At 36.8% G+C, this 132784-nt stretch overlaps 3 protein-coding genes across 21 annotated transcripts; 2 read left to right on the top strand and 1 right to left on the bottom strand.

Moving 5' to 3' along the window:
- Positions 1 to 6398: 6398 nt before the first annotated feature.
- POLI (DNA polymerase iota) lies at positions 6399 to 60209 on the top strand. 6 transcript variants are annotated; one of them, XM_034943742.3, is made up of 11 exons: positions 6408 to 7969; positions 9222 to 9429; positions 10038 to 10185; positions 11892 to 12056; positions 15700 to 15852; positions 18648 to 18884; positions 20808 to 20986; positions 21888 to 21979; positions 25235 to 25365; positions 29796 to 30001; positions 31613 to 32688. In XM_034943742.3, exons 4-11 carry the CDS (start codon positions 11960 to 11962, stop codon positions 32429 to 32431), a joined length of 1914 nt encoding a protein of 637 aa, XP_034799633.2. In that variant the 5' UTR covers positions 6408 to 7969; positions 9222 to 9429; positions 10038 to 10185; positions 11892 to 11959; the 3' UTR covers positions 32432 to 32688. The 6 variants fall into 6 exon arrangements, with proteins under 6 accessions (XP_024782147.2, XP_024782146.2, XP_003827278.3 ...); XM_024926379.4 differs by lacking the exons at positions 10038 to 10185; positions 29796 to 30001; positions 31613 to 32688 and adding exons at positions 59236 to 59332; positions 60009 to 60209 and having other exon boundaries at positions 6399 to 7597; positions 9304 to 9429; XM_003827230.6 differs by lacking the exon at positions 10038 to 10185 and having other exon boundaries at positions 6406 to 7597; positions 9304 to 9429.
- Positions 60210 to 63406: 3197 nt separating this feature from the next.
- STARD6 (StAR related lipid transfer domain containing 6) lies at positions 63407 to 96667 on the bottom strand. Of its 6 annotated transcripts, none has more exons than XM_034943743.3 (8): positions 96549 to 96667; positions 95138 to 95221; positions 93253 to 93352; positions 92823 to 92872; positions 76244 to 76370; positions 70866 to 70983; positions 68297 to 68390; positions 63407 to 63823 (listed from the first exon to the last, which is right to left on the bottom strand). In XM_034943743.3, the coding sequence occupies exons 3-8, from the start codon at positions 93346 to 93348 to the stop codon at positions 63640 to 63642; spliced, it is 669 nt and encodes a 222-aa protein (XP_034799634.1). In that variant the 5' UTR covers positions 93349 to 93352; positions 95138 to 95221; positions 96549 to 96667; the 3' UTR covers positions 63407 to 63639. The 6 variants fall into 6 exon arrangements, with proteins under 6 accessions (XP_034799634.1, XP_008950861.1, XP_014197853.1 ...); XM_008952613.5 differs by having other exon boundaries at positions 92823 to 92905; XM_014342367.4 differs by having other exon boundaries at positions 96325 to 96617.
- Positions 96482 to 120743, top strand: C17H18orf54 (chromosome 17 C18orf54 homolog). 9 transcript variants are annotated; one of them, XM_008952611.6, is made up of 8 exons: positions 96482 to 96835; positions 99267 to 99595; positions 100387 to 101175; positions 101515 to 101665; positions 104457 to 104559; positions 111174 to 111305; positions 112925 to 112995; positions 116888 to 120743. In XM_008952611.6, the coding sequence occupies exons 2-8, from the start codon at positions 99313 to 99315 to the stop codon at positions 116958 to 116960; spliced, it is 1602 nt and encodes a 533-aa protein (XP_008950859.2). In that variant the 5' UTR covers positions 96482 to 96835; positions 99267 to 99312; the 3' UTR covers positions 116961 to 120743. The 9 variants fall into 9 exon arrangements, with proteins under 9 accessions (XP_008950859.2, XP_054958558.1, XP_054958560.1 ...); XM_055102583.2 differs by having other exon boundaries at positions 96489 to 96835; positions 100387 to 100692; XM_055102585.2 differs by having other exon boundaries at positions 96489 to 96835; positions 100387 to 100635.
- Positions 120744 to 132784: the final 12041 nt, after the last annotated feature.

Below are 132784 nucleotides of genomic sequence, written 5' to 3' on the forward strand. Positions count from 1 at the left end.
TTTGAGAGAACATTTGGAGGTAGACCCGATAGGCCTCATGTGTCATAATGCGCTTGTAAATAAAGTCTGCAAGTTTCAGTCATTGAGAGAAAGGGAACTACTTGATATAACACAGAAAGTGCAAGCCGATTAACATAGATCAGGCACACTGTGTTAAATTTATAGACATCTAACTTTAATGTAATTTTTTAAGTACCTCATTTTTTGTTTGTTTTTGGAAAACAATGTCCCTCTGTTGCCTAGTTTGGAGTGCAGTGGCGTGATCATAGCTCACTGTAGTCTGGACTTCCTAGGCTCAAGCAATCCTCCCACCGTAGACTCCTCAGGAGCTGGGACTACAGGCACACACCATCATGCTTGGCTAATTTTTAAAGTTTTGTAGAGATGGGATTTTGTTATGTTGCCCAGGCTGGCCTTGAACTCCTGCACTCAAGCAATCCTCCTTTCTTGGCCTCCCCAAATGGTGGGATTACAGGTGTGAGCCACTGCATCCAGCCAGTACCTCATTTTTTTAATTGAAAAAGTAATCCATGATTATGATGGAGAATTTGGAAAATATAACATTATTCTAGAATTTTAGGAGATTGGATGTGTCTTAGGGAAGGGTGGGATCAAACCCATGAAGAAGGGCACAAAGGTATATGAACAAGAATGTTCACTGCAGCATTACTGGTAACAGCAAAAAATCAGAAATAAGTGTCCATGATTATGGAATTGGTGAAACAATGTAGCCATTAAAAAGAATGCAGTACATTTTTGTGCACTGAAAGGAAATGGTGTTCAAGATATACTAGGTAAAAAAGTCTAATGCAAATAGTATACATAGTGTGATCCCACTCATGTGAATTAGAATATTTTTCTTGTGTCTTCCTTATACTAAGAATATTATAAATAAAAGCCTAAATGTATCAAATTTTGTTAGCAATGGTCACCTCAAGGTGGAGTGGGGATTAGGAAGGATTTTAACTTTATGCTTTATACCTTTTGTTTTAGTAAGATTTCTTAAACAATGGATATGAAGAAAAAAAAATTTTAAGTAGACACAGAAGCAGTAATTTTAGGATCAATAAGTACTTCAATGAAGTCTTTGAAGCAACAGTAAGGAAAAGCCCTATAAATATAAGCATTACTTTTCTTTATAGAGAGTTTATATTAATCTCAAACCAGAAAAATGGAGATTATTAAGTTGAATTTGTTAGCATTTCCAAGATGAAGTTGAGACTGTCTTTATTCATGTTCTTCGAATTAACATTAAAAACAAATACATGGATAGAACGTTTTCTGTGTCATTTATTTAGGCAATGCATCTTACAGTGGTTTTCGTGGTTTGGTAAATAAATACACAAATTTATTCATGGAATATACAGAAAATTAGTGGGGCATGGTGGTGCACACCTGTAATCTCAGCTACTTGGGAGGCTGAGGCAGGAGAATTGCTTAAACCTGGGAGGTGGAGGTTGCAGTGAGCCAAGATCGTGCCACTGCACTCCAGCCTGCGTGACAGAGTGAGACTCTGTCTCGGGAAAAAAAAAAAAAAAACCCGCAACTTTCTTTTTGTCATGCTTTGTGAAAAAATGATTAAAGCATGGTTTTCTGAGCATCAAGATTATGGATTATTACAGATTATTTCCATCGTTTTCTTAAGTCCTATGTTTTGCAAACTCTCTATAATAATAATGTATTACTTTTGCAATCAGAAAAAGAGGTACTTTACAAAATGTTTCATTAAAGTTAAGTGCCTATAAACTTAAAACAGTATACCTGATCTCTACTGATCTGCTTGTACTTTCTACGTGACACCACGTAGTTTCTTTCTGTCAATGGCTGAACCTTGCAGACTTTATTTACAAACTAGGACCAAATGACTTGTATTGTGATCACATTGGTCTGCACCTCTCTCCATCCAAAATGATGAGGCTAGGTCCATTAAGCACACATCCTGGCAAACAACATTTAAAATATCATTACTGAAATGACTATGCAGGCTTTTCATCAGACTTTTACAGCACCACAAAGAAAAGTCAGAGCAAGAAGCTGACTGTTAGAAAAACTCCAGTCTCTTACACCTTCTTTTAGCCCCAATCACATGGTGTGCAGCAGATACTTTTAGGTTACACAGAGTAAACCTGAAACTGCAATCTGCAGCTATGGTGTGCAATGTGATGGTGGAAAAAAAAAAAAAAGGTTTCTTTGTGACACTTGAAATGTTCACGCAAAAGGTTTGAGACCCATGGATGAAAGGTAAGTAAATACTGCAGGACATGTACATTGTACTACAGCCAGCATAGCATAATTATACTTTGCTTTTAACCTTTTGAAGCCTGTGTTTTCTGGTTTTAGTCTCTTCGCTTTTCAAATTATTCCTGACTCATTAGCTTTTCACCCTAGGGGCAATTCATAAGCTCCATAAAAGTGTGGATATTTTTTCTTTTTCTTTTTCTTTCTTTCTTTTTTTTTTTTTTGAGACCTAGTCTCTGTTGCTCAGGCTGGAGTACAGTGGCAGGATCTCTGCTCACTGCCAACTTCCACCTCCCGGGTTCAAGTGATTCTGCTGCCTCAGCCTCCTGAGTAGCTGGTATTATGGGCCATGCCCAGCTAATTTTTGGATTTATAGTAGAGATGGGGTTTCACTGTGTTGGCAAGGCTGGTCCTGAACTCCTGACCTCAAGTGATCAGCCCACCTTGGCCTCCCAAAGTGCTGGGATTGTAGGTGTAAGCCACCACGCCAAGCCGTGGATATTTTTCTTAAATTTCTTTTCCAGCAAATGCATACCATTTGTTTTTTAGTATCAGAATGTAAATTCCCACAGTGAGAAGCAACTAAATAATACTTATTTTCATCTTTTATACCCTTTTTTCTTTTCTTTTCTTTTGTGTGTGTGTGTGTTTCTTTTTTTTTTTTGAGACAGAGTCTCACTCTGTTGCCCAGGCTGGAGTGCAGTGGTACAATCACAGCTCACTGCAGCCTCAACCTCCCAGGCTCAAGCATTCCTCCCACCTCAGCCTCCCTAGTAGCTGGGATTACAGCCATGTCCCACCAGGCCTGGTTAATTTTTTTTTTATTACTTTTTTTTAGAGACGAAGTCTCACTATGCTGGTCTGAAACTCCTGGGCTCAAGCCATTCTCCTGCCTTGGCCTCACAAAGTGTTGGGATTACAGGCATGAGCCACCAAACCTGGTCCTATCTATAATTAAAAGCACGTAACTGAAGACCAATTCTTCATTACAACTGGAGACCCTAATCTGAAGAGGCTAGTTGGGAGCAAGGTGGTGTAGACACTACTGGTATCCCAACCACGGACGAATTGACACTTTGGGATGAATAATTCTTTGTCATAAAGGTTTGTCTTTGCACTGCAGGATGTTCAGCAATATCCCTGGCCTCTACCCATTAGATGCCAGTAGCACAGAGCTCCAACACAGAGATGTGACCACCTAAAATATCTCCAGACACTGCCAAATACCCACGAGGGAACAAAATCAGCTTGCTTGAGAACGATTGCGTTAGGCCAAAGACCTCACAAAATCAAATCCTCTGTGCCTTTGCCAATTCAAATTGCTCCTTTGACTCCATGGTCAACTCTACCCACTTAGCCACCCACCAACGTAAAATACAGACACAAACACCCTCACATTCTTCATATGAAATACCTTGAACATTGTCTAGTGTTCTTCCTCTGAGCCATATGTGGCCAATTTGGCTAAGAGGAGAGAAGTAACCACTGATGCCTATTTCTTACCCTCCACTGACATGGGAGTTCATGCTTATCCTTTTAAATGTATTTAAGTTCATAATGTGCTGACTTTCTTTCTTTGTTTCTTTTTGGAGATGGAGTCTCACTCTGTTGCCCAGGCTGGAGTGCAGTGGCATAATCATACATGACTGAAGCTTCAAACTCCTGGCTTCAAGCAATCCTCCTGCCTCAGCCTCCTGAGTAGCTGGGATTACAGATGTGAGCCACCGTGTTGGCATGTCTTGACTTCTGAAGCTCTAAAATGCCTCCAGCTTCTTTATCCACTAGCCACGCTCTGTAAATCCATGCTCCTCCATAAATTTTGTTTGACCATAATATTATTTAATTAACTATGTCTATTCTGCCTTGAAATTGTTTTCTTCATTTGGCACTTAAATATACAGTTATGACCCAAGCTCAAGACAGCTATTTCCTGAAGTTACTCTAGATTAGATCCTATTAATTAAAACTGGGAGTAGGGATTTTTAGAATCAAACCCCAAAATCCTTTTTTCCTAAAACATTCCAAAACAATGAGACACGTTAGCTTATATAAATTTTATTTTCGTGCCTCTTAATACCTTTGAGGGATGTTTATTCTCCCCACTACCAGCCGTCTGGTGTTTGAAGCAGTGAGGAAAATGGTCAGAGATAATTGATTTCCTATATGGAGAAAACATTATTAATGAATTCTTCACTGTGGAAAATTCTGAAAAGTGGATCTGCCATTACTAGATTCATAGCCTTGAGCAAGCATGTTAATCTCTCCTAGGCTATTTCATCTTTGGTAAAATGAGGATGCTGACATCTACCCTCTAGGGCTATTATATTGAATGAAATGACCTGTTTCAAGCTTTTAGCCCTGTGCTTGATATACAGGCGTTTTATGAGTGTCCTTTTTAGTGCTGCTTCTCTTCTTTGTTTCCAGCACTTGCTAAATAATTTCTGGGGTCCAGGGCAAAATGAAAATATGGGGCTTCCTTGTTAATAAATTAAGAATTTCAAGACAAGAGCAGAATATGAAATCAAGTGTTGAGCCCTATGTGACTGCCTACATCACATACTCGTCAAGCCAGCCCTGCTTGCTCTCCTAGGATTTCCAAGGGTCTACTTTTCTATCCTTTCACGAAATTAAAAGCCACTCTTCAAATTAAACAACGGATAGGGAAATAAATGCAACTAACTAAAGAGGGCTTGATTACGTGCATTGTTTTTTAACACTGTCTCACTTAAGCAACATGTTGAATGTTAGTGAGCCTAGGGCTCTTCTAGAGAGACCGTTTTCATCTGCCATAGTATTTTAGTGTTTATATCATTTTCTATCTGGAAGAATGAAAAGAAAAACAAACTTTGGTTGTCTATTAGTAATCAGACCACCGAATGTTGTCCAAGAAGCACTTAGTGGACAAAGAGACACTCAATTCAAAAGCTCTCTATGTAGGCTGGGTCGCGGTGGTTCATGCCTGTAGTCCTAACACTTTGGGAGGCCAAGGCGGGCGGATCACTTGAGGTCAGGAGTTCGAAACCAGCCTGGCCAACATGGTGAAACCCTGTCTCTACTGAAAATACAAAAATTAGCTGGGTATGGTGGCACACACCTGTAATCACAGCTACTCAGGTGGCTGAGGCAGGAGAATTGTTTGAACCCAGGAGGCAGAGGTTGCAGTGAGCCCAGATCGCACCACTGCACTCCAACCTGGGAGACAGACTGAGACTCTGTCTCAAAATAAATAAATAAATAAATAAATAAAATGAAAAACCACCAAACAACTATCTAGACTTATCAAACAGCTTTCACAAAGATAGCAGCCTAGCTCTCTGAACAGGTAATTTATAACCTAGATAGCAGACTTTGAAAGAACTGGTCCAGACGTCTAAGAATTAAATATGCAAAGAGGAAGATTTTGTTTCCAAACCACTGAGACCCAGCTCTGCTTGTTATTCCCTTTTCTTTATGGATGCATCAACATATCCTTTAAAGCAGGGGTCCCTAGTCCCCAGGCCATGGACCAGAACCAGTCCCTGGCCTGTTAAGAACCATGCCGCACAGCAGGAGGTGAGTAGCGGCCTGGGAGTGCAGCTTCATCTGTATTCACAGCCACTCTCCACTACTGGCATGACTGCCTGAGCACTGCTTCTTGTCAGATCAGCAGCGGCATTAGATTCTCACAGGAGCCTGAACGCTGCTGTGAACTCGCATGCGAGGGATCTAGGTTGCATGCTTCTTATGAGAATCTAATGCCTGATGATCTATCACTATCTCCCATCACCCCAGATGGGACAGTCTAGTTGCAGGAAAACACGCTCAGGGCTCCCACTGATTCTACCTCATTATCTATTAAAATGTAATAATAATAGAAATAAAGTGCACAACAAATGTAATGCACTTGGATCATCCCAAAACCATCCCCCTCCCTTCTGTCTGTGGAAAAATTGTCTTCCATGAAACCAGCCCCTGGTGCCAAAAAGGTTGGGAATGGCTGCTTTAAAGGGTTTCTCAAGGTTCTAATATTTTATTTGATAAGAAGTAGAATCATATAAAAAACCAAACGTATGTGTTAATTTGGGTATTTATACAGATATAGTGTATATACATACATACAGGCATGGAGGAATTTCCAAATTTCCTCTATTGTAAAACATACACATACACACACCAACACACACATGCACACATGGTATCCTAATAGAAGGCAAGGAGAATAGACATTTACTGAGCACTTCCTATGTGCCACATGTTTTATATACATTAGGATATTACAGTATATGGTAGCTTTTATCCATTCATTCAATCTCAATACTTTTTTTTTTTTTTTTAACAGTAGAGCAACTGAGGCTCACAGCAGTTATGTAACCTGCCCAAAGTCACACAGCATGATGGAGGGTCTGGACTGGAGATTTTGTCTGACTGCAACACTCATGTATCAAATCCTATTCAGTTTTGATGTTAAAAATTCTGTGGCTGAATTCGTCACAGTGTCTTTAAATAAAACAACAACAAACAAAACACAGCAAACCTTAACATAGTTGCTAATCATATGAGTTTACAAGGCCACCTGTCTCTTTACTATCGGTTACACTCTTTCCCACCCCATCACATTAATCACTCAGGTCTAGGGATTTGCAAGTTTGCTAACAGCCGAATGGAACAAAGATAAAAAGCTAAAATTTGTGATGTGGGCCTCACTCCAAAGCCTTCAACAACAACAACAAAAAGGCCAGGCGCAGTGGCTCATGCCTGTGATCTCAACACTTTGGGAGGCCTAGGAGGGTGGATCACCTGAGGACAGGAGTTCGAAACCAGCCTGACCAACATGGTGAAACCTCGTCTCTACTAAATACAAAAAAATTAGCTGGGCGTGATGGCGCATGCCTGTTAATCCCAGCTGCTTGGGAGGCTGAGGCAGGAGAATCGCTTGAATCCGGGAGGCAGAGGTTGCAGTGAGCCGGTATTGCGTCACTGTTGCCCACTCCAGCCTGAGCAACAAGAGCGAAACTCCGTCTCAAAAAAAAAAAAAAAATAGCCATTTGTGCTTTCAATCTCTCCGCTTCCGGCCTCCACCCGGCGGGAAAAAACTCCCGCACGTGGGCCTCCACGATTCCCTGGCATGCATGTCACTCTGGGCAACAGGCTGGTCGGCCACGACTGCGCAGGCGAGAGGCACAGAGCGACTAGAGACTGTCGTCCCCCGGTTTCCCTGGAGACCAGGCGGAAGCGGCCGGAAGTAGCGCTGCGGTTGGCAGCGGCGGGATGGAGAAGCTGGGGGTGGAGCCGGAGGAGGAAGGCGGCGGCGACGACGAGGAAGACGCCGAGGCCTGGGCCATGGAACTGGCGGACGTGGGGGCGGCAGCCAGCTCGCAGGGTGCGCCGCAGCCAGAGGAGCCAGCGGCCTCCTTGGGTGTAAATGAGAAGGGTGGGGCAGGCGGACGCTCGGGGCGGCGGCCACTGGGGCGCGACCGTCCCCGCCCCCACTCGGCTCCTCTAAGAGAGGGCTGCCTCCCTCTGCCTTGTGTTACGCGGCGGGTATCTCTAGAGGAATGGCTTCACCCAGTAGGAGTAGGGTGGGGCGCGTCCACACTACAAATACGTGTCGAGGGTTTATCTGCACCGTCCTTTCCTCTGTGAGGGGCGAGGTGGGGCGGGAATCCCTCAGCCAGCCCGACGAAAACTGCAGAGGCTTCCGGGCCTTTTAACTTTGGAGAAGTTGAGGACCTTGTCGCTCATTTGGCAGAAGGTGGGACCCGGTTCTCAGTCCTGGCAGGAAGGGATGGCTCAGAACCTAGGCGGAGTCAGGTCCGCTGTGGTCACGTCTCCGGTGACCCACTTCCAGCTCTGGTCTTTACCTTGTACCGCCCACCTCAGGGCCTGGATGTAAAGGCACCGGTTCTCATTTCCTGCTGGTTTTGTTTCATTCATTAATTTAGAGACAAGGTCTCCCTGCAGCCTCGAACCCCTGGGCTCAAGTGATCCTCCGCCCCAGCCTCTCCCTCCCGAGTAGCTGGGACAGCAGGCACGTGCCACCACACCTGGCTGATTTTCAGATTTTTTTAGATCAGGTGTAGCTGTGTTGTCCAGGCTGGTCTCAAACTCCAGCCACAAGCGATCCTTCCACCTCAGCTTCGAAAAGTGTTGGGATTACAGTAGTTAGCCATCGTGCCTGGCCTTTTAAATTTTGGAACAACTTTAGGTTTACCTGAAAGTTGCAGAGCTAGATCCCCCTAGTGTTAACATAAACTCAGTACATTTGTCAAAACTAGGAAATTAACATTGGTATAATACTATTAATTGAACTACACGCTTTATTAATATTTTACCAGTTTTTCTGCTAACGTTCATTTTCTGTTCCAGGATCCCAACCAGAATATTGTATTGTATTTTGCCTGTCTTGTTTTTAGCCAGTGTTGAGAGAAGGAATCGCCTCTGTCATTCCCTCCCCCACAAATAATGACCTAACAACTTTTTAAAATCAAAGAACTATTCAGTCTTTCAATTTAGTGAATATTTATTGGTGGTCTGTTATGTCCTAGACACTGTTTTAGGCACTGGCGATTTAGCATTAAACCAGATAATCCTGCTGCCATGGGAGCTAAAAATAGCCCACACTTGTACCCACTGGTTGGCTTCTGCCATTTTGTATTTCAGTTTTTGTTTGTTTGTTTGTTTTAAATGTAAGGGCATGCTGCTTAGAATAATTTTCAAGTTGTGTGAAAATCAACGTCATTTCAACTTTTCTGCCCCTTCTGGTTTACACTAAGAGCTACTATAAACTTCCAGGTGATAGTATTAGCTCTTTTATCATCCATTATTTATCACATTTTTTCCCTTCAAACTTATTACTATCCTGAGAAAAACGCAGTGCACAAAGAAACAGTAATTAAGAGGACTGAAGACCCTACTCTAAGTGGAGTTTCATGTCTTTGTAATTTTTCGATGCTTTCACACAATCCAGGAGAAAACTAACGTCACTCTGCATTCTTCCTTCACAGGTACCATGTTTTAAGGAACTGTCAGTTGCTGAGAGATAATAAGCAGCCTGAATTTCTTTTTATTTCTTTGCATATTGTGCAGGAGTTCATGATCAAGTGTTGCCCATACCAAATTCTTCATCCAGAGTCATAGTACATGTGGATCTGGATTGCTTTTATGCACAAGTAGAGATGATCTCAAATCCAGAGCTAAAAGACAAACCTTTAGGTAACTGTAGATTTATAATATTTTTAATTGCATAATGATTAGATTAGCAACTCATCATGCTCATTATATACTGATTTATTAACCTTATTAAGAAAGATTTTGGAAGCAGTTCTTACAGTGCTTTATAGCTGGTCATTTTTGCTTCACTACCAAGTGTAAATTTTACAAGCCTCATTTAATAAGTGGTGAATCTGAGAATAGTGTAGTCGGCAGAACAAATGAAGAGAAAGCAGAATAAATGTGACTTTTCTGTGCGGTTAGTAGCTTAGTTTGCTGGTCAGATTTCTTTTTCTCAGTATTTGAAATTTTACAGGCTTTGTTCTCAAAAACAGCCTCTTATTACATTTTAGTGGAAGTGTTCGTCTGTCCTCCCCTTTCTGAAATTCTCTCTTAAATTGTGTAACATCTAACTAACTAGTTGGATTTTGAACATAAACCTAAGTATTATTAAGACAGCAAACTTTCCATAAAAACATAAACATCTTTTTAAATAAAAGCCAAAATAAATTTTATATTGGATATTTGTTGATATGCTAGCTTGTTTTATCATTTTTATTATTCATATTTTAAATTGAGAAAGATAAAGAGATTTTCTTTCATGCATGCAGGGAAGATTCTGCTTTTAGTGTAAGCATAAAGAACATTTTTGGTTCACTTGCTGCTACCCTCTTGTGCCCACTTTGGCTTAATAAATCCCAATCCAGCCTAGCTGATTTACTGAAGAACAAAGGGATGACTAGCTTTTGCTATGCCAAGGTGAGTCTAGGATCTTAAAACTTTTCTAAGGGTGCCAAGGCATTAGAATCAGGGGAACCTAAGTTTTTTCTCCTGAAGGCATTTCTGAGTAGTAGCACTGTGTTATAAGATGTTCTGTAGATAATGCTTAATAAAAAAACTGTAAGTACGAATGAATGATTATTGGGAAGTGAGGGATATGAATGCTCCACGTTTTGGGGGGAAAACTAAAGTAGTCTTTCATTTTGTTTTTGTTGTTGTTGAGAAGGGGTCTCACTCTGTAGCCGAAGCTGCAGTGCAGTGGTGCGATCTTGGCTCACTGCAAGCTTTGCCTCGGGCTCAGGTGATTCTCCTGCCTCAGCCTTCCAAGTAGCTGGGACTAGAGGTGTGCGCCACCACACTCGGTTAATTTTTTTGTATTTTTAGTAGAGACGGTTTCACTATGTTGCCCTGGGTGGTCTCGTACGCTTGAATTCAGGCGATCCACCTGCCTTGGCCTCCCAAAGTGCGGGGACTACAGACGTGAGCCACCGTGCCCGACCAGTAGTCTTTCATTTATACTCAACAAATATGTGACGAACTCAGGCTGGTGACATGCAGTGATGAGGCCATATAATGTAATGCTCTATTAAAGGACTCCTTTTTTTAGTTAAGAAATCTACCAATCTGATTTTTTATGTAGTTCACTGAGGAATCTCAAATTATTATTACCTTTGGTTCCATGATTATATTTTTGGGCATTACCTGATATATGAAAAACTTTATATAAAAATAATGTTGTTTATGATATCAAAATTTTAGAAGCAATGTCTAATAGAGAAGTGGACATAACCTTTTTTTTCTATATGTTTGTATTTTACATATTTTAGGTGAACATTACTCTTACAGTGGTAAGCAAGTAGTCAACTTGTATAAAAAAAGAGCAAATAATTTTTAGCAATCTTGAGTCACCAATAAACTAGAATTTTTTATGCAGTCTGTAAATAAATGATCATAATTTAATCATTTTTGATAGAACAGTTCAATAAGTAGTACATAACTCTTAGATCCCTAAAAATTGCTATAGCCCAGCACTTGTTTTATATATTTTATATACATATTATATTTTATATTGCTTTATATTAGCAAGTTACGCAGAAGTTGAGTTTTTCTAGCAGCAACCAGTATTTAGTTGTACTCAATTATTTTCATCCGTTTTTTTTTTTTTGGTAGAACATGCCCTATTATATGGCAGTATAAATTAATCTGCTTTTATATTGTCTGGAAAAAAATCCTAGAGAGATTTGATTTGTATCTTATCACTGAAGATTCCATAGAATATATTGATTTAGGTTCATTTTTAAATTTTAGAAATGTAATACACAGATTGCCTTTTGTATATGAATAATTGATCTATCGTCTAACTTGTAATTCTGTGTTATTCAGTGTTTTGTTATTTAATAATAACTTCTTCAAGGAGACAAAACAACCAGAGATTAAAAGTGGGGTATGGAAAAATAATACACTGGTATATTATAATTCATAATTAGGAGATAGCTTGAAAACCTAATGTTTCTGCATTATAGAAATTTGATATATGGAGGCTATGTTTTTTAATTGAGACAGGGCTTTTGATTCTTATCAAAACTGATTGTCTTACAATTTAGACAAATGTAATATGGAATTAATAATATCTTTAAATGTTTTCTTCAATTGTGCTTGGGTTTCTCATAAAATATTTTTTACAGGGGTTCAACAGAAATATTTGGTGGTTACCTGCAACTATGAAGCTAGGAAACTTGGAGTTAAGAAACTTATGAATGTCAGAGATGCAAAAGAAAAGTGTCCACAGTTGGTATTAGTTAATGGAGAAGACCTGACCCGCTACAGAGAAATGTCTTATAAGGTTACAGGTACAAATGATAAGCAATGTACTTTTAGCATTAATTTTTATGTAGGATGCCTGTTCATTACATGAATTTTTTAATAAATGTAAAATAACATAAGTCAAGATGCTTTTTCCTAATAACTTCTTATTTTGGGTCTTGTCAACTTTAACAATTATGTGAAAGGATAACTGTATGCTATGAATAGTATTTTTAAGAAGATGTATAGTTGGAAGTAATTTTAACTCTGTTATTATTGATGTTTATATAACAGGGAAAAATGGAAAACAAAGTTTAAAAGTGAGAAAATGGGAAACTACTGTAAAGGATGCCAGGTCTTTAAAATTTTAAGTTTAAATGAATTACAAAGAAATATGTTGTTTTCTAATGCACTAATGATAATTGAAAGAGGCTTCTGTAACATTTGATCAACATAATTAAAAACTGATTTCTAATGAAATATTAATAAAAATATTGGATACATTAATATTTTCTTAGGTTTTATATATATACTAAATATTACAATGTAGCTAAACTTTCCTATGCTAAGGTTTGGGTTTAAATCTTAGTGTTATAGTAAATTACAGGAAAAATGAAAATGAGTGTGCACTGGCACATTGCAAATATAGTAGGTTGATGTAAAAGTAATTGTGGCTTTCACAATTTTAATTGCAAAAACCGCAATTACTTAATATATAGTGTAAAAATGTATAATGATCAGCTTTGCAATTATTTGTCTTTTTTACTTTTTTTGTTTTTCTTTTATGATAGCAATTTTCAGATGACTGGATTAAATGTCTATAATATACAAAGACCTCTTAGAAATTAACAGGAAAAATAAACCTAATAACAAAGGACAAAGGATATGAATAGGGAGTTGACAAGAAGAGCCTAACCCAGTGTCTAACAATTATAGGGAAAAAATGCTCAAATTCATTAGTGGCCAAGGAAATTTGAATTAGTAAGATATTTTATATCTGTCATACTTGCCCAAAATTAAAAGCAATGTAAGAAAAAAGTATCAAGAACACTTACTGAGTTTAAAGATGAATGTTCTTCAATCCAGTGATATCATTGCTGGGAGTTTATCAAATAGAAATAAAATCATAAGGCTGGGTATTGTGGCTCATACCTGTAATCCCAGCACTTTTGGAGCTGAGGTAGGAGGATTGCTTGAGCCTAGAAGCTCGAGGCTGTAAGCCATGATTGTGTCATTGCATTGCAGCCTGTGTGCGCATGACAGAGTGAGACTCTTGTCTCTAAAAAAGAAAGGGAACCACAAGTACATAAAGACATATGTACAACAATGTTTATCGTAGCATGGTTTATGATTGTCAAAAGTATGGAAGGAAAAATGCCCATCAAGAGAAATAGCCAAATAAACTAAGACATCTGTATAATGGATATTATATAGCCATTAAAAAGAATTCATTGGTGCAATACTATTTGAATGATGGAGATAGGCTTTGTTGAGTGAATAAAAGGCAAGGTACAAAGTCATGTATCATGTTTTTCCAAATGTGTAAAATTATGGCCTAAATGCCTCCTCTCATATATATGGGAGACATCATATAGATGCCTCTCATATTCATCATATAGATGAAGAAGAGTAAATCATTGTTTTGATTTGCAGTTTTCCATGAGTAAGGTTGAGTGTTTTTTCATATATTTTTGGTCATTTATGTATTCTTTTCTGTTAACGTATTCACTTGCGCCTGTTTTTAATTTGGGTTGTTCATCTTTTTCTAAGTACTAAGTACCTAGTACTTTTTGTGTTATGTATTTTTTGAAAAAAGTTACTTTATCAATTTTTCTCACAGTATTTTTCTGAGTTGAAGTAGGAGCGTAGCCAATTAGTCCTTTACTGTATTTATCTCTGACCTGTTTATAACCTTATTATTTATTTCATATTTTGATGCTACTGCATATATACCTTTCTTCAAGGTAGTTTTTTTTCTGTAATTACAGACTCCTCTTTTGGGTCCTATATAATTATATGTTTAATAAATGTATCTTGCTTATGAAGTTGATACCAAGAAAGAGGTTAACTTCAGGAATGGAGGCTGGGCATGGTGGCTTATGCCTGTAATCCCAACACTTTGGGAGGCTGTGGTGGGGTATCATTTGAAGTCAGTCTGGGCAATATAACATAGCAAGACCCTGTCTCTACAAAAGTTAAAAAAAAAAAAAAAGTTAGCTGGTAGCATGTGCCTGTAGTCCCAGAGGCCGAGGTAGGAGGATTGCTTGGGCCCAGGAGGTCAAGGCTGTACTGAGCTGTGGTGTGCTACTCCACTCCAGCCTGGGCAACAGTGAGACCCTGTCTCATTAAAACTACAGCAACAACAAAAACCTTCAGGAACGGGATAATTAGGGATTTGTCCTGTGACCTAAAATCAGTCAGTATTTAGTGATCCACCAGCTTCGTGCATGATTCTGTATTTAACTTGCTTTTCTATTTAGTGCTTAAAGCCTTATCCTTTATTTTTCTTATGTAGTATTCTTTTGATAAACTCTTGTTTTCTACATGTTACTTTGCATATCAGGTATATACTTTTGAAAATAAATTGCCGAAATTGATGAAGCAAATGCAAAACAATCATTTTCTTTGATTAGACATATTGTCAGTCTGTCCTGAAAGGAGGTAATAGTTTTCTCTAGGTAATAGTTTTCTCAGGAGTGATTTTTGGTGTTTGCCATGTCACATTGTTACCTTTATTGGTTTCCCCTCACATTGTCAATGTTGACATCAACAAAACAAAAAAGCACTTTTGGTGTTTGTGAAAAAAACATGATCTATGTGGAATGAGATAGTCCTTTTATTTCTGAGCTTCAGATTATATGACCTTAAGAATCTATGCATTTTTGTATACTAAGAGACTTGCATTTGTTTTTTCTTATCCAGCTGGTGTCAGTAGAAAGTGATTCAGAGGGAAGTGAAAAACTTTCTCAATGATTTTAAAGTTATTAGTCTCAATGTTAATATATGAAAATTGATAGTTTTTTTGAATTTATTTTGAATTTTGGTTCAGCTTAATCTAGTAAACATTTGACTTGAGGACTAGATATTGTGCTAGACGCTGGGCATTTGAATACCTGTAAGTTGTGGTTCATCTCTGCCTCTCTGTCCTAAGGAATACGCTTGGGAATGGCTAATAAAAATACCACGTTATAGTATATTTTGAAAGTTGACTGACTTTCTGTTTTATTCAGTAATAATTAGACGTTTTTAATATTATTTTGTTTTGCCTCTTTTAAACTCTTGGAGAAAATATAGCTAAAATATACTATTACTTGTTTTTAACTTTCCTGAGCAGCCTATAGTTTATTCTTTGACACATTTCTTCAAGGTCACCAATTTACTATAAGCATTGATATTTAATGTACTACAGATATAAAAATTATAGGTGTAGAAGATTGAGCTAAATATATTGCCATGAATAACTGCCCTAGGAATGTCATTTTTAGACTTTTTCGAAAATATTGCCTTTATACAAGATGTGGTACAGAAAAAAAGTCAATTAACTGAGGGCTTTATTAAAGATATTATGGAACTATGAATGTATATAAAACCTTTAACAATAAATTTGATAAATTTTTAAGCACTAGATAGTTAAATTTATCCTAGTTATAACTTCATTTACATTTGTGCTCCAATATTATTTCAATTTAGAATTACTGGAAGAATTTAGTCCAGTTGTTGAGAGACTTGGATTTGAAGAAAATTTTGTGGATCTAACAGAAATGGTTGGGAAGAGACTACAGCAGCTGCAAAGTGATGAACTTTCTGTGGTGACTGTGTCGGGTCATGTATACAATAATCAGTGTGAGTAGGTTCTTATTCTACCTACTAACTAAAAGTACATACATTTCTTAATGTTCAGTGAGTTTGCTGTGTGATTCTGAAAGATTCATGACTTTTGTTGGAGGTATAGTTATATTTAGTCAGTAATCTGTCTAGGAGACCTAAAATTAGGTGCTGCTATTCCATAATAAGTGTTAAGATTTTGATGACATGTAGCTCAATGCTCTGTGCACTTTTCATTTGCACAGAGCATTGTTCCTGTTCATCTGCACAGAGCATTGATCTGTGCGGAGTTTTCGTCTGACACAGTGCATTGGTTCCCATTTTAGAAAGCCATACCCAGCTGGGCACAGTGGAGCACCCCTGTAGTCCCAGCTGTTTGGGAGACTGAGCTGAGAAGATTGCTTGAACCCAGGAGTTTGAGTCCAGCCTGGGCAACAGAGCAAGATCCCATCTCTTAAGGAAACAAAAAGCCATACCTCTGTAGGTCATTCTTAAGTTATAAGAGTTGGCTTCTTAATATGCTTTTTGGAATAATTTTTTATTATTCTAAAACAATCTCTAAGCAGAGTTTTCAGGTAGGCTAGATTTGCCTTTGATGTGTCTTTTACATGTTCCCTTCGATTCCCCTTTGATGTGTGTTTTACATGTTCCCTTCGATTCCCCTGAGACCCTCATGTTGCTCTCTGAATTCCCAAGTTAGCAGTTTTGGAATGTTGTCCAGGGCTATCTGCCATGTGCTAGAATCTTCTCCAAGCTCCTATTTAATCTGTTCAAATAATCTTTGTCAAAGTTAGCAAGAAAGCAGAATAGTTCGTCTCCTTCATATATTGAGATATGAATGACTGATGGTGTTTCCAGGGATATTTACATTTGAAAATAAGCTGCAGTAAGCACCAGTGAATATCTAATTAGGCTTTTGGACATCTTATGACTCTGCTGGTGACTCCCCTATCATACCACATACAAGACAAGGTACTCTGCTGTTGTGTAAGACTTGTCTGACCCTTTTGCTCTTAAGCCTCCCCATGCATTTCCTCTTATCCTCTTTTTTGAGAACTAGACATCGGTCTACAGAATAGTTCTCCACAGAAGAAAAGCAGTAGAACCACAGTTTCTAGAATACATGGAGCTTTTCGTGTATCTTTGGTACTTGTGCCCATTTGTAACTTAAAAGGGCTAACTAGCAAGAATATTTCAAATATATTTCTATATAATTTTTAAGGCAAACTTGGATTTTATTGGTTAGAGTACTTTATAGAGAGCTAGGTTTTATATCCCAAAAAGGAAATGTGGAATTATTGATTAATTCTTCCTCTTTCACACAGATTTTATTAAAAATTTTTTTAAACCTACAGAAAAGTTGACAGAATAGTACAAAAAATACTCATTATGTCGTTTCTTTTTTTTTTTTTTTTTGAGACAGAGTCTCACTCCGTCGCCCAGGCCGGAGTGCAGTGATGTGATCTCGGCTCACTGCAACCTCCACCTCCTGGGTTCAAGCAATTCTCCTGCTTCAGCCTCCCAACTAGCTGGGAATACAGGCATGTGCCACTACACCCGGCTAATTTTTTTATTTTTAGTAGAGACGGGGTTTCACCACGTTGGCCAGGATGGTCTTGAACTCCTAATCTCAGATGATCTGCTTGCCTTGGCCTCCCAAAGTGCTGGGATTACAGGCGTGAGCCACTACTCCTGGCCCATTATGTCCTTTCTTGTAGATAAACCAGCTGTTATCGTTTTGCCACATTTGCTTTCTCTTGTTCTCTCTATGGATTGCTTGGTTGGTTGATGAGCTATTTGGAAGTAAATTGCAGACATCCTGACATTTCATCTCTAAATACTTTTAGCGTTAGTCTCTTTGAGGTTAGGATGGTTTCCTGTCATTCCAACACTGTTTTATACCTAAAGCAAATTTATTTTTATATAATTTTCTTACACTTTTCATAAAAGAGCTCTAAAACTGTGTACAGGTCAGAGATTGTTTCTAGCAGCATATACTGCTAGTGCATGGTTAAGATTTAGATCTTTAAAGTATAATGTTAGCTTTCTTGTTATATAATAATACTTTTATGCCTACTTACGGGTAAATATGAGTAAAAGTTTTGCCAATGTCAGTAGGAATTTTTTTATGAGATCAGTTTTCATAATGTGTTAATTATTAAGCACTCCCAGTACACAGTCACTATCACAGGCCCTTGGAATTTGCTTATTGAATTTGTTTACAGTATTCCTATGAAGCATGAAAGAGATTAGTCAAGTGGATAACAGGGTGGCAGTGATCTCTTAGTCCATTTAGTGTTGCTTTAACACAATACCTGAGACTGGGTAATTTATAAAGAAAAAAAGATTTATTTGGTTCATGATTCTTGTGGCTGGAAAAGTCAAGGTTAGGCCTCTGGTGAGGGCCTCAGGCTGTTTCCACTAATGGTGGAAGGCAAAGGGGAGCCAGTGTGTGCAGAGATCACATGGTGAGAGAGGAAGCAAGGGCTGGGGGAGGTGCCAGGCTCTTTTAACAACCAGCTGTCTCTGGAACTAATACAGTCAGAAACTTACCCCTGAGGGAGGGCTTTAATCTATTCATGAGGGATCCACCCCTGTGATCCCAACACCTCCCGTTTGACCCCACCTCCAACACTGGGGATCAAATTACAAGATGAGGTTTGGAGGGGACAAATATCGCAACCATACCAGGTGATGGTGGTGGTGGTGGTGGTGGTTGGATATAGACTAAGCCCTCTACCTTTTAAAAATTATTTTGTGAAAAAGAAAAAGGTTTTTCTTGTGACTTTGAATGACATTTGTTGTTTTTAAAGCTATAAACCTGCTTGACGTCTTGCACATCAGACTACTTGTTGGATCTCAGATTGCAGCAGAGATGCGGGAAGCCATGTATAATCAGTTGGGGCTCACTGGCTGTGCTGGAGTGGCTTCTAATAAACTGTTGGCAAAATTAGTTTCTGGTGTCTTTAAACCGAATCAACAAACAGTCTTATTACCTGAAAGTTGTCAACATCTTATTCATAGTTTGAATCACATAAAGGAAATACCTGGTAAGACAAACACATTTGAAAAGTACATATATGTCTTATTTTATTTCTTTTAATTTAAAAAATTATAGATACAATGTAATTCTTAGGTAGAGGTGTCTGTGAGTTTGTGTGCATGTGTGTGTGTGTGTATACTTGGTTCCTGGAAAAAACTAAGAAAAACTAATGTTTTCTCAAGCAAATTTGGATTAAGAAATATGTGAAGGTACTTTTCTTATTTTATCTACTTTTGTATGGTTAGAATATGGTCATGAAAGTTATAGCCTAGAAACATATGGTCCTTTATTTCCAGTCCCTGGGTCATACTCTTATACTGTACATTGCCTCTAGAGAGGGGAGTTCGTCTTTTACTAACTCTTTTGGGATTACATATAAAATATTAAGGCTACAATGGACTTTCCAAAACATCTAGGCCAAGGTCCTCATTTTAAAGATTAGGAAACTTATTTCCATGAGGAGTTCGGTGACCTATTTAGGTCATGGGGCAAGTTTGTATCTTTGAAGATGAAATACCCAAGTTTTTATAGGCCATCAGTATGTTGAACTACATTTCTGTGGTATTGCTAGGGAATAAGATGTTATAAAAGAGTTCTGTGGAAGTGAATTTCTAATACCACTGAAACTTAGATGTCATACTTCACATTTTTAACTGATACTTGCGTGATTCAAAAATGTATTATACACTGCCTTGCCTTCCTTAGTATAGTATAACTATAATTTGAAGTTTTTTGGATGACTTTGGTACTGCATTCTGAAGAACAATGTCAGGTTGTAATAAATTGAGGACTATATACTGGTGCAAAACATTCTTACTTGGCTTTGCTTTCGAGTTCTTGTATCTTTTTTTTTTTTTTTTTAAACAGGCTTTCTCCTTTCTCACTTATTGCCAAATTGCCAACCTTCTTTTATTTCTGCTGTGAAAAATCTGTCACTCTCCTTTAATAATTCCCCCTACATAGCCATCTCCTCCAACTTACTGCTTTTACTGTGCAAGAAAACCAGATAACTGTGGAATTACTGTTGAATGAAAAGAATAAGGAGACATTAAATAGCCTGTTTTCTCTTGTGAATAAAGGATGACTGAATTTTAGTGCAAGAACTTTGTGACAGTTTTGCTAGCAAGATTTTTTGTTTGTTTGCTTTCTGGCTCATAGTATTCTGGATGGTAAATGTTAGATATGACTTATGGATAAATGTGTGGTGGTGCGTATAGGAATCAGTTAGGTTACCTAATATGTACACTTAATTTATTTTAATTGCTCTAGTGGCAGCCTTTTTGTATATTAATAATAATCATGATTTCTGAATATTTCTGGAATATTACATAACAGGTGGTAAAATTTTTATTTTAGTAAGACAGCATTTATTGGCTGTCTCTGTATTCATTTTATTTTACGGCATTTTGTGAGGACTTCAAAGAGGTGCATATAATTCAGGAGCCCTGAGTGGAAGAACAACAACCTAGTTTGCAATGGGGTTTGATCTTTGCAAAATACAGTAGTCCCCCATTATCTGCAGTTTCACTTTTCACAGTTTCTATTACCTGCAGTCAACTGTGGTCTGAAAATAATAAGATATTTTGAGAGAGAGAGGCAGAGACCACATTCACATAACTTGTATATTGTATATTGTTATAGTTCTGTTTTATTATTATTGTTAATCTCTTACTGTGCCTAATTTATAAATTAAACTTTATCATAGGTATATATGTAATGGGAAAAACAGTACTGTATATATAGGGTTTGATACTGTCCATGGTTTCAGGCAGCCACTGAAGGTCTTAGAATGTATCCCCTGTGGATAAGGGGGGACTACTGTATAAATTATAGAACTTAAAGATATGATTGATATATTTATAATATTTTAATTAGCTTTATTTTAAGGAGAAAAGCTATTTTAACATTGTATGCATTTCTTTTTATTTAGGTATTGGCTATAAAACTGCCAAATGTCTTGAAGCACTGGGTATCAATAGTGTGCGTGATCTCCAAACCTTTTCACCCAAAATTTTAGAAAAAGAATTAGGAATTTCAGTTGCTCAGCGTATCCAGAAGCTCAGTTTTGGAGAGGATAACTCCCCTGTGATACCCTCAGGACCACCTCAGGTACATGATGATACTTATTTTAATTAAGTACTGGTTATCACATTATTTGAGATAAAGATTTCTAGTTTTAGTACCATGTTCTTACTATTCTAGTTTGCTTAGTATGTGATCCCTTTCCTATTAGAAGGCTGATTTATTATTAATAGATTGGATTAATAAGTATTCTTAAATGGAATCTTAAGCATTGATATTTTGATATCTTAAGTTACTACTATGATTGAAGACAGTGCAACTTAATTTTAATAGCCTATAATGCATATATGAGGCAAAATATTTTAATCGGTTAAAAATCTTGTTTTCAGAGTAGTCCAGTGATTTAGCAAATGGGAAAGGTATAATCACCCAGTTAACATTGACTGATTTTTTTGCTATGGGACAAGCACTTTACTGAGTGCTTTAAATACGTTAGTCCATTTAATCTTCACAACGAAGCATCAAGGTAGGTAGGACTGTTGTTTGTCCATTCCTTCTTACCTCTCTTCTTTCCTTCCTTCCATTCGCTCTCTCTCAAGATGAGGATACCGTACTTTAGAAAGGTTAAATAACTTGTCCAAGGATAAACTTAGATTCAAGTCCTAGGTGATTAAGAACTCTTGCCATAATCATACAATAAAGCTTGGAGTTGGTACTAGAGCTTTAGAGTTTTCATAACTTTGAATTATTTTATATTAACTGTTTTATATTAACTGTTAATACAGTAATATTTTATATTAACTTTCTAGTGAGTACAATAGCTTGCAGATAAAAAACAGTTAATATAAAAGTGAACTAAATGGCTCAAACTAAGGACAAGAGGTACGTTAGTGAAGAATGTATTGAATATTTATTTGACTCTACACTGATAATAATTAGATATAGTTATTTGAGTTTGTGCTAATCCTTATTTATGCTTCTTTGATAGTCCTTTAGTGAAGAAGATTCATTTAAAAAATGTTCATCTGAAGTTGAAGCTAAAAATAAGATTGAAGAACTACTTGCTAGTCTTCTAAACAGGTGATTTTCAATCCATTTTGCCAAGTCATCCTATGTATTCATTCTATATACGGTATGTGGAAAGAATATTTGATGTTCCATCTTGGAACTGACAGATTATCTGGAGACTAAACAATGTAAAAATAATTTATCATGGGATTTCTCTGCTTTATAAACTATTGTAAAGATGGTAATAGGGGGTCTTACCTAAATTGAATTCATTGGTCTTAATTCTGTTAACACTGTGGTTATACTATGGATCTAAAGCTGCAGATAGTTACCTAAAGGGGTTTTATGGATATTTCTAACATTTCTAGACTTATTCTGGTCTTCAGGTGAGAAGAAGAAGTTTTAATTTTTCCCTGTGGCAATTGCAAAGCCTTTGCCCTCAACCTAATAGTTGCATTTCATTAAGTTAGTACCATGCTAAATACAAATACATGCGAAATACAAAACCTGTGAAATTAACCATTTATCTGTGCCTCTGCTAATAGTTACTTGCATTTCATTAAGAAGAAAAAAATGCAAAGAGGAATAATACTGTCATAATTCTAAAACTCCTGATACAGGAACAACTATATAAATTTGTGATTGTTGAGGATAGGAAATTATTAAAGTAACAGTGATGGAAGAAGCAGAAGAACCCTTGTATCTCTTTTGCCTCAGACTGTAAAATAAAATGGAGTTGAAGGAAAGAATGGCTAGCTGGCGCTATGTGTGAGTAGGGTGAGTGACTGCAGGTGTGTGTAGGGTTTCTGATCTGTATGTAAAGAGTATCAACTGGGGTTATAAATATATGAGTAGTACAAGATAAACTGAAAAGGAAATTTAATTTTGTGGTGCTCCTTGTCATTATACATGTATTTCTCAATATTCCATATTCCACAGATGAGTATTATCTGTTTTCGTCCCATTTCTTTGTTTCTCCTCTTCTTGTTAGAAATTTCTCAAATTGTGGTTTCAGGGCTCTAACAGTTTAGAGTAGGTGTGCTTCTCTAATGATTCTAGGAGGACTAACTGTATTTAGAGAAAATGGTTTTTGGTTGGTTCTAAGTCTGAGAAAACTGAAGAAGTGAAATTTCCTCCAACTTTGCTGTCGTGTGCAATGTGGCACTCAAATGTCTTGAGCAGAGCCATGCAGCTCATTGTTGGCTGCATGCAGCTGGGGCTGGCTGTATGACTGGGCTCCAGTGATATGACTCAGGCTGGGCCTGCGAGTATGCTAGTGAAACTGGGTCATTTGCTTCAGCTAAATAGAAGACTACTCTGAAATGCCTAACCTTTGGAGACAGTTCTTCACATAGAAAAACCACAAGAAGTATAAGTTTTACAGGTTCTCTTATTTGAAGAGTCAACCCAGAAGTGAGACCAGGTGCTCTAAACCTGTGAAATACAAAACCTGTGAAATTAACCATTTATCTGTATCTCTGCTTGCTGGCTCCTTTTCTCCCACACCACGGGCCCTTATTTCAGTGACTGAATTATAACACCATCTAAGTGACTTGCAAAAAAAAAATTACAGGAGTGTGTGTGTGTGTGTGTGTGTATATTTGTGTATAATTTTGTTTTCTCTAGAGTATGTTATGATTAATACTATAGGTATGTAAGAAATGTAAAACCATATTATTTTTAATCCATCCTCTAGGCACTAGTTTAAGATTGCTTATGATACAGCCTTTTTCTAATGTGTCTTAATTAGCATATCATACTCTGAATTGCATAATTAATATAACACGTTTAACTGGAAGATATTTAAACTAGTAACCATTTGAGGTATTTTATCCTAGTTAAGCAGCCATCGAGAAGTTTTGTCACAAAGCAATAAGAGATAGAAAAAAATTATTTACTACAGAACTATTTAATTTTTTATGTTTTTACGATAGGGTCTTGCTCTGTCACCCAGGCTGGATGGCAGTAGTGCAGTTAGGGCTCACTGTAGCCTCAGCCTCCTGGGCTCAAGCAATCCTCCCACCTCAACCGCCAGAATAGCTGGGAATGCACCTGCCATCAAGCCTAGCTAATTTTTAAATTTTTGTAGATGAGGTCTCGCTATGTTGCCCAGGCTGGTCTTGAACTCCTGGGCTCAAGTGATCCTCCCACCTCAACTTCCCAAAGTGTTGGGATTACAGGTACGAGGCACCGTGCCTGGCCCAGAACTATTTTTTTCAGATCAGAATCTTCAAGTTGAGTGTGTTTAACAATGTGCAATACTTGCATTTTATGTTTGAGATTTGGTTTTATATGCATTGCCATGTGTATAAAAAGGGAAATGTTATCCTTTAATGACATTTTTTCCAGTACTTCTTAAGTGAATTTGTCATATCATTAAAACCTTTGTTTCAACACCAAAACCAAGACATCTGCATGAAACTCTTCTTAAAAATGCATGTACTCATATTGTATATTAATTATATACTAAATATAGTATATGATCTTTTAAGATATTGCCCTAATAAGCTATCATATAATGGTAATAGTGATTACTCTTTAACAAAAGTAATGTCATTTTGTAAAAAAAAAATCTTTTTTTTGGTAATCTCGTTTTGTAAGGAAAAAGTTTGAAAAAAGTTCTTTTGTTATTTTTCACTTATTTGCTTTTGTCAGTGAATGATTCAGTTTCTTAAATTTCCTGCTGATTTTAATTTGTTGCCTTTTGGTTAGGTGTGGTGGCTTACGTCTGTAATCCCAGCATTTTGGGAGGCTGAGGTGGGGGGATCACCTGAGGTCAGGAGTTCGAGACCAGCCTGGCCAACATGGCAAAACCACCTCTCTACTAAAAATGCAAAAATTAGCCAGGTGTGGTCACACATTCCTGTAGTCCCAGCTACTCAGGAGGCTGAGGCACGAGAACTGCTTGAACCTGGGAGGTGAAGGTTGCAGTGAGCTGAGATTGTGCCACCACATTCCAGCCTGGGCAACAGAGCGAGACTTCATCTCAAAAAAAAAAAAAAATTGGTTGCTTTTAGTTTTGTTTTGGTTTTGTATTATAAAACAGCTTGTTATGATTGTATCTTATATCTCTTCTATTTCTGACAGCACTCAATTCTGAGTGAGGCCTGAGAGCTTGACATCTAAACATTCAGAGTTTTAGTGCATAGACTTTGTGATGATTATTTGGATACTCAGGGACCTTTACTGCTTACTATTTTGTTATCTGCTATATGTATAATTGTTATATTTAACAAAATCTGGCACCTTTAGATAAATGAGATCTTACATAATTTAAAAAGGTAATACTTTTCTAATTCCTTATTTCCACTTTCTCTTTATTTTTAGAGTATGCCAAGATGGAAGGAAGCCTCATACAGTGAGATTAATAATCCGTCGGTATTCCTCTGAGAAGCACTATGGTCGTGAGAGTCGTCAGTGCCCTATTCCTTCACATGTAATTCAGAAGTTAGGGACAGGTATGGACTAGTTTTCCAGCAGTTTCATTAGCAGGTTGAACTCTTAAATAAGCCAACTTTGAACGAGAAATATGCTCCAAAAATGGAGGGTCTTCACAGGGAATTAGCAAGCAATTAAATGCTTTTATTCTATCAGGAATTTTCACTGGAAAACTTTGTTGTTTGTTTATTTAATTAATTAATTTATTTATTTTTTGAGACAGGGTCTTGCTCTGCACCAAGGCTGAAGTGCAGTGGTGCTGTGATAGCTCACTGCAGCCTTTGTCTCCCAGGCTCAAACAATTCTTCTGCCCCAGCCTCCTGAGTAGCTGGGACAGTAGGTGCATGCCACCAGACCTGGCTAACTTTTTTGATATTTAGGATAGACAGGGTCTCAAACTCCTGAGCTCAAGCAATCCTTCTGCCTCAGCCTCCGAAAGTGCTGGGATTATGGGCATGAGCTACTGCACCTGGCCTTGTTTTTAAATAGATAATTAAGTAAAGAGTCATCTAAGAATGTTTTCCAAGTTCAAAGAGAACAAAACTGTGATAACTATATAGCATGAGATAACTTATTTATGGGCATTTAGATTGTTTCCATTTTGAAGAACATTTAAATGCAAGTCATTGGATGGGCATATGCATATGTTTTCATTTATCTTGGGTAGATTTCAAAGAGTGGAATTGCTGGATCATGTGGTAACATGAACTGTTTAAGAAGCTGCCAACTTTTTTCCAAAGTTTGTGTATTAATTTACATTTTTATCAACAATATTTGAAGGTTCTAGTTTTTCATATTTTTGCCAATATTTGTATTATCAGTCTCTTTGATTATAGTTGTTCTAGCGGTATATAGTAGTGTGGTTTTTCTTTTATGGATAGTGTTTTTGGTGTTATATGTAAAAATTCTTTGCCTAACTCAAAGGTCACAGATATTTTTTTCTGTTTTCTGTTAGAAGTTTTATAGTTTTTAAGCTTTATGTTTAGGTCCATTTTGAGTTAATTTTTTATGTGTGGTATACGGTAAGGGTCTTCATTCTTTGCTTTGCATGTGGGTATCCAGTTGTTCCTGCATCATTTTTTGAAGACTATTCTTCACCCACTGAATTACCATGGCATCTTTGTCAAAAATTAATTGACCATAAATATAAGAGTTTATTTCCTGACTTTCTTGTTTCATTGGTCTATATGTTTATCTTAACACTGATTCCACCCTGTGGTGGTCTCTGCTGCTCTGTTTATTTTTCTGCAGTCTTTTTTTTCCCGTTTTTTCTTACAAAGTGGATAATTTGTATTGAGCTGCCTGTAAGTTCTCTGATTCATCTGTCATCTCATAACTGCTGTTGCCCCTGTAGTGATTTGTTGGTTTTGGTTACTGTACTTTTTAACTCTAGAATTTCTGTTTGTGTTTTGTTTGTATGTTTGGTTTTGTTTCTTTATCAAGATTCTCCTTTTTTTGTAGTCATTATATTTTACTTTAATTCTTTAAACATGGTTGTTTTTAATTCTTTGGACATATCTATAATAATGAATTTGAAGTCTTTGCTAAGTCCACCTCAAAGTCAATTTATGTTAACTGCTTTTCCCCCCAAATATGTTTCACACTTTCCTGTTTCTTTGCATGTTTTGAACTATTTTATTGAAAACTGAACCTCATAGATAATGTATTGTAGCAACTCTGGATTTAAAATTTTTTCTTGTAGGGTTTTTTCTTTTTTCTTTCCTGTACTTTTTTTTAGGTAACTTGTCTGAACGTAATCTGCAGAATTTACCTCCCCTGTGCTGTGTAGCCACAGATTTCTCTGCTCAGTGTTTTTTGTTTTTTTTTTTCCATTCAAATTTTTATTTTAATACTGGCTTCTGGGAAGTTGCCCATGTCTGTATAGTTTCATGGTTAGCCAGTGATCGGCAAAGGTTTTGCTCAAACACTAGAGTCTGGAAGCCGTCTACCTCTGCCCGTGGATAAGTGTATGGGTTGGAGAGGGCTTAAAAAATTTAGGCCATTTTCCCATACTGCCCAAAGTAATTTATAGGTTCAATGCCATCCCCATCAAGCTACCAATAACTTTCTTCACAGAATTGGAAAAAATACTTTAAATTGCATATGGAACCAAAAATGAGCCCATATAGCCAAGACAATCCTAAATAAAAAGAACAAAGCTGGAGGCATCATGCTACCTGACTTCAAACTATACTACAAGGCTACAGTAACCAAAACAGCATGGTACTGGTACCAAAACAGATATATAGACCAATGGAACAGAACAGAGCCCTCAGAAATAACACCACACATCTACAACCATCTGATCTTTGACAGACCTGACAGAAACAAGCAATGGGGAAAGGATTCCCTATATAATAAATGGTGCTAGGAAAACTGGCTAGCCATATGTAGAAAGTTGAAACTGGATCCCTTCCTTATATCTTATACAAAAGTTAACTCAAGATGGATTAAAGACTTAAATGTTAGACCTGAAATCATAAAAACCCTAGAAGAAAACCTAGGCAATAGCATTTAGTACATAAGCATGGTCAAAGACCTCATGACTAAAACACCAAAAGCAATGGCAACAAAAGCCAAAATTGACAGATGGGACCTAATTAAACTAAAGAGCTTCTGCACAGTAAAAGAAACTATCAGCAGAGTGAACAGGCAACCTACAGAATGGGAGAAAATTTTTGCAATCTACCCATCTGACAAAGGGCTAATATCCAGAATCTACAAAGAAGTTAAACAAATTTACAAGAAAAAAGCAAACAACCCCATCAAAAAGTGGGCAAAGGATATGAACAGACACTTTTCAAAAGAAGACATTTATGCTGCCAACAGACATATGAAAAAATGCTCATCATCGCTGGTCATTAGAGAAATACAAATCAAAACCACAATGAGATACCAGCTCATGCCAGTTAGAATGGCGATCATTAAAAAGTCAGGAAACAACAGATGCTGGAGAGGATGTGGAGAAATAGGAACACTTTTACACTGTTGGTGGGAGTGTAAATTAGTTCAACCATTGTGGATGACAGTGTGGTGATTCCTCAAGGATCTAGAACTAGAAATACCATTTGACCCAGTGATCCCATTACTGGGTATATACCCAAAGGATTATAAATCATGCTACTATAAAGACACATGCACGCATATGTTTATTGTGGCACTATTCACAATAGCAAAGACTTGGAACCAACCCAAATGTCCATCAGTAATAGACTGGATAAAGAAAATGTGTCACATATACATCATGGAATACTATGCAGCCATAAAAAAGGATGAGTTCATGTCCTTTGCAAGGACATGGATGAAGCTGGAAACCATCATTCTCAGCAAACTATCACAAGGATAGAAAACCAAACACCACATGTTCTCACTCATAAGTGGGAGTTGAACAATGAGGACACATGGACACAGGGAGGAGAACATCACACACCGGGGCCTATCTGGATGGAGGGCTGAGGGAGGGATAGCATTAGGAGAAATACCTAATGTAAATGAAGAGTTGATAGGTGTAGCAAACTAACACGGTACATGTATACCTATGTAACAAATCTGCACATTGTGCACGTGAACCCCAGAACTTAAAGTATATAAGAAAAAAAATTAGGCCATTTTCAAGTTTTTCTTGAATTTTAATTTCTGCTAGGCCCTCTTTATCTCCCCATGATGTGCATGTAGCCCTTTCAGTAAGGAGTGTATGGAGAGCTTGGGCCCTCTGTGGCCTTCCGTTTATTTGCATGTAGCCTCCTAGTCAACTAGGGTTGTAAGGGGAGCCTATGTAGTCCCTCTTTGGTTCTCTCATTTCCAAATCTCCTGGTGACATTTCTGGCTGGTCCACTGATCTGTCCTTCACCCGAACCACGACTGAAGTTTCAGACTAGCAGAGCTGTGGGATCTTCCCATTCGTTTCCTATCAAATTTGCTCATTTTACTGGCAACACTGCTGAGTGTGGGCTTTTGCCTGCTGCCTCAAATCAGGTCTGTCCCCTCTGGAAGTGAAACTGCTGGCTTTTGCAGCCTTCACCCTGTACCAACTGAGCTATGTAAAGGGACATTCGAACAGTCCCAGACAATGAAGCTGCTATCTCCTACTTTCTTAGCTAACATATAGCAGCTGTTCATAAATCAGTACTTCTCACTTTGTTTGCCTTTGGTTCATTTCCAGATTTCCACCAAAATGATTGTTTTTGACAATGTTGTTCAGTTTTATAGTAGCTTTTTGAGAGAGGATTTTCTGACCATATCAGTGTAGTATAACCAGAAATCCCATATTTCAAATCTTTTGAAAATTTTTAACCATTTAGTATTAATGTTGAAATGTCTTAATTTGGTATATAATGTCAAGATGCCCAGTGATACTTATTTAGGATTTTAATTTCTTAATCTCAGCAATATAAAATATATTATGCTCTTAATATTAATTATAATGTTTATTCTTAAACATTTTATTTAGGAAATTATGATGTGATGACCCCAATGGTTGATATACTTATGAAACTTTTTCGAAATATGGTGAATGTGAAGATGCCATTTCACCTTACCCTTCTAAGTGTGTGCTTCTGCAACCTTAAAGCACTAAATACTGCTAAGAAAGGGCTTATTGATTATTATTTAACGCCATCATTATCAACAACTTCACGCTCTGGCAAGCACAGTTTTGTAAGTACACTCTTTTTTGTTGAGTTTTCTAAGTATACTCTTAGGGATTTGTGTGGTTACATTTCAAATCTAAGTGCTTGTCTTTTTGATATAGTTTAGAGATTCTTTTGGGTGATATTGTTTAGGTGATTAACTTGTTTATAATACCTATCTTATGGTTTCTGGCCTTAAATATGCTGTGATCTAAGAAGAAAACATAAGCATCACTGGATAAAAGAGAGAACCATTATGGAGGTTCTCTATTTTGGAATTGTTAGCACATTTTATAGTATATAAAAATATGATGGATTAGCTCATAAGCATTAAAATATTTTCAGATATTAGAAATCACATCTTTTTGTCTTTTAGCTGACACATGAGCTACTAGTACCTTTCCCATGATTCTTTTGTTAAAGTATTTACATTTTCTTCATTTTGAAATAGTATTGAATTTTGATAGCAATATTGATAGATTTGACTACTGATTTTATAGTTGTAAAGTTAACAGTGTGGCAATAGAAAGGCAGAGGCCAGTCACATTTTCAGACGACTAAAACAAAACCCTTTTATTAATAGACAAACCACTATTTAGTAAATGTGGGTTGCCTTAAAAATAATTATTTTTTACGAAATTGTTCATGCCTATAATTAACTCAATTTAAAATACTTTTTTGTTTGTTTAGTCAGTATAATTTTAGTAACCTTTTCAGTTTCATTTAAGTTTAAAGTGAGAACAGGATAGTGTATGGAAATAGTGAATTAATGCTCTCTTCAAATTACTTTTTTCTGTGACCCTTCTTATTCCATTTATTAAATTTAAAAAAGTGTTTTTTTACATTTTAATTAATCTGTGAAATTGGAATTAAAAGTGCTCATTTATAGTGGCATTAGAAAAGTAAATATAAGTGAAAGTACCTTGTATGTATTTGTCACACAGTAGGTAGTCAATAAATACAAGGGCCTGAATCTTTTCTACTACTTTTACTTCTTTGGAGTTCATATTGTATTGATGTTTACGGAGTTATATTTGACTATGTTTATATTTTTATAGTGCTTGAAACTAAAGGAGACATTTAAATGAAAAACTATATAGAAAAATTATGCAAGTTAGAGTTGAAAGTGTCTTTTAATTTTTATTTTATATAAGTATAAACTAGTACTATATCTTGATGATGTTGGGTTTTGTTATAGGCTTTTTTTTTTCTTTTTGTTAAAAGTTACCCTTTAGAATAGTAATTTTTGGAAAACTAGCCCTTGATGCTATATGTGTATGTTTTTTTGAAAAATACCCTTAGGTGAACTTGCTTTTCTAGGCCGCCATTCTTTTATTTATAGAATTGAAAGTTTGGTTGCATGATTGTTACAATCTTCCCAGGTCTCCAAATGCATATTTACCTCTGTCTCAGTGCTATCTAGGAAGGAAACCTCTTTCTGGAATAGTGGGTAGAGATTCACAAAATAGTGTGACTAATTGTGGTAGTAGATCTCTAGTTGTTTGGAACTGGCCACAAAGAGTTGTATTTGTTGAGTAGGTTAGAAACATGTCAGATAATAGCTACAGGCACACAGCAGCAGCAGCGATATTTAAAAGATATCAGATATCTAAATTAGTCTGTTATTCTTGTGTTCTAGAAAATGAAAGACAGTCATATGGAAGATTTTCCCAAAGACAAAGAAACAAACCGGGATTTCCTACCAAGTGGAAGAATTGAAAGTACAAGAACTAGGGAGTCTCCACTAGATACCACAAATTTTTCTAAAGAAAAAGACATTAATGAATTCCCACTTTGTTCACTTCCTGAAGGTGTTGACCAAGAAGTCTTCAAGCAGCTTCCAGTAGATATTCAAGAAGAAATCCTTTCTGGAAAATCTAGGGAAAAATTTCAAGGAAAAGGAAGTGTGAGTTGTCCATTACATGCCTCTAGAGGAGTATTATCTTTCTTTTCTAAAAAACAAATGCAAGATATTCCCATAAATCCTAGAGATCATTTATCCAGTAGCAAACAGGTATCCTCTGTATCTCCTTGTGAACCGGGAACATCAGGCTTTAATAGCAGTAGTTCTTCTTACATGTCTAGCCAAAAGGATTATTCATATTATTTAGATAATAGATTAAAAGATGAACGAATGAGTCAAGGACCTAAAGAACCTCAAGGATTCCACTTTACAAATTCAAACCCTGCTGTGTCTGCTTTTCATTCATTTCCAAACTTGCAGAGTGAGCAACTTTTCTCCAAAAACCACACTACAGATAGCCATAAGCAAACAGTAGCAACAGACTCTCATGAAGGACTTACAGAAAATAGAGAGCCAGATTCTGTTGATGAGAAAATTACTTTCCCTTCTGACATTGATCCTCAAGTTTTTTATGAACTACCAGAAGCAGTACAAAAGGAACTACTGGCAGAGTGGAAGAGAACAGGATCAGATTTCCACTTTGGACATAAATAAGCATATTCAGCAAAAAGGTCTGAAAAGCAAGGGAATACCATTATTTTCGGATTAGCGGTTTATTAAGCTCTTCTATATTAAACACTAATAGATGTTCAATAATGGAGTAAACTGTTCCAGATAAAGCAAGAATAGTTGTAAGAAGTAAATTCTGGCACAAAGCGTAAAAATATAACAGAAGAAATAATGTAAAATACTATCTTTTATGTCTAAAGCCATTTTATATTACTTTTCAATAAAAAGAATATCATGATCAACATAGAATTTTTTTCATGAATTGGTGGGGAGATGTATATGTTTATATATAAAAAATAGCCAAATCATTGCAATGATATGGTAAAGGACACATTTTTTTTTTTTCCTGTGAAATGTGGAATATCTCAAATTCAGCCTCTTAGGCTGAATAGCAAATCCTACTGCCAACTAACCTATAAAAAATATAGATAGTTTTGACTAAAGTACTACATTACATTTAGTATGTTGACTTTTAAAATACCAAAGCAATTTATATTCAATTAATGCTTCTTCATACACCAAGAATCTACCACAATACACAGCACACAAAGGCCGTTCAATAAACATTGAATGAATGAATGGTTTGGCTAGGGCCAGGGTGGGGAGTTAAAGTGAGAGGAGGATATATGTTGTAGAGAACAGTGGTAGAAGGAACTCTCCGTGCAAGTAAATTAAGGGAAAGATGGACACCAGAAATGCAAGGTGATGGGCCTATAAGCATACTGGATAATGGAAGAAGTCCATTTCTTTCTAGCTAGTTTGAAGGGCCTAAAAGCACTGAGATGTTTTTGTATCTTCCCTACATTTGGAGATGATATTAGGTTGTCATAACAACCACAAATATAGACCATTACTAAATTGGTGGATGTCCTCTTTCTCCCATTGTTATTGCCTTCCTCTTTTGCCTGCTAAACTAAAAATTGGATATAAGATTGAGAATGTATTATATAATTTGCAAGACATAGAGGATGTTTATAGAATATACTAAAGTATCCCTCAGCACCAGTATGGGAGTATCCTGGTCTCAAGTTTATAATTTTTGCACATATAATCTAAAGAAGAGACTTTAAAAATACAGTACACAAATATGAACCAAAGAGTAGCTTAAAAATACTTTCTTCTAGGTCTGAAATTTTCTTCTCTTTCTTTTTTTTTTTTTGGAGACAGAGTCTCACTGTGTCGCCCAGGGTGGAGTACAGTGGCGCAATCCCAGCTCACTGCAACCTCCGCCTCCCAGGTTCAAGCAATTCTCCTGCCTCAGCCTCCTGAGTAGCTGGGATTACACGCATGCCCTACCACACCCAGCAAATTTTTGTATTATTAGTAGAGACGACATTTCACCATATTGGCCAGGCTGGTCTCGAACTCCTGGTCTCAGGTGATCCTCCACCTTGGCCTCCCAAAGTGCTGGGATTACAGGTGTGAGCCATTGCTCCTGGCCCCAGGTCTGAAATTTTAACTTAGTTTTGGATTCCTTGGAATTTGAAAATATGCTAACATGAAGGATTGTAAATAGGTAGTTTGAGGTTATCAGGAACAGTAACTTGGAGCAGGAACATCAGAAATTGTTCACCATGCAAATATTTAGTACTCTGAATCAAGGAACATAGTATTTTTTTACATGAGTATTCCAGTAAGGTAATTAAACTTATGAAAAGGGTATATAACTTTTTGTAAATAATTCATTAAAACATTTTATAATCCTTGTAATGATTTCAGGACCTTGGACAGCTAGAAGGGGCTTAAGAAAAAATGGCTAAGAAAACAAAGTAAATGGTTTTGGCCAGCTTAAAAAGAGAAAGCAAAACAGTTAAAAATACATTTCATAGATTGAGAATGTACGGGCTATGTCACAGTTATGCTACTTATTTTGTGGTTTTAAGTTAGTCTCAACATCTTTGGGCCTCAGAATCAACTTTTTTATGGGATCTTTTTTCTCTGTTTTTAAGATTATCTCTTTTTTCTTTGGTGTTTTGCAGGTTTACTGTATTATTTGGAAGTGCGAATTTATTTTTATTCTTAGTATATACTGGCTTCTTCCTGTATCTTTTAATTCATGTTCTGTAAAATTCTCAACCACTAGCTCTTCAAATATTTCTTCTCTATTCTAGGACTGTATACAAATGATAGACTTTCTTACTGTATCCTTCATGTCTCTTAATTTCTCATATTTTTCATCCTCTTGTTTCTCTTTACTGCATTTTGGGTAATTTCATCAGCTCTATCTTTCTGTTTACTAGTTCATTTTTCAGTAGCATCTCACCTGCTATTTAAAACAATGATGGTTTTAATTTCAATAAATATGTTTTTCATTTGATTCTTTTTAACTTCCTGTTTACTCATTACAGTCCCTTGTAAGTCTATTTCTAATTTTTAAGAGTCAAATATATGATATTTTTGATAATTTCAATATTTTAAGTCTTTATAAGTCTACATTTAAGGTTATTATTGCATATCATTGTGACTTATTTCCTTGAGTATGTGTTAATCTGCGAGAAGACAGAGGGCCTAAATTGTGTATGTTTTCCTTCAGTATGATTTGAGTTCGTTGCTTCTCTGGGTGAGGTGGTACAAACTCCTTGGCATACTCTATTCACCTTTGTGGATCCTGATTGAATGCCTTGTCTTAAGTTTAAGCTCCCTGACCCTTACTACTAGCCTAAGGTTTTGTCTCTGCAGGTCAATTCCAAACTAACAGGCAGATGCTGTTAGCTATCTGCCTCCAGGGATAAACCCCATCTTTCAAGCTTGCTTCTTGCTTGATGCTTTCTGCTGCTTTCTTGCCTTTGTTTCAGCTCGAGTTTTTTTTTTTTTTTTTTTTTCCTGTTTCTGTCTTGAATGTAGAGGGTATTTTTATTTTTATTTTTATTTTTTCTGTTTCTCTCTTGAGAGTGTATAGTGTAGAGGGGGTTTCTGTCTTGAGTGTAGGCCTGGAGATTTCCCTTATATGGTACAAACCAGCAATGAATTAAGAGGTCTCTTTTCTCCAAGATCTAGTGTTTTGTACTAGGAGAACTCTAAAAAGTATCTACTCCACTGTAGTGCCAAAGTACAAATTTATTTGGATTTATTTTTTGCCATCTTATTTTTAAATATATTTCTTTTTCTATGTTGTGCTTCTTTCCCACCTTTATCTCTCCTCCTATCTTTGGGGATCAGTTGGGTTTTCTATTTAAACGTATATTTTCCCTTTACTGATTTGGAATGTGAATGTTACAAGTCCTTTTGATTATCCTTAAACATCTAAAAATGCTACCCTCTTTCCAAACAACACAAAGGTATTGAAATAACATTAATTCTAATTAAATTCCACAAGTTCTTTATTAAATCTCCAAATTGGATATTATTAGTATTTTATATAGTCAATGTTTATCTTTTTTGATGGGACATGGTGGGGGCTTACCTTTTTTCTTGTGTGTCAGATGTTCCTTCTAGGTATAATTCTTTATACCTTCTGAAATTATGTCCTTAGAGCTGTAGATTTAGAACTGACATCTCTTGAGCTGTTCTAAGATAATATCTTTTACTTTGGAGATACGCAGTTTTTATTATATGTCTAGCTATAGATTTATCATGGATTTAGGTTCATTATGAATCTGCAGATTTGTGTCTTCCATCAAATCTGGATTGTTTTCAATATTAAAAAAACTTCTATTTTAAAATCTGTATATAGAAAGGTACATAAACATAAATCAACATGTTAATGAGTAATTGTAACAAGTATGTAACTGTCCAAGTCAAGAAATAAAACATATCAAGTAATCAAGAAGTCCAGAGTTTTCTTTGGGGTTTCATTACGTAGGCATGATTTATTAAAACCTTTACTGTGTGATTGAACTTAATCTCCAGTTTCCCTCCTCTGTCTGGACATCAGGTTGGCTCAAAGTCTCAACACCCTAATCATGGTTGTTTTTTTGACGTGAGCTACCTCCATCCTAAATCATCTTGTTAGCATTAGCTGTCTAGGGCCCACTGTGGGTCACATCATTAGCATACACTGTCAGGGCTTACCATGAATAATGAAGGCACTTCTGTTGTTTAGGAAATTCCATGGGTTTTAGGAGCTTGGTGTCCAGGAACCCTGAACGAAGACCAGACCAATTATACTACAGAATCTTTTTTTTTTTTTTTGAGATGGGGTCTCGCTCTGTCGCCCAGGTTGGAGTGCAAAGGTGTGATCTTGACTCACTGCATTCCTGGGTTCAAGTGATTCTCCTGCCTCAGCCTCGAGTAGCTGGGATTACAGGCACCTACCACCACGCCCAGCTAATTTTTGTATTTTTAGTAGAGATGGCATTTCACCATGTTGGTCAGGCTGATCTTGAACTCCTGACCTCGTGATCTGCCCGCCTCAGCCTCCCAAAGTGCTGAGATACAGGTGTGAGTCACCACCCCCGGCCCTACTACAGAATCTTTTAAAATAAGTTTTGAGATGTATTATGGCCCCAAAAGTGATCTACTTTAGTAAATATAGATATGACTTGACTGACAATGTGGTTATGCTCAGATAAGCCCATTGTAAATTGAAAATATCATGAGTGAAATACATTTAATACATCTATGAAACATCATAGCTTAGCCAGGCCTACCTCAGACATGCTCAGAGCAACTCACATTGGCCTACAGTTGGGCAAAGTCGTGTAACACAAAGCCTGTTGACAGAGCCTGGGTCAGGAGTGGTGGCTCATGCTTGTAATCCTAGTACTTTGGGAGGCCAAGGCTGGTGGATTGCCTAAGCTCAGGAGTTCGAGACCAACCTGGGCAACATGGTGAAACCCTGTCTCTACCAAAATACAAAAAGTTGACTGGGCGTGGTGGTGCACGCCTGTAGTCCCACCTACTCGGGAGGCTGAGACAGGAGACTCGCTTGAACCTGGGAGGTGGAGGTTGCAGTGAACCAAGATCCCACCATTGCACTCCGGCCTGAGTGACAGAGCAAGACTCCATCTCAAACAAAACAAAACAAAACAAAAAAGCCTGTTTTATAATAAAATGTTGAATATCTCTTGTAAGTATCATACTGCATATCAGTCACCGAATGGAATTAACAGCAGATACTACTGGAGAAAAAATTAGTGCACTAGAAGTCAGAGCAATAAATTATTCAGAAGGAAACAGAAAAAAAATAATAAACACAGCATCTGTGAGCTATGAGACAACTTCAGGCAGGCTAATACATGTCTTATTCAAGTCCCCAAAGAAGAGAAGAGAGTGGGAGATGTAAAAAATATATGAAGAAACAATGGATAAATTTTTCCAAATTTGAGGATAACTATAAACCCACAGGTCCAAAGAGCTTGGCAAATCCCAGGTACAATAAACGTGAAGAAAACTATACCAAGGAGTATCCTAATCAGAGCTCTTAAAACCAGTGATAAACACCATCCCTTCAAAAAGACATACTATTGCAGAAAAACAAGCAAAGCCAACAATTTTGAAAATATTGGAAGCTGGAAGACAGTGGTCTGACATCCTCAAATGAAGTGGGGGAAAAGTCTGTTAACTTACAATTCCAAACCCAGTAGAAATATCTTAAAAAAAAAGTAAAATAAGAACATAAGGCATACATATGAAAGAACTCATGCCCAGTAGACCTACATTACCCATAAAATTAGAGGAAGTCCAACAGGCAGGAAGAGCACACCAGATGGAAATACAGATCTACACACAGAAATGAGGAGCACCAGAAATGTGAGTATATTTAAAAGCCTTTTTTGTTTCTTATTTCTAAGTGTCTTTTTAAAAGTTGGCTATATAAAACAAAAATAAAAATTATTAAAAATATATTGTAGGATTACAATATATGTGGGAGTAAAATGTAACAGTACAAAGGCCAGGAGGGGAAGCATATAATTTTAAGTATAGAAATGATAGTATATTATTGTAAGGCCCTTAAACTAAACATGAAGTGGTGGGTTACAGCTTGAAGACAGACTGTGTTAAGTTAGAGATGTATAATATAAACCCTAAAATAACCACTGAAATAGCAAAATAAGTTTTAATTAATAAGCCAGTAAAGAAGATAAGAAATAGAATAACTTTAATAAAAAGCCACAAAATTCAATCCCCAAAAAAAGCTTAAAAGGAGAGAAAAGAGGAATAGGACACATGGGGAAAATAGAAAACAAATAGTAGGTTGGTACATTTAAGCCATATCAAAATCATGTTAAATATAAATGATCTAAAAACCTCAATTAAAGGGCAGAGATTATCAGATTGCATGAAAAAGTAGGACCCAACTGTCTGCTGTGTATATAAAATGTTTTAAAAAATAAAGACAAATATGTTAAAAGTAAAAATTGGATAAAAGACACGAGTCTAACATTTATCAAAAGAAAGATGTAATAGCTTTCAACAGGAAAACTGCTTGTTAGAGCAAAGGAATTTAATCAGAAAATCATTTCAAAATGATAAACGGGTCAATTCATCAGGAGAATGCAATAGTCCTAAATGTTAATGCATCCTCAAAATACATAAAGCAAAAGCTGATAAAACTGCAAGGGGGAAAAATATCCACAATTGTAGTTAAGAGATTTGAGGCTGGGTGCGGTGGCTCACACCTGTAATCCCAACACTTTGGGAGGCCAGGGTGGGCAGATCACAAGGTCAGGAGTTCGAGACCAGCCTGGCCAACATACTGAAACCCCGTCTCTACTAAAAATACCAAAAAGTAGCTGGGCGTGGTGGCGGGCACCTGTAATCTTAGCTACTCGGGAGGCTGACGCAGGAGAATCACTTGAACCCGGGAGATGGAGGTTGCAGTGAGCTGAGATTGTGCCATTGCACTCCAGCCCAGGCAACAGTGTGAAACTCCCATCACACACACACACACACACACACAAAGATTTGAATACTTTTTTCTCAATAATTGCTAAAATGAACATACAAAAAAAAAATCAGTAAGGATACAGAAGACCTGAACAATTGACATTTATACAAAAGTCCACACAACAGCAAAACATTTTGTTAAAGTGCACACAGAATACAGATGTTCCCTGACTTACAATAGTTCAACTTAAAAATTTTCAACTTCATAATGGTGCAAAAACAATGTACATTCAGGAGAAACCATACATTGGATTTTACATTGTGATGCTCCTTCTGCTTCTTTCAGGTGCTTTCTTTCTCAGAGTTCATATGCATATAATAATCAATACTCAACTGAGGACTTAAGGGGTATTTTCTGCAGATTTCTGCAGCTATCTGAATTCTGAACTCTAGCTGTTCGTGCCTCCAGACTCCCAGGTCCTTAATTCACAGAGACTGCTGGGCTCTCTCTGGCTTCTCTCCTCCAGGGCTGCACCCTGGAAACTTCAGGCAGTAAGCTAAGGCAATTGTAGGGCTCACGTCATTTGCTGACTTTTCATTTCTGCTATTTTGTTTTTATTTTACTTTTTAAAAAAGTTCTTCCTTATTCTCTAAATGTTTATTTCCATAGCATCCTGTTCTTGTTCATTTTTTCTCAGATACAGTATCTTCTCATCTCTAAAGATGTGGTAAAACTTCCAAAGATTTCCTTATACTGTATAGTCTCTCTTGAAGTTGCTTTTATTTGTTTAAGAATGTGGGACTAAAAATATGACTGGAAGCTCTGATAGCTTGGGTAGGACTTGTCAACTTTGAGTTACATACAGGATGATCTGGCTAGGCCATTGTTGGGGGAACTCCTGATGTCCGTATCATTAGATCTTTCCTTTGGGGCTGGTTATGTTTATCAAATATGATGATTAAAATATCTTACTTAGATTATGAATGTCTGTCTGGCTGGCTGGCTGTGTTATAGGAACAATGTGGGGAAAGGGACTAGAAATCTCAGCATTCAATATGTGTACTCATTTAATCTTCCTGTTCTTAGTATACTTCCTAGATTCTCAACTAAACCAAACATTCTCTAGTTCAGAGACCATTTGTTTTACTGTCCTCTAGAGGAGAGTAAAAAAAGAGTTTTACTCTTTTACAATTCTCTAGAAAAAAAACTCCAACCTTTTGTTGGATTTGAGGAGATAATTTCTCAATGTTTTTAGTCTTTAATTTTTGTTGGTACATAGTAGGTATGTATATTTATAGGGGTACATGAGATACTTTGATACAGGCATGCAATGCATAATAATCACATCATGGTAAGTGGGGTATCCATCCCCTCAAGCATTTATCTTTTGTGTTTACAAACAGTCAACTTATAATCTTTTAGTCGTTTAAAAATATACAATTAAATTATTATTAACTATAATCACCCTGTTGTGCTATCAAATACTAGGTCTTATTCATTCTCTCTAATTATTTTTTGTACCCATTAACTATCCCCACTTCTCCCAACCCACCTCCACTACCTCTCCCAGCCTCTGGTAACCATCCTTCTACTCTATCTTCACAAGTTCAATTGTTTTAATTTTTAGCTCCCACAAATAAGTGAGAACATGGAAAGTTTGTCTTTCTGTGCCTGGCTAATTTCACTTAACATAACAACCTCCAGTTCCATCCATGTTGTTGCAAATGTTTCTCAATTAGTTTTCACCCACTTCTCCTTACCAAGTCCCATTAGCATCACATCATTGATGTGGAATTAACCCTGTGGGTTATCAGCTTGTGGATGTCCAGTATTTGTGAAAGCAAAAGTAATGATGTATTGCTATTTGAATTACAGCTGTGATATATAGTCTTGCATTTAATGGTTCCAATGTAGACTTAAAGGTAGAAGCTCTCATGATAGGACACCGACATAGTATACTTGGAGTCATCCCCAAGAGCCTAGAATCTGCCCCTCCCACTTTTCCAACAATGCCCTAAGTACCTAATTAGCTGTAATAAATTCACCCCTTTCTGCCTAAACTACCTAGATTGTTCTGCATTATTCCTAGAATGACAGAATGATAGAAAACTCTATTCTTTTAAAAATCTGCTTGCACTTTTTCTTACACTGTCTGTGTTAAAACTGTCATGTTTTATTTTAATTACTATTTTCAACAAAGTCATTTTTATTCTATATGAGGTAATACAAATATTTGAATTATTTGGTGGGGGACTATAATTCTTTGTCTTGTTTATTATTTCTGCTGACAACTCACATGCTGGCATTTTTCCTCATGTGCTCTGTGATTTTGGAGTGTGTGTTCATGTTTGCTAGCCTTTATTTGTGGAACTCCTGCAAGGTCTGGATGAGGATGTGTCACTCCAGGAAATATTTGCACTTGCTTCTGCTGGCACTTGGACTATTTTGTTAATTTCTTATCTTGCAAATTAAACCTCAAATCTTGGCAGACTGCAGGCATGCATTCTCAGACGATACTTCCACCTCTCTCCCAGTTCATTTTTCTTTTTTTTAATTATACTTTTAAGTTCTAGTGTACATGTGCACAACATGCAGGTTTGTTACATGTGTATACATGTGCCGTGTTGCTTTGCTGCACCCATTAACTAGTCATTTACATTAGGTATTCCTCCTAATGCTATCCCTCCCCCATCCCCTCACCCCACAATGGCCCTGGTGTGTGATGTTCCCTGCCCTGTGTCCAAGTGTTCTCATTGTTCAGTTCCCACCTATGAGTGACAACATGTGGTTTTGGTTTTCTGTCCTTGCGATAGTTTGCTGAGAATGATGGTTTCCAGCTTCATCCATGTCCCTACAAAGGACATGAACTCATCCTTTTTATGGCTGCATAGTATTCCATGGTATATATGTGACACATTTTCTTAATCCAGTCTATCATTGATGGACATTTGGGTTGGTTCCAAGTTTTTGCTATTGTGAGTAGTGACACAATAAACATACATGTGCATGTGTCTTTATAGTAGCATGATTTATAATCCTTTGGATATATACCCAGTAATGGGATCGCTGGGTCAAATGGTATTTCTAGTTCTAGATCCTTGAGGAATCGCCACACTGTCATCCACAATGGTTGAACTAATTTACACTCCCACCAACAGTGTAAAAGTGTTCCTATTTCTCCACATCCTCTCCAGCATCTGTTGTTTCCTGACTTTTTAATGATCGCCATTCTAACTGGTGTGAGATGGTATCTCATTGTGGTTTTGATTTGCATTTCTCTGATGACCAGTGATGATGAGCATTTTTTCATATGTCTGTTGACTGCATAAATGTCTTCTTTTGAAAAGTGTCTGTTCATATCCTTTGCCCACTTTTTGATGGGGTTGTTTGCTTTTTTCTTGTAAATTTGTTTAACTTCTTTGTAGATTCTGGATATTAGCCCTTTGTCAGATGAGTAGGTTGCGAAAATTTTCTCCCATTCTGTAGGTTGCCTGTTCACTCTGCTGATAGTTTCTTTTGCTGTGCAGAAGCTCTTTAGTTTAATTAGATCCCATTTGTCAATTTTGGCTTTTGTTGCCATTGCTTTTGGTGTTTTAGACATGAAGTCCTTGCCCATGCCTATGTCCTGAATGATATTGCCTAGGGTTTCTACTAGGGTTTTTACGGTTTTAGGTCTAACATGTAAGTCTTTAATCCATCTTGAATTAATTTTTGTATAAGGTGTAAGGAAGGGATCCAGTTTCAGCTTTCTACATATGGCTAGCCAGTTTTCCCAGCACCATTTATTAAATAGGGAATCCTTTCCCCATTTCTTGTTTTTGTCAGGTTTGTCAAAGATCAGATGGTTGTAGATGTGTGGTGTTATTTCTCAGGGCTCTGTTCTGTTCCATTGTTCTGTATCTCTGTTTTTGTACCAGTACCATGCTGTTTTGGTTACTGTAGCCTTGTAGTGTAGTTTGAAGTCAGGTAGCATGATGCCTCCAGCTTTGTTCTTTTTGCTTAGGATTGTCTTGGCTGTGTGGGCTCTTTTTTGGTTCCATATGAACTTTAAAGTGTTTTTTTCCAATTCTGTGAAGAAAGTCATTGCTAGCTTGATGGGGATGGCATTGAATCTATAAATTACCTTGGGCAGTATGGCCATTTTCACGATATTGATTCTTCCTATCCATGAGCATGGAATGTTCTTCCATTTGTTTGTGTCCTGTTTTATTTCATTGAGCAGTGGTTTGTAGTTCTCCTTGAAGAGGTCCTTCACATCCCTTGTAAGTTGGATTCCTAGGTATTTTATTCTCTTTGTAGCAATTGTGAATGGGAGTTCACTCATGATTTGACTCTCTGTTTGTCTGTTATTGGTGTATATGAATGCTTGTGATTTTTGCACATTGATTTTATGTCCTGAGACTTTGCTGAAGTTGCTTATCAGCTTAAGGAGATTTTGGGCTGAGACAATGGAGTTTTCTAAATATACAATCATGTCATCTGCAAACAGGGACAATTTGACTTCCTCTTTTCCTAATTGAATACCCTGTATTTCTTTTTTTTTTTTAATTTCTTTTTTGAAACAGTCTCGCTCTGTCACCCAGGCTGGAGTGCAGTGGTGCTATCTCCGCTCACTGCAAAGTCTGCCTCCTGGGTTCACGCCATTCTCCTGCCTCAGCCTCCTGAGTAGCTGGGACTACAGGCGCCTGCCACTACGCCTGGCTAATTTTTTGTATTTTTAGTAGATACGGGGTTTCACCGTGTTACTCGGGATGATTTCGATCTCCTGACCTCATGATCCGCCCGCCTCAGCCTCCCAAAGTGCTGGAATTACAGGCGTGAGCCACCGCACCCAGCCCCCTTTATTTCTTTCTCTTGCCTGATTGCCCTGGCCAGAACTTCCAACACTATGTTGAATAGGAGTGGTGAGAGAGGGCATCCCTGTCTTGTGCCAGTTTTCAAAGGGAATGTTTCCAGTTTTTGCCCATTCAGTATGATATTGGCTGTGGGTCTGTCCTAAATAGCTCTTATTATTTTGAGATACGTGCCATCAATATCTAGTTTATTGAGAGTTTTTTGCATAAAGGCTGTTGAATTTTGTCAAAGGCCTTTTCTGCATCTATTGAGATAATCATGTGGTTTTTGTCATTGGTTCTGTTTATGTGATGGATTATGTTTATTGATTTACGTATGTTGAACCAGCCTTGCATCCCAGGGATGAAGCCCACTTGATTGTGGTGGATAAGCTTTTTGATGTGCTGCTGGATTTGGTTTGCCAGTATTTTATTGAGGGTTTTTGCATCAATGTTCATCAGGGATATTGGTCTAAAATTCTCTTTTTTGTGTGTGTCTCTGCTAGCCTTTGGTATCAGGATGATGCTGGCCCCCTAAAATGAGTTAGGAAGGATTCTCTCTTTTTCTGTTATTTGGAATAGTTTCTGAAGGAATGGTACCAGCTCCTCTTTGTACCTCTGGTAGAATTCAGCTGTGAATTCATCTGTTCCTGGACTTTTTTTGGTTGGTAGGCTATTAATTGTTGCCTCAATTTCAGAGCCTGTTATTGGTCTATTCAGCAATTCAACTTCTTCCTGATTTAGTCTTGGGAGGATGTATGTGTCCAGGAATTTATCCATTTCTTCTAGATTTTCTAGTTTATTTGTGTAGAGGTGTTTATAGTATTCTCTGATGGTAGTTTGTATTTCTATGGGATTGGTGGTGATATCCCCTTTATCATTTTTTATTGCATCTATTTGATTCTTCTCTCTTTTCTTCTTTATTAGTCTTGCTAGCAGTCTAGCTAGCAAGAAAAGATCAACAAAATTGATCTTTTCAAAAAACCAACTCCTGGATTCATTGATTTTTTGAAGGGTTTTTTGTGTCTCTATCTTTTTCAGTTCTGCTCTCATCTTAGTTATTTCTTGCCCTCTGCTAGCTTTTGAATTTGTTTGCTCTTGCTTCTCTAGTTTTTTTAATTGTGATGTTAGGGTGTCAATTTTAGATCTTTCCTGCTTTCTCTTGTGGGTATTTAGTGATATAAATTTCCCTCTATAGACACACTGCTTTAAATGTGTCCCAGAGATTCTGGTACATTGTGTCTTTGTTTCAAAGAACATCTTTATTTCTGACTTCATTTCGCTATGTACCTAGTAGTCATTCAGGAGCAGGTTGTTCAGTTTCCTGGTAGTTGTGCGGTTTTGAGTGAGTTTCTTAATCCTGAGTTCTAATTTGATTGCACTGTGGTCTGAGAGACAGTTTGTTGTGACTTCTGTTCTTTTACGTTTGCTGAGGAGTGCTTTACCTCCAACTATGTGGTCAGTTTTGGAATAAGTGCGATGTGGTGCTGAGAAGAATGTATATTCTGTTGATTTGGGGTGGAGAGTTCTGTAGATGTTTATTAGGTCTGCTTGGTGCAGAGCTGAGTTCAAGTCCTGGATATCCTTGTTAACCTTCTGTCTCGTTGATCTGTCTAATATTGACAGTGGGGTGTTAAAATCTCCCATTATTATTGTGTGGGAGTCTAAGTCTCTTTGTAGATCACTAAGGACTTGCTTTATGAATCTGGGTGCTCCTGTATTGGGTGCATATATATTTAGGATAGTTAGCTCTTCTGTTGAATTGATCCCTTTACCATTATATAATGGCCTTGTCTCTTTTGATCTTTGTTGGTTTAAAGTCTGTTTTATCAGAGGCTAGGATTGCAACCCCTGTTTTTTTTTTTGCTTACCATTTACTTGGTAGATTTTCCTCCATCCCTTTATTTTGAGCTTATGTGTGTCTCTGCACGTGAGATGGGTCTCGTCAATACAGCACACCGATGGGTCTTGACTCTTTATCCAATTTGCCAGTCTATGTCTTTTAATTGGGGCATTTAGCCATTTCCATTTAAGGTTAATATTGTTATGTGTGAATTTGATCCTGTTATTATGCTGTTAGCTGGTTATTTTGCCCGTTAGTTGATGCAGTTTCTTCCTAGCCTCGATGGTCTTTACAATTTGGCATGTTTTTGCAGTGGATGGTACCGGTTGTTCCTTTCCATGTTTAGTGCTTCCTTCAGGAGCTCTTGTAAGGCAGGCCTGGTGGTGACAACATCTCTCAGCATTTGCTTGTCTGTAAAGGATTTTATTTCTCCTTCACTTATGAAGCTTACTTTGACTGGATATGAAATTGTGGGTTGGAAATTCTTTTCTTTAAGAATGTTGAATATTGGCCCCCACTCTCTTCTGGCTTGTACAATTTCTGCCGAGAGATCCACTGTTAGTCTGATGGGCTTCCCTTTGTGGGTAACCCGAGCTTTCTCTCTGGCTGCCCTTAACATTTTTTCCTTCATTTCAACTTTGGTGAATCTGACAATTATGTGTCTTGGGGTAGCTCTTCTCGAGGAGTATCTTTGTGGTGTTCTCTGTATTTCCTGAATTTGAATGTTGGTCTGCCTTGCTAGGTTGTAGAAGTTCTCCTGGATAATATCCTGAAGAGTGTTTTCCAGCTAGGTTTCATTCTCCCCGTCACTTTCAAGTACACCAATCAAATGTAGATTTGGTCTTTTCACATAGTCCCATATTTCTTGGGGGCTTTGTTTATTGCTTTTAACTCTTTTTTCTCTATACTTTTCACTTCATTTCATTCATTTGATCTTCAATCACTGATACCCTTTCTTCCAGTTGATCGAATCGGCTACTGAAGCTCGTGCATGCATCACGTAGTTCTTGTGCCATGGTTTTCATCTCCTTCAGGTAATTTAAGGTCTTCTCTACACTGTTTATTCTAGTTAGCCATTCGTCTAATCTTTTTTCAAGGTTTTTAGCTTCCTTGCAATGGGTTTGAACATCCTCCTTTAGCTCCTAGAAATTTGTTATTACCAACTTTCTGAAGCCTACTTCTGTCAACTCGTCAAAGTCATTCTCCCTCCAGCTTTGTTCCATTGCTGGCGAGGAGCTGTGATCCTTTGGAGGAGAAAGGGTGCTCTGGATTTTAGAATTTTCGGCTTTTCTGCTCTGGTTTCTCCCCATCTTTGTGGTTTTATCTACCTTTGGTCTTTGATAATCGTGACCTACAGATGGGGTTTTGGTGTGGATGTCTTTTTTGTTGATGTTGATGCTATTCCTTTCTGTTTGTTAGTTTTCCTTCTAACAGTCAGATCCCTCAGCTGCAGGTCTGTTGGAGTTTGCTGGGGGTCCACTCCAGACCCCGTTTTCCTGGGTATCACCAGCGGAGGCTGCAGAAAAGCAAATATTGCTGCCTGATCCTTCCTCTGGAAGCTTTGTCTCAGAGGGGCACCCGGCTGTATGAGGTGTCAGTTGGCCCCTACTGGGAGGTGTCTCCAAGTTAGGCTACATGGGTGTCAGGGAAGAGGCAGTCAGTCCATTCTCAGAGCTCAAACACTGTGCTGGGAGATGTCCCATGTCTTCAGAGCTGTCAGACAGGGACGTTTAAGTCTGCAGAAGTTTCTGCTGCCTTTTGTTCAGCTATGCCCTGCCCTCAGAGATGGAGTCTACAGAGGCAGTCAGGCCTCATTGAGCTGTGGTGGGCTCCACCCAGTTCGAGCTTCCAGGTTACTTTGTTTACGTAGTCAAGCCTCAGCAATGGCGGATGCCCCTCCCCCAGCGAGGCTTGCCAAGCCACCTCGCAGTTCCATCTCGGACTGCTGCACTAGCAGTGAGCAAGGCTCCATGGGCATGGGACCTGCTGAGCCTTGCCTGGGATATAATCTCCTGGTGTGCCGTTTGCTAAGACTATTGGAAAACTGCAATATTTGAGTGGGAGTGTCCCGTTTTTCCAGGTACAGTCTGTCAGGGCTTCCCTTGGCTAGGAAAGGGAAATTCCCTGGCCCCTTGTGCTTCCCAGGTGAGGTGATGCCCCACCCTGTTTCGGCTCAGCATCCGTGGGCTGCACCCACTGTCCAACCAGTCCCAGTGAGGTGAACCAGTTACCTCAGTTGGAAATGCGGAAATCACCCGTCTTCTGCATCACACTGGGAACTGCAGACCAGAGCTGTTCCTATTCGGCCATCTTGGAGCGGACCCCCGTTTTCTTTTATTTTTATGTTTGGATTATTTTTTTCTAGTTCACCGTTTTACTGAGAAGATAGTCCTTCAAGTTTCCTGAGCTGTAACATTCTAGTTACTCACCTTCTGTGGGTCCAAAGTCTTATCTCCTGTCTTCACACTTAGATTTAATCATTTTTTGTTTTCTTATTTGCAGACTACCACCACTTGTAAATAAGTTATAAGGATAGTGTGGAATTCTCTCTTATCCTGTTACCTCACAGTATTACCTACTATTTTTTTTTTTCTGGGAGAAAGGTATGCTCTGCATTTCAGCCTTGTTTTATAAAGTTGATTCATGTTAACAATTTTAGTTCACAAAGAGAGTTATACTTTTGATACATAGTGGTCAGGTTCTCACAATTTGGTGATATTTGGGTGTCCGCCCTTTCTTTTCTAAGTTGTATTTATTATATATTAGATATACTAAAGTCCTCAAATATTGAAAAAATCTTTTAAAAATATGTTAAAATCTTTTGAGAAAACTATAAGCTTTTTTTCAAATGTATTGGTCAGGAAAATGGAACTGGTGTACATATTTTAAGTAAGAAGGAATTTAGTATAGTGAATTAAATGCTTACAAAATAATTGAGAAGCTGAAGGAGTGAGTTCTAGGTTTGGCCTCCAGAAATGAATCTGAGAACTATACAGAATCAACCACTGTAGGGGTAGGTTGCCCCTCCACACCTGTGGGTGTTTCTCGTAAGGTGGAACGAGAGACTTAGGAAAGAAAAAGACACAGAGACAAAGTATAGAGAAAGAAATAAGGGGACCCGGGGGACCAGCGTTCAGCATATCGAGGATCCCGCCAGCCTCTGAGTTCCCTTAGTATTTATTCATCATTCGTGGGTGTTTCTCGAAGAGGGGGATGTGTCAGGGTCACAAGACAATAGTGGGGAGAGGGTCAGCAGACAAACACGTGAACAAAGGTCTTTGCATCATAGACAAGGTAAAGGATTAAGTGCTGTGCTTTTAGATGTGTATCCACATAAACATCTCAATGCCTTACAGAGCAGTATTGCTGCCCGCATGTCCCACCTCCAGCCCTAAGGCGGTTTTTCCCTATCTCAGTAGATGGAGCATACAATCGGGTTTTATACCGAGACATTCCATTGCCCAGGGACAGGCAGGAGACAGATGCCTTCCTCTTGTCTCAACTGCAAGAGGCATGCCTTCCTCTTTTACTAATCCTCCTCAGCACAGACCCTTTACGGGTGTCGGGCTGGGGGATGGTCAGGTCTTTCCCTTCCCACGAGGCCATATTTCAGACTATCACATGGGGAGAAACCTTGGACAATACCTGGCTTTCCTAGGCAGAGGTCCCTGCGGCCTTCCGCAGTTTTTGTGTCCCTGGGTACTTGAGATTAGGGAGTGGTGATGACTCTTAAGGAGCGTGCTGCCTTCAAGCATCTGTTTAACAAAGCACATCTTGCACTGCCCTTAATCCATTTAACTCTGAGTTGACACAGCACATGTTTCAGAGAGCACGGGGTTGGGGGTAAGGTTATAGATCAACAGAATCTCAAGGCAGAAGAATTTTTCTTAGTACAGAACAAAATGGAGTCTCCTATGTCTACTTCTTTCTACACAGACACAGTAACAATCTGATCTCTCTTGCTTTTCCCCACAAACCACCAGATAAGCTGTCTCTTTTGATTAAAAAAAAGTAGAGATGGGATCTCGTTATGTTGCCCAGGCTGGTCTCGAATGCCTGGCCTCAAGTGATCCTCCTGCCTTCGCTTCCTGAAGTGCTAGGAAGGATTACAGGCATGAGCCACTGTGCCCGGTCTAGCTATTTCTGTTGTAGAACTATGAATTGAAGAAAGTGAAATCAGTATGCTGCCACCCTGCCACTTCTTCTTGAAATCTGGAAAGCTGGAGGTTACTGACAATTGTAACCCAGTGATAAGGAACCAGGAATTGAGAAGCTGCTGTTGCCTCTGTTGTTGATGCACCTACCTCTTGGCACACAAGAATCTGGTAGTTGGACACTGGAACACAGAAAAGAAGACTCACATATCCTTGTTTTTGCTAGCCATCAGAAATGGCAATAAAATAATAATAATAATGAAGAAACATGGCTTCTGCTTCACTAAGAAAGTACTATTGAATTACTATTGAAATTACTATTGAATTTTAAAAAGTGGTCAGTATAGTATATTTGTGTCATAGTGGTCATTCCTTTTTGTTTCAAATTACCAACTTGTATTCTAATAAAGTTTAGCCAATAGTTGATTTATCTAAACCAAACCTATGTAGATACATATATACTGAGACAGAACAGTTTGTGATGTTGACAGAAGAATATTTCATCTATTTAGGCTTAGCCAGACTATAGTGTTCTACTTCAGTGTCATCAACTTTTTTGATATAACACTCTAGCAGTGAAAAAAACGTGGGAGGTACACACTCACAGAATCTGTATATTTACTAAAGATGCACCGAAGTTTAGGTTTAGCCTTAGTATTCACTTACTTGGTTTTTGGGTGGCCGAATAATCAAATAACTACATCAGCATCAATTTGTGGCATCCCATGAAATTATGCACAAAATTATCATGTTCATCACATAGTTTACATCATATCTAATCAGGATTAATGATTCTAGCCATAAAAATAGGGCATCACATTTAGATTTATTATTAACATCTGAATATTCACTTTCTTTTTTTAACTTTTATTTTAGAATTGAGGGATACGTGTGCAGGTTTGTTACAGAGATATATTGCGTGATGCTGATATTTGGAGTACAAATGAATCCATCACCCAGATAGTGAGCATAGTATCCAGTAGATAGTTTTTCAACCCTTGCTCCCCTCTCTCCTTCTCCCTTATATTCCCCCCCAGCGTCTGTTGTTTTCATCTTTACATCCATGCATACCCAATGTTTAGCTCCCACTTATAAGTGAGAAAACGCAGTATTTGATTTTCTGTTTCTATGTTTTTTGCTTAGGATAATGGTTTCCAGTGGCATCCATGTTGCTGCAAAGGACATGACTTTGTTCTTTTTTATGGCTGTGTAGTATTCCATGGTGTATATATGCCATATTATCTTTATCCAGTACATCATTGATGGGCACCTGGGTTGATTCCTAGGTGTTCATATGTCTTTGCTCTTGTGAATAACGCTGCAGTGAACATATGGGTGCGTGTGTCTTTTTGGCAGAATCATTTATTTTCCTTTGGGTATATACCCAGGAGTGGGATTCCTGGGTTGAATGATTGTTCAGTTCTTTGAGGAATCTCCAAACTGCTTTCCACAGTGGCTGAACTAATTTACATTCTCACCAACAGTGTGTAAGTATTCCCTTTTCTCTGTAGCCTCACCAGCACCTGTTATTTTTTGACTTTTTAACAAAAGCCATTCTGACTGGTGTGAGATGGTATTTCATTGTGATTTTGGATTGCATTTCTCTGATAATTAGTGATAAGCATTTTTTTCATATGTTTATTAGCTGCTTGTATGTCTTCTTTTGAGAAGTGTCTGTTTATGTCCTTTGCCCACTTTTTAATGGGGTTATTTGTTGTTTGCTTGTTGATTTAAATTCCTTATAGATCCTGGATATTAGGCCTTTGTTGGATGCATAGTTTGGAGATATTTTCTCCCATTCTGTAGCTTGTCTGTTTACACCTTTGATAGTTTCTCTCGCTGTGCAGAAACTGTTTAGTTTAATTAGGTCCCACTTGTCAATTTTTGTTTTCATTGTAATTGCTTTTGAGGACTTAGCCATAAACTCTTTGCCAATGCCAATATCGAGATGGGTGTTTCCTAGATTTTCTTCTAAGAATTTTGTAGTTTGATGGCTTGCGTTTAAGTCTAATCCATCTTGAGTTAATTTTGTGTATGGTGATAGGTGGGGGTCCAGTTGCATTCTTCTGCATATGGATAGCCAGTTATCCCAGCACCATGTATTGAATAGGCAGTTCTTTCTCTATTGCTTATATTTATCAACTTTGACAAAGATCAGATGGTTGTAGGTATGTGGCTTTATTTCTGAGTTCTTTTACTCTGCTCCATTGGTGTATATGTCTGTTTTTTAACCAGTAACTTTCTATTTTCGTTTCTGTAACCTTATAATACATTATACTTCAAAGTCAAGTAATATGATGTCCCCAGCTTTGTTCTTTTTGCTTAGGATTGCTTTGGCTATTTGGGCTCTTTTTTGGTTTTGTATGAATTTTAGAATAGTTTTTCTAATTCTTTGAAAAATGACATTGGTAGTTTGATAGGAATATCATTGAATCTGTAAATTACTCTGGACACTATTACCATTTTAATGATATTCATTCATCCAATCAATGAGCATGGAATGTGTTTCCATTTATTTGTGTCATCTCTGATTTCTTTGAACAGTGTTTTGTAATTCTCATTGTAGAGATTTTTCACCTCCCTGCTTATGTGTATTCCTAGGCATTTAGTTCTTTTTGTAGCTATTGTGAATGGGATTGTGTTCTTGATTTGGCTGTCAGTTTTGATGTTGTTGGTATGTAGGAATACTACTGATTTTTGTACACTGATTTTGTATCCTGAAACTTTGCTGAAGTTATCAGATATAGGAACTTTTTGGCAGAGATTATGGGGGTTTCTAGATATATAATCATATTGTCTGCAAACGGGGATAGTTTGACTTCCTCTCTGGCTGTTTGGATACCCTTTATTCCTTTCTCTTCCTTGATTGCTGTGGCCAGGATTTCTAGTACTGTTGAGTAGGAGTGGTGAGAGAGGGCATCCTTGCCTTGTTCTGGTTTTCAAAGGGAATGCATCCAGCTTTTGCCCATTCAGTATAATGTTGGCTGTGTGTTTGTCGTAGATGGTTTTTATTATTTTGACATATGTTCCTTTGATGCCTAGTTTGTTGAGGGCTTTTATCATGAGGGGATGTTGAATTTTGTCAAAAGCCTCTTCCGGATCCATTGAGATGATCATGTGGCTTTTGTTTTTAATTCTTCCTGGGATGCAAAGTTGGTTCAACATAATAATTTATTCACATTTATTGATTTGTATATGTTGAACCAACCTTGCATCCCAGGAAGAAAGCCTATTTGATTGTGGTTAATTAACTTTTTGATGTTCTGCTGGATTCAGATTGTTAGTATTTTGTTTATGGTTTTTGCATCAATGTTCATCAGCAATATTGGCCTGAAGTTTTCTTTTTTTGTTGTGTCTTTGCCAGTTTTTGGTATCAGGATGATGTTTGTTTCATAGAATGAGTTAGTGGGGAGTCCCTCCTCCTCAGTTTTCTTTGGAATAGTTTCAGTAGGATTGGTGCCAGCTCTTCTTTATATGTCTTATAGAATTCAGCTGTGAATCCATGTGGTCCAGGGGTTTTTAAAAAAATTATTACTGACTCAATTTTGGACTCATTAGTGGTCAGTTCAGGGTTTCAGTTTCTTCCTGGTTCAATCTTGAGATGTTGCATGCTTCCAGGAATTTATTCATTTCCTCTAGATTTTCTAGTTTGTGTGCATAGAGGTGTTCGTAATGGTCACTGGGGATCTTCTGTATTTCCGTGGGATCAGTTGTAATGTCATCTTTATTTCTGATTGTGTTTATTTGGATCTTCTTTTTTTCTTTGTTAATCTGGTTAGTGGTCTATCAATCTTGTTTATTCTTTCAAAGAACCAACTTTTGATTTCGTTGATCTTTTTGTATGGATTTTTGGGTCTCAGTGTTATTCTGTTATGCTCTGATTTTGGTTATTTATTTTTTTATGCTAGCTTTGCAGTCAGTTTGCTCTTGTTTTTCTAGTTCCTTTTCATGTAATGTTAGATTATTAATTTGAGATCTTTCTAACATTGATGTAGGCATCTAGTGCTATAAACTTTACTCTTATGACATTGCTTCAGCTGCGTCCAAATATTTTGGTATGCTATGTCTCTATTTTTATTAATTTCAAAGATTTTTGGATATCTGCCTTACTTTCATTGTTTACCTGAAAGCCATTCAGGAGCAAGTTGTTTAATTTCCATGTAATTATATGGTTTTGAGAGATTTTTTGGTATTGATTTCTATTTTTATTGCACTGTGGTCTGAGAGTGTGCTTGGTGATTTCAGTTTTTTTTAAATTTCTTGAGACTTGCTTTATGTATGGCCAAGTATGTGGTTGATCTTAGAGTATGTTTTGTGTGTGGATGAGAAGAATGTATATTCTGTGGTTGCTGGGTAGAATATTCTATAGATGTCTATTAGGTCCAATTGGTGAAGTGTTTGCTTTAAGTCCAGAATTTCTTTGTTAATTTCTACCTTAATGTACTGTCTAACACTGTCAGTGGGGTGGTGAAGTCTCTATTACTATGTGGCTAAGTCTTTTTGTAGGTCTAGAAGTAGTTGTTTTATGAATCTGGGTGCTCCAGTGTTGGGTGCATATATATTTAGGATTGTTAAGTCTTCTTGTTGAATTGAACCCTTTGTCATTATATAATGCCCTTCTTTGTTCTTTTTGACTGTTTTTGATTTAAAGTCTGTTTTATCTGATACAAAAATAATGACCCCTGTTCTTTTTTGTTTTCCATTTGCATGATGGATCTTTCTCCACCTCTTTACTTTGAGCCTCTGTGTGTCATTAATGTGAGATGGGTTTCTTGAAGACAGCAGACTGTTGGGTCTTGATTTTTTATCCAACTTGCCATTTTATGCATTTTTTTTTCTTTTTTTGAGACAAGGTCTTCCTTTGTTGCCTAGACTGGAATGCAGTGCTGTGCTTATAGCTCACTGCAGGCTTGAACTCCTAGACTCATGCAATCTTCCTGCCTCAGCCTCCTGAGTAGCTGGGACTACAGGCATGTACCACCATGCCTGGCTAATTTGCTATTTTTTGTAGAGACAGGATTGCACTATGTTGCCCAGACTGGTTTCAAAGTCCTGGGCTCAAGTGATCTTCCTGCCTTGGCTTCCCAGAAAGTTGGGATTATAGGTGTGAGCCACTGCACCAGACATCTATGCCTTTTAAGTTGGGCATTTAGACTGTTGACATTCAAAGTTAGTATTGGTACGGGACATTTTGATCCTGTCATCATGAATATGTACTTTCAAATATGGGTAAACATTCTAGATGTTACCTAATAAAATCTCATAAGCTTTTCTTGTGATTTCATCAGAGTCTAAATTTGTGATTATTATTGCAAAGAAAAATGTTGATATAATTGAAGATTGTGAAGCTTATTTTATGTACGAAATGATTATTAACAGCTTACAAATTATTGAGAGAGTGGATTAGCTTGGTCATTTTATGATGTAACATATTCTTTTTGAGTCAACAGAATAAAATGTGTGGTTATTTGTTTTGTGGTGTTATTTCAGTAATAGATAATAGCTACAAAAGTTGGTACATAAAAGTGGAGGGCTATACAACAAAACCCCAAATATGTGGTATTTAGGCTTTTGGGCAGTAGAGGGCTCAGAAAACTGTTAGCAGAGGCTGGAGTAACGATGAGGAAACTGCTTTAAGAAGTTCTTATGAAATATTTGGTAAAAGGAAAAAAAAGCTGCTTATAGTACATTGGAAAACAAAATACTGTACCTTATGAACTTTTGGCTTAGAATATCTTCAGGCAAAATGTAGAAAGCACCACCTTGTGCACTTAACTGCATTAGATTAAAGTACTATAAGGAAGTTGATTGAGGGTTGCTATTTGCAAGCGGAAGTTAAAGGTAATATATAGGAGTCTGGAATTACTAAATTGAAGAGTAGAACTGTTGTCTCATCTCCAGCTTTTGGTTATACTATCTGAGATGTCCTCCTTTTTCCATCATTATCTTTTCAAAATTCTTTCTAAGAAATGATCATTTTTGGAAACTTATTGATTATGAGTTTAGACATGTGATTTTGCTAATGGAATGTTAGCCTTTAGAAAGTGCTTACAATATTTCCACTTCCTCCCTTGCTCCCTTGCCTTCTTATGAGAACATACAAAGGCTAGGCTGCTAGTGGATGAAATTCATGAAGCAGAGCTAAGTCGCCCCAGTTACGTCAGCCCACTTCATCCTTTCTCAGATAACCCACAGCCAATTGCCAGGCATGTGAGTGAGCTCAGACTTAAGAGATAAAGTTAGATTTGTATGTCACTGAGATTTTGTGATTGTCTGTTACACATAATTGTGGCAGTTGATATTCATACAAGTGTGTACAATAATATGCACAATAAAGCAGCTTCATTATTAGAAAAAGATGAAGTATATTAATAAAGTGTTAGCAAAAAAGTGTTAGTGAAAAACAAACTAATTTTGTTCTGACGAATTGAGTCCCAAAACAACTTTAAATGGTGGATAAATTTTAAAGCAGAACGTATTAAAATTATTTATTGGGCTGGATGCAGTAGCTTATGTTTGTAATCCCAGTGCTTTGGGAGGCTGAAGCAGGAGAATTGCTTGAGGCTAGGAGTTGGGAGACCAGCCTAGGCAATACAGCAAGACCCTGTCTTTACAAAAATTAAAAAAAAATTAACCCGGTGTGGTGGCATATGCCTGTAGTCCCAGCTACTTGGGAGAGTGAGGCAAGAGGATCCCTTAAGCCCAGGAGGTCAAAGCTGCAGTGCTATGATCATACCACTGCACTCAAGCCTGGGCGACAGGCTTTAATAAACAAAAAGGATTTATTATAAATTGCTGTCTTTGGTAGTTGAAGACTAAGAATTTTTTAGATTCGCCAAAGCTATTAATCCTAAATCAAAGTTGATTCTGAAAATCATATAACTTAAAACCTATTCTAAGATTTAATGTCCAAAAAAATTAGTAATGTAATTATGCATACCACTTGAACCTGGGTGTTTTATAATATTGAATTCGTGCAATATAGTATATGCCTTGTAGCTAGCTCACAGTTCTGAGAGGTTTTTTTTGTACACTAATGGCAAATTTAAAAATGTTGACTATTTTTAAAAACAAAGTTGTAATAAATATTTTTGGATAAAATTTCAGATTTATCTTTATATCGTAGTTTATTCTAAGATAGTAGTAATAATAGGAGCTGGGTTTAGTTTGACCAAATACTGATTTAAATACTCAGCTCTTTGTCCAAAGTGTGCTTTTAATTCAATGTACATCTATTTTTACTTATTTTAAAAGTGTAAACATGAACCACTGTCATTGGATAACATCTCAATATATGAAAGATATTTCTGGTGAAGTTCGTTTTCATTGATAATAGATATAATTTCATATTTCAAATAGTCTTGATAATTTCTATTTTTTGCTAGCTTCTTATGAGATCTAAACTATATTGTTGTTTACTTTTAATATTGCAAAGATCTCATATTAGTAAAATTTCAGCTGCATTCATGTTTGTATTATTAGTATTTTCAATCCTTAGTTTCTTTGTAGAAATCTTTTAAACCCATTCACAATTTTCTGATGATTTTTTTCGTTAAAAGTATATCTGCTTAACTGTACCCCTATAAAACGTAATTTGTCAAAATATACTGAAAGCCAACAACCAATTTCAAACCTTCCACACTGTGGAACTCATCCTTATTTCTCAGAATATCTTTTATGCTCATGAATGGCTAGGTGAGGCACCAGAGTCAAGCTGCATATTCTGTATTAGTAAAGCTTAATTTTCTGAAAAAATAAATATAAATATAAGTTTTACTATTTTATTTCTGCACTCTGGTGGAGCTTCTTTGCTTTTTTGCTATAGATACTGGAATACCTTTCCAGATGCCTTTGCAGCCAGGTGTGAACAGTGTTCCATTTCTGGCTAATGAGATGTAAGCATCTTTCTTGGGGTTCCCAAGAAAGCTATGAAATAGGGCTAAACTCAGCTAAAATATCTTTTGCCTTTCACCCTTTTTCTTCCTGCTTAGAACATTGGGACAATGCCACCAGAAAGACAAATGCTATAAGCTAAGTATGGCAGAGCTGAGTGCTGTAAAGAGCCTTGGTCCCTAATGACATTATTAGGCCATCATATCAGATCTCTACTGCAGACTCCCAGACTTCTTGTGTGAGATCAATAAACCTCTCAACATTTATGTCCTCTATAAATCATATTTTTGTTGTGTGCAGCCAAACGTTTTCTTAACTGATATAATAATGTTGCACTCCCCTCTATGGAAACCACGGTTCTGATTCATTAGTATTATGTGTCCAAAATCATGGTAGAGAAGGGACATTGAAAAGGGACATGGGGCATGGGGCATAAATAGTCTTGATAATTTCTCTATAAGACTATTTATGACTATTTATATTTAGTTAAATATAAACATTTTTGTTTTTGTAAGTCCAGTAATATCTGAATATCTGAAAGTATTGGAGGAGTTATATGGTAAGAAAGATAAGATTTATAGAAAAATCTAAGTTCAGAATTGTTAAATTATTTTTATTTGTCATATTATTTGGATACCAGTATTACTTACCTTTAAACCTTACTGTTTTGTGGGATTGTTATTATTATATATGGTACCTTCTGCAATACCTAGCTATTTAGAAGTAATCAAAGTGACAAAATACCATAATATATGGAGATGATGACAGGGCAAGGAGAAGGAATCAAACATACAGTACCTGGTATTATTTCCTTTTAATTTGTTTGTTATTATTATTTACATTTTACCTTAAATAGGAGACAAGTTAATTAAATATCCAATTTTCCTATTTGTAAGACAAAGAAAAACTTATGTTTGGCTTCTGATTTCAAGATTTTTATCTTTCTTGGGATATGTATTTTATTAAAATGTGTAATTTGGTGATTTGTATATTTATGAAGTTTAGGGGTGGCCAAAAGGCTCACATTCTTCTAAGAGTAAAGTCTAAATTGGAAAATAGTAAAAGTTGCATACTCACAAAATTAGGCATATTCTAAATCATAGTATAACTACATCTTTAATTATGTCTCCCGAACATTCAGTAGAAAAGGGAAAATAACACTCAGAATCCCAGTAGATTTAGGAAGAGAGTTGGGAACAGAAGACAGTCTCCCTTTAGTTTTGCTGCTCTTTTAAATAGTAGTGGTTTTTTATGTGCTTTCCAGCTTCTCCCCCACTGTGCCCTTCTTCTTCCCACAGGTCTCCAGTCCCCAGATTTCTGTGCATCCTCTCTCATGCAAAGAAGGCTGGAAGACAAACTTGTGAAGCTAGAGGGTGATTACTAAAGGAGTTTGAAGTGAGTGCCATGAAAAGACCTAATTATTCTTAAGGAGAATGGTATTTCTGTATGTTCCTACACTTGAATTTTGACAATATTTTTCTATGAAGCATCAGAGCTGTTCAAGCGACAATTCCAAAAAGGTGTGTGCTTTTTTAGATTTGATACATAATATTTTTGAATAAAAGTAGGCTTTTTGCTGGGGCTAAATATTAATATTCTTTAACAATCATTCCAATCCATAGAGTGAGATTACAAAATATTTACTAAGGAAATTGCTTGTAAAGTGTAATGTCAAACAAATATTAATAACGTAAACACATTAACTATATATTGGTAAATAATGAGTGATATGGTAGATAAATGAAAAAACAAATGCTATCGATTATGATATAGTTTTTAATGACATTCTTTTTTGGCTTGGATAGGCTTTTCTATTTTTTTTAAAACTTATTTTGAGATAATTGTAGATTTGCATGCAGTTTTGAAAAATAATACATAATACATAATAATAATACCATATTCCCTTTATCCAGTTTCTCCCCATGGTAATATCTTGCATACCTACAGTACTGTATCACAACTAGGAAAATGACATTGATACTACCCGCTGCCATTATTTAGATACCACCAGTTTTACATGCACTCATTTATGCATGTGTGTTAATTCTATGCAGTTTTATTGCGTGTATAGATTCATGTGACCACGCCACAGTCAACACACAGAACAGGTTTATCACAAGGATCCCTCCTGCTACCCTTTCAAAGCGAAAGCCACTTTCTTTCTTCTCCTCCCCCACCTCCCTAACCCCAGAAACCGCTAATTCTGTTCATCTTTATCATTTTGTCATTTCAAAAATGTTAAATAAATGGAAGAATCCACTATTTAACCTTATGAGATTGGCTTTTTCATTCAGTATTATTCCCCTGAGACAATTCCAGTTGTCGTGTGCATCAATAGTTTGTTCCTTTTCATTACTTGGTAGTATTCCGTGTATGGATTACCACAGTTTAGCTATTAACCCATGTGGGTTGTTTCCAGTTTTTGGCTATTTGGAATAAAGCTACTATCAACATTTGTGTACATGTTTTTGTGTAAATGCTTTCATTTCTATGGGATGAAGAGTACAATTGCTGGGTTGTACAGTAAGTATTTGTTTGATTTGCAAGACACTGCCGCACTTTTCAAGAGAGGCAGTTACTGTTTCACATTTCCAGGTGCAATGTCTGAGTGATCCACTTTCTCCAAATCCTTGCCAACACCTGACATTATCACTATTTAAAAAAAAATTTAGCTATTCTGGTAAGCTTGTACTGATATGTACCCTTACCTAATAGCCAATGATGCTGAACATCTTTTGATATATGGGTATCTTAGTGAAATGTCCATGTCTTTGTCCCTAATTAGATTGTTTCTTACAAAGTTGAGTTTTGAAAGTTCTTTATGTATTTTAGTTACAAGTACTTTGTTGGAAATGTCTTGCAAATATTTTTTTTCCAGTCTGTCACTTATCTTTCCATCCTCCTCACAGGTCTTTCAAATAGCATACATTTTTTTAACTTTGATAAAGGTCAATTTATCATTTTTTCTTTTAAGAATCATGCTTTTGGTGTCAAGTGTAATAACTCTGTCTAGTTGTAGGTTCTGAAAACTTTATCCTGTGTTTTTCTTCTAAATATCTTATAGTTTTATATTTTGCATGTAACTCCATATTCCATTTTAAGTAAATTTTCATACTTAGTGTAAGGTTAGATCAAGGCCTATGAATGTCCAGCTGCTCCAACACCATTTGCTGAAATGCTGTTCAACTGAATTGTTTTTAAACCTTTGTCACCCATCAAATGTGATTTAATATACTCATGAGAACACTTTATTTTTACCCATTACAGTGTTCTTTCCTTTCTGAAGACCTCTGGATCCTATTTAATCTTCATTTTTAGCAGGCAGTCCTGCTGTTCAGGTGTAGTATAAGGACTGGGTGGATGTGTTGGTTCAGCCTTCCATTGGGCCCTGCCATCACCACTCTGGCAAAAGTAGAGCACAGACTGCCTCTCATTGCAGATGGGTGAGGTGGCAGTTCAGCTCCCCTTCTGGCCCTGCTGACATCCTCCTGGCAAAGGTGGGGCACTGATTTGCACATCCTTTTTGCTTTCCAGTGGGACTGGAAGCTTACCTCCCCAGTGGAACCTGATGACACAGGGGAGGTGACAAGGAAGTGGAGTGCTGCGTAGGCCCGTGTCCTACCTCTTTGTTTCACCTTGTTGATACCCAGGTGGGAATGGAGGCTCAGATCCTTGCTGAACCCTGCCAACACCAGAGAGGGTATATTAGTTTCCTTTGGCAACTATAACAAAGTTCCACAAATTTAATGGCTTAAAAAGACAAATTTGTTGTCTCATAACTCTGGAGGCCAGAAGTCTGAGAGCAGGGCCACACTGCCTCTGAAAGCTCTAGGGGAGAATCCTTTTTCACTTCTTCCAGCTTCTGGTGGCTCCAAGTGTTCCTGGGCTGTGGCTGTAAAACTCCAGTCTCTACCTCTGTCTTCACATGGCTTTCTCCTCTTCTCCATGTCTCTATCCTCTATGTATCTCTTATAAGGACATTTGTTTTTGGATTTAGGGCCACCAGGATAATCCAGGGTGAGCTCATCTTGAGGTCTTTAATTATCTTTGCAAAGACCCTTTTTCCAAATTAGGTCAGATTCACAAGTTCCAGGGATGTGACATGGACATTTTTTTGGTGGGTCACTGTTCCCACTACACCCTGATGCAGGGTGGGGATGGAGGCTTAGCATCCTGCTGGGCCTTGATGACTCCAGGGGTGGGAGTAGGGGTGGGAGAGGGTAGTGAAGCTCCCTGGTCACTAGCCTTTCTTTGCACTACCTAGCTGCTATGGGTTGAATGTCCCTCTGCTTTTATGAATGGATTCATGTTATTATCACAGAAGTGGCTTTGTTATAAAAGTGAGCTCTCTCTTGCTCTTACCCTCGTGTCATGTGATGCCCTCCACCATGTTATGATGTAGCAAGAAGGCCCTCACCAGGTGTCGGTACCACGCTCTTGGACTTCTCAGTCTCCAGAATTGTGAACTAAATAAACTTCTTTTCTTTATAATTTATACAAACTGTGGTATTGTTATAGCCCCAGAAAATGGACTAAGACATTGGTTAAGTCTCGTTGCTGCCAGCTGGGGGTGGAAGCTGTCTTTGTCTCTGGACTTCACTCATACTGCCTATGTTACCTCCTGCTTCTGCTGAGTGGAAGATAGAAATCAGCTCCCTGCTTGGTCAGTCTACATCACCTGGAAGAGCAATCAGTGCTGTCTGCATCTGCCAGGTAGAAGATGGGAGATTAGCTCCCTGCTCAGCTTTGTAGACACCATGGGATAGGGGTGTGTCAGGGCACCACCATCTGCTTCTGTGGGACGGGGGTGGGTAGGATGGAAAAGTGTCTCCTTGCTCTGCCACACTGAAACCATGGGGGTGGTTTGTAGGTTGATGCTTGGCTGGTGTAGGGTGGGCATTATAAAAAAGTGTTTTGTTCTGTTAGGCACCTGGTCCTATGACTAGGAGGAGAAGGCTTTTCATGCATGCAGTTGTGTGTGTGTGTGTGTGTGTGTGCATGTGTGTGTGTTTCTTTCCCACCTGGGATATGTGGGAGGCAATAAGGAAACCCAGAGAACTCACTGAATGTCATTCCTTAAGTCCCAACGTCCATAGATAGCTTGCTGCATTCTTTCCACCTATGCTTGAGTTTTCCTATGCTTGTTTGTTGTGTTATGTGCAGGGTCTTTAAGTTTTAAGAGGAAAGACTTGGGAGGAATGGGCTTTTGCATCTTGGCCACACCAGAAATTGTTCGATGACTCATTGCATTTAAAATTCTAAATGTCATTGGTCATACATTTTAGTGGAATTCTTTTCAATTTTTATGTTCATGTTTCCTACAATTGTCAGTTTAAGCAGTAAGTGAAAGAAAAACAATTTAAAATGTATTTTAACTTTTAGTTAATGCTGACCTCCGACTGTATCTGCTTTCTTATTGGTCCTTATACAGAGGATTTTACAGGGACAAAAGCAAAAGATAAAAATATACTAATAACACTTTTATTTAACATCATTCTTACGTGAGATTAAAAACTGTATTTAATGCCATATTCTTGTACAACTATGAGTTCTTATTTTTATGAACTATCTTCAGCCATGTGTACAAGAATACTGTCTAGAATAGTTTAACAGTATTATTTATGTGTGTTGACTTAGAAGTAAACAGCAATAACTACTACACATGATTTTATAGCAGAACGGCCTCATTTCTTCTTTTGATATCATGAATGACTATTATGATGAAATCCACGTCTTGATGGAGTTTTGTGTGCCTTTATTCCATCTTTTGCATTGAGGATGAAGTTTACTAAGTTGGAAGGCATGGTTTTTTCAATTATTGATGGGGACAATTTTCCTCTCATTTCTGTCTGGACAAACATCACTAGTTTGGAATATGCTGGGTTTCTGTAAGCAAAAGAAGAGTTAAAAAAAGATAAGAAATTTTTAGATTTAACTACTGACTTTACAGGTTTTTGGAGAGCAGGATTCTTATCTTATTCACCGTTGACCTACTTAAAAATTGTACTTAAAAGTATTAAGTGGCTAGAATATTTCTTAAAATCTTGAGTTTTAGGCACCATTTCCTTTTTGTCATTTTATTGACTTTAAAAAATTCTAACAGTAATGTAGGCTTATTATGAAAATTTAAACAATATAAATTTTTCATAATTAAAGAAAATTTTCCCTCCCTCATTTCCCTTATCCTGTTTCCCAGAGATAATCACTGTTTACAGTTTTAATTGTTATATTTTCACGTGACTGTCTTTCTCTCTCTATATATACATATACAAAAACAGCATACATATGAACATAAATGAATATGTTCCCCACATATATAAATATAGTTTTATTTTTTAATGGAGATATTTTTCTGCAACTAGTTTTATTTTTATCTTAATAGGATACCATGAACTTCCTTCTGTGTCTGTACATACAATCTACTTAACTGTTTTTCATGGCTACAGACAGTATTTCATTTTCTATTTAACAGTCCTTTTATTGACTATCATTTAGGTTGTTTCTCACTTTTGGCTACTGTAAGTAAAGCTGCAATAAAATATCTTTGTAATGTATCCATTTATGCTTTTTTTTTTGAGACAGGGTCTTACTCTGTTGCCCAGGCTGGAGTGCAGTGATGTGATTCTAGTTCACTGCAGCCTCGAACTCCTGAATTTAAGCAATTCTCCAGCCTTAGTCTTCTGAGTGGCTGCGATTACAGGTGTGCCCAATCATGCCTGGCTAGATTTTAAAATTTTTTTAAAGAGACAGGGTCTCATTATGTTGCCAAGGGCAGTCTCAAGCTCCTGGCCTCAAGCGATCCTCCCACTTCGGCCTCCCAAAATGCTGGGATTACAGGTGTGACCCACCTCACCCAGCCCCATTTACACTTTTATAAATACTTATAATTTCTAGGTCAAAGGTTTGTGCATTAAGGTTTTTGACACGTTAATTCCAAACTGCACTTTAAGTGGTATTTTATATTCTAGCCCATTGATCTTCACACTGGGGTCAGAAAGGGTGAATACTTTTAAGAGAATAAATTTTCCAGTCTCTAACTTCCATATGCATTTTTTCCTTAATCAGATCTGTAAATATGTCTCTGTTGGAGATGTGGGCTTTTTCTTTCCTATCAGCCTCTTCAAAATCGCCCTTCTCTTGCTTTATACAACAAAGGCATACCTGTTATCCACACTAAATGGTACTATGGTGCTTTACCTTGGTATATAAAAATCTTTGAGATGCTAAAGGGAAAATCTGATTAGTGGCGAGTTGAGAAAAAATTCTTTTCCAAGTCATGCCATTTTTTTTTTTTTTTTCAGTAAAACTTAAGGATCTAATTGAGTTGTCAGCTGACAGGTCTTTTTTTTTTTTTTCTTTTGAGACGGAGTCTCACTCTGTCACCCAGGCTGGAGTGCCATGGAGTGATCTGGGATCACTGCAAGCCCCGCCTCCCGGGTTCAAACGATTCTCCTGCTTCAGCCTCCCGAGTAGCTGGGACTACAGGCCTGTGCCACCATGCCTGGCTAATTTTTGTATTTTTGGTAGAGATGGGGTTTCACCATGTTGGCCAGGCTGATCTCGAACTCCTGACCTCAGGTGATCCACCCACCTCAGCCTCCCAAAGTGCTGGGATTACAGGTGTGAGCCACTGTGCTTGGCCAGGTCTTTTTTTAATGATAAACATTTTTTGATGATAGGTCACTACATAATTTATGGTATATAATTCATAAATTTTTTATATAAAAATAAAATAAAAAATATTTTTATATAATTCTCAAATTTTATTTTTATTTATTATTAAATCAAAAATTATTTAATTGAATGACAGTGCTGGAATTATACTCTCTCCATTTCAACACATTTATGTTAATAAATTTTCTTCGATTTTCTTAAAATGAAAGCAGTAGTAGACTTGATATTGAATGCTGTCTTATTTTTCAGTAATATACACCCACAGTTAAATGAAATGAGTGTAATGGTTAAAAGCGTGGACTCAGGAACTAGTCTGCCTTGGTTTGAAACTGAGCTTTGCTATTACCTATATGTAACCTTCAGATAGTTAATCTCTTTGGGCTTTCACTTTCTTTCCTGCCCATTGGGCATAGTCACACTATCTACTTTATGGGGTTACTTTGAAGATCAAATGAGTCAATATGTACAAATTGTTTATAACAGTGCCTAGCACATAGTAAGTGCTATTTCAGTTTTGCTAATAATAAAATATGTGTTTCTAATAACAGTTTGCATTATGTTTAATATTTGTATACAAACATTTTTAATTTTGATCAATATATAATGATAACAACTTAATCCAGAAGGCATATATATATTTTTAATTGTTAGATAGTATGGTTATAGGAAATAAAACACATTTTAAAACTTTAAACACATGTCATTTTTACAGAGAATTAGGATGACTACGAAAGAATTCAAAGCATAAAATATATTCTATTAGAATAAAATTATATGAGGGAAAAATAAAAATGTGAGTTCAAGGAGGAAAGGAATGATGTAAAGTTTCTGACTGTTAAAAGTTGTATTTATTTTGAAATGAATAATTTAATGGTGGGTTTCAAGTTATGGTATTTATAATCTACTGGATACGTTTATAAGGATGGTATAACCGCTTTTTAAAAAATGTCAATGTTTAGCGCATGCTGGGAATTGTACTTTTCATCAGTGTAATTTACTTTTCATCAATGTAATCCCTATGAAAAATTTTAATGTCAACTTAAAAATGTGCAAGAGAGAATATAGTTTTATAAAATTTTCAAGGGAGACTACCCTTCCAACAAATAGTGTGAGCGTCCATTTTCTTATACTTTTCTCTATGCGGGGTTTATACTATTTTTACAGTGCCTCAAATGGCTACACCGAGAACAGAGTAGTTCCCTCTTATACTCTGTTTCACTTTCTGCAGTTTTATTTACCCAAGGTCAACCTGTTCCAGAAATAAGAAAAATTCATAAGCTTTTAATTGTACATTGTTCTGAGTAATGTGATGAAATCTTAACACCGTCCTGCTCTGTCCCACCCAGGATGTGAAATCATCCCTTTACCAGTGTATTCAGGCTGTATAGCCCACCCACGCATTAGTCACTTAGTAGCCCTCTTGATTATGAGATTAAAAAAACCATGGTGTATACATAGGGTTTGGTACTATCCATGGGTTTAGGCATTTACTTGGGGTCATGGAACGTATCTCCATGGATAAATGGGGGAACTACTGTCCTTACTAGTAGTTTGTATGGTCTTAAATCTTTATTTGTGTTTACAATGGCTTTACACACATAAGAAAGCCTTTCTAATATTTACTGGAGTGCACTTCTACATTGACAAGGTGCAAGAAGGGGACTTGGCCTGTGAAGCACACTTTAAGCTGTGTAATTTTCCAACTCTAGTCCGTGCCAGCAGTTGATTTACCTTGCTGAATTGGAGTAATTACCCTTCATTTGTTTTGTTTTCTCCTGCTATGGAGAATAAAGTCTTGGCCATAGATTCAAAATTGACAAATGTGTAGAAAGACCATACATTGTTATTATTATTATCTGCATCAACAATCGTATACATTAACGTGAATAATTGTGAGGTTTTTTAGTTTTCCAGTTCAGTAGAGGAAATGTTAAGGAATACAGGTCCAAAATTTAATTTCATTTGGGCTTCCTTCACATACATTTTTTTTTTGTACTGAGACATTTATATCTGACCAATACATCTGTTATCACGTGCCAATATCTTTTACTTAATAAAAAATCATTTAGCAAACATTAAAATTTAAGGAACTTGTGAAATGATATACATTGAATTTGAGTATATGCTTTTACAAAATAAGTATATTTTATGCTGCCATTTTATCCCAAGGCCACCTTTAGGCAGTGACTCATCTCTGATTTCTTCGGCTTTTCTTTTTATCTGAATGTACCTACTGGATCTCATTTTGCAGGTATCTGCTCTTAGTAGGTAGTCCATTGGAAGAATTCATTCAAAGTAAAACATTCATTACTGATAAATGTAAGTGTGCTATAATTCTAGGAAAGTTTATTTTTAATTCACAAAAGTTCCTTAATAATTTACAGAAATGACTCTAATGGAGAAATAGAAAACATCAAGGAAGCTTAACTGCTGGGAAATGTTTGTGTGTGTTTGACTGTTCTCAGAAACCTCAGATCATACTTTATAGGGAAGTATCCATTCTGATTATACTTAAAATGAAAACGATTATAAGAAGTTATTTTAAAAATCATATTTAGGGGCAGTTTTTTTCCCGCAACAGAATATGCTGCTACATATTTCTACTGATGAGCCAGCAATCTTAAACTAAATCACAAGTTGAACTAAAAAAACCTGTTAAAATAAATAAGTGCAAATAACACTTACTCTTTCATTGGTGAACATACAAAGCCACAAGGATGGTTATAACCACGGATATAATTTGAAGATGGAGGATATTCTGGAAAATCCACACTTTTAGCTAAGAGATTTAAAAAAATTAAAATGAAACCTATTCACAAAGAGGAAAAACTATTTCCAGCAGCATATTTTTAGAAACATATAATATAGCATTTAAGTTAGTTAATAGCATTAACATTAGTTTTATATATGTGAATGTGTATTTGCACATATGAAGCCAAAATTGAGAAAATACCAGTATCAGCACTATTGTCCTCTTAAACTTTTTCCTGCTAGTTATTTCTAAAGATGCTGTCAACTTCTGTATACAAGAAAAATGGTTAAAAGTATCATTGAACTATTTTCTGAGATTTGAAGCAAAAGATACCCTCAAATCTCAGAAAATAGTTAATGCTGATAACTAACTTAAATCTCACTGGGTTTGAGTGAAAACTGTTAACTGGCTTTGGGTGAAAACTATTCTACTAGGGTCCTGGGTTCATAGATTTTTGTGTTAATCATGTTTTTTTTTTTAAATAAAATATTCGAAGTAGTTAGATGGTCGGTCAATAAAGATACTTTAAAATGCTTCCTTCTGCAATTCCCTGTAGCTAACTTCAAACTCTAACTAAAAATCAATAGAGTTTATTTTAGAATTATGCAACCTAGTATCTGTATTCTATGTGAATGCAGAGGGGGGTGGTTTATGATTTAATTTATGATAATATATATACTCTTCTAAAAATATTTTAAAAGATATATTTGTTTATTCTGTGCAACTGAATCCTGCTCTTGTCAGAGAAGATGGATTTTCTGATATGATTTTAACATAAAGCAAATCAATTCCATGGGAAATACAAAGTAAAACACTAAGGAGACTAGAGTTGTTGAATGAATTTTCCATTTTTATGACTTATATCATTATCTTTTTTTTTTTTTTTTTTTTGAGACGGAGTCTCGCTCTGTCACCCAGGCTGGAGTGCAGTGGCGCGATCTCGGCTCACTGCAAGCTCCGCCTCCCGGGTTCACGCCATTCTCCTGCCTCAGCCTCCCGAGTAGCTGGGACTACAGGCGCCCGCTACCACGCCCGGCTAATTTTTTGTATTTTTATAGTACTGCCAGAGTGATCTTATTATAAAAGATTTTTTCCCTGTTTGAAATATGGAAATTATGCTTGTCTTCTTTAAAAAAATCTGTTGTAGTCTACAAACAGGTATGGGTCTTTTATGAAGCATATGGTGTGGTAGTTAGCACTTATTTTGGAAAATCAGAAAGATCTGAGTCTTAATTCTGGGTTACCTACTTATTAGCTATGTAACTTACTTTCTTAACTGCTTAATTTCCATGAACTTCAGTTTCCTCACTAGTGAGATAATGCAAGCAAAATATTTAGCTTAAAGCAAGGTGCAGGGCAGGATAAAAAAAAAGAAATGTTAAGAAAACTATGAGTACTGATTGAAAATTCATTCAATGGAAACTTTTAAAAGCAAATTCAGTAGTGATTTGTGCACCACGTGGTTGATTACCTCTAGTTGTTGATTTTAACCTCTACTTCTTTTTTTAGCTTCCCTCTGGTCACTAATAATTATATAGAAATGGTCTGCCTTCAAAATGTGGAAAATAACAGATCTATGATCTGTTCAGACAAACTATTTTATGTTGTAGGCAGTGAATACATTATATGTGCCCTCATTTCAAAAATGAGACAACTAAACATATATGAATATTATGAACATCAGCCCTTAGTGGTATGCTGCAGAAAGAGCTAACTGGGTTTGAATGAGTGCTGTGACTTAGTCTGAACTCTGAAATGTAGAGTACTAAAGATATCTCGGAGGAACTGAAATCTTGTTGGGAAATAATAATTAACGAAACGTAGTTGTCCCTGGTCCCAAGTAGAAATGGTGAAATTAATTCAAATTATAGAGAAAAACGGGCTCTATGCCACTGTGATACCAAAGTTCCTTCACCAAGAGTTATCTTAAGTTATCTGAGTCCATAGATCCATATGGTATGAAATGGTATGTTCTCAGCAATAATGCAAGTTAGAAAATGATTACACATTTGCATTTTACAGAATGACATATTTGGGAGTGGGGATAGGGATATATCAAAACCCGCAGTTTCTAAAAGAAATAAAAGCACATTTATGTAAAGAGCCATCTAGTGGAAATTTCTTTAACAGTTTTATCAGTTACTGGATATGTGCATTATAAGCAATTCAAATATAAAATTATATCTGACAATTAATTTTGTTTCTTAGGATTTAAAAAATGTATACCCAAAGTTTTAGGCTACAAGTATCTATCTATACTCAGTGCTACAGGATATATGCTGCAAAAGTCTAAGAGATGTTGCAAACATTGACCATTATATAAATGGCACCTTCAGAGTGTCACTAGGCATATCTACATGATACGTCTAATTGTTGATCCCACTAAGTAAATTTAAAAAGGAAATAATTAAAATATAATTTCTTTGAAGCTGTGAATAAAGGGAAAACATTTATTAATGGCTCGCAGTAATTCCAAGATATGGGCAAAATGTTTCAACTTACAACTGATAATGTTCATATTTCCTTCGTAGCGCTTGATGTACACTAAGTCGATAAAGTCTCGAGGGGAAATGGAGCCCACGGCAAAACTTTGTGTAATGGTATGACATATGAATGTGTCCTGCAACAAATCAAACCGTAAAGATAACAAACGTTACTTAATATCTATTCTTTGTATTGTTTCCCCCCCAAGTTTTATTGCATATGATTGGCCTCTATTTGGAAAAAGCAGGGCTTTGAAATTTTAAGATCTCATCACCAAATCAGCTTGGATTTTGAGTGTTAAAGGAGCATTAAATCTACGAGTGTAGAAAATTCAAGAAGCAATCTTGATATCATCTACTCTTTCAATTTTTAGATGGAGAAATTGAAGCCTAACAGATTAAATCACATTCACATCTAGAGATAAGTACAGAAATAGAACCCAGGTTTCCTGATTCCCCATGCAGTACTATTTCTACTACTCCACATAGGCTAAGTAATATATTCTGAAAAATACATTGATTTAGCACCCTGTGGTGTAAGGTCTAAAATTAAAGACCAATGTTGTATGCTGGTTTTACCAGCATAGGGTGAAACCAGGAGGGTCTTGAATGGCCTAACTGCACATTCCTTTCCCTCTTCATTCCTGCAGATAAGATCCCCTAGCCAAACAACCCTTCTTCTCAATAGGACCAGCACAGTTACTATTTATCCCTGTTTAGCGGTTTCAGTTCCCTGCTGGCCTATGGAATCATTCAAACAAGTCAATCACATTCTTCTGCAGGAACTGGGGCTCACCCTACCCTGTTGACACAAAGGCTACCTCCCACAGCCACTAGGTGTTCACCCTGTTCCCATGTTGCCCTGTGTGGCATGGTTTGTTCTCCCTCCTTGGTCTGTGATTAATGATGAATAAACTTTAGTCTACCTCACTTGTCCATTGGTGGGTATTATGTGTTTGGCCATCCCCATAACCCTAGAGTGGGACTCTCTCCCTCACCAGTAGGTTGAAGAGGAGGCAGTTAAGAAACATCCTTGACCAGGCATGGTGGCACATGACTGTAATTCCAGCTACTTGGGAGGCTGAGGTAGGATGATCACTTGAGCCCAAGAGTTTGAGGCTAGAGTGAGCTTTGATCACAACACTGCACTCTAGCCTGGGCAAGAGAGTGAGACCCTATCTCTAAAAAGAATAATAATTATAAAAATAAATAAGTAAATAAAACATACTCCTGGAGATGAATACTACAAATCTTTACAGAAAGGGAAAATAATTCTAATTTAAAATTAGGAGACCAGGTACGGGTCCTGGTTCTATCACATATTGGCTGCATTATCCTTGAATAAGTCACATAATCTCTCTGAATTTGTTTTCAGGTTTTTGGATGTCACGTCTAGTATTCTTTCTATTATAACATATGACTTGCAACAACAATAGAAATATCTGGGCTGGGTGTGGTGGCTCACGCCTGTAATCCCAGCACTTTGGGAGGCCGAGGCAGGCTGATCACAAGTTCAGGAGATCGAGACTATCCTGGCTAACACGGTGAAACTCTGTCTCTACTAAAAATACAAAAAATTAGCCGGGCGTGGTGGCGGGCACCTGTAGTCCCAGCTACTTGGGAGGCTGAGGCAGGAGAATGGCGTGAACCTGGGAGGTGGAGCTTGCAGTGAGCCGAGATTGTGCCACTGCACTCCAGCCTGGGGTGACAGAGCGAGACTCTGTCTCAAAAAAAGAAATATCTGAAGTGCTAATCAAACTGTATGATTAGTATCATACAAAGATGAATGAAATAGTTAAATTTTTGGATTTTCATTTGTGATGCCCAGTGGTTCTCAAACTGAATGTTCAAATCCCATGAAGATCATGGACATGTGTTTTCTGTGGATAGGAACTTCCTCTCTACAAAATAAAACTGATTTACAAGATGAAGATCAAGGACTTTCTACAAGATGAAACAGATTTACCTTCATGGGCTTTTCTATAACTCTTCTCTCCTAGATTTTAAGATGAGTTTAATAAAAGTAGGTAAAATTACAGAGTTCTAAATAAATGATAATATGATGGCAGATATGTGGGATATTTATTTATTTACTTATTTTTGTTTGCTTTGATAAATGAAATGCAGGTTGGAGACTTAAAGAACTAAAGGCCTAGTGATCTGAAATTTTACAAATGCAATCATTTGTGAAAATCATAAAAATTAGTTTTATTCCATCATTCACATTCTCATCTCTTTTAAATAAAGTTATTAGCCAAAAATCTAGGACTCAGTTTTAAAAACAGCTTATTGAGTATAATATACATACCATGAATTCACCTATTTTAAGTATACAGTTCAATGAATTTCCCAAAGGAACTTTATTTGTGCACTTTCATCACAATCCAGTTTTAGAAGACTTATCTGATTCCTCTCTCCCTGCATCAGTAAGCCCTATTGACTCTATATATCTTTGGGTTCCCTGACTTACCTCCCTCTCCACGTCTACCACCCTTGCACAAGCCACCATAATGTCTCATTTAGATTACTCTCATAGCCTCATAACTTTCTGCTGATTTCGTAGCCTCATAACTGTTTTTGCTGATTTCGTTCTTACCTCCTTATAATCCATGCTCCTTTCAGCAGCTGTCTCTTAAAAGTGTAAATCAAATCAGTCACTTCCCTGCTTAAAACACATCAATGGCTTCCCAATGAACGTAGAGCAAAACTTCTCCCCCTGCCCTTTGAGACTCTTGCAGAATCTGATCCCAGCCTAACCTCTCACCTCTTAACCACTCTTCTCCTTGCTTTTTATGGTCAAACCCCACAGACTTCGTTTATCTCTTGATTAAACACTGCCAAACTCTTTCCACCTCAAGGCCTTTGCATTTGCTTTACCCTGTGTCTGCTACTGTCTCCCAGATCTTTGCATGTCTATCTCCCTAACCTCCATTTTGTTACCCAGGTTTCTAATGTCTCTCACTCAGAGAGGCCTTTCCCAGTTCTCTAGCTATAAATTAGCTTCTCCTGGTTATTGCCTATACTATTATCCTACATAACACTTATTCTTACCAATCCTAGCCTTCATTATCTGGTAAGTTTTAAAAAATTGTTTATTTGTTTATTATGTCTCTTCTGATGAGAATGTAAGTTTTGTGAAAGCAGGGACAATTTCTGTCTTCTTCCCTTATGTGTCCCTAGTGAACTGAAACAGTATGGAGTTCACAATAGTTGCTCAAAAAGTATTTGTGAAGTGTGAAGTATTTGTGAAGTATTTTGTGAAGTATTTGTCAAGTGAATTAATTAGTCAAAAGAACATAAACATCAGTCTGGGAGAGTATGGAACAAAGTCAGGATTCCCCCCAAAACAGATTTCCTAAGATGGAGAAAACACAAACAACTGGAATGGAGAATGAATTTTAATACATTAATGGAAGAGAGGAGAATCATCCCCCCATCCCTCCAGGTGGTTATTTATTTATTTATTTTTGAGACGGAGTTTCACTCTTGTTGCCCAAGCTGGAGTGCGATGGCATGATCCTGGCTCACTGCAACCTCCGCCTCCCAGGTTCAACTGATTCTCCTGCCTCAGCCTCCCGAGTAGCTGGGGTCACAGGTGCATGCAACCACGCCTGGCTAATTTTTTGTATTTTTAGTAGAATCGCAGTCACCATGTTAGCCAGGCTGGTCTCAAACTCCTGACCTCAGGTGATCCACCCGCCTCTGCCTCCCAAAGTTCTGGGATTACAGGTGTGAGCCACCGTGCTCAGCCCCAGGTGGTTATTTTTATCATGGCCTTAATAAATAAATGAGATATCTATAGTGTGCTGGACCAAAGTTTGGAATCACTTATCCCACTTCTTCATCCTTGTTTCTACTTGTGATATGGTTTGAATTTGTGTCCCTGCCCAAATATCATGTTGAATTGGAGGATCAGCCTGGTGGGAGGTGATTGGATCATGGGGCAGACTTCCCAATTGCTGTTCTCATGATAGTGAGTGAGTTCTTATGAGATCTGATGGTTTAAAAGTGTGTGGTATCTTCCCCTTAGTTCCCTCTCTCCTGTTCTGCCATGGTAACAGAAGAGTTACCTGTTACCTCATGCCAAGGTGTTCCCCTTCACCTTCTGCCATGACTGTAAATTTCCTGAGGCCTCCCAGTCATGCTTCCTGTGAAGCCTATAGAACTGTGAGTCAATTAAACCTTTTTTCTTCATAAATTACCCAGTCTCAGGTAGTTCTTTAGAGCAGTGTGAAAACAGACTAATGCAACCTCTTTTCACCATGTATCATTATTCCTGTCATTTCATTCATTTTTTCTCCTCCTGAGCTTTCATTCTGCCCTTACCTCATACTGATCCTTTCTTCTGTTTCTCTGTAAACCATACTTGCCTCTCACATTCTCTCTTCTCTCAACTTTCTACTCCAATTACCTTTATTTTTGTTTTCTCTTTGTTTTTATTCTCTCTCTTTATATCTATTTAACTGAGATAATGTATTTGAAAGTGTTCCTAAACTTCAACCTTCTATATAATGTTATTTCCTTACTTTATCTTTACTGATGTGGTTTGGCTCTGTGTCCCCACCCAAATCCCACCTTGAATTGTAATCCCCACATGTCAGGGGCAGGACCAGGTGGAGATAATTGGATCATGGGGGTGGTTTCCCCCATGCTGTTCTGCTGCCCGGTGAAGAAGGTGCCTGCTTCTCCTTTGCCTTCTACCATGATTATAAGTTTCCTGAGACCGCCCCACCAATGCGGAACTGTGTGTCAATTAAACCTCTTTCCTTTATAAATTGCCCAGTCTTGGGTATTTCTTCATAGCAGTATGAGAACGGACTCATACAACTACTCTTAAACATTATATGCTGTTTGTTCTTTAAGTCCTTATGGTATATGTCTGCATTGTTCCTGTTCTCATGATAGTGAGTGAGTTCTCACGAGGTCTGGTGGTTTAAAAATGTGTGGCATCTCCCCCTTTGCTCCCTCTCTCTCCTGCTCTGCCACGGTAAAATGTGCTTACTTCCCCTTTGCCTTCTGCCATGATTGTAAGTTTCCTAATATCTGATGTAATATGACTAAAATAAGTCTACAGACTTCCCATAAATAAGGCATAGTTAACCTTTGTTTTCCATGTAATGGAGGTGAATCCCTGAGTTCTGTTCCTTTATAACAAATGGCACACATTGCAGGAGAGCTTACCAGATTCAAAATGTAATATGCATTTATAAGTAGAATAAAGCTAATTGGAATTAAACTCTTGGAAAGTAGGGAAGTTTCAAAGCTTTTATAAAGACTTCAAGTCAATTTGAAACTATAAAATACTGTGTCTACATAACATAGTTTTAATCAACTCACTAAGGTATAAACTAAAAATATATTAATGTTCTAGAAGTCCAGTATTAAACAACAAATTACCGAATCAATCCTGTGTACCATATTATACACTTGCAATGATTTATCCCATGTAATTCTGTCTCCAGTTTGGTAGAGGAAATCAGATAGTTTAGCTGCTGATTCTGGAATTATCCCTTCAACACGATATCTACAGTTAACAAAATAAAGAAAATTCAAAGCTTAAAAAGTTTAGTCTAAGCTGAAAATATAATACTATCAAAGCCTAAAGGTAGGCTAATTTAGCAAACAGCAATGAAGAAAACTTGAAGATACTATCAGCAATTCAATATATTAATATTCAATTGGAAGTAGCAAGGTTTATTTAAATATGCACTGCAATAAATACATTATTTCAAAATTCATTTTTCTATAAGTAGGCTATTAGTAATTAAGTTTTTGGGGAGTCAAAAGTTATAATGGGATTTTTGACTGTACGGTGGGTTGGCACCCCTAATTCCCACATTGTTCAAGGGTCAACTGTAATGTTTTATTGAAACATAGCCACACTCATTCATTTATGTGTTAGCTCTGGGTGCTCTTGTGCTATAATGACAGAATTGAGTAGTTGCAAGAGACCATATGGGTTGCAAAGCCTAAAGTATTTACTGTCTGTCCCTCTACTGAAAAACTTTGCCAACCCCTGGCTTAGGGTGTCCATTCAGTGGCTAATCTTGCATTTTCCAGTGACTTTGTAAAGGTAAGAAAAGTACAAATTACAGTTATATTATATGGCTGTAAGGCAGAAATTATTTTTTGTTGGTGAACAATTAGAAGGCCAATAGCTGCATAAAACTAATAGCATCAAAGAAACAAAGACGACCAGCCAGAAGTTTAACAGAGAGAAGCAGGGAAACATACAGCTAAAGTGGCCCACTAAGAGCACACTCATCTCTGGGGTCTGGAAGGCTGTGTTTATGCACCGGCTCTGCCTACTCAGTACCAGTCAGAGCAAGATGTAGTGCAGACTTGTAAGTATTCCCCAAGCCACATTCAGATTGATTAGCAAAGAGCCGATGCCTTACTGACTCAGGGACATAAGTATAGTACAACCTGTAATGCATCACTGACTGGAAAATAATATATTCTATCCACTTTAAAATAAAATATACTCATAGCTGGGTCTGGAAGACTGTGTATGCTGAAGGCTGCACCCTCTGAGGAGTGACTGGGACAAAACTTCCAAGCTACCAGTCCCTGGCTAAATCCAGAGCAAAACCACAAAAATCCTTGAATTAGAAAAGCAGTCTTCAATCCACATACATATTTGACAGTAGAGGGTAAAAATTACCACAAAATGGCTTATGTTGACCAAGGAGTGATCCATAGGAGGCCAGGCTAAAAGATAACCGCAAGTAAAAAGTCAGAGCAGAGATATCAGAGGCTACAGACTCGGGGGAAATAGACTTCACAGAATTAGTCCAGCCAAATCACCAAACAGATGAACAAATGACCAAACAAATAATCACAAACCCAGGATGGGTGGATGGAGTCAGTATCCAGAGTTGCTACACTATTTTACCTAAAACGTTGTTTTAAACAAAAAACTGTGAGTCATGCAAAGAAACATGAAAAGTGTGACTTATACTTAGGAAAACCAGCAAGCAGAAGAAACTACATTTTAGGGGGCCTTATCATATAAAGATGTTGGAATTATCATGTAAAAAATTTGGACGGGCACAGTGGCTCACTCCTGTAATCACAGCACTTTGGGAGGCCGAGGCAGGCAGATCACGAGGTCAAGAGATCGAGACCAACTTGGCCAACATGGTGAAACCCCGTCTCTACTAAAAATACAAGAATTAGCTGGGCATGGTGGCATGTGCCTGTCATCCCAGCTACTTGAGAGGCTGAGGCAGGAGAATCGCTTGAACCCAGGAGGCAGAGGTTGCAGTGAGCCGAGATTGTGCCACTGCACGCCAGCCTGGCGACAGAGTGAGACTCCATCAAAAAAAAAAAAAAAAAAAATCAAAGCAATGATTGTAAATATGTTCAAAGAACTAACGAAAGCAGGAAAAAAAAAAAGGTAGAAAAATAAACAGTGCCTCAGAGAAATGTGATATGCCATTAAACACATCAACATACACATTTTGAGAGTACCAGAAGGAAAGAACAGACACTGCACTCCAGCCTGGATAAGAGAGTGAGACCCATCTCTAAAAACAAGAAAGGATAGAGAAAAAGAAAAATATGCAAAAAAATATAGAAATAAAATAATGACTAACATTTCTACAAATTTGTAGGAAAATACTACACTCAAGAAGTTCATTGAATTCTAAGTAGTATAGGTGGAAAAACATCCACCTCCAGATATATCATAGTCAAAATTCTGAACATGAAAATAAAAATAAAGTCTTGAAAGCAGTTAAAAAAAAAAAAAGGGCATTACATGGAAGGGAACCATAATAAGACTGACAGCTGGCATGCCATTAGAAACAATGGAGGCCAGAAGGAAGTAAATGACGTTTGAAGAGCTGAAGAAAAAAAGCTACCAAAAAAGAATTCTATACCCAGCTAAGTTATCTTTCAAAAATAAAAGTTAAACAAAGACATTCTGAGATAAAGAAAAACAGAGAATTTATTGGTAGTAGTCCTGCCTTACAAAAAATACTAAAGGGAAGTTCTTCAGGCGAAAGGAAGAGACACAAAATAGTAAGTCAAATCCTTACAAATAAAGAGTTACAGTAACAATAGTATGTAGCTAATGTTACAATACAGTATAATTACATATTTCTTCCCCTTTCTTCTATTAACTGATTAAAGACAATTTCCTAAAACAATATAACATTTTATTGGGCTTATAACATGTATACATATAATTGACAATAAACACAACAGAGGGGGATGGAAATAAAGCTATATGTGAATAAAAAAAATAACAGCAGATAGTAACTCAAATCCACAGAAACCAATGAAGAGAACCAGAAATGGTAAATAAGAAAGAATATATTTCTAAAGCTATATTTCTATATAGATGTATTCTTATGGATATATATGTGTATTTAGATGGGTAAGATAGAAATATCTTGAAGTATGTTTGTATTCTCCTATTAAGTTCTTTAAAAGATACTATATAAAGCAATAATTATAACAATATGGTATTTGATTTGTAACGTATATAGACATAATATGTGCAACAAAAAAAAAGTACAAAATGTTGGGGAAGGGACTGGAACCATATAGAAGTAAAGCTTTTATATCTTACTGGAATTAAGTTTGTATACATCTGCAGTAGATTCTGATGAATTAAAATATATTGTAGCCCCTATAGTTATTACTAATAAAATAACCAAAACATGTAGTTCAAAAAATTATTAAAGGAATTAAAGATGATATACTTGACAAAACCTACTTAATACAAAAGAAGATAGTAAAAGAACAGAGGAACAAAATAGTCATGAGACATACAGAAAACAAAATAAATTTTTAAAATACAGGAAAAATGACAGACATAAATACAACCATATAACAATAACATTAGGTGTGACTGAATATGGCAGACATAAATACAACCATATAACAGTAACATTAGGTGTGACTGGATTAAACAAGCCAATCAGAAGGTAGACATTGTTGACAGTATTTCTTTTAACCCCAAACAAGTTCCAACTATATGCTTGCTGTCTATAAAAGATACGCTTTAAATTCAAAGATACATATAGGTGAATGTAAAAGGTTTGAAAAAGATACACCCTGTAAATGGAACCATAGTGAGCTGAGGTGGCTTTACTGGTATCAAATAAAGTAGACTTTAAGATAAAAACTATTAGCAGAGATAAAGAGGGATATATTACAATGATAAAAGGGTTAACCTGTTAGGAAGATGTAATAACTATAAACGTATATTCATCTAATGATAGAGCCCCAAATACATAAAGGGAAAATGGACATATCTCGAGGGAGAAATAGATAATTTCACAATAATAATTAGATACCTCAATAGGTCATTTTCTTTTTTCTTTTTGAGACAGAGTCTCGCTCTGTTGCCCAGGCTGGAGTGCATGCAATGGCGCGATCTCGGCTCACTGCAAGCTCCGCCTCCAGGGTTCACGCCATTCTCCTGCCTCAGCCTCCCAAGTAGCTGGGACTACAGGCGCCCGCCACTGCGCCCGGCTAATTTTTTGTATTTTTAGTAGAGACGGGGTTTCACCGTGTTAGCCAGGATGGTCTCGATCTCCTGACCTCATGATCCGCCCACCTCGGCCTCCCAAAGTGCTGGGATTACAGGCGTGAGCCACCGTGCCCGGCCCACGTCATTTTCAATAATGAATGAAACAATCAGAAGAAAATCAGCAAGAATATTGAAGACTTGAACAACACTAGATCTAAGAGACACCTATGGAACACTCCTAAAAATAGCAGAATAGACATTCTTCTCAAGTGCATCTGGTACATTCTACAAGAGAGACCATTGTTCAGGCAATAAAACAAGTCTCAAATTCAAGGATTGAAATTTTACCAAGTATTTTTGTCATCACAATGGAATTAAATTTTAACAACAGAAATTTGGGAAATTCCCAAATATGTAGAAATTAAAACATTCTTAAATAACCAGTAAGTCAAAGAAGAAAAATTAAGTCAAAGAAAAATTAGAGAATAATTTGAGATAAATAAAAATGAAAACCCAACATGCCAAAACTTATGGGATGCTGCAAAAGCAGTGCTTAGAGGAAAATTTATAGTTGTAAATGTCTATATTTTTTTAAAAAAGAAGTTCTGAAATCAATAACCTAGCCTTTAATTTTAGGAAACTAGAAAATGAAGAGCAAACTAAACCCAAAGCTGGCAGAAGGCAGGAAATAATAAGGATTACAGTAGAAAGTAATGAAATTGTGAATAGAAAAATAAGAAAATTAATAAAACCACAAGTTGTATCTTTGAAAAGATCAACAGAATTGATAAATGTTTAGCTAGATGTACGCAAAAAAAGAGAATAGACTCAACGAAAATCAAGACTGACCCTATACAAATAAAAAGGGTTGTAAGAGAAGAATGATGTGTCAACAAAGTAGATAGCTTAGATGAAATGGACAACGTCCTAGAAAAGCACAAATTACTGAAACTGATTTAAGAAGCAATAGCACATCTTAATTATCTATAACAAGACAGAGATTGAATTAGTAATCCAAATAATCCCCACAAAAAGAGCCCATGCTCAGATGGCTTCACTGGTGAATCTGACCAAACATTTAAAGAAAAATTTTTACATAAATCCTTCACAAACTATTCCAGAAAATAAAAGAGGAGGAAACATTTCCCAAATTTTAGCTTGATATCAAAACCAGATAAAGATATCATAAGAAAATAAAACTACACCCCAGTATCTCTTATGTATATGCAAAAACCTTCAAGAAAGTACCAGCCTACCAAATCTAGCAATGTATAAAAAGGATTATAAACCATGACCAAGCGGGATTTATCCCAGAATGCAAGGTTGGTTTACCATATGAATTATCAATTACTACAATACACAATTTTAATAGACTAAACAACAAAACCACATCATTTCAATAGATGTGGAAAAAGCATATGACAAAATCCAACACCCTTTCAGGATAAAGCATTCATAGAATGAGGGGTATAGGGAAATGCCCTCAACTTGATAAAGGGCACCTATGAAAAATCCACTGCTAACATCATACTTAATGGTGGAAAAACTAAATACTTTTCTATTAAGATCAGGAATAAGACAAGGATGTCCACTCTTGTCACTGCTATTAAACATTGTACTGGAGGTACTATCCCAGGCAGTTAGGTTAGAAAAAGAAATAAAAGTCATCCAGATTGAAAAGGAAGAAGTAGAACTCTTCATGACATGATTTTATATATAGAAAAAAACAACAGAATCCACTAAAATAATACAACTAATAAGTCCAGTAAAGCTTCAGGATACAAGATCAATATATAAAAATCAATTTTATTTCTATACACTAGGATTAAAATTTTTTTTAAAGTAATTCAGAAAACAATTCCATTTACAATAACCTCAAAAAGAATAAAGCCTTGAAATAAATTTAACAAAAGTCATTGAATGGTGTTAGAGTAAAATAAAAAAAAAAATTGAACACATTTAAGACATATACTGAAACATAAAACATTCTGAAAGAAGTTTGAGAAGCTCAAAATAAACAGAGAGACATCCTATGTTCATGTACTGGAAGACTTAATATTTTTAAAATGGCAATAACTCTCCAAATTGAACTACAGAATCAAAGCATCTTTGTCAAAATCCCAGCTGACTTTTTTTTGAGATGGGGTCTTGCTCTGTTGCTGAGGCTGCAGTGTCTAAAATTCTTATGGAAATGCAAGGGAACCAGTATAGCCAAGATAGTCTTGAAAAATAGAAAAGTTGTAAGACTCACACTTCTTAATTTCAAAACTTACTAAAAGGCTATAGTAGTGAAGGTTGTGTGGTATTGGCATAAGGACAGACAGAGAGATCAACTGAATATAATTAAGCATCCAAAGGAAACTCCTAACGTATATGGTCAATTGATTTTTTTTCCTTTTATTATTATACTTTAAGTTTTAGGGTACATGTGCACATTGTGGAGGTTAGTTACATATGTATACATGTGCCATGCTGGTGCACTGCACCCACTAACTTGTCATCTAGCATTAGGTATATCTCCCAATGCTATCCCTCACCCTCCCCCCACCCCACAACAGTCCCCAGAGTGTGATGTTCCCCTTCCTGTGTCCATGTGGTCTCATTGTTCAATTACCACCTATGAGTGAGAATATGCGGTGTTTGGTTTTTTGTTCTTGCGATAGTTTACTGAGAATGATGATTTCCAATTTCATCCATGTCCCTACAAAGGACATGAACTCATCATTTTTTATGGCTGCATAGTATTCCATGGTGTATATGTGCCACATTTTCTTAATCCAGTCTATCATTGTTGGACATTTGGGTTGGTTCCAAGTCTTTGCTATTGTGAATAGTGCCGCAATAAACATATGTGTGCATGTGTCTTTATAGCAGCATGATTTATAGTCCTTTGGGTATTATATACCCAGTAATGGGATGGCTGGGTCAAATGGTATTTCTAGTTCTAGATCCCTGAGGAATCGCCACACTGACTTCCACAATGGTTGAACTAGTTTACAGTCCCACCAACAGTGTCAAAGTGTTCCTATTTCTCCACATCCTCTCCAGCACCTGTCGTTTCCTGACTTTTTAATGATTGCCATTCTAACTGGTGTGAGATGGTATCTCATAGTGGTTTTGATTTGCATTTCTCTGATGGCCAGTGATGATGAGCATTTTTTCATGTGTTTTTTGGCTGCATAAATGTCTTCTTTTGAGAAGTGTCTGTTCAAGTCCTTCGCCCACTTTTTGATGGGGTTGTTTGTTTTTTTCTTGTAAATTTGTTTGAGTTCATTGTAGATTCTGGATATTAGCCCTTTGTCAGATGAGTAGGTTGCGAAAATTTTCTCCCATTTTGTAGGTTTCCTGTTCACTCTGCTGATAGTTTCTTTTGCTGTGCAGAAGCTCTTTAGTTTAATTAGATCCCATCTGTCAATTTTGGCTTTTGTTGCCATTGCTTTTGATGTTTTAGACATGAAGTCCTTGCCCATGCCTATGTCCTGAATGGTAATGCCTAGGTTTTCTTCTAGGGTTTTTATAGCTTTAGGTCTAACATTTAAGTCTTTAATCCATCTTGAATTGATTTTTGTATAAGGTGTAAGGAAGCGATCCAGTTTCAGCTTTCTACATATGGCTAGCCAGTTTTCCCAGCACCATTTATTAAATAGAGAATCCTTTCCCCATTGCTTGTTTTTCTCAGGTTTGTCAAAGATCAGATAGTTGTAGATATGTGGCGTTATTTGTGAGGGCTCTGTTCTGTTCCATTGATCTATATCTCTGTTTTGGTACCAGTACCGTGCTGTTTTGGTTACTGTAGCCTTGTAGTATAGTTTGAAGTCAGGTAGTGTGATGCCTCCAGCTTTGTTCTTTTGGCTTAAGATTGACTTGGTGATGTGGGCTCTTTTTTGGTTCCATATGAACTTTAAAGTAGTTTTTTCCAATTCTGTGAAGAAAGGCATTGGTAGCTTGATGGGGATGGCATTGAATCTGTAAATTACCTTGGGCAGTATGGCCATTTTCACGATATTGATTCTTCCTACCCATGAGCATGGAATGTTCTTCCATTTGTTTGTATCCTCTTTTATTTCCTTGAGCAGTGGTTTGTAGTTCTCCTTGAAGCGGTCCTTCACATCCCTTGTAAGTTGGATTCCTAGGTATTTCATCACAAGCATTCTTATACACCAACAACAGACAAACAGAGAGCCAAATCATGAGTGAACTCCCATTCACAATTGCTTCAAAGAGAATAAAATACCTAGGAATCCAACTTACAAGGGATGTCAATTGATTTTTGACAAAGGAGCCCAGACAATGTAATGTGGAGAGAAGAATCTCCAACAAATAGTGCTGGGACAATTGGATATTTACATGCAAAGATTGAATTGGACTCCTGCCTCACACCATACAGAAAATTAACTCAAAGTGATCACAACAGACCTACGTGTAAGAAATAAAACCATACATTCTTAGGGATAAATCTTTGTGACCTTGGGTCAGCCAATTAGTTCTTGGATTCAACACCAGCAACACAAGTAACACAACAGAAGATGGATAAATTGAACTTCAACAAAATTTTAAAAAATTGTGCTTCAAAGGATACCATCAAGAGAGTGAGAAGACAACCTACAGAATGGGAGAAAATAGTTGCAAATCATATATGTGATACTAAACTAGTATCCACAGTGTATAAATAACTCTTCCAACTCAACGATAAAAAGAAACTCAATTTTTTAAAAAAGAGTTTGGATAAATATTTATCTAAAGAAGATATATGAATGGTCAATATGCACATAAGAAGAAGCTTATGGTCACAAGTCACTAAGGACATGTAAATCAAATCCACAATGAGATACCACTACATACCCAACTAGGATAGCTATAATCAAGAAGACAGATATGAAAAATGTTGCTGAAGAGGTGGAGAAATTGGAACCTACATACACTGCTGTTAGGAATATAAAACGGTGCGGCCAGTCTCTAAAATGGTCTAGTAGTTCTTCAAAATATTAAACATAGAATTGCTATATGATCCAGCAATTCCAGTCCTAGATCTATAGCCAAGAGAAATAAAAATATATGTCCACACAAAAATTTGTACACAAATTTCATAACAGCATTATTTATAATACCTAAAAGGTGGAAACTAAATATATATTAACTGATGAATAGATAAACAAAATGTGGCATATCCGTACCATAGAACATTATTCTTCAATAAAAAGAAATGAGGTACTGACACAAGCTACAACATGGGTAAACCTCAAAAACATGATAAAAGAATTTGTGAAAGAAGCAAGTCACAAAAGACCACATAGCATATGATCTCCTTTATGACATGTCCAGAATAGGCAAATATGAAAGGCAGAAACTGTCACCTAGTTGCCTGGGGCTGGGGTGAATCGGATAATGGGAAGTAAATGCTGGTAGGCACAAGTTTCTTTTTGGGGGAGGAGAATGTTCTAAATGAAATTATGGTGATCCTGGTACAACTCTGTATATATACTAACAATCACTGAATTGTACACTTAAAGTAGGTGAAATTTAGGGTACATAAATTATCTCAATAAAATTGTTAAAAATGAATTAGTTCCACAAGTTTTTTTCTGAATTAGAGAATGACATTAAATTTATTTCTCGTCTAATCTATTGCATAAAAACAATTACAACAAAAATTCTTAATGTCTCTTGAGTAGGTAGAGAACCTATATTTTATCTAAGTAACTTGCTCTAAACTGCAAACCAAAATAAGATGATTCAATAAAGTATTTTATAAACTAGTCTTTAGCAATTATTTTGTTATCATATCTTTTATTCTCAATTTGTATTTACTCATTATAAATATATTTCCTAATTTCCTGTTCTGCCCACACCCAGCATTAACTATAAACCAGCTGATGTTAATGGTTGTGGAGTTATCGATGGATACTGATGTTACCGATTTTTTGTTTGTGAAAGAGAATTGTGTGAAATGACCTAATATAAACCCCAAATTCTATTTTAAAAATAGTACTACAATATTCATCACTGAATAACATAACTTTTCATTCCTTAAGTTTTTCATAAAACGGAATGGCAGCAGAGTTTGAACAACACTTTCCAAATTATTATATTAATAATATCTGAATTATTTTTGTAGTTAAGAAAAATGTTAAGTTTAGGAAGCAGGTTTAGGAAGATATTAAACTGGGGTGTTTTTCATTGTTCCTCCAAATATATCTACACATTATGTAGAACCAGGATGAATCCTGAGCTGTTAGAACTCTTTATTTTGGTCACAGCAACTTTATTAATTACATTTGTTACTTTAAAAAATGTTTAACCTGTGATATGGGTTGGTTCTGTATCCCCACCCAAATCTCATCTTGAATTGTAGCTCTCATAATTCCCAGGTGTTGTAGGAGAGACCTGGTGGAAGATAATTGAATCATGGAGGCGGTTTCCCCCATATTGTTCTCGTGGTAGTGAATAAGTCTCATGAGATCTGATGTTTTTTATAAGGGGTTTCCCCTTTCACTTGTCTCTCAATTCTCTCTTGTCTGCTGCCATGGAAGAATGACTTTCATCTTCTGCTATGATTGTGAGACCTCCCCAGCTACATGGAACTGTGAGTCCATTAAACCTCTTTCTTTTGTAAACTGCCCAGTCTCAGGTATGTCTTTATCAGCAGCGTGAAAATGAACTAATACAACCTGTTTAAACCTGAATGCTTTAATTTATAAAACTTACAAACTGTCTCACATGTCTGCCTCAGAAGGTAGAATAGAGGATTAAATGTAGTGGTGGTAATGATGGTGGTAATAAGTAGTAACGACGATGGAGGAGAAAGTAGTATCCTAAACAAGCATGAAATGCCTAAAGGCAGAAAAGGTACATTCTGCCAGAATCCATCTCTGGATAATCTGCCTTCATTATTCCACAGATACATCTTGACAGTTTTGATGAGGTCAGAGAGAATAATGATTAAGAAAGTATAGCCTTTGAGGTAAAGTCTTGGTGTCTAAGTTTTTGTCTCACTAACACTAGTTAGGTGACTTGGAGATAGTAACTTACATAGGCCCTTATTCATTTGTAAAATGGGGATAATAACAGTGCTTACATTGTGGGAAATATGAGAAATACATTTAGAAAATGAAAGAAAAGTATTTAGCATGGTGCCTGACATATAGTAAGACATTACTGTTCACTGCTTCTAACACTGAGAGAAATGTGTAGACCCATGTGCTGGTAGGTCTGTATTTCATCCCTTAAGAGCAGAAAGGAACGAAATTCCAACCAAAGAACTGCTTCTCTTTCAGGCAAATGCTTAAAGCTAACCATAAAAGGCCCTTTTTGAGTAGCAAATTATTAAGAAAAGGCATAAGTGTTGAAAAATTATCTTGAGTTTATTTTTTTGTACTGCAGTTATAAGATATATAACTTTCCATTTGGTAGCCAATATAATATAACTGAAGTCCATAAACTCATTCAATATTTATTAAGTGTCTTGGTGAGAGACACTGTTCTTGTGCTAGGGATACTGCAATGAATGCAAGTGATTTATTTCTAGTCTGGTGGCTATTAAAGTTAGTATCCTCATCAAGTTTATATTCTAATATGAGAGACATAAAATACATAAGAAAACAAAGAAGATAAATTTCATATAGTGAAAAGTGCTATGAAGAAGATAATAGCAGAACAATGTAGTAAATAGAGGTTGAGTGTGTGTATTTGGGAACTTTGGCCACGTGGCTAGGAAGGTCATTCTGAAGAGGAGATAATGAAACTGACATCTTGAACATAAAAATGACATGAGCCTTGGAAACATTTGGGGGAATAGCTTGCCAGGCAAGAGGAGAGCAACTAAGAAGGCTCTGAGATGGGTTTAAGTTCAGTGCATTCAAACAACAGAAGTCCATTGTGGCTGTGACACAGGGACAATGAAGAGAAGTGGTCAGAGAGGTAAGCGGGGCCCAGATAGTTACCTGCACATCATGATAAAATGTTTGGACTTATTTCAATAGGTTTTGGGGAAACAGGTGGTTTTTGGCTACATGGATAAATTCTGTGGTGGTAATTTCTTGAGATTTTGGTGCACCCATCACCTGAGCAGTGTACACTGTACCCAATGTGTAGTCTTTTATCCATCATCCTCCTCCCACCCTTTCCCTGGAGTCCACAAAGTCCATTGTATCATTCTTATGCCTTCGTGTTCACATAGCTTAGCTTTCATTTATAGGTGAGAAAAGATGATGTTTGGTTTTCCATTCCTGAGTTACTTCACTTAGAATAATGGTCTCCAACTCCATTCAGGCTGCTGTGAATGCTATTATTTTGTTGCTTTTTATAACTGAGTAGTGTCCCATGGTTTATATATACCACATTTTCTTTATCCACTCATTGGTTCCATATAATTGCAATTGCAAATTGTGCTCCTATAAGCATGTGTGTGCATGCGTCTTTTTCATATAATGACTTCTTTTCCTCTGGACACATACCCAGTAGTGGGGTTGCTGAATCAAATTGCAGTTCTACTCTTAGTTCTTTAAGGAATCTCCATGCTGTTTTCCATAGTGGTTGTACTAATTTACCTTCCCACCAGCAGTGTAAAAGTGTTCCCTTTTCACCACATCCATGCCAAAATGTGTTGTTTTTTGATTTTTAAATTATGGCCATTCTTGCAGGGGTAAGATGGTATCTCATTGTGGTTTTAATTTTCACTCCCTTGATAATTAGTGATGTTGAGCATTTTTTCATGTTTCTTGGCCATTTGTATATCTTCTTTTGAGAATTGTCTACGCATGTCCTTTGCCTACTTTTTGATGGGATTATTTGTTTTTTTCTTAGTGATTTGCTTGAGTTCTTATAGATTCTGGATATTAGTCCTTTGCTGGATGCATAGTTTGTGAATATTTTCTCCCATTCTGTGGGTTACCTGTTTCCTCTGCCGATTATTTCTTTTGCGATGCAGAAGGCTTTTAGTTTAATTAGGTCCCATCTATTTATTTTTGGTTTTGTTGCATTTGCTTTTGAGCTCTTGGTCATGAACTCTTTGCCTAAGCCAATGTCTAGAAGAGTTTTTCCAATGTTATTTTCTAGAGTTTTTATGGTTTCAGGTCTTAGATTTAAGTCTTTGATCCATCTTGAGTACATTTTTGTAAAAGGTAAGAGATGAAGATCCAGTTTCATTCTTCTACATGTAGCTTGCCAATTATCCCAGCACCATTTGTTGAATAGGGTGTCCTTTCCCCACTTTATGTTTTTGTTTACTTTGTTGTGGATCAGTTGGTTGTGAGTATTTGGCTTTATTTCTGGGTTCTCTATTCTGTTCCATTGATCTACGTGCCTGTTTTTATACCAGTCCCATGGTGTTTGGTAACTAGAGCCTTGTAGAATAGTTTGAAGTTGGGTAATGTGGTGCCTCCAGATTTATTCTTTTTGCTTAGTTTTGCTTTGGCTATGTGGACTGTTTTTTGGTTCCATACGAATTTTAGGATTGTTTTTTCTAGTTCTGTGAAGAATGATGATGGGAGTTTGATGCGAATTGCATTGAATCTGTAGATTGCTTTGGCAGTAGGGTCATTTTCACAATACTGATTCTACTCATCCATGAGCATGGGATGTGTTTCCATTTGTTTGTGTCATCAATGATTTCTTTCAGCAGTGTTTTGCAGTTTTCCTTGTAGAGATCTCTCACCATCTTGGTTAGATATATTCTTAAGTATTTCTTTTTTTGCAGTGGTTGAAAAAGGGGTTGAATTCTTTATTTCATTCTCAGCTTGGTCACTGTTGCTGCATAGCAGTGCTACTGATTTGTGTACACTTACTTTATCCTGAAACCATTCACTTATCAGATCTAGGACCTTTTTAGATGAGTCATAAGGGTTTTAGAGGTATACAATCATATCACTGATCAACAGTGACAGTCTGTCTTCCTCTTTACCCATCTGCATGATTGCTCTGGCTAGGACTTCCAGTACTATGTTGAATAGAAGTGGTGAAAATGGGCATCCTTTTCCCATTCCAGTTTTTAGGAGGAATGCTTTCAACTTTTCCCTGTTCAGCATAATGTTGGCTGTGGGTTTGTTACAGATGGCTTTTACTACTTCGAGGTAAGTTCCTTCTATGCCTATTTTGTTGAGGGTTTTAATCAAAAAGAGATGCTGGATTTTGTCCAGTGCTTTTTCTGCATCTATTGAGATGATCAAAATTTTTGTTTTTAATTTTGGTTATGTGATCTATCACATTTATTGACTTGGGTATGTTAAACCATCCCCACATCCTGGGTATGAAATGCATTTGATCATGGTATATATTATCTTTTTGATATACTGTTGGATTTGGTTAGCTAGTATTTTGTTGAGGATTTTTGCATTTGTGTTAATCAGGGATATTGGTCCTTTTTTTTTTTTTAATGTCCTTTCCTGGTTTTGTTATTAGGGTGATACTGGCCTCATAGAATGGAGGATTCCTTCTTTCTCTATCTTTTGGAATAGTTTCAGTAAGATCATACCAATTTTCTTTGAATGTCTGATAAAATTCAGCTGTGAATCCATCTCGTTCTGGACTTTTTTGTTGGCAATTTAAAAAATTATTGTTTCAATCTTGCTACTTGTTATTGTTTTTTTTTTCAGATTTTCTATTTCTTCCTGATTTAATCTAGGAGGGTTGTATTTTTTCCCAGAATTTATCGATCTCCTCTAGATTTTCTAGCTTGTGCATGTAAACGTGTTCAAAGTAGCCCTGAATGATCTTTTTGTATTTCTGTGGTATTGGCTGTAATATCTCCCATTTCATTGCTAATTGAGTTTATTTGGATCTTCTCTCCTTTTCTTGGTTAATCTTACTAATGGTCTGCCAATTTTTTCTTTTCAAAGAACTAGCCTGTGGTCCCAGCTACTTGAGAATCTTGCCAACAACAATGTGAGTGAGTTTGGAGCATAGCCTCCTTCAACTGAGTCTTCAGATGAGACCTAAGCCCTGTTGACACCTTGATTACAGCCTTGTGGATTCCTTGAGGCAGAGGCACCTAGCAAAGCTGTTCCTGGATTCCTAATCCAGAGAAGCCATATGATAATAAATGTTTAAGTAGCTAAGTTATAGGATAATTTGTTGTGCACCAATAAATACCTAGTATACAGTGCATATAAATTTCACTCAAACTGTGAGTGCAAAAAGTACCAATTGTTTAGTTTTGCATGTAAGAGTAAAATATCTCTGATGAAAATTTCCAGTAAAGCTTTAGAACAGCTTAACAGAACCTATTCTTTGGCTCTAGGCATTTGTATAGCACCTTCTATATAAATACTCAATAATTACTTGTAGACTAAATGAATAACTTCCAAGCTTTTAAAAAATGCCAAGGTTGCTGTCTACACTGGTCTGATCTGTAAGATACCAAAAAGCCATATTATCCAAAAGTTAATTCCCCTAGTGTACCTAGGCTTGACCATACCTACTCCTCCCTGTTTATTTTTGAAAGTGCCTTTATTAGAATCATTATTTCGATAAGGTAGGGATTATTTTCCTGATCATTGTTAAAGTGAGTGGGAGAAAGCATATCAGCTTTGTCCAATGGTAAAAAATTGGGCTGAAATATAGGTAAATTTTAGTGAAATTTTAAAAAAGCAAGAAACATAAAATGAGGTAGTTGAAAGAAGGAGTGGACTCCAAAAGAAAAGGAACTGAATAAAATTTGATGATCTGATGGCCCTGATGTACTATCATGAGCAATAAATGAACTCTGAAAGATTAAGCTAAAAAAAGTCAATATACTTTCCCTTAGTGCACTTGTATTTGAAATAATTTGATCCTTAAAAGTATATTTAAAAGAAGCATACAGAAAAAAATGCATATTTAAAATGAGGAAGTAGGCTGGGCACAGTGGCTCACACCTGTAATCCCAGCATTTTGGGAAGCCAAGACAGGCAGATCGCTTGGGCTCAGGAGTTTGAGACTGGCCTGGGCAACCCCATCTCTATAAAAACATATAAAAATTAGTCGGGCGTGGTGGTGTGCACCTGTAGTCCCAGTTATTCAGGAGGCCGAGGCAGAAGGACTGCTTGAGCCCAGAAGGCAGAGGTTGCAGTGAGCCGAGATTGTGCCACTGCACTCCAGCCTGGTGACAGAGCAAGACCCTGTCTCAAAAAAATAAAATAAAATGAAGAAATACACTTTACTTGTTAGTGGTTCATTTAATGGACACATGAAGGGTTTAAAATTCCATAAAATATTACTGTTAGCAAGAAAATACCAATCTGCTTTTATAGTAATTATTTCTTGAAGTGAAAATTTCCTATTTAGTGAATTAGTAATTAGAAGAGATTTTTTATGATTGTCATCAGATTTGAAAACAGAAGATTAGATGGTATCTGATTGCTGTATTTTATTATTATCACATTTCAGCCTAGTGACTTAATAATTTCTATTTATTACTATATAATAATTTATTATAGCTAATGAAGCAGCACTGAAATTCCAGATACATCAATGGCATTGAATTTAAAACAGTAATTGTAAATAGAAGATTGTACTCACAGATTTCCATGGAATTTTCTAGAAGCCTTACTGGAAACAGTTATCTTTTTCTCAAAGGGGAATAAAAATCCACAAATAATTAGCTGTCAAATGCAGGAAAAATGAAAATGAAAAACTAACAAAAGTAAAAAAACTTTTTTTTCTGGTTTGTAAAAGAAAAAAATATATATATATATTTTTCAGAGACAGGGTCTCACTATGTTGCCCAGTCTGTAGTGTAGTGGCTATTCACAGGCACAATCATAGTGCATGAAAGCCTCAAACTCCTGTGCTCAAGCAGTCCTCCTGTCTTAGCCTCCTGAGTAGCTGGGACTATAGGTGCACACCACTGCACCTGGCACAGAAAATATTTTTTTTAAAAAGTCTTTACAATGAATTGTTTCTTACTTAAAAACAAAGTCTTGAAACATAATTTAACTTATTTTCTTACTGAAGTTTTAACCACTTTCCAGCCTGATGTATCTCGATTATAACCTAAAACTTCTTGGGCAGTTTGTTGGGCAATTGCCTTGAAGTCGAAGTCCATCTATCTGCAAGTTTTAAAAACAAACAACTGGTAAGAATATAATCATATAAAAACTTAAAAAGTGCTATCTTACATTTTAATATTATTTCTATAATGCCTGTCACATAGAAATGAACATAATTACTTGATGAATGCATGTATGCATGAACCCCTCTCTCCTTACAGTCTTTCAAATGAGAAACTGTGGTATAGTAGAAAAATCTAGACTTTGGAATCAGAAACCTGGGTCATATCTTGCCTCTGCCACCTACTGTGTGAAGCATGTTACTTAATATTTCTGTTTTTCCATTTCTCTCAAGGTAAAATTAGGATAATATCTGTCTTGTAGAATTAGCATGAGGATTAGATGAGATGATATGCTTAAGGTTCTATCCAGTGCCTGGCATACGATAGTCATTCAATAAATAATTTTAATTTCTAACAGTTTAATCATGCGTCCTTTGTCTTGTTAAGCATTATGAGCTGTTGGTTATGTGTTCTTGAGGATTATTTAAAGTGAGTAGCAGTGGCACTACATGATCTGACCCCTGGCTTCCTCTTCAAATATACCTCCTACCAGTCTTCTTCTTGTCCACTTAGCTCCAATCATTTGATCTCCTGGCTGTTCCTCAAATACAATAAAGCAATTTCTGACTTCAGGTTCTTTGTACTTGCTGTTCCTCCTGCTTGTCACTGTCTTCTGCAATGTGTTCATATAACTGACTGTTTCATAGGTATCTTTGCTTAAATGTCACCTCCTCAGACAGGATCAAGTTTAAATCAACTCAATTTAAACACATTGAACCCTGCTTGAAGTTAGAAACTGCAATGGACTGAATGTTTATGTCTCCCTAAAATTCATATGTTGAAATCCTAACTCCCAGGGTGATATTAGGAGATGATTAGGTCATGAGGGCAAAGCCCTTATGAATGGGATTAGTGCCCTCACAAAAGAGACCCCAGGGAGCTCACTGGCCCCTTCTGCCATGTGAGGACACTGCCAGAAGTTAGCAGTCTGCAACCAGAAGAGGGCCCTCACCAGAACCTAACCATGCTGGCACCCAGATCTCAGACTTCCAGGATCCAGAACTCTGAGAAATAAATTTATTGTTTACAAGTCATTCAGTCTTTGGTAATTTCTTATGGCAGCCCAAAAGGACTGAGACAGGCACTGTGGTAGATGTAGCAACAACAGTTGAGTAAGATACTAGACATAACTATTTCTGCTGTGAATGAGTTCCGGAAGCTGCAGTCTCACTGGTCCTTTGGGTCATCATCCAGCTTTCAGTTAGGGGAAGCTGGCAGGTAAGGTGAAAACAGAACTGGATTCAAATCCTGACTTTGTCACTTAGTACCAGCTATATTATTTTGGATAAATTGCTTAACCTTTGAACTTCAACTTCCATATCTATAGAATGGGGATAATAATATCTATCTCACCGAATCATTATAAGGATTAGTTGAGTTAATATATGTAAAAATGCTTGAAACAGTATGGAGCCCTATACAAGGTTATCAAAATAGTTAGTTTCTCTTTAAAAAAAATGGACACATGTAAATCCATCATTTAAAAAACTCTCCAAAGATCTGCTTCCTTAAGCACTTAAATAAACCTTCTTAAAGTTTAATTATTGGAACATTTCTTCCTTAGCTCTCACTTAAAACTCTTCAGGTTGGATCATAAATCTATTTTCTCTTATTTAATTCTCCAGCAAGGCACAACAGGTAGTTGATAGTCTCTATATTTGAAAAGTTTTAGTAAACCATTATTATAACCTCCTCTTTCCTAGCAGAGTCCTGGTTTCTTTACCTTTCCTGACAGATCTAATGCAGAATTTTAGTAACTGCTGAGGCTCCTCTCCAAATCCTTGTGGAAATCTCCATATCTCTTAACCTGTGAGGAAACAAGGCAGAAGTAGAATTATTTTGATCCATGAATTAGGTCAATATATTTGATAATTTTCTTTATATCTTCTCAGTGTCCTTTATCTATACTTTGTCTTCATTAGGAAACATTTGCTACATATATGCCCCAAGATGAAAGAAAAAGATAGTACAAAAAAACTTTAAAAGATACTGTTTATAAAAAGAATCTTTAAGAAACTATTTTAAAGGAACTCAGTTTAAAAAGACATTTAGGTGGAACGTGGATACAAAAATTTAAGCTTTTAAGCTCACGTCATTAACAATTAACAAGGATTGTTAATCCCTGACCAGGGCTCGTCTTAGCATATAAAACACCGTTCTTGATTTCCTATTGGAAACCTACTTGATATTAATTGATCTAGAGACTTTGAAGATTATTGGGACATACCACTAGCAGGGTATGTCTTATTTTCAAATCACCAACGATTACTGCCACAATAGACCTGTGTTTAATTTAACCACTAAACTGAACGTTATAGCTTCCGGACTTTTTCATTTGCTAAGAGAAAAGGGAAGGTAAAATTTAGTAGGCTACAAAGGGTAAAATGGAGAAAGTGCAAACAGTAAGACTACAATTGTATTGCCTAGTAGTGGAACGTCGGATGAACTGGAACATATTCAGATGGACTCATGGTCAAGGATATCTTCACTCATAGGGTCAGTGGAAAATAAACATAAATCAACATTGGGATGGCCTCTTTTTTGGATACACCAATTGGTTGAAACTGGATTCTTTCCAGACTTGCAGACAGGTTCACACATGTTAGTGAGTCTTTACATCTGTTTGTACAATGTCCCTCTTTCTGGGCTGCCTGACTGGGTCCCCAATCCGTGCGGGGTCACTGCCATTCTTCCCTGGGAATCAAGGCTTCCTAGGAGTTTGTTAAATCCCATCCCTGGCTAAACTCGGGTCTCCAATCTCCCATCTGCTTTGTGTGTGAGAGGCTCCGGGGTGTGAGAGGAAAGGCACTGAAGAGGGAGTGAAAGAAGTGGTGGGGGGACTGCCTACTAGCTGAGACGATGTCTTATTTTTGGCGGGGGATGCTCTGGAAGCGAGAAGGCTGAACTCACTTGGAAAAACTGGAGCTGTGGGGCCGACTCTCAGCGACCGGAACGACAGCTGCCAGGGCCCTTAAGTCTCCCTCCCCACCCAGTCCCCTCCCGCAGACCCCGGGGCCGGCCGAAGGGAGATCAGCCAGTCCCCGCGCAAACTGGCCGAGAATAGCTGTGACGTAGGTTGGAAGGGCGTGGGGGGCAGCGACTTGGATGCCCCAGAAAGGAGGGAGAAACAGCACCTTCCAGCAGGGGTCGCGACCTAACGCTCAACAGCATCCTCTCCTCTTCGTCGGCCGCTCCCTCATTTTCGCTCGCGCCCGGCGCCCCACTGCCGCGCATGCGCACCGCAGGCCGGCGCCATGTTGGGGCGGTTTGAAAGAGAGCGCGGGCGTCGAGCTCCGCTGTGACTGCGGAGGAAGCTGCGAGTGAGCCGAGCCTGAGGCGGCGCGGTGTCCGGGTTGGGGATGCTTTGTGGTGTCTCGCGTTGGGTAACAGGCCTGAGCTTTCGGCGGAGAGCTGTGGAAGTGTGCGGTTTTTGTTTTTGTTTTCCTTTATTTTTATTTTGGGGCCTTAGGGGTGAGTTAGGCCGGAAAGGAGGGTGTCTTTTCGAGGGTTGTCCCATCCTGTGATAGCCGAGAAAAGGCGAAAGGAGAGTGGTGAGGAAAGAGGAGGAGACGTCTCCTGAGGGAGGGCGGTTGTGGAGTCTCTGTGGAAGGAAGAATACTGTAGGGGGAGTGCCCCCTGGGCGAGGGAGGGTCGCGGGACGCGGCGGAGGGGGCTGACACGGGCGTCTGGGGACCTGAGGCGGCGACAGGAAGGGGCTTGCGCTTTGGGGCTGTCGCTTCCGAACACTTCTCCTTCAGTCCATTGCTGCGCTCGCCCTGGCTGCTGAATAAATGGTTTCGGAGTGAAAAGCATCTCATTGAAGAACTTGTCTGTGTCTGTGACTGACGGGCGGTGGAACACCAAAGGGAGGGTGTCGCCTGATTGGGACTGGAAAAATTGGAATTCAGGGCGCCCGGGGTAGGGGAACGATGCGCACTGCTGGAGACGGGCGACCTTCGTTGGCCGGTCGATGGGTTCCTGGTTTTCTGCTGCCGAGTAAACAAACGTTCCCTTTCCTAACTTAGCAGTCACAGAGCTGTTTCCAAGAGTTGTTAATTTCCTGTGCGATATTCCCATTGGCTATTTAACACTGAACGTTCTGTTTTTGAATCAAAGTTAGTTAAAATTTCTTGTCAATAAGTTTAACATTCTGTTCTTCCGCGTGATGGATTTTCTTTTGGAGATTCGAACTGAAGCCTGTACGGAGGAAATGGTAAGATACATGGGATTTGCATGAGATATGTGGGGTTCAAAATAATCCTGTGGCTGAAGTGGGGAGAAGTGGGTGGGTCCATACCCACTTTAGCTACAATTGTTGGAAGCAGGATGATGAGTACACAGGGGTTTATTGAAAGATTCTACTTTTGTATACTCTTTTGGGGAAAAGTTGGAAAACTTTTCATAATAGAACTTAAATTGTGCATTTTCTTTTTGTCTGTCCTGTGAGTTGAAATAACTAGTAAATGTTATCACCCACTTACGGAGACCAATACAACAGCTTTCTCTTTCAAGGTTTTGTAAAATAAAATCAGTAGCCTGTTCGGCATTCAAAGACAGAAAACATTTGGTCAGGCTTATCCAAACAAATTTACTTGAGTGAGTTTAAACTTCTTTAAATAAAAGGGATACGAAAAAGGTAAAGCTGGCTTAGTTTAGCCGTTCGTCAGAGATATACCAGTATTACAGAATTCAGATAAATCAATGAGACGAAACAACTGTTACCTTATGTTCTGCCATTTGCACTGACCACGGTCAGATCTCTTGTAATGGCCATTGCATGCTCTAACGCTGTGGTAGGATGATGTTTTACTTTGTCTCTTATTTAATTAGAAAACTTTCGATGTTTTAAAGCCAAATTTAATAGTTACTAAGATTACATTAAAAGTTGTTATAACAAATATGTCTAAAATTATAGCCAAAAATTAAACATTATAACATCATAGCATATGTTAAGTCCTCAACATTAATACTTTTTTAGTATAGAAAATCCATTCATTTAATTTTAAAAAGAATGTCATCATGGACTGAATTAGTGCCGATTCGTTCTGTGATTTCTTAGGTTTTCAAATATACATCCTGTTACTGTACTGAGGTGGACAGGGACTCTCTCAATTTTAATAATGGAAAAACAGTAAGAAGAACACATTGAGTTGATTTTCACATTATTTAAGCTTCCTTTAAAAGAGGTGAGCTGAATCCATTTAACATAAGAATTGAAAATAGGGAGGGTGGTACCAAAAACGAAGGTCAGGAAATGATTAACTATTTTAGGAAAAGTGTATATTGCTAACTAATTCCAGAATAAGACCTGCAGTTTATTTACAGTTAAATGTTGTAAATGTACTAGCATTTATAACATTGAAAGTGAATATTCTCCATTGTTCCTTCTTGTTTTGAATACTTCATTTGATGGCTTTAAAAAATTTATTGAGCGCTATTATCTGCAGCACATGGTAGTAGGCTTATGATTTGAAAAATATGATGTATAGGGGAATATTAGGTATTGTGATGTCATAGAATATATCACCATAAGAGAAAAGACGGTTCATAAGTAGTTTTTAGGACTTTTTAAGAAGTGAGTACTCTTTCCTTGGTATTTTCCATGTATATTCTCAGATAATTTTTGTATACATACTTCCAGGCACATAGTAAGTACTCAAAAAATGTTTTCTAAATCATTGATGAAGGAATTCACAATAATAAAGATAACAAAAATCTACAATTCCTAACAAGGAGTGTCTGTTATAGATAATGGATTTTATTATTTAAAGAAAATTACAAGAGGTTTACATATTTTGTTTGTATATGGTCACTTTTAATTGGCACCTTAACATTTCGTTTTTGTATTACAGTTGTTTTTAAGGGAAATGAATAGAAACAATCCACTTTGAAGAAGCCATGGCGAAATCAAAGACAAAACATAGACTTTGTTCTCAGGAATCTTCAGTATCTGCGCTGCTGGCAAGCTGCACCCTGGGTGGTAGTAATTCCTCTAATTCTGATGGCTCGTTTCACTATAAAGATAAGCTGTACAGATCTGCTTCTCAAGCTCTACAGGCTTATATTGATGATTTTGATCTAAGCCAAATATATCCTGGTGCAAGCACTGGAACAATTAACATTGATGAGGATTTTACTAATATGTCACAGTTCTGCAACTATATTTACAAACCAAACAATGGTATGCTTTTATTCTTTGTTTTCTTTGTGTTCAGATGTTTTGAAGCATTTGGGAGATGTACTGTAGTATTGTAAAGTTTGACATTATTTTTGTTACTTTGGAGTAAAAATAACTTATAATATTGAGATCTGGGTGTTTTTGTAAAATGATTATATAATTCTCTGTGGAACAGTAATATTCACAAGATGTTAAGAGTTTGTCCATAATAAAGCTTCCTTGAAGACAAGTTTGGAAAATGCAGTTGTTGATAAGTCAATTACTACTTTACCGAACACTTGCAGAATGACCCTAGAATAGAAAAAGTTTGTATTCAGTTCTTGGAGGGATGTGGTCAATATATTCCGCAAGCAAAGAATGAGAACAGCTGTTCTCTATGTATAATCCATGCCATTGAAGGGTTTGTAGGTGAGAAAACAAGTTATTTTTCCACCTAGTTTAATAGCATATTTTTTTCTATGCTGCAACCAATATTGAGTGACCAATGTTATTGTGATTGTATTAGTGTATCAGATATGTCTAGATGATAAAAGTTGAAGGAACAGTAAATTAGAGAACACAGGAAAATTCAGGAGATTGGAGAGAAAAATGTAGAAATTAACACAGAACGAAGAATCATGAGAAAAAAAGCACATCCTATTTTATCCACCTACACCTTTTTATGCTTTTAATCAAAGCTTTAGTGAGGATAAGGGGAAAGCAGCAAAATGCCTCTTAAATTCTTAATTCTGATTTACTGTTGGATATTATAAAATATTTGTATGTAATAAACAAAACTGTTCTTCGTTTTTCAGCTTTTGAAAACCTTGATCACAAAAAGCACTCAAACTTCATATCCTGTAGAAGACACACCGTTAATGACATAGACTCCATGAGCCTAACAACTGATGATCTATTAAGACTCCCAGCAGATGGATCATTTTCTTATACTTATGTTGGACCGAGTCACCGAACGAGCAAGAAAAACAAGAAATGCCATGGAAGACTGGGTTCATTGGACATTGAGAAGAATCCACATTTTCAAGGACCCTACACTCCCGTGGGCAAGGATAACTTTGTTACTCCTGTTATACGCTCAAATATAAATGGAAAGCAATGTGGTAGGCTAAAAAACCCAAAACTTATGAATAGGACTAATAATTGCATTTCTGAATCATCTTTGTCTTTTCCCAAGAAATCGTCTTTCAAGGACAGTTCAGAACACAGTCTTGAAAAGAATTACCCAAGATGGCTCACTAGCCAGAAATCTGACCTTAATGTTTCAGGGATAACTAGTATACCTGATTTCAAATACCCAGTCTGGCTCCACAATCAAGACTTGCTACCTGATGCAAATAGTCAAAGGGTTTATCAAATATTTAAAGATGATCAGTGTTCCCCTAGACATAGTCATCAGGCACAAGGAACTTCTCGGCTTATCAATAAATTCGATTGTTTTGAATATGCTTTTGAACCCTCAAACTTTTCAAATTCCTTGAGTGATGATAAAGAATTAGTTAATGAATACAAATGTGATTTTGAACATAGCCAGTGTCAATGTGAGAATCCACTTCTCCCAGGACAATCCACAAAGCCATTCAGTGGTAATACTTTGTTTATTGCTTATAGTTACTTATTTTTCTTTTTTTTAAACCAAAAGAAGTGCCGTAAAGTTGATGTGATATCTGGGAGCTTTTATGTTTTGTTTTCATGTACTACATCTTTTTGGAATGCTTATAATCTTCACATACAGCATTTTGTAACTAGAAAATGTCTTTTCTCCCATTTTTTTCTTTGCTTGAAATGTCACATTTTAACATAATTTGCTGTTATAGATGAATGTACATTCCAAATGATCAGAACTCTTGTTGACTTTGTGAGATTTTGCTATGCTTTACATTAATTTTTTTCTTCAAGGATTAATAGTCATCTTTTACAATTAGGTGACAAAATTGAATTGCTTATCTTGAAGGCCAAGAGAAATCTAGAGCAGTGTACTGAAGAATTACCAAAGTCCATGAAAAAGGATGACAGTCCTTGCTCATTAGATAAACTTGAAGCAGAAAGATCATGGGAAAATATTCCTGTTACTTTGTAAGTAAGTGGCAATGGAAAAACTGTTTAGTTTTCCAAATGAAAAATGTCATGCGAATATCTGATTTATATTTAAACGAACGGTAATTAATAATATTGTAACTCCATAGAACATAGCATTGTGTTACTTGCTTTAAATTGCATTTTTCATTTATTACCACAAGATGGTATAATGGTTCATAACCTTAGGTACTTTATATAACATCTGTCTTTGTTACGTGCTCATTTTGTTTCATTATAAAATATTGATAAGCATCTTAATATGAGGGATTAGAACCAGAAACAATTATTTTGCAGAGTAGTGTTATGAAATTCTTGTTATTTTCTTCTGACTTAAAGCTTTTCCTCTGTTCCTCTATAGTCTCTCCATATAATGGAGTTATACATTTCTTTTTCTTTTTTTTTTTTTGAGATGGAGTCTTGCTCTGTCACCCAGGCTGGAGTGCAGCGGCACCATCTCGGCTCACTGCAACCTCCGCCTCCTGGGTTCAAGCCATTCTCCTGCCTCAGCCTCCCCAGTAGGTGGTATTACAGGCCTGCACCACCATGCCCAGCTAATTTTTGTATTTTTAGTAGAGATGGGGTTTCACCATGTTGGCCAGGCTGGTCTCTAACTCCTGACCTCGTGATCTGCCCGCCTCTGCCTCCCAAAGTGCTGGGATTACAGGCTTGAGCCACCGTGCCCGGCCTGAAGTTACAAATTTCTTATCATTTACTTTTACTTTCCCTTTTAGTTGTTGTTTTCCTTAAATGATGGTACATTTTTTATTATCAGAAATGCGTTATTGCTAACCCCATATCATGCCTTACGCTCTGATAATTTATTATCTTTAGTTGTCTAAACTTTCATTCTGTTATAGACAGAGTCTATAAGTTCCTGGATTCTTTTTTTTTTTATTCTCAGTTGATTGTCTCTTTTCAGAATGTAGACATTGACTATAATTCCAGTTTAGAAGCCTACGTCTGCCATTTTCTTGCTGTATTGCCTTGTACAATTTACTTGACTTCTCTAAACTTTAAAGATGGAGAAATAACGTCTGCTTCAGGGTTATTGTGAGGATTAATTTGACTAGAAAATGAAAATGAAGTTTCTGACCTAGGATGAGCTCTCTTAGAAATTTTAGTAGTGATGATGATTATCTAGAATATTTTATTTTCTTCTTTTAGCTTCATTTCTCCTTATATATTTCATATATATATGTTGAGATATATATACATATTTTTTTTTAAACTTGGGTTGATAATGAGTTCACGTAATGCTTAACTTCTCTTATCCTTCTTGTGTCCTAGTTGCTTATTTTATCACTTGTTCTGTGTATTAATGAAGTATCATAGCTGCAATACTTTGATTTTAATTGGAACCAAAATGGGCAAGCAAGTAGTATCAGAGGTGCTTAAAATTTTTGAGTGCACTTAATGTATTTTATTATTTGATAATGTAACTTCTAGCTTGTATAATTAATATTATCAATAGTTTGGCTTAGTACCTTGCATATACTAATTCATTTTTGGAAGACTGAATTTATATTGTGATGGGAATGTTTGTAGATAAAACTAAGGATGAATTGCTGAGAAGGAATAGATCTCAGTTTGAGATTGACAAATTATTATCAACCTGTCATCAAAAACAAAATTGAATAGGAAGTACTCAAGGTAGTATTTTAAGTGGTAGAGCAAAACCACAATCAGATCATTGCTTTTTTAAAGAAACTTTTTATTATGGAAAAGCTCGAATAAATTACAGAAGTAGAATAGCATAATGAACCTCTGTGTACTCTTCAACAATCTGGTAAATGTTTTTTAATAACAGATGGGTGACTCTACAAAGTGTTAGCAAAGAATAGGGGAAAGGACTACCTGATAGTATGAAAGAGCTTGTGAATTAGAAATCAAATATGTCAATAAAGAAGCATGCTTATTAAGAAAAAACATCAGCATTCTGTAAATGTTAAAAAAAGATTCTTAGATATCTGAGTTCTTGAGTTACAAACATACCTCATAGTGTTGTAAGAATAAGAGAGAAATAGATTGAATTCATTTTTGTGATTAATAGAATTTGATTCTCGGAACATTCTTATTTTTGCTGGGGATACCCTTTCCTCTACTACTCTGTGAATATCAGGAAAGAAATGGGTATTTATTAAATGTACTAGGTACATACAAAATTAATTCAGTTTATGCAATATGTCTGTGAGATAGATGGGACTACAAATGTTGAAACTGAAATTCAGATAAATTACTTAAGGTCATACAGTGAGTGGGACTGCGATTGCATGCAGGAATGTTAAATTTCAGAATTCTTTTCCCAGAATGATCTGTTCTTTATGTTGATACCAGTTATAAAGGGGAAGTCTGTTCTGTTGCCTTCAAGTAGGAGAACATTTAACTGCCATTCTAGTAAAAACTTTTAAGAGTTTATGGGGTTGTTGATTATTAGATGGTAACAATGTTTAATTGGAAAAATGTACTGTTTATTTCAAACAAGGTGAGCTTTTGGAGCATAGTCTGTAGTTCAGGCCTTGTTTAGCTGAATGTTAATATCTTCAGTTTCTTCATAGTGTTTTCTTAAAGCTTGAAGACAGAAGCAGGGAGATAAGAAGGGGTTGGATTCTGGTATCAGTTTAGGGAGAAGATAAGGGAATTACCATACAACATTAATATGAATCATATCCATGATGATTATTTCTTGGTGACTACTTGTATTTAAATGAGAATTCTTAAATTATATACTGTTTACTTTTTAGAAATTGGGAACTTAATTGCTATCTTGCATCCTTTAAATCCTGTTTAGCAAATCTCCTGTTCCCGTTAACTCTGATGATAGTCCTCAACAAACTTCAAGGGCAAAGAGTGCTAAAGGGGTTCTTGAAGACTTTCTAAATAATGATAATCAGGTGGGTGAAATTAAAAGTTTTAAAACTTATTAAAAGATTTATGAATAATACGTAGATACTAATTTTTAAGTTACTTAGATAATTTAAAGCAAAAAAGACTCAAATCTTCTCAAATACCCATCATTCCTTCCAGAATTATTGATTATATTATTTTTTATAATATTTTAAATTTTTAAATTAACACATAATAATCATACATATCTATGGGATACATGGTGATGTGATACACCGTGAATATACAGTGATCAAATCAGGGTGATTTGCATACCATCATCTCAAATATCATTTCTTTGTGTTGGGAACATTCAAAATCCTCTCTTTAAGGTATTTGGAAATATATAATAATTTATTTTTAGTTATAGTCAGCTGATACTGCTGTAGAACACTAGGACTTATTTTTTCTCTCTAGCTGTAATTTTTTTATCCTTAAACCAATCTCTCCTTATTCCTTACCTCCCTCCTACCTTTCCCAGTCTCCAGTAACCACTATTCTACTCTCTATTTCTATGAGATCAGCTAGTAAGCTTTCCCATATAAGTGAGAACTATGATATTTATCTTTCTGCTCTTAGCTTATTTTACCTAACATAATGTCTTCCAGAGTCATACATTTTGTCACAAATGACAGGATTTCTTTCTTTTTGAAGGCTGAACAATATTCTGTTGTCTATATATGTCACATTTTCTTTACCCTTCTATCTGTTGATGGATACTTAGGTTGAGTCTATATCTTGACTACTGTGAATAATGCTGCAGTAAACATCAGTAAACATGGATGTGCATATATTTCTTTGGCATATTGATTTCATTTCCTTTGGATATATACCCAGTAGTCAGATTGCTGGATCATATGGTAGTTCTATTATATATTTAATTTTTTGAGGAATCTTCATACTGTTTTACTGTGTCTGGCTGTGTGTGGTGGCTTATACCTGTAATACACTTTGGGTGGCCAAGGTTGGAGGATTGCTTGAGTGTTTAAAAAAAAAAAAGTCCATAATTGATAATACTAATTTATATTCCACAAGTGATTATTTCTTAAGGGTAAGTTGTAATGTGAAATCTTAAACCATAATAATGACCTTCTTTGTCTCTTTCTACAGTTGTTGACTTAGTCTGATTTGTCTCATATAAGTAAAGCTACTCCTACTTCCTTTTGGTTATCACTTGTGTGGAATATCTTTCTCCATTCATTCACTTTATGTGTATCTTTAAAGGTGAATGGAGTTTCTTGTAGGCAACATATAGTTGGACAATGTTATTTTTATCCATTCAGGAAGTCCATCTCAAATTTTAAGTGGGGAATTCAGTTTGTTCACATTCAAGGTTAATATTGATAAGTGAGGACATATTCCTGTCATTTTGTTTACTGTACTCTGGTCATTTTATATGTTCTTTCTTCCTTTTTTCCCCTCATATTATCATTATGGTTTGGTAGTTTTCTGTAGTAATGTTTTATTCTTTTCCTTTGTGTATCTGCTCTACCAGTAAGTTTTATATTTCCATGTGTTTTCATGATGGTGCTTATCTTTTTGCTTCCAGTTGTAGGATTCCCCTGAGCATTTCTTGTAAGGCAGGTCTAGTAGTGGTGAATTCTGTTGGTCTTGGTTATGTAAGAAAGAGTTTATTTCTTTCATTTCTGAAGGAAAGCTTTGCTCCATATAGTATCTTGGCTTGCGATTTTTCTTTTCAGCCCTTTGAATGTATCATCCCATCCTCTCCTGGCCTTTAAGGTTTCTGCAGAGATATCCACTGTCAGTCTAATGGGAATTCCTTATATGTGACTTCATGGTTTTCTCTTGCTGTTTTTAGAATTGCCTTTGCAGTGTAACCATAGTGTGCCTCTGGGAGGATGTTTTTGGCTTAAATCTACTGGGGGCCATTGAGCTTACTGGATTTGGATGTCATATCTCTTCCCAGACGTGGGAAATTTTCAGCTATGATTTCATTAGGTTTTCTGTGCCTTTTGCCTTCTCTTCTCCTTGTGGAATTCCCATGATAATAACATTTGTTCATTTTATAGTATCCTTTAAGTCTTGTAGGCTTTCTTTACTCTTTTTCCTTCTCTGACTGGGTAATTTCAAATGACTTATCCTCAAGTTCAGAGATTCTTTTGTCTATTTGATCAAGTCTATTAAGCTCTCTATTGTATTTTAAAATTCCATTCATTGAATTCTTCACTGTGTATTTTCTGTTTCGTTCTTTTTTATGATTTCTGTTTGTTGACTTTGTTGCTCATATTGTGAATTGTTTTCCTGCTTTGGTCAAATTATCTGTCTGTGTTTTTTTGTATCATTGAGTTTTTTTAAAAAACATGATTTTGAATTCTTTTTCCACCCATTTGCTGATTTCCTTTTCATTGGAGTCTGTTACTAGAGTTATTATATTCCTTTGGTGGTGTCATATTTTCTTGGTTTTTCATATTTCTTGTGTTTGTTGGTATCTCGGCATCTTTCTGAATTATTTTCTGTGTGTTTTGTTGATGTTTGCTGTGTTTTCTTAGAACAGCTATTTTGAATTCTTTGTTTGCCAGATCATCTGCAGGTCTTTAGGATCAGTCACTTATTTTGTAGAGGTTTTCTGGTTGGATTTGTCTGAAGTTTTCTCATGATTAGAATGAGGTTATGCATTTTTGGCAAGAATACTGAAGAAGTGATGTGCTCTTCTTACTGCATTATCTCAGAGGGCTCATTATATATTGATATCATTAATATATTGATAAGTTAATGCAATAATAGTAATATATAATAAAGATATAATATGTAAAAACTGGTTGTATTAACTTTGAACACTTGGTTAAGGTGATCTTTATCCTTAGTAAAGATACCAATTTTCCTTGTAATTATTAAATATCTTATAAAGCACTTTGAGACTTTGCAGATATCCTGTTTCTCCTCAAACTTTTGTCTACTAATTTTAGTATCCATTTGTGAATCCTATCTTTTTTCTATATTTATTAACTGAAAACCTTGTATAATGAAAAACTATCTTTATATTTGTTTAGTAAATTATATTAGTACAGATTCACTAATTTATTTTATTCTTGGTTTAGAATGCAGTATAATTAGTTACGCTGCTGTTCAAATTGTTTCAGGTTAGGCCATTAGGAGTTCCGTCATGTTGGCTCCTGTGCCTTTTTATATGTCTGCATTCTTTTTTGAGCATTTCTTTGAGGAGCCATGGTTCTTTGTATTGGAAAATGGCATTTAGAAACTAGGATCTAGGCATTAGTTGTGCTGAGTGCTACTAGGGTGTTGTTCATTCTAAACTATGTCAGCAGGAAGACCTAGGAAACAAGTTTGCCAACCCACATGTACTCACATATGTACATTTCTTTATCTGTTTATCTGTGTACATATATGTGTATATGTGTTTACCTATAAATAAACATATATATGTATAAAATCATGAGTATTGATACCTCTGATTCTGGTCTAATACTGCAGTTTGTTTTAGCTTTTCCCATTCCCTATTTGTAACTTTCTCCCCCCATGATAATCCTTTCATTATCTACAGTAAATTTACTTGTTTGTTCAGTCTTATTATACATGCAAAGTGGTTTTAGAATTGCTAACCCATATTCCTGTAATTAACAAATGTACTAACTAGATTACATTATTTGTATAGTGCTTTTTTTTTTCTTTGGAGACAGTCTTACTCTGTCTCCCAGGCTGGAGTGCAGTGGCACAATCTCTACTCACTGCAACTTTGCCTCCCAGGTTCAAGCAGTTTTCCTGCATTAGCCTCCCAAGTAGCTGGGATTACAGGCACCCACCACTACACCTGGCTAATTTTTGTATTTTTAGTAGAGGCAGGGTTTCACCATATTGGCCAGGCTGGTCTTGAACTCCTGACCTCAAGTGATCCACCCGCCTCAACCTCCGAAAATGTTGGGATTACAGGCATGAGCCACCATGCCCAGCTGAATATTGCTCTTTTCGTCTTTAGCCTTATAATATAACAAAATACTGTTTTCCAGAGTTACTTAGGTTATTTTCTTCCCAACTCTCTTTGGTGTGGTTGTGCTGTTTATTTATAATACTGTTAGTTGGTTCATTTGTCTTTGTATCCAATTGGCCCTCTGTATGTGTGGGTTCCACATCTGTAGATTCAACCAACTGCAAATTGAAAATCTGGAGAAGAATAATAAACATAACAATACAATAATAAAACATAATTTAACACTTTGGGAGGCCGAGGCGAGCGGATCACGAGGTCAGGAGATCGAGACCATCCTGGCTAACACGGTGAAACCCTGTCTCTACTAAAAAATATAAAAAATGAGCCGGTTCTGGTGGCGGGCGCCTGTAGTCCCAGCTACTTTGGAGGCTGAGGCAGGAGAATGGTGTGAACCCAGGAGGCGGAGCTTGCAGTGAGCCAAGATAGCACCATTGCACTCCAACCTGGGCGACAGAGCGAGACTCTGTCTCAAAAAAAAAAAAAAAAATTTTTAAAACACAATGTGCAAGTATTTACATACTGTTGACATTGTAGTATTTATTATCAGTAATCTAGAGATGATTTAAAGTTTACAGGAAGATATGCATAGGTTATATGCAAATACTGTGCCATTTTATAATCAGGTACTTGAACTTCCTTGAACTTTTATATTCACAAAGTGTCCTGGAAACAGTCTCCCAAGAAAACAGCGATGACTATATATTGGGTTGTCCTCTTGTTCTGTTTGGTTTAAATAATTTGTTTTTTGAATATATGAAATGTCACTATGGTTCTGAGAGTCGAAGATATACAGAGATGTACCCGGAGACATTTACTAGCAGGTTTCAATGACAAGTCTCAGAACAAATTGTATTATCCATACAATATTTTTAAAACATTCATTAACATTGGCACAAACAGTTCATATGTTTTCTAGTTTTCTGTCTTCTTTTGATACTCTGACCACTGCTTTGCATGAAAAGTCACTTAGCTCAAACATAAATTCCAGAGGCAGCCTTTTGTAACTATTATGGTTGACATAAGGCAGCCGAAGTTCTAAAATAAGGTAGTGGCTGGATGCAGATCATTTGGAGATTATGCCTCAGATGCTATCTCCCAGAGTGTAGGAGTATATCCTAACTGGATCCTTTTACCCTGTTTTTTTTTTTTCTTTTTAAAATGTTTCTTATATTGTTGTGTTAAAATATACATAATATAAAATTTACCATTTTAATCATTTTTAAGTGTACAGTTCTGTGGCATTAAGTACCTTCGCATTGTATGTAGCTATCACCATCGTCCATCACCAGAACTTTATTTTCTCACACTGAAACTTTGTACTCATTAAACTCTAACTCCCTATTTCCCCCTCTCCCTAGTCCCTGGTAAGTAGCTTTTTACTTTTTGTCCCTATGGACTTGTTACTGTAGGAACCTCGTGTAAGAAGAATCATATGTGTATCTTGTTGTGACTGGCTTATTTTGGTTAGCATAATGTCTTTAAGGATCATCTATGTTGTAGCATTTGTCAAAATTTCCTTTTCTTTTTAGATTGAACAGTTTTCCATTGTATGTATATACCACATTTTGTTTATTCATCTGTTGTTGCACTCTTGGGTTATCTGCATCTTTTGGCTGTTGTGAATAATTTTGTTGTGAACATGGGTATACAAATATCTACCCAAGTCCCTGTTTTCACTTCTTTTGGATATATACCTAAGAGGGAAATTGCAGGATCATTCAGTGATTCTATGTTTAATTTCTTGTGGAATTCCTATACTGTTTTCTACAATGGCTATAGCATTTTACCTTTCCGCTCCCTGTTTCTTATACCCTGTTCTATAACTGTGGAAATGTCTTTAAAATCTTTTTAACCATACTGCTTACCTTGAGTATCTTATGCTAATCAACAACTTTCTATAGAATTGAAGTTTAAGTAGTACTTATGGTGCACAGTCTATGCTGAAATATATTAAATTACAGACATCTGTACAGGCCTATTTGTTACTTGGTAGATAGCTGTTAGGACACAGAAACTCATTTGAAAGATGTAAAATAATAGACTGGTAAGACTTTTAAAAAGAAATTTTAAAATATCCCTCACCGATTATCTTAAAAGAATCCTGACCATCTTATGTGTCTTAAGTACTGCTGCGTTCTTTGAACACAAATAAGGTCAGGGGTAATCGAGCTATGAGTGTTATTTAGGTAGAAGGAGTGTATGGCCCATGAAGAGGTGAAAAGCTGGCATTCTGTTATAAAAACATATTTTAAAGTGTGCAGAGAATACTGTATTTGAAATTTTAGTCCTTGATCAGCTGTAAAGAACATGTTGGTTTACCTGTCCTCTGAAGACCTTTCATTTCATTTACAATTTGTGATTTTAAATGTGCTAAATTAATTTGTCATAAATATAAACATGCACTATTTATTTTAAAACAGCAATGACTAGAAAGGATATGCCAAACTGTTAATCATGATTGTCTTTAAGTAACTTCACCTGGGGCCTGGGGATGTAAGTGGTGAGTTACAGTTTTGATTTTTTAAAATACTTTATTGACATACATTGTTTGGAGTTTAACATTAATTTTCTATTGGGGAAATTAATACAAAATAAAACTCTTCTTTCCCTGAGTTTGGATGGTTAACTTTATACTATCATCTGTTTTAACCTTAGAGCTGTACTCTCTCTGGAGGCAAACATCATGGTCCTGTTGAAGCCCTGAAACAAATGTTATTTAACCTTCAAGCAGTACAAGAACGTTTTAATCAAAATAAGACCACAGATCCAAAAGAAGAGATTAAACAAGTAAGCACAAACATGATTTATGAATTGAGATTTGTGAATTTGTATAAAGATTTTTTTCTACATCTTTTAATAGACCTACTTATAGTTATATGTTAGTAAGCATGCCACATTACACATGTTGTAAGTGGCAGTAGTTTTTTTTTGTTAGGAAGTAATGTACTCACGTTTAATTCTGTTTGATTTCTGTAGGTGTTTATCTCTAAACAGATTGTTCTATTATGGTTATAAATCTAACATCTTATTTAGTTATGATGATGTTACAACTATAGTATCAAAGGGTTGTAAGAGTTTTGTAATGCTCTACAAAATTAATCTATGTGGCCCATCTTCTGGTAGTTATATTCGAGGAGGCCTAGAAAACTTTTTCAACATTAGATTCCTTCACACACCTTTCTCCTTTGAAATTTAATTTTGTTACTGTGTGTTCATTGGCTGTTATGAATACAGTTATATCAAGTTTTATTTTAGAGCCATTTTATTTTTTCAATTTGTGTATTTCCCGGGAATTTGAAAATCTGTTTCTGTTTTAGGCTGCCATTCTATATGATGAATTTTTTCCCACAAAAGTATAGTGTTTAAGAACATAGAGTTTATATTTTCCCAAATATGATTGTGAATTCTGTCACTTACTAGCAAGTGCAATATTTGTGCAAATCATTTAACCTCTTTAGTTTCAGTTTCCTATTTAAAAAATTATTGATTTTTAATTGACAATATATATATATTTTGGGTGTACAACATGATGTTTTGAAACATCATGAAATGGCTAGGGGAGCTAATTACCTCACATACTTTTTGTGGAGAACATGTAAAACCTGCTCCATTAGTAATTTTCAAGTATACGATATGTTGTTTTTAATTTTAGTCACCATGTTGTACAATAGATCTCTTGACCTTATTCTTCTCGCCTAACTAAAATGTTGTATCCTTTGAAAAACATCTCTGCAACTCCCGTCCCCACGTCCAGATTCTACATATAAGTGAGATTATTATTCAGTGTCTGTCTTTCTGTGCTGGGCTTATTTCATTTATCAATTTCCTTTTCTGTACAGTGAGGTTGTTGAGAAGACAAATTGAGACAAACTATATAAAGTACTTAGTATAGTGCTTGGTACATGGTAAATGCTCAATAAGTGATGGCTCATTGTTTTATTGTTATTCAGTAGATCTGTGAAATTGAGTTTTCATTACAAATGAGTGGATCAGCTTTTGAGAACCTTCATAGTCTGCTCATTTGAGTTGTATTTCTTAATTTCTGTCCTTACATTCTAATAATCATAACATTAATATGTAGAATGTAATCTATCCTTCTTTCCCCTCTCATTCTAAACATCATTGAGATATAAGCCTGTTCAATAAAGTCATAATTTTAAGCGAAGACTTGATTTTTAATAGACATACGTGTAGAAGTATACTTTAGGACAGTTGAAAAATGGCTGTTAGTTGTAGTGTTTTTACAGTAAATGGAAAATAAAAATATTTAATACTCTTGAAAATTATTAGAATTCTTTGGAAATGTAGAAAATATTTTTTAATGTTTTAATCACATTTTAAATACCATTTAATTTTATAGTTATATAATTTTAATATTTTGTTATATTTGGTGTTTTTAATAATAGGTTTCAGAAGATGATTTCTCTAAATTACAGTTGAAGGAAAGTATGATTCCTATTACTAGGTCACTTCAGAAGTAAGTATTCTTTACTAATATGGATACGAATCCATCTTAGCCATTTCTTTGACAAATATAAAGTTACAGGGTAGAAGTAAGTAGTTTTAAGAGTAGCACTATTAGGCATATTTAAGCTTCTTGGAGCACACTGTTTAATTACACTAAAAAACATTGTTTTCTTTTAAACTTGTGCTTTTTCCTATTCAAAATGTTCTAAGGACCTAATGAGATAGCCTTAGACCTCTAAAATATAATGGATATGACTCATTTTTGAGTAGTAATAGCAACAATTTATGATAGTATTTTTGTGAGTATCCTATAACAGTAACTTGTATGAAATGTGTTTTCATATATTCTCTCTAGAATAAATTTAATAATAAATGGATCGTTATTTGGAACATCATTACAGAAATCTAAAGTAGATATAATGACCTGGGTATAAAGATAGGTCTAATTTTCTTAGTTACAGTGTCTTAAATAATAAAATGGAGAAAAATACAATTTGTTTCTATAGTCATGATATTGACAGAAGAGAAGGGTATTTATTTTGGAGTTCGTTGTATGACTATGAAGTGTCCTCAGAAGATGGAATACTGAACTTAGGAAATACTGAGATTAAAAGTTTCTACTCTAGTCACACCATTTCACTTGGCTACCTTTTGTACTTTGAGAATTTGCTTAGGCTTCTGTGATCTAAGGAACTGGTGGAAAAATAAAACACTAGACATGTAAACTTAAGAATCTAATTGTCACAAATGTGTATATAGTTTTCATAGTTTTCATGTATCATGTATAATTACTTTTTTCTCTCTACTTAATTTATTATCTTTAGGGTATAAATAATGCACCTTTGTTTGTAGCTTGCCATAGTACTGGGGTATAATGTTTCATACCTAATAGAATTCAGTGAATAATGATAGTAATAGCTAACATTGAATGTTTACCAAATTTCAGTATTCTAAGTGCTATTGAATATAATTCATGTGATCTTCACAACCTTATGAAGTAAGTACTATTATTATTTTCATAATACAGATCGGAGAATAGGCATGGAGTAGTAAAGTAACTTGCCATAGCTAGTAAAAGAAGCGGGATTCAGATCAGGTAGTGTGATTTGAAAGTCTGTATTTTTAACACTCCTCTCACTAATGATAGTGATGAATTATTCATTGAGACTAAGAACAGGGCCTCAGTTGATCACCTAGTATGAAGACTTCATTCTGCTTTAAAATTTGAGGTGAATGACCATAAGTTTTCCATTGCTCTTTAAAGCATTATACTGCACCTGTCACAGACCTACATGTGTTTTCTGAGTTAATGTACATATCCTAGATGTTTTTCCTGGTGAAAACTAACAGTGGATTGTAAGTCATTAAATCACCACAAAAATCGATACTGATCTATAAGTGCTTTTACCATTTGCTAGAATTTTTTTAATAGTAACTTTTTTTCTACTATAAGCAATCAATAGTCTTACCTGTATATGGAGTTTCATTTTTAGAGAGAGTAAGGTTTATGTTTTGTTAGATGGCCTTTAGTTATTAATTCTGTTGTATTAACTGGAGCAGTCTTAATTTGTCTTTACATTTCTAAAGTATTATCAGTAAGACGTTTGTACTGTAATGAAGTAAGCTTAGACTTACAAAAGTTATTTTCAGTCTGTAGATTAACTGTTTTAAGGTCAATTTAAATTAATTACATCTCAGAATTCCTTTTTCCAGGCTGCAAAATATTCTGGTTAGGTATATGGTCATCTTTTCATACTTCAAATATTTCAAATGTATTTCAGAATTTACAAAATATTGGCAAAATATTTCAAAAGTTACTGATTATACTTTGTAGGCTTTATTGGCCTTTCCTAAGGTAAAATCCTATTATGGCTCTTTACATTCCTCAAATAACAGTTTTTGTTTTTAATAATTTGGATGGCTATCCAGTTTTAAGATATATTTCATTAGCCATAGGGAACTGTAAGCTAGTTAGTCTGGCCTTTGTCTAGTCCCTTAAATACTCAGTTTTCTTATATTCTTCAATTAGAAATATGTGTTCTCTAGGAAGACTCATTGGAGCTGGGATTACAGGTGCATGCCACCATGCCCGGCTAATTTTTGTATTTTTAGTAGAGATGGGGTTTCGCCATGTTGGCCAGGCTTGTCTCAAACTCCTGACCTCAGGTGATCCACCTGCCTCGGCCTCCCAAAGTGCTGGGATTACAGGGACGTGCCACCATGCCTGGCTAATTTTTGTATTTTTAGTAGAGATGGGGTTTTGCCATGTTGGCCAGGCTGGTCTCGAACTCCTGACCTCAGGTGATCCACCCACCTCAGCCTCCCAAAGTGCTGGATTACAGTGCTGGCCACCACGCCCAGCTGAATATTTTAAAATTTTAGTTATTTTACCTCTGATTGGTTAGTAACTTTGGGTGAATTATTGTCACTTAGTCAATGAAGGTGGGAATCTCAGAAATTAACTGAAGTTGCCAAAAAAGGTGGGAGAATTGAGAGTCTTCTTATTACATTTGAGTAAAAGTATCCAAGAAGTGTATAGTACAGGGAAATAGATATACATGCAGTAAATAATGCTACTAGTTTCCTTCCATCTCCTTGTCCTGGGTAAAGTGGAAGATGCAGTTTATTATACATTTATTGAACAACTACTGTGTGTTAGAGACTATAGAATAGAGTGTTGTAGTCATTACCTTTCTGCTCACCATAAATGGAAATTACTAACATTGGAGGTTATTACACAGCTTATGTTTTTTTTTTTTAATTTAATTTTGTTTTTTTGAGATAGAGTTTCGCTTTTGTTGCCTAGGCTGGAGGCTGGAGTGCAGTGGCACGATCATGGGTCACTGCAGTCTCCACCTCCTGGCAAACGATTCTCCTGCCTCAGCCTCCTGAGTAGCTGGGATGACAGATGCCCGTCACCACGCCTGGCTAATTTTCTGTTGTATTTTTAATAGAGATGGGGTTTCACCATGTTGGCCGGGCTGGTCTCGAACTCCTGATCTCAGGTGGTCATATCATCAGGTGATATGCCCATCCCAGTCTCCCAAAGTGCATGGATTACAGGCGTGAGCCACTGCTTCTGGCCCTTCCTGCACATCTTAATTACTATATTGTCACTCTGTTTTTCCTTAATATCCTTCTTATTTATCAAAGATCTGAAATATGACTAATTGATGTTTTCTGAGTGGTCCTCCAGGAACTGAAATATAGGGGAGAGAAAAACTGGAAAAATATAATTAGAGAAGGCTTGGAAAGTTAAGGGCCTCTTTTCCTGGTTTGAGGAATGATTGAGTTTTCTCCACTGATACCTGCAATACAATCTTGGCATTATTTCAGAGAAAAATCTAGGTTGTTGGTATAACAACACATTTATATAGACTTATTGGAGTAGTTGGCAGCTTCCCCTATAATCAATAAAAATGAGTTTTGTTCAGATCTGTAACTAATCCTTAAATGCTATTTAAAAAATAGCTATCTTGAATGTAAATGTTAAAAATAATTTCTGTATTTTACTTCTTAACTAATATACACAGGATACCAAAAGCAAAGGTGTCATTTCATAGAGCTGTAGTGAAAATTACTTGAAAAAAGTGTTTTTGTTAAGTGTGATACAACTGATACCTATTGTTTCTTGTTAGGGCACTTGGCAGACTATCTTAAAAAAAGTTAATGTCAAAAAATATAATTTTTAAAGTAAATGTTGATAGAACTTTAGATAAATTATTTTAACCCTCAATTATTCAGATCTCAAGGTTTTATAAGGAATAAGTCTCAAAGTTTATATAAATTTACTTCTCATACCAATTTTGAAGTTAATAATCTAATTTATTTTTTTGCTGTCTGCATTGGCTATTCAGTTCTTAATAACTGGTTTATAATGTGTTTTATACTTTTTAATGAAGGGCTTTGCACCATTTATCTCGCCTGAGAGACCTGGTTGATGATACGAATGGAGAACGGTCACCGAAAATGTGAAGAAGAAAATGCAATTGTCACCACAATAAATAGTCACCACAGAACAAATAGGCATTTTTTCTATTACTTAAACTGACAAAGTAAATATAAGCCATACATTATTTTGTGGTTTGTTCAAGGATTATATATTTCTAAAACACTAAACTTGAAAATACCCATAGGTTTTGGGACCTATCTTTATTTTGTGCCAACATACTAGAATGTGAACTGCAAGGACCCACAGTGTATCCTGAAGTCTTACTTTCGCCTTCTGGCCAGCAAATGTCTAATATTTAAAGATGGATGACTTCTGTTCTTGAAGCTTACCTGGATTTAACCTTCTTCAGCATCCTCAGCATTTTATTACCTGGTTCAGGATCATTAAGAAACTTACTGGTTTTTATCCAAAATCTTTTACGTTAAATAGACTTTTTTTAAGATATAGTTAGCATCACTTTTAAACAGCTTAAAGGAATATCAAAATTGTTATTGTGTATCTCATCTATAGGGAAGTCTGTTACTTTGAAATTTTCATAAATTTAATATTTAAGATACATCGTATTTGAAAATTGCATTAATAGTGGGGTGATACTGTGTTAAAAGGAACATTGTGTTGTGACATTCAAGAGAACCTCCTCATTTAATTAGTACTTTGATTCTGTGTAACATAATCTTGGTAGTGCTTGACAGTTTCCAAACCTTTTTTTGGAGAGAGATTTAAGAATTTAATATTTTGATATTAGATTGTTTCCCAGATTTTAATTTTGGGGTTAGCTCAAACTAGTGAAAACTATGACTAAATGGCCAATTGCTTTATCAAATTTGATAACTAAAACTTAAAATGAAAATCAGAAAGCAACTGTATTTTAGAGCTATTTTGTAAGAGTTGTGCTTTCTTTAACACGATCTGTAGTCTTAAGTTTGTCTCTAGCTAGAACTGAACAAAGCTCTATAATTTTTACCAAGCACTTATTAATACTTCTTATAAGTAGTAAGCATCTTTACTAACACAACTGAGAATTAAGTCATAAAACATAACTAATACAGCACATTACTGCCTGATGAAATTAAAGAGTACTGTGTATATGTATAACTACTACAGGTTAACACTTCACCCAAATGATAGCGTTTTTCCTCAGTAGATTTATTGTCAAATAGGAATTTCTAAGCACATTGAGTCAAAGCATTTTTTCCAAGTTAATAAAGTGTTATTTACTATCTTTGTTAGAGGTGACATGTCAAACACTACAGTGAGCTCTGTGGGTTTTTTTTTTTTTTTTTTTTTTTTTTTTGCCCGTGAGTTTTTTACTATGCTGCTCTGACCAGTTTGAGTGGCAATTACCAATAGATTTGTTTTCTTTATTCTGTGATATTTTTACCACTGACACTGTTTTCGGATTATAGTCTGCTTCATAGAAAATAGCCTGCATAATCAAACAAGGAGTTACTTTGAAATTAAAGTATGCCTGGCTATTAAAAATGCAGATTTTAGGTGGGTAAACATCAGGTAGGTCTGGGTGGGTCATGTTCTAGGCCTAGAAAAATACACTATTAGACAAGTTCTAAAGAAGGCAAGGAGATAAAGGCATCAGGTGGTAACTTCTAATTGAATATTATATGCTGATCATACATAATATATACTATGCCTGGAAATTATGACTGAAAAGCACCTATTCGGTTAGTGCTCCTATTCATGAGAACATATCTCCAATACTAAATGAGATAAGCCTGTTCTAAAATCTTACAGCCAGTATTTTAAGAAACTTGATTATACTTACCAAAGGAACATTGTTTGTTTTCTCTTGTTTTAAATATGGAGAGGTTTAATCCTTTACATAACAAAGGAATTAATTTTAGCAAAATGATTCATTCCAACCTTCTTATAAGAAATATCTAGGAGAGTCAAGTAAGAAAAATAACGAATCTAAGTGATAAACATTCAATAAATTCTCTAAATAAGAGATTTATTTACAATTTTAATATCTCAGGGTTCTTTTTAGGTTTCCAGGGGAAAAGAGCAGGATAACAGTGTGGAGACTGCTAAGTTGAGAATTTAAAACAAAGGAGAACATAAGATTTTTAAAATTGCATTGTGAATGTAAAATTTTTATCAATCCTTTGCTCTCTTTTAGACATATTGAGAAAATGTTAAATAGAAAAAATTAAGAAATTTTAATAAGATGTTTCAGATCTTTGAGTATGAAAAACATAACAAAAAAGCCTAATTTCAAAACACTATTTGAGATCAAGGGACAATGGTGTGACCAATATGAAGGGTCAAGACTGAAATGTATTGTCTTTACTATCAAGAACTCTCCTTTCAGTTGTTTCTCGGACAGTTAATTTCAGCTTCATAGAGATTTCTGAGCAAATTAAGAAACACTATTTTCCTGGGTTTGTTTTGGGTATATGTCATTATAGTTATGTTATTTCTTGTTGAAATTTATAATGTGGGTTTTTTGTATTGTTTTAGTATTTAATGGTGTATAATGTGTTATTACATTATATGTAGTTATACCAAAATATTGCCTGAAGATAAATCATGACAAGGTCCCCTGTTTATTCCTGTGTTACAGACACATGGAATTGCTCCTGTAGATTTGAATTTTTGTTTCATTTTTTTCTGTCCCACCCTTCACTCTCTCTGTTTCAGAACATTTTTGGTAGAAGTGTTATCCAGAAGTGAACTTGTCAAAAGGCAAGTAGCATGAAAGAAGACAAAAGAAGCAAAAGGCTAATACAGTGGATAATTTCTGAGCACTTGAAGTTTCTTCAAATGTGCAAGACTGTGTGTCTTCCTATTAGATGTATAAATTGGATATTTCATGCCTAATTAAATGTTGCGTTGGATTGCAGTGCCTATCATACAGTGATTGGTGTAAATTGAGGCCTAATCCTGAACACATATAGAGCATATTGTTAGATATTTTTCCTGTGACATTTGAAGTTATTATTTTCCCATTTCCTTTTTCTTTTTTTGTTTATAATCATATGTCCCTAAGATTGTTTTCCTTTTTTGGACCAAAAAAAAGAAAAAAAAAATCTTAGCTTTTCATCCTCCCAGTGTATTCTGCATTGTCCTTAACCTAGATCAGCCCGTTCTGTGTAACAGTTTTTCTCACAATGTAGCAACTTTTATCCACCCTTCAGGACCTTCACTGGGACTAGTTCACTCATTTTCAAATAGCTATTTCAACCTTTAACGTCTACTGTCTTTGTCTTTTACACAGAAGCCAGAGTGACTGGTCTTGGCAAGACTCTGTTGTGTATCACCACTCTAACCTCACTGATTTGTTTCAGCAAATTTGCTGTAGTTAAATTGCTTTACTCAGATTCCCCCAAACTTTATATGTGTATTCTCATCTTTGTGCATATTATTTCTCATGCTTGAAATACTCAATTTTTGTTCTTTTATCTAAAGCTTACTCTTACATTTCTTTAAAGCTCTGGCCAAGTATTTTATTTCATCCCTAAACATTCTAACTATCCACCAAACTGGTAAGTTGGCTTTTCTTTTTCCTTCCCCTGTCATTCATTTAGCTGTTATATTTCATTTTAATGTTTTGGGTGGTGCCTCTTATACTATGTTGTATTCCTAGACAAGGAAATGTATATCAAAATATGTTAGATGATTGATTGTTTTATCTCCTTGATGATAGCACCTCTTATACTGCTTTACAGAATCAGGAAAAAGTAAACTGCATTTTACATAGTGGTTTTAAGTATTGATTGATTGATATTCTAAACCTGGTTTCCTATATAAAGTTGTTAAGTTCAAGATAAAGATACCACATTCTTTACTTATGTGAGGTTCTGGAAATCCTTTATTTCTTTTTTAAAAACATTTTGATAACTTTTTTTTTAATTTAAAACTTTTTAAGAGCAATTTCAGGCTCATAGCAAAATGAAGAAGAAAATAATCTTCACAGAGATTTCCCATAAACCTGCTCCTGCACATGCCCAACCTCCCGTTTTCATTGTCTGCCACCAGAGTGGTGAACAATTGGTGAACCCACACTGAATCATCATAATCACCCAGAGTCCATAGTTCATGTCAGGGTTCACTCTTGTTGTACATTCTGTGAGTTTGGACAGATGTATAATAAACTTTGGCTCCACCCCAGTATGCAATCCTCTTAGTGCACAGGCCAGTTGGATTCTGGGGACCCCTTCCCACCTGGCTGTCTCATTCCCCTCTAAAGTACATCTAATTGCCATTAGAAGAAGGATAAGGATAAGGACGAAGACCCATCTTAACTGCTTCCTGATGACAGGGGGCACTATTTTGGGAAAATGGCAGTCAGAGCTTCTTCATAGGCCTGTTTAAGGGTTCCCAGCAGAAGGGGCCATCGTCGGAGGCTCCGGTTGCATGACCGTTTGGAGTTTGATGGCCTAAAGGCAAGAACAGACAAACCAGGTTATTAAAAAATATATGTCAAAACGAAACAAAGGGAGAAGTAAGGACAGCTCAAAGATCCCAAGGCTGTTTACCAGTTAGCACAGGGATAGGGAGGTCAAAAGCCTGACTGGTAATAAACACTTTTACCCTTTTGCCAGCATGTTGGGCTTCTGGATTCCCTTCCCCTGAGCCCAATTCTAAGCCAACCAGTTTAAGGTTTGGGAAATTAACTTTTCCCAGTGTGAAGGGTGCATCTGAGGGGAGTGTCCTGTAGTTTGGAGACACAATTACCTATCTTTGAAGAGAGGACAAAGGAGGGAAAAAGATAAAGGCTCTTTTCAAAAGAGTCCTTGGAGTTCAGGATGCATTTGAAAGGGGTACAAACTGAAGAAGAAAGGCCACCCATCTAGAAAGAGGGGAGCAGGCATCCCTGGTTCCCTTCTCTTTTTAGCAGATACCCGGGGTACGTGAGAGAGAAGGATGAGCATTCTCCTCTTTCGTCCTTGTATCCCTGAGTCCTGGTGACCTTGGCAGGTACTGCCATGGATGTTAAAGTGGCTTTCACTCATGTTAACGGGGCCTAGGGGGTGGGAATTATCCACTCTTCCCACATATGTTCTGTTTCCCCTGCTGTCCATAGCCTTGAATTCCCTAGACCTCATTTATGCCATGAATACTAGCATGGCCTTTATCTATGAAATGGGAAGAGTGGCTTAATTGACAGGAATCAGCCACATTCACCTGTGTTGTGCCTTTTCCGTTATCATCTGCCTCTGGATCCCTCAGATCCAGTTTTCCTTCCTAGGGCTTTGACCTGAAGCTTGGAATTGAGTTTGGGACAGAAATATGTGTCAGGGGGATTTGCACGGACTTATTACCATAAGCCAAATGCTAAGGTGAAGCTGTAGAATTAAGTCCTCCAACAAGGGAGAGAAAAGGATGTCTTGTGATACATCCAGATAACTGGTGGCTATAGTTATGCTGCCAAGATTTGGGTGCATTGTGCTTGGCTTTGTTTAGCTCCCTTGGTCTTACTTTCCCATAAAGGAAACCTCCAAGTGATGGGCATACTATTTATTCCCATCACCTGGCAGGATTTGCAGGATAACTGCTCAGAACTAGAATATTGATCCAGATTTTTACATTACCCGTCCCTCTGTTCTTTCTGAGCTGCAGCTGGAGATTGCTGGTTAGTTCACAGGAACAAGTAGGGTTAATCTAAAATGTAGGTGAAAACTTAAAAACAACTAATGAGTTTAGAATTTAATAACAAATGTATGATAAATTTTGAAACCTAATTTTTCTGTCACCAGTCCTCATTTTTGTTTAAAAAACATAAACCATCATAGGACTAAGTGGTTTCCAAAATGGACTTTAGTCTTATACTTGGCCTGATTATTTGCATAAGGTGCAGCAAGAATAGTTATTTCTACATAGTCCTTTTGGATTGGCTTTGATGGAACTCTGGGCCACAAGGAATCTCAGGTGAGACTTTTTAAGCCGAGCCCAGCCAAGGGTTTGTATCCTCAAATACCTGTGAGTTGGGTGATTCTCTCCTTTTAAGGTCCCAAGATAAACTTGGAGCTCCTAGGCCTGTTACAAAGTGACATTCTTTACTGACCACAGGCCAGGAACCCTGTACAGGGACTGTGTAGGCAAGGGTATGAGGCCAGTTCTTCCTACAGGGCTTTTAGCAGCTCTGCAAGTCAAGATTGACTTCTTAAAGGGAAGCATACCCTTCCAGTCAAAGCCTTGGTAAAATAACCAGTTTCTCCAATTGCATACTGTTGAAAAAAAAAATGGATCCTTATTGCACTGATGCAAATAACTATATTGCCATAAGTTAAGAATACTCACACATAGTTTCCAAATTCTAGAGGAACCAGGCAGAGAGAAACAAACATACTCCAAATTTTGTTCACAGGAGTGTAACTTAATTAAAGGCCATAAATAGTGCAAAATAAGTTTCCTTGACTTTGAAAAACAAAACATGGATCAGCAATGTTCCAAGCAAAAGTCAAAAAGATTTGCTTTAGTTTCCTGAGTTCAGTCCATTTAGTGAACTCGTTTTGCCTGATATTCGTGAACACTTCAGCTCTTTTGAGTCTTGTATATTTTTCCTTTATTCCAATGTCACAATCTCCAAACTTATCAGAAACCTGTATTTGAGAGCACCTGTCACAGTCCTATGGCTTATAATAAACCATCTTTTGAAAAGGATTAAAACAAGATAATAATTGTCAATAGCAAAATGTCCAGGATGGTTAGAAACACAATTGACAAAGAAGTTTGGTTATCTCTGTGGTTTACAACCTTAATTATGATTGATAGCATATACTTAGACATTAGAATTTTAGAAGTCCCATATAATTTTGGAACATATATTATTCACCAAAATATAACCTAAAGAAGATTGAACATCATCTTGGCAATCCCATGTGACTAAGTATGTCAAATAACCATGTTTACTTGTTTTCTGCATGTTTCAGGGGCCCTCTGATCCATCCAAAAAGCCTGGCATCAGGAAAGACAATTTCAAAACTGAAGTTTGATTTTGGGAAGCCTATTAAATATGTTAGAAGTTCAAACCACTTGATATTATGAAATAGAATTTCATATTACCATAAGTTATTTTGTCAAAATGATGACTCCAAAATTTTAAAGAAGCAAAAACCTTTTCATAACCCTTTACAAATTTTGCTAAAGAGCAGATTAGCACCTTAAGAATACCTTGTTGTGCTTTTATTTTAATGCTCAATTTACAGAAAAAATATATAATACCTTTTTTGAATTTAGTCAATATGTTGAAACAGAGAACCTCTTCTGCAAGATTCTTACAATCCTTTCACCACTTGTTTGACCCTTCAGCTTTATCTTATCTAATTTAAAACAATCCTTTATCCCTAGGCAAAAACTTACATTTCCATGCCTTCTTATAACCTTTTACTAAAAAACACATTTTACTGTTCTTACACATCTTGCATGTAAATATATTTCCAGTATCAGTTACATGTTATAATGGTAACTCCTAGCAATTTTAACTTTAATGTAAAACCTGGTAAGTTGTTTTAATTGTGTGCCAGGTACAACCAAGATTTGACTCCTTCCAGCATAATAGAAGGCGTGGTTAGTTCCATATGTCCCCAGGCCTTAACAGTTGTGGATCAGGCAAGTCAGATAGTTCTCAACACCCCAAAAGCAGCTTATAACCTCAAAACACTTAGCAAACTTTACATCTAACTTGCATAATTTAGTCTACTATTTACATTTTGATGGCATCTGCTTTTAAACAATAATCTTTAAGGCTATTTTATTTTTTTCTCAAAGATTAAAGTCACGTGAACTGAGAGGTACCACAGCTTTTATCTTCCCTTTAAAAAATATTTGATCTAAGCGCTGTGTTTCTTTAGGTCAAATTAATTAGGGATCTTTTTACAGGCATCATACACACAACACATACAGCTACACAGACAGGTAGGAGAAAACTCAATCCCCTGGTGGAGCCCTGTAAGAGAGCAGGCTAGGAAAACATACAGATATCAAACCAGAAAGGACTTATTTCCTAAGGCAGGATTGCTAAACAAAGCCTTGCCGCACCCCCAGGAAGTAAAACAAGATGGAGGCCTGCAGCGAAGTTTGCTACGAACCATGCAGACATGTAAAGCACACCAGATTGGCTACAGCTGAAGACCAGCCTCACAAATCCTTTTTCACAAAACTTTACAGAGAATATAAACAGTGATCCTTATCATTCCTAGCCTAGTAAAACATCTTCTGAAGGAAAAACCTCACTTAAAAGTTAACTGCTGGTGGGGTGGAGAAGGGGAAGAAAAGAAACAATTTAAAAATGCCTGAGGAAGAGCATCTTATACAACTGGTTCCTCCACCAGGGAGACAAACTTAATTACTATCTGTTGGAGTTGAACCCCTTGGCAGGGGAAGGGGAAGGGGAAGATCTCGTGGCATTCCCCAGCCCCAGCCAGTTAGAGACAGGACTAGCTGGATTTCCTAGGCTGATTAAGAATCCCTAAGCCTAGCTGGGAAGGTGACCACATCCACCTTTAAACAAGGGGCTTGCAACTTAGCTCACACCTGACCAATCAGGTAATAAGGAGCGCTCACTAAAATTCTAATTAGGCAAAAACAGGAGGTAAAGAATAGCCAAGCATCTATTGCCTGAGAGCACAGCAGGAGGGACAATGATAGGGATATAAACCCAGGCATTGGAGCAGGCAACGGCTACCCTCTTTGGGTCCCCTCCCTTTGTATGGGGGCTCTGTTTTCACTCTGTTAAATCTTGCAGCTGCACTCTCTTCTGGTCCATGTTTGCTACGGCTCGAGCTGAGCTTTTGCTCGCCGTCCACCACTGCTGTTTGCCGCCGTCGCAGAGCCGCCGCTGACTTCCATCCTCTGGATCCAGCAGGGTGTCTGCTGTGCTCCTGATCCAGTGAGGCGCCCATTGCCGCTCCGGATCGGGCTAAAGGCTTGCCATCATTCCTGCACGGCTAAGTGTCCAGGTTTGTTCTATTCGAGCTGAACACTAGTCACTGGGTTCCACGGTTCTCTTCCGTGACCCACGGCTTCCAATAGAGCTATAACACTCACTGCATGGCCCAAGATTCCATTCCTTCGAATCTGTGAGGCCGAGAACCCCAAGTCAGAGAACACGAGGCTTGCCAGCATCTTGAGAGCCGCCCGCCGCCATTTTGGAAGCGCCCACCACCATCTTGGGAGCTCTGGGAGCAAGGACCCCCAGATAACACCAGGAGGGAAGGAGGAATGAGAAGCCCCTGCTTGCCTGTCTATTCCAAAAAAGAAAGGAAAAGGCCACGGAAATGCCCCGACCCCTGGGAGTGACAGAGGTAGGAGCACAGTTTCCCCTACCCTTAGAAGTCCAAGGATGAAAAAGCTTAGAAAGGACAGTGAGAGGTTTTGAGTCCCCATTTCATTCACTTGTAAACATTGGGCACCAAAGCTGTTGTAGGACTTACTCCTTAGTTCAGCTAAGAGCTGGGTCCTTGTGACATAGCCCTGAAATATTAGGCTTGTAGACACTTTGAGGGGTGAGAATAATGGAATTTATCGGGCAAAAAGGAAAAAAGGGAAACAAGGACTCTGAAAAACCAGAGTCCCTGCTAGTGTGCTTCCTGCCTCCCAGATCGAATTCCAGGTTTCACCCAGGAAGAGGAAGGGCCAGGCTTTTCCTTGCTGCAAATGGCATGAACTTCTGTGGCTCCACCCCAGTGCACACTCATCCCAGTGCACAGGCCTGTTGGAACTTCTCTGGGGACCCATTTCCACCTGGCTGTCTCAATACAGACTATTTTCACTGCCCTGAAAATCCTCTGTGCTCCGCCTATTGGTCCCAACTCCAACTGCCTGAAAATCCACTTTAAAATGAGGTAAATTAAACCTATTTTGGAGGAGCTATTTCTTTTTTTGATGTTGCTGCTCCTGTTCATTAAATAGGAGCAACAGTTGTGTATTTTGGATGACGTTGCTGTAGCCTTCTGACCTCTTGAGCCCTCAAAACTGAGATTTTTTAGTTTTTAAATGTTTTCCAATTCATCAGTTATATATTCAGTTTTACAGATTTAGCACTAAATCTAGGAAAATTCAGTGCATTATAAAGAGTCAAGTCCATTTATGTTGCTACAGCAAAATGCTTGAGACTGGGTAATTTATAGAAAACATAAATATATTTCCCACAGTTCTGGAGGCAGGGAAGTCCAAGGTGCTGGCAGATGTTTGGCTGTCTGGTGATGGCTGCTCTTTGCTTCTAAAATGGCGTCTTAATGCTGCATTCTTTGGAGGGGAGGAACTTTGTGTCATTACATGATGGAAGGGACAGAAAGCAAAAGGGATCCACCAGCTTCCTTCACCAAACTCTTTTATAATGACATTGATTCTGCTCATGACTTAAATACCTCCTAAAAGTCTCTATCTTCCAATACTGTTGCATTGGGAATTAAGTTTCCAACACATGAATTTAGGGAACACATGCAGATCACAGTACTGGTTTTGCATTGTGTTGCTTTTTCAAGCCTGGCTCGATGGTCACTATCAGTTTGGGTCTAATCTAGAAGCAACCAAACAGTGATTTTAAACAAGGGAAGTTTAATATAAAAGTTTTAAACTAGTTGAGGGAGAGTACCCAAGAAAGGGCAGACTTGGGAGAGGGAGCCCAAAGTCTGGATTCAGACCTTGTTGAAAAAAGGGTAACTGTGGCTCGCTGGATTGCAGTGAAAGTTATGGTTTGCTCAGACCAGTGCTGGTTGGTGTTTAGTTACCAGGCAAGCAGGAAGCCACAATGGTGACTCAGTGTGTGAGAATGCAGAAGGAGTTGGGGGAGGGGCACTAGTGCTGGCAGGACATCTGGAGCGTGAGGTGTCGGTTTTGGGAGGGTCGTAGAAGGTGATCACCAGCCCGGATGAGGTCTGTAAAGTCACTAAGAATAATACATTACCAGAGTGTGGCTAGGGCAGAGCTGCCCCAGATGTCTTCACACCCACGCTTCTTACTGATGGTGCAGCTGCCAGAAAGCAGCAGGAGAGACCCTCCAGGGTGAATTGGGAGCTGAGAGACCATACATTGATAACTAGTGCAGAAGCTGATCAGGTTGTGGGAAGGTTTTGATGAGAGAGCTCATCACAAGGTAAATATAAAATATCTCACTCATCCTCCTTTGCCCTCCTTGTTTTGCAACGTATTGCATAGCCTGTCCAAGAAATGTGGGCATATGGGTGAGGTAGTGAAAATACCAGGTCATTTAGAAAACTGAGGAACCGTGAAAACCCTCGAGCCAATATTTTCAAAATCTAATGAATTTGATAACTTCATAAAATAGTTCATGAACTAGAAATTGGGACTACTGTTTATATTCTGGAGTTACATGAATGGCACCCTCAATATAGCAGGAGCATAGAGCATTCCTTTCATTACTTTTCATCAAGATGGTCATATAGTTTTATATGAGCAATTCTGGAAGTGGAAAATTCTCTGCAGTTGGAATGCTTTGTTTCTTGGCATATACTTGCTTCAGTTAAGTCATGATTTACATTTCTGTCTTCACATTTTACTCTTAATTTTGCCTCTTAAGACAATTTCATATACATATTTCAATCTTCCTAATTTCTATTGAAATCAACAGAAGTAATGTTCCATCCTTTAGGCTCAGTGTTCCTAAATTATTTCTTTGGTAAAAGTTTTGTTTCTTCTTTACTGTTTCACCTTTCTAGATGCTTTCCAGCTTTCAATTTTTTTTCTTTTTAACGTGGCACCAGATGTCCAGAATTCATAGAGTAGAATGTGGGGACTCTGTTTAATAGTTTATTATAGTACTTTATTCGACTAGTATTTATTTGGCTCCTGGCACTGTTCTAGGGCTGTGTGTGGCGGGGGTGGGGGTGGGGTGGGGGGTGGTGGTGATCACAAATAAGGCGTCGCTCTATCATGAGGAACTCAGTGGAGGAAATATATAAGTGGAGAAATGTATACTATAACCAGGTAAGTGTTGCTTCAGAGAAATGAAGATAGAACAACTGATAAAGAAGCACAGAAGATGGATCAGCTAAGTGGCCTGGGGAAAACCAGGAAAGATTTCACTCAGGAGAGGATACTTGAGTTGATATAGAAAAACAAACAGAAGTTTGCCATCAAGGAAATTGAGTAGAAGGGTGTGTGTTTTTGTTGTTGTTGTTGTTGTTGTTTTTTGAGACAGAGTTTCACTCTTTTTACCCAGGCTGGAGTGCAATGGCGTGATCTCGGCTCACTGCAGCCTCTGCCTCCCGGGTTCAAGCGATTCTCCTGCCTCATCCTCCTGAGTAGCTGGGATTACAGGCGCCTGCTGCCACGCCCAGCTAATTTTTGTATTTTTGGTAGAGACAGGTTCTCACCATGTTGGCCAGGCTGGTCTTGAACTCCTGATCTCAGGTGATCCACCTGCCTCAGCCTCCCAAAGTGTTGGGATTTCAGGCGTCAGCCACTGCGCCCGGCCTGAAGGGTGTTTTTTCTAGCCAGGAGATAATATGTGTGCAAAGATTGAGTGGTGAAAAGCCTGCTACAGAATTTGTTGAATCAGAATAGTGTGTGCTGTAAAAGAAGTCTGGGCTTCAGAATCAGCAGATTTATGATTCCACTATTTTATTAGCTCTTTACTGTGGACAAATGTCCTGACCTTGCCTGAGCCTTTTTTGTTTTCCCTCTCTTTTTTGATATCTACTTTGCAGTTTCATTTTGAGGATTAAATGAGAAAACGTATGCCTGGCACATATGAGCTCAGAAAATACTAATTGCCAAAGGGCTAATACATTTAGTTGAGGGAGACACTAGGAATAAGACATAAAGCTGCTTTTGCCTCTAAGGCAATAAAATGCCCTCTCCATTCTATTCTCCACACTACGGCAAGAACAATCTTTTGCAAACATGTCATGTGATGTTTATCTCTTAAAATTTCCCCTGCCTTCCTTTCAGAGTAAAACGGAAATTCCTACCATAGTCTAGAAAGTTCTATGGTATGCCAATATCTCTCAGTCCCCTCACCTAACAAAACCAGTGCATTTTCTACCACTCCATTTGCTATATAATTCAGCCATATTGGTCTTGCTGTTCTCAATTAGTATGAACATGAGTGTCTGCTTTCAGAGCTTTGCACTGTTTCCTCCACCTGGATAGTCTTTCCTCAAATATTCCGTGATTCACTTCCTCACTTCAGGTGTATGCTCAAACGTCATTTACCAGAGGCCAACCCTGGCCACCACCATTGCTCACGCCATTACTCTTTGCCCCTTTCCTCCTTTATTTTTCTTTAATTAATATTGAGGTTAGGGCCTTTGTTTGATTCACTGCTGTATCCCTAACAATTAGAAGAGCACTTAGCAGTTATGTAAAATGCTCCAAAAATACTTGTTCTCTGAATGAATGAGGCTGAGAAAGTGGCTTGGGGGCCCATCTGAGGTACTTGATATACTCAGCCAAGAATTTTAGATTTATTCTGTGGGCAGAAGGAAGGGGATTAGCATTTTTGATGCAGCCTAAAATGAATATTAATTTTTTGTTAGTCCCTATATTGATTTGTGCTTGCAGTAAGTGGAACTTTTTTTCAGATACTAAAGCCATTTTTTTTTCTTTTTAGTAGCCAGTCCTTAAAACCTGATGCCACGGCAACAATACACTATGTTAATTTCATTAGATAGTAATGAAAGGTAGAATGAAGGCTTATTGTTTTTGTTCAGAGATAGAGCTACTGTTCGTAAGGTTTTTGTGATGTTTTAGTGTAAAACAAGTTCCCAGAATATAGTATTTTAATAATGTTAAGAGGGCTATTAATTTATTTTAGGTTGCAGTAGTAGATATTTAATTAATTGAACAATTTACTTTTTTGGGTGTGGGAGACACAAGTAAAAGAAAACAGAAATGAACACAAAGAAGTTTCTTTTGGCAGGTGGTCCAGAAGCACTGGTGACAGTGAGGAATAATATCGTTCATGACCTGGCTCATGATGGTGCCTCTAGCAATTAAAAAGTCAGTGCCTCTTTAAATCACAAGTATTCAATAATTTTTTAAAGAGAAACCTGGGGAAACATAAAATTTTATTCAGAAACAGATTTGCTCATTCCAAGCCAAAGCAGAATAGATATTCTATTACAAATGAGCAAAGCAACATCAATCATACCTTAATAAAATGGTTTTTAAAAAGATGGGGAATGAAAAAATGAGCAAAGAGTAGCAGATATTTAAAAAATTTAGTTCTTGTTCTCTTTCTCTCTTTCTCTCTCTCTGTCTCTCTGTGTGTGCACGTACATAGTTTTATGAGGCAGATTTCTTAGGAGGGTTTAAAATTTAATTGTAATCTTTTTCTTCTCTTATTAGCTGGAGTACCTTAGGCAAATTAAACCTCTGATCTTCAATTTCTTAAGTGGAGCTATGGTATCTATCTCATACGGTTGTGAAGATTAAGTGAGGTAATGCTTGTAAAGTGCTTACTTAGCACAGTTCCCGGAATATAATAAGTGATTTGTGTTAGTTGTTGCTGGTAAAAAGAATTATGCCAGTTCATGGTGTCAGAATTTCAGCCAGTAATGACTGCCTGTAGAAACAGAAGCGTTATTAATAGTAAGAGCTGTTACGCTTTTTTATTCCACTAGAGGGCACCTTTCTCCTTCTGGAAACCTGATGTAGACATAAAGCATTATGACTCTGTCCCCAACTCACTTCACTTCCCTTTAGCATCCTCAGCCCCAGGATTCCTGTTAGACCACTAATAACTTCACATTATGCCAGGTCTCTCCCTGGTCATCCTCCCAACACTCACATAATGGAAGGATGTTTTAGCCTTGGCATATGCTTTTGCTAGTCTAACGGGCGGTCCTTGAGAATGTAAAAAATGTAATAATAATTGGCTTTGGGTGTTCAGCAAGACATAGACTTGATATAGTGAGCTAGGAACAGGGATTCAAAGGAAATATCCTTATTACTTCTTACCCTGAGGCATCCTTCTCATATGCATGATTAAATCAAGTCTACCTAGTGGACTAAACCCATGGTGTAGCCTCCCCAACATCTCTCCTATTTTAAGTCAGGGGAAAAAAAACCAGAAAATGTGGGATGTGGAAAGAGGCAGGCAGAGAGGGGGGGAAGAAGGATAAGATACAAACTTTGAGAACATTGCTATTTATAAATGACAAATCTTGAATTGTACCTGGGAGATGGAGTCCCTGCTCTAGTTTCTGGAAAGCCGCATTCTCTATGACCCGTGATCTTAGGTTTAAATGAAAAAGTGCAAACATGGCACCAACTGTGTACTGGAGTTCCCTGGCTATTGGAAGTTCTCACTTGTTAAGAATGAGCCAAATCCTTCCACAGGCCTCCTTATCTGGGAGACGCAAGTAAATCAAGGATCTGGTTCAATAGTTTGAACAGCATCGTCTCAGGACCACACATCTCACCTTGCATAAAAAGAGGGCAAGTTAGGAATGATTTTGATGTTGACAGATTTGTAATAAAGGTCAAAACTGAGACATGACTAGAGGTTTTCCAAAAGGTAATTAAAAATGGTCAATCACTGGTTCTTCTGGAACTAGATTATTAGCAATCTAGTAGAAATAATCATCCTTTTAATAAAGCAGGATCTACCCTGCCTGGAAGAGGAGCCTGTCAGTGCTGATTAACTCATTCTGATCATGCACCTTTCTAGATCATCTTAGGTCCTGAACCAGGAAGTGGGGAGAAGTAAGATCAAATCAGGGGTAGGTAAACTACAGTCTGACTCTAGCCTACTACCAGTTTTTGTATGGCCTGCCAGCTAAGAATGTTTTCTACATTTTGAAGTAGTTGGATAAAAATTAAAAGATGTGTCATAAAATATGACACAAGAAATTTAAACTTTAGTGTTCATAAACTTTTATTGGAACATAATCACAGTTAATCATTTATGTATTTTCTTTTC

The sequence above is a fragment of the Pan paniscus genome, chromosome 17 (assembly GCF_029289425.2).
Source record: "Pan paniscus chromosome 17, NHGRI_mPanPan1-v2.0_pri, whole genome shotgun sequence".
In the NCBI taxonomy this organism is placed as follows: Eukaryota; Metazoa; Chordata; class Mammalia; order Primates; family Hominidae; genus Pan; species Pan paniscus.

Bases quoted from the DNA above. Each gene is read 5' to 3' on its own strand.
- STARD6 (XM_008952613.5), bottom strand. From the start codon at position 93,348: ATGGACTTCGACTTCAAGGCAATTGCCCAACAAACTGCCCAAGAAGTT. The intron at 92,906-93,252 runs GTAAGAAAATAA...TGCATTTGACAG, and splicing joins GGAAAGTGGTTAAAACTTCA to CTAATTATTTGTGGATTTTT. The intron at 70,984-76,243 runs GTAATTTGTTGT...GATTTGTTGCAG, and splicing joins TGGTACACAGGATTGATTCG to GACACATTCATATGTCATAC.
- POLI (XM_003827230.6), top strand. From the start codon at position 7,486: ATGGAGAAGCTGGGGGTGGAGCCGGAGGAGGAAGGCGGCGGCGACGAC. The intron at 15,853-18,647 runs GTGAGTAGGTTC...TTGTTTTTAAAG, and splicing joins TCATGTATACAATAATCAGT to CTATAAACCTGCTTGACGTC. The intron at 25,366-29,795 runs GTATGGACTAGT...CATTTTATTTAG, and splicing joins AATTCAGAAGTTAGGGACAG to GAAATTATGATGTGATGACC.
- C17H18orf54 (XM_008952611.6), top strand. From the start codon at position 99,313: ATGGCGAAATCAAAGACAAAACATAGACTTTGTTCTCAGGAATCTTCA. The intron at 101,176-101,514 runs GTAATACTTTGT...TTTTACAATTAG, and splicing joins ATCCACAAAGCCATTCAGTG to GTGACAAAATTGAATTGCTT. The intron at 111,306-112,924 runs GTAAGCACAAAC...TTTTAATAATAG, and splicing joins CAAAAGAAGAGATTAAACAA to GTTTCAGAAGATGATTTCTC.